At 36.0% G+C, this 144,179-nt stretch overlaps 9 protein-coding genes and 1 long non-coding RNA gene across 10 annotated transcripts; 7 read left to right on the forward strand and 3 right to left on the reverse strand.

Moving 5' to 3' along the window:
- Nucleotides 1–2,476: 2,476 nt before the first annotated feature.
- On the forward strand, nt 2,477–3,552 carry LOC111891761 (immune-associated nucleotide-binding protein 9). The gene is made up of 4 exons (XM_023887826.3): nt 2,477–2,728; nt 2,822–2,960; nt 3,043–3,144; nt 3,232–3,552. Exons 2-4 carry the CDS (start codon nt 2,901–2,903, stop codon nt 3,355–3,357), a joined length of 288 nt encoding a protein of 95 aa, XP_023743594.1. The 5' UTR covers nt 2,477–2,728; nt 2,822–2,900; the 3' UTR covers nt 3,358–3,552.
- A 6,550-nt stretch (nt 3,553–10,102) lies between these two features.
- LOC111891767 (T-complex protein 1 subunit delta) lies at nt 10,103–12,114 on the reverse strand. The gene has a single exon (XM_023887832.3). The coding sequence runs from the start codon at nt 11,932–11,934 to the stop codon at nt 10,333–10,335; it is 1,602 nt and encodes a 533-aa protein (XP_023743600.1). The 5' UTR covers nt 11,935–12,114; the 3' UTR covers nt 10,103–10,332.
- Nucleotides 12,115–41,929: 29,815 nt separating this feature from the next.
- On the forward strand, nt 41,930–43,660 carry LOC111891748 (uncharacterized). Its single transcript, XM_023887815.3, has 3 exons — nt 41,930–42,338; nt 42,961–43,190; nt 43,257–43,660. The coding sequence occupies exons 1-3, from the start codon at nt 41,969–41,971 to the stop codon at nt 43,533–43,535; spliced, it is 879 nt and encodes a 292-aa protein (XP_023743583.1). The 5' UTR covers nt 41,930–41,968; the 3' UTR covers nt 43,536–43,660.
- Nucleotides 43,661–55,847: 12,187 nt separating this feature from the next.
- LOC111891727 (uncharacterized) lies at nt 55,848–56,681 on the forward strand. Its single transcript, XM_023887797.1, has one exon. It carries the CDS (start codon nt 55,848–55,850, stop codon nt 56,679–56,681), a length of 834 nt encoding a protein of 277 aa, XP_023743565.1.
- Nucleotides 56,682–80,873: 24,192 nt separating this feature from the next.
- Nucleotides 80,874–83,423, forward strand: LOC111891758 (uncharacterized). Its single transcript, XM_023887824.3, has 2 exons — nt 80,874–81,341; nt 82,813–83,423. The coding sequence occupies exons 1-2, from the start codon at nt 80,978–80,980 to the stop codon at nt 83,319–83,321; spliced, it is 873 nt and encodes a 290-aa protein (XP_023743592.1). The 5' UTR covers nt 80,874–80,977; the 3' UTR covers nt 83,322–83,423.
- A 3,557-nt stretch (nt 83,424–86,980) lies between these two features.
- LOC111891726 (uncharacterized) lies at nt 86,981–87,526 on the forward strand. Its single transcript, XM_023887796.1, has one exon. The coding sequence runs from the start codon at nt 86,981–86,983 to the stop codon at nt 87,524–87,526; it is 546 nt and encodes a 181-aa protein (XP_023743564.1).
- Nucleotides 87,527–87,542: 16 nt separating this feature from the next.
- On the forward strand, nt 87,543–89,851 carry LOC111891725 (uncharacterized). The gene is made up of 5 exons (XM_023887795.2): nt 87,543–88,173; nt 88,291–88,466; nt 88,544–89,013; nt 89,093–89,529; nt 89,622–89,851. Exons 1-5 carry the CDS (start codon nt 87,543–87,545, stop codon nt 89,849–89,851), a joined length of 1,944 nt encoding a protein of 647 aa, XP_023743563.2.
- A 1,731-nt stretch (nt 89,852–91,582) lies between these two features.
- Nucleotides 91,583–94,558, forward strand: LOC111891707 (uncharacterized). Its single transcript, XM_023887777.3, has 9 exons — nt 91,583–91,893; nt 92,272–92,559; nt 92,656–92,761; nt 92,853–93,032; nt 93,120–93,200; nt 93,291–93,454; nt 93,630–93,766; nt 93,868–93,983; nt 94,102–94,558. The coding sequence occupies exons 2-9, from the start codon at nt 92,321–92,323 to the stop codon at nt 94,348–94,350; spliced, it is 1,272 nt and encodes a 423-aa protein (XP_023743545.1). The 5' UTR covers nt 91,583–91,893; nt 92,272–92,320; the 3' UTR covers nt 94,351–94,558.
- A 2,118-nt stretch (nt 94,559–96,676) lies between these two features.
- On the reverse strand, nt 96,677–98,112 carry LOC122194515 (uncharacterized). The gene is made up of 2 exons (XR_006183393.2): nt 97,254–98,112; nt 96,677–97,169 (listed from the first exon to the last, which is right to left on the reverse strand). It is a non-coding gene; the product is annotated as an uncharacterized LOC122194515 (long non-coding RNA).
- Nucleotides 98,113–133,419: 35,307 nt separating this feature from the next.
- LOC111891710 (cytochrome P450 98A2) lies at nt 133,420–136,446 on the reverse strand. The gene is made up of 3 exons (XM_023887779.3): nt 135,814–136,446; nt 134,686–135,083; nt 133,420–134,131 (listed from the first exon to the last, which is right to left on the reverse strand). The coding sequence occupies exons 1-3, from the start codon at nt 136,310–136,312 to the stop codon at nt 133,487–133,489; spliced, it is 1,542 nt and encodes a 513-aa protein (XP_023743547.1). The 5' UTR covers nt 136,313–136,446; the 3' UTR covers nt 133,420–133,486.
- Between the last annotated feature and the right edge of the window lie 7,733 nt (nt 136,447–144,179).

Genomic DNA, 144,179 nt, shown 5'->3' on the forward strand with positions numbered 1-144,179 from the left:
GGGGGATAAGGAGAGAAAGACTCTTGAATCAAGAGAATGGTGCAAGAAATATGAGAGCCCAAGGCTCTTATTTATACTAATTGAATTTTCAAAAACTACCCTCCATAATTACTTAATGACCTTTTAGTTATATAAACAACTAAACACCCATCTATAATACTATTATAAATGGATTTAATGATATTTGTACTAAGCTAATGTCGAAAGAACTCAACATTAGTCTTATAATGACCGCATCGTCGATACCTTTCTAATGATATATACATATGTATATATATGTGTACGTATACATGATTTATACTTTATTTTAATACGTAAATATGTTATTATAATTTGTAACTCGTTCATACGAACTCCGTTTTTGATGTTCTTTATATCCACGTGTAGGTGAAGACGTACTCTACAACTTTCGTTTAGACTCCGTCGGCTAATTTTGACTTTATTTTTAAAGTTATATTTTTAACAAGCCGGGACAAGATTGGTATGTTTAAAATCTCATAACTTCTTCATACGAAGTCAGATTTGGGTGTTCTTTTTATCGATGTTCTTAGTTTAACATATTCTACGACTTTCGTTTAGATCACTAAGGCTAAATCTCGCTCTATCGTAAATTCACTATTCACGCTTCCCGGTATCGTGTCGGTTCTGTCGTGAAACTTCGACGGGTCATAACTTCTTCGTTATAACTCGGATTTCGGCGTTCCTTATATGCACGGAAACCTTGAGACATATTCTACAACTTTATGTAGAGATATCGGGATTATCTTATACTTTAATTTTGACGCTTATTTTTATTATTTATTAATTATACATTTATAATTAAATTATAAGCACATAAATACACATAATTCACATAATACTCAAATATTTCATTTTTATTACTTCAAAAAAAGAGTTACAAGAGTTGACCTAGACTATTACATTGACAAAAATGCTTAGCCCTGAAACCCGGGCGTTACATAGGATAACCCTGGAAAAGCAAGCACCAAAAGTTTAGTGACTCTAATGGTTTGTACTCAAACCCTAGCAACAAGAACATAAGAGGAGAAAGAGTAGGATCAGATTTTCGGCTATCCGTTTGGTGTAAGGCATGGATGAAAATAGGTCACCCCACAGGTCCTATTTATACCTGATAGGATAACCCTGGAAACCTTAATCATGATTATAATAATACTATTTCAAATCTAGGTGGTTATCCAGTTTCCTTATCTTAGAAGGAATATTTCAAATGCCCTTATGGCATCTCCAAAACCGTCCACCCTAGTGGAAGGTTCTAGATTTCCTTCTTGTTCAACTATTGAAAAATTATAGTCCAGTCCTTGCACATTTAATTAATTCTAATTAACTTATAATCTAATCCAAATTAATGTAGATTAATTCTTAATTAATTATTATTATTTCAAATTAATATATTAATCGTATAATATATTAACAAATTATTTATCACAAGTTATTAATCATATAATAAATCAATAAATCAACATCTCTCTCTAAATGTCATTCTATTCGGTTACTAGTTATGAGGGCAGCCCAAAAAATATTTTGTTTCTAATTACAAGTCATACAAATCTAGTTATGGGCTTAGACGCCTTAATCCAACATCATTGCCTCCCTTCCTTTTTGTCACTAGTACGAAACTAAGAAGTGGTGGTTAAATGATATTTTTTGAAGAAAAAAGTTATAAGATTATTGGTATAATGTTTATTAAAAAGAAATTAAGTGACTAATTCTAAATGTATAGAAAAGAAAGTTGTGTAACTAAGGACATGTTTAGCAAATCTAACTGGTGGTTGGTGGTCGGTGGCTGTTGATTGCTAGCTGGAAGCTGGTAGCTATAACTTTTATTTATTATAGACAAAATTTCATAGAGGGTCCTTAAGATTTTTCGTTTGTCTCTAAAATAGTCTTTATTAAACTTTTTTTTGCATGGTTGGTCCATACGGAGCAAGCATTGCACACAAATGGTCATTACCGTGGATGTTCATTAGCTGAATCTCATTTTTTTTTTCTTTTTTTCTTTTTTTTTTAATTTAAATTCTTTTAAAATTTTTCCTTAGTTTTTTCACAACTTTGTTATTATATATATTTTTTTAAGTTAGGATTTTAGAAATTAGGTTTTTACAACATTGTTTTACATGAAATCTTTTTATGAAATATATTTATTTTTAAATGAAATGTAATATTTATATAAAATTAAAAATTAAAACTTATAAATTTTAATCATCATTCAAATATATTATATTTAATATTTTTTATTGTCTGGATTTTATCTAAAATATTCAAACTACAATACATAATTTTCGTTTCTATTTTTTATTTAAAAAAATTTGAAGTATAAAGCCATTATTTTATTAGTTTTTAAACTTTTATATGATATAAGTTTAAAGATTTATAATATTATTTTTAAGATTTATCTTTATTTATTTTATACAAAATGTGATTGTTATTCAAATTAAAACCCTAGGTAATGTAGTTACTCCTCGTTCCCGGGAAAGGCTAATAAGATCTTTTTCCCGAATTTTTTTTCTTTGATGATCTGGGAACAAAAGAAGAGTCCTTCCGATCGAGAGATTTGGAGTCATCCTATTTTCTTTTTTAAGTTTACATAATTACCTCCTCATATCACTATATAAACGAACGATGAAAACACATCACGTATATAAAGATTCTGCATACCCCTCAAGTTGTTCAACCACGTCTTCAATCTTCAGTCCCTGCATCCTCACAGGTAAATACATGTTTGATGTTTCTGTAGTATTTGCTTCTTCCTCTTATATATTCCTTTATATTTGTGCTTACTTCTATTCCTGTGTGGGGATAGATATGTCCTTTTCGATAACTGGACGAAAGATGAAAAGAAGAAAGCATATCAAGTAGACAAACTTCTCTCTCTAGTCGACATGGTGGTTGCCAACAACAATGGAAAGCCATATACTGATGAAATTTTCAGTGAATTGAAGGTGAAAGTGAAACTCATTATTTTTGAACTATTATGACAAGGTATAGGTCTTGCTTTTGTTTGACTATCTATGTATTTGTTAGAAAGCGACTACGAGGCTTCATGAACAAACAGAAGAAACAGCTGAGCTGACAGAGCAAATGCATAAATCATATGAAGAGCAGCTTAAGCGAATCACTGAAATGGTAAATCTTATATCTATTTTAGTTTTGATATTTAATTGTAGTTAAAATCTGAAATTGCATTCATGATTGTGTGTTATTGGTCTAAAGCTCGAATTGAAGCTCAGTAAAACAACAATTACACTGAAACAACAATTGGAAGAAGAGCGGATTGAAGGTTTGAAGGCTGAATTTTTCCGGTATCTTATGCTGCTAAAATCAAATCAAATCATGTAATCCCTAACCTCAGAGAGAATCTTGAAAAAGCCCTAAAGGAGACAGAGGAGATCTGAAAGAGGGATAAACGTGCTATTTTAAAAATAAAATAAAATAAAATAAAAAAACCGGAGTTTTATTATTTTCTGCAAAACATGTTTTATATTATTATTATTATCATAACTGCTGTATTGCCACATCAGTATTTTGATGGTATTGGAACATTGATAAACACTTTGACAAAAACAACTCCAAACATCGCATTCAAGCCACATAGAAACAAACTTTATTCAACAACAACTTGGTTTAGTATTAGTACATGATGCATCAGTCTAGATGTAAATCGCGATATAACTTGAGAAACGCATTTTCATGTGAAAAACATATATGGTGTTAATAGAAGCGGAGAATATTTATATATGTAACCTAGCTAAGATATACAGTATATTTTTAAGAGGGTAGAGTTATGGAGGAATATACGTATCTTCATTGAGCCTTGAACTTACAAAAAATTAGCTCTACATGTTGTTTACTAAACAAGTAGAATTGTTTTGTAATAATCGTGTCATTTTTCTTAAAAACTAATTTCTTAAATTCTAACTTTTAAAAATATATAATAACATAGTTGTGAAAAAATTAAAGAAAATTTTTAAAAGAAAATTTGAATTAAAAGATAAAAAATAAAAAGAGGGCCGAAAATTTAAAAAGAAAAAAAGTAAGACATTAATATCATAATATTCTACAAATGGTCTTTTTGTAAAATTTCACAAAATATTTAGGGAAATTCACAAAATGGTATAAATGGTCATTATTCAAAATTCTTTCAATAGATATTTACGGTAAAGACCATTTATGTGCAAGGTTTGCTTCATAAGAACCATTCATGCAAAAAAAATGTTTCAAGAAGACTATTTTAGGAACAAACAAAAAACCTTAAGGACCATCTATGAAATTTTGTTTTTTATTATATGAGTGTTTGAAAAAAAAAATTTAAAGCTTTTGAAATATTTAAAATTACATTAAAAAAAATAATTGTTTAAAAAAGATAAATATATAACTATATTTTGTAAGGTCAATTGTAGAAATTGATTAAAAAAATGCAATAGTTTTTTATTAAACGTCACATGAAGGAGTTAATAGATTTAGAGATTTTTGTTTAAATTAAAAGTTAAACGTTTGTACTTTCAAATAAAGTTTTTTGTTTAAATCGAGTTTTTTTTGTTAAAAACTAAAACCTAAAAGCTCTTAAACTCTCGTTATCAAACATGTCAAATGTGTACAAGCCACATCACCCAAACATATGCAAGTTAACAATGGTATTTTTTTAAGAAGTTTGTAAGATTATTGATACAATACTTACAAGACAAGTTAATTGCTAAATATATATAAAGCCAAAGGTTGATTACGTCTCAAGTAATTATCACATAAACAAATACACGAATCTTTTTTAGAACATTAGGAACTAAAAGCTTTTCAAAACTTTTTTTAGCGAAAGGTTTAAAAAAATCTTTTCTCATAATGAAATTGTAAATTTACAAGAATAGGCCAAGAAGAGTTTTTTTTTTTTTGACAAGTTTAGTTTTATGGGTAGGTCCATGGCATGTTGGGTGTGTTGTGGTCAAACGATATTTTGTTGATGATGAGAGTGGAGAGGGAATGCAGTATAACAACGTTTATTTTTTGTTTAATTATTTTTTCAATTTCAAACCATTAAACTAATAAAATTCAAAATTTTCAACCACTTTTTTTTAACCCCAATACATATTTAAACAACCTTTTTTAAATGGCATGTTATTCACGGTGTATGACAAAAATGATATAGAATGAAATGGATGCATGTAAAAAAATATGAGATGATAGGATAAACATGACACCATGGTCTAAAAAAATCACCCTACTTTGACACATTTCCTACTTCTGAAAAAGGCATTCTTGATTTTTCTTTGTTGAGAAAACCATTATTAAAAATCTTTTTGTTCCGATTTTGCCAAAACAGTTGGTTGGAGTAAATTTTAAAATTTTAACCCAAAAACTACACAAACACTAATCAAATAACCTAAATTCTTATAAACAAAATTTTCATCCTAGAAACATTCGATGGGAATGAGATCTAAGGATGTTTGTTGTTAACGAGACTCGCCTTCATCTATCATCATGTCATGAAAACATGTTTAACTATCCTTCAATTCTTTAATGAAAAGCATATGTAATCTTCGATTCAACTACAATGGTTTCAATGCCATTTGCCCTTAGTTTTATTTCTTATTTATTTCAATTCGTTAAGAACTAATATAATTTTTCATAACATATTAAATATAAACTACAAATTTAAAAGTTACAAAACATAAATATTATAATTTATAAATCAATTAAAGTATTAAACTAATAATTGAATTGGATTTTAGTTTTTTTTTTCTTCTATTAATTTATTGAATGAAATCAAATTAGTATGTGTAAAAAGGCAAAAGTTAAAACCCCAATTTATGGTCTCTCAATACAAGATACTCTTGATCATGGGCTCCAACTTCGTATATCCTTCTCAACAAGTCTAGTTACTTATTTTGATGTTGGATGAAGGATTGCCCAATAATCATCGTTCCACATCTGGAACTGTCTTTCTGGACAACAACCATAACTCTTGTTCATCCGTATGTTATCTCTCTCCAGTGCCAAAGTTGAATACCATAATGTGGTAAATACAAACGTCAGTTTTTGCAATCTCCTCTTCTAACACCATTGCCCTAACACCAAGGCCACCATTTTATATTGTGACAACTTCAATTGTGTATACGTGAACTCGATTCTTATGCAACATCATTTACCAATTATCTTTTCTTTTGTTGTGTATTCCCGATTCTTCTCAGCACATGCATATTTCTACCCATCCTTCAGCCAGTATTACTTTAGCTGAAGGTGGATTCTTTTCATCAGGTAACACTAGATGTCATTGACTCACTTTAGTAGCTAAAAGTTCTAATGTTGATAATTCTAATATTTAGGCTATGCATATTTTCTCTTAGCATGATGCGTGAACTCATAAAGAGAAACATGTGTGGCATAAAATGTAAGATAATTAAATATTTTATAAAATCATAACATAAAAAAAATTTATCGTATAAACTCATAAAACAAAATGGTTTTATTATACAAAAGAATAACAAAGTGGTTTTATGCGCACAAGAAGATAATAGGTTGGTTTTTTTAAAAGACATAAATGCTAGGTGACCAGCTTTAAAATGTTTTAAACATAAATGCTAGGTGACCAGCTTTAAAATGTTTACTGGTTAAGAAACATTATTTTAGACATAATGAACAAATAAAATAGTTTTAGACAAAATTACATAAATGGTCCCTCTAGTTAGCTTAAAATTGTCACTTTGATCTAAAAAAGTTTGGACTAGCACTAGAGGTCCATACTTTTCATTTTGTTACGAGTTTGGTCCGATTTACTTTGAAGTTTTTTATAAGGACGATTTTACCCTTACTTTTTTTTTCAGTTTTTTATTTAATTAAATGTTTTTATGATTAAAAGAAAAAAGAAAAAGAAAATATACCATTTCTATTTTATTTTTATAATTATTTTTAAGAGAAATAAAAAAATACCCACCCCACCCCACCCAACCCCCCTCTCTCTCAAACATTCATAAACACTCAAGAACATTTTCACACACATTTAAGAACAAACACTTGTTGACACCATTATCTACCACCACCACCATCGGTCACCTGTATCTACCACCACTACAACCGCCAACCACCACCATCGGACATGGCACCACCATCAGAAAACCTACCACTGACCACTAGTCTCAAGAACACCTCTCGAGCTGTCATCATCGGAGTAACCACAGATGTAGATTTGGAACATCATCGACTTCGTCTTGCTCCTTCTCCGACGATGCCGATGACCCCGTGTTGCTCCTTCTCCGACAACCATTGGAACAATAGAGCAGTCATCGGACCACCATTGGAATGCCACCGGAAACCATCTCAGATCTATAAAGAAGAAGACGAAAAAGTGGTGGTCGTTTGCATATCGTCTCTGGCAGCAACATAGCTTGCCACCCTAGCTTCGACTTTCTCCCTTTTTCAGATCTATGACGCCCCCTTTCTCAGTCTACATCACCAAGGTTTGCAAATTAAGTCGTCGCCACCGTCCATCTTCTCTGGTAGTGTCGTCATCCCCTAGCCTCATCGTCACCTTGAGATAGATCGACAGATCTACAAAGGGTTTCAACATTTGGTATAGTTTTCTGATGGCGGTGATATTCCAGGAAGAGACCGGTGAAAATGGTTTCAATATTTGGGAAGTTTTTGCCGGAGATCCAGACTTTATACGACGATGATGGCGTTCCAGGAAGAGACCGGCAGTGGGCAGTGGTTCAGATATATGTCGTCAGGTATTCTAATCTACGTCGACGGAGGTGACTAAGATAGGAAGACAAGCAGCAATGGTCCAGCAGACGATAGTTTGTCAAGTGGTGGTGGTTCGACGGCGGTTGTCAGCAGGAGGTGCTGGTCCGGCGGTAATGAAGAGAGAGAGAGAGATTATATTAGTGTTTCTAGAGATATGTAGGTAGGGTAGCATGGGATTGGATATTTTTTAGATATAATTTTAAATCACAAATACAATAAAATTATAAAAGAAATAGAAAAAGAAATTAATAAGGGCAAATTTGTCATTTGAAAAAAGTTCAAAGCAAATTGGACCAAACTCGCAACAAAATGAAAAGTTTGGACCTCTGATGCTAGTCAAAACATTTTTGGACCAAAGTGTCAATTTTGAGCCATAGGGACCATTTGTACAGTTTTGTCATAGTTTTATTGTACACAAAAATAACATAATGGTTAGACAAAACTTCAAAAATGGTCCCTATGGTTTTCAAAAATGTCAAGTTTAGTCCCTAAGTTCAAAAAACCTTACAGGTGGTCCCTGTGGTTTCAAAACTTTTAACAAATGGTCTTTTTAGCTAACACCGTTAACATTTGACCGTTAAGTGAAGGGCATTTCAGTCATTTCACAACCACAAGGACCATTTATGAAGTTTGCCATATTTTTTTAAAAAAAAAAAAGAAAAAAAATATAATTATTTAATATTAAAGGGTTCTCTCTCTCTCTCTCTCTCTCTCTCTCTCTCTCTCTCTCTCTCTCTCTCTCTCTCTCTCTCTCCATAAAAAGAAAACCCAATACATATGAGGAAATAGTTATCAAGATCCATGTTCGATTATCCACTTAATCGACGAGCAACAGAACATCGAGCTTCCTTCTGGGGAATTAGAAAAAATTCTGGGGAATTTGATCGGACTTTGGAGCTTCTTTATCTTCTTTGTCTAATTTCTTGATTACTACAATAGTCCTCAAAATACTAATTCTGCCCTTGAACACATTGTTCAATGCACCTCTTCCGAAAACCCTCCCTAACCCAATTCAAATTAGTTCAAATTAGATCCAAATTCAAAGAAATAAGACTCTACGATTAAGCCTAGTGGGTTTTAAATGTGAAATTGTCGGAGTTCGATCAGAACGATGATGGGTGGGATGAGAAGCGTCGATTTCGGTGTTTTCCAAACAACCTTCTAGCTATAAAAGCCCTAGATTGAAAAACCCAATGATTTAGATGCCCATATATAGAGCTGGGGAGACTGCGGATCTTGTAGAATCCACAAAACATCCGCCTTAATCTCCTACTCTTTGATTAAGAAACCACCAGTTGATTGTTGGTGGAAGATGGAGTCATTGTTGAAGATGGGATCTAAGGGGAGAAGATGAAGTTACAGGTGGGTTTTCTTAGTTTATGGTTTTGGTTTTGTGTATGTTTGACCGATAAGGGAGTTTTATGAATTATGTTTTGATTTCTTATGATTTTTCTGTTTTGTTCTTGATTTCTTGGGATATTTGTGGTTGTTTTTTATTTCTTTCTCTTTTACATGTACATGTTCAAGATCTATGTTTTGTTGTAACGTTCCTGGTTGATGACGATGTGAACTAAAACCTTTGGGTTTGATTTAGTGCTCATGATACATTTTAATTTAAGAGAGAGAGAGATTAAGGCGGTCCCTGTGGTGGTGAAATGACTGAAATGTCCTTCATTTTACGGTCAAATGTTAACGGTGTAAGCGAAAAAGACCATTTGTTAAAAGTTGTGAAACCACAAGGACCATCAGTGAGGTTTTTTGAACTTAGGGACTAAACTTGATATTTTCGAAAACCATAGGGACCATTTTTGAGCATTGGAATCGGAAGATAATAGATATGGTTTTTGTATGGTTTTCCCTACATTTTCCCCATTTTATGTTGTGATTTTGCCTAAATTAATGTTTCATGAGCATTTTATGTTATGTTAAAAAAAATTGAGAGCCTCCCCTACAAGGTCATTGTACATTGCTACATTCTAGTTTTAATGAAAGCAAATTGCTATAAAACAACCACAAAGCTTTATTGGACAAAAATATAACAAAATAGTTACTTTGAGGAGATACTAGGTTGGGTTTTTTGGGGTTTTCCATTTCAAATATATTAATATAAAAAATGTAAATGATATAAACTAAAATTGTGGGGTAATAGATAAGCTTGATGAAAAAACTTTGCTGTAGACTGTACTGGAGATGTACTGTATTGAGGTTTTTATCAAATTATCGCCATTGTCTATAACTAATAGTCTAATACTCAAAGAAAAACCTTTTTAGACAAATACAAATCCACATAAATTATAAATATCATCGTTTAATCATTTTAACATATCATCCATCAACAAACCAAATAATATGTGGAATGCAGCAAAACTTTTAATCCAGAAAGTTTCCAACACAGATGATGAGAAATTCTAGATAATCATACCAAGAAACAGTCATATAATGAAAACCAAAAATATCAAGTCAAAACTACAAAAAAGAAGGTTTACATAAACATAAAACATAAATCTCCAAAAAAAAAAAATCAAAAACATACCATGATAAAGATCTCCCAAAAACTTGTGATGAGTTTTTGCATCAAATCTACCTCACTGTAACAATATCATCAATCTTCAAAATCATCCGAACACATTCAGTAGCTAAAGTGATAGCACTTGTGCTCACAAGCAATGGCTGCACCACATTCTCCTCCAAAATATTTGTAATTTGCCCCTTCCTCACGTTGATTCCAGCATTGATTTCACCCTGTGCATGTCTGTTACGAAGCTCTGTAACAATGGTGATTGGATTCAACCCTGCATTTTCAGCCAAAGTGTAGGGAACAACTTCAAGAGCCTCAGCAAAAGATCTCACACAATAACTCTCCATACCCTGCAACACCTTTGACCATGCACCCAACTGCCTAGACAGCTCAATTTCAGGGGCCCCACCACCTGCAATTAGAAACTTTTTGTTCACTAGACACCTCACCACGCATAAAGCATCATGCAAGCTTCTTTCTGCTTCATCAAGAACAAGCTGATTGGATCCACGAACAAGAACAGTTGTTGTTCTACCCATGTCTTTGATTCCAGTAATCTTAACAATCTTTCCATCTCCAAGAGAAGCTTCTTCTACCATATCAGCATACCCAAGTTTTTCAGCACGGAAGTGTTCAATGTTTGCAATTGGTAAGCAGTTTAGTGTCTTGGTGATGAACTCAATATCATCACGTTCAACATCCTTAATCACCAAAATTTTGGCCTTTGCAAGATAATGGAGAGACAAATCTGTAACTGCATCTCTTAAAATGCTTTTCTGGATCAACAACACGTTACAACCAGCGGATTTGATCTTTTTGATCATGCTGAGAATGTAATTCCTCTCTTCCTTCAGGATCCTATCCATTTGGGTGTAATCTGATACTACAATGGATTGTTCAATGTCGGTTTTGGGAGGAGAGATCTGGAACTGAATGACAGCGATTTTGGCATTCTCAACACGAGTAGGACCACCAGCAGCGTGGCTAACCTTCTTGTCGAATACTAGACCCTTGACAAGCTCTGTGTCATCAACAGTACCACCGAGTTTCTTCACGATTTTCACATCCCTAAGATCAACTAAATCGGGTTTTGCAGGATCCACAACAGATAAAACGGAATCTACGGCTAAAGGGGCTAGAAGTGTAGAGTACTGTGAAACTACCTTGCTGTTAAGGGAAGTAGATGCGGATTTAACGAGAGATTCGCGATCGGAGAGCTCAACAGGAACTGCCATGGCGGTAAGAACATCAACCGCTTTCATGGAGGCTTTGTGGAGAGAATCAGATATAACAGTGGGGTGAATACCGGAATGAAGAAGTTGTTGACATTGTTTCAAGAGTGCACCAGCGATGACGACGACGGTGGTGGTTCCATCACCAGCGACAACGTCTTGTGACTTTGATAGTTCGACGAGCATCTTGGCGGCGGGCTGGAGCACTTCCATTTTGTTGAGAATGGTGGCGCCGTCGTTAGTGATGATGACTTCTCCGGAGGCTGTTGAAATCATCTTGTCCATTCCCTTCGGGCCGAGACTGGTACGGACGGCGTCTGCGACGGAGCGTGCCGATTTGATGTTCGCCATACGGATATCGTCCTTCCGTTTGTTGTCGACATAGCTCTCTGTCTTGGATGCGCGTGGTGCTTGAGCTGCCATGGTTGCCATTGCTTTCGTAAGATGAGAATATGTTCAATTTAAGTGTTGAAAGTTTTAAAATTCCAGATCGTAGATTTGAGGCTTTCGTGTGACAGAAACCCTAGTTTGGCTGGAAATGGGGGAAGACTGAAGAGAAACCCTAGCAGTGAGAGGAGCGTAAATTAGCAAACAGAAATGTTCCACCTAAAAGACCGAAATCTAAAAATGATTCATTTTACAATTAAGCAAGTGATTATCATTTTTTTACATTTTGGATTCCAAACTTTTATTGGTAAATTATGTAAAAGTTATTTAGTTTGTTATTTTTTAGTTGAATAAATATTTTTATTTAATTATAAATATACATTATTTAATAAGTAATTTGTTGATGTAACTCCTGAAGTCGAGTATCAATTTAAAAGAGGCAGAAAGTTAACAAATGAATAACTACTTAAATAAACAAATACAAAAACTATTAATGATTCCAATGTCGCCTAATCATCTTATTTTAATGTAGCTAGATTTATACTAATGTAAAAATGATTAATTATGATGTAATACAAGTTTCATGGTTATAATGTATGTTTATATAAGATGAATTTGATGTTGAACATGACAAATTATGTTAGAAAAAACGGGATATAGATAAATTTGGATTAGTGAGAGTTGTGAAACACTTTCAGATTTAAGTAGGGGTGAACGCAGTGTGGTTCGGTACGGTTATTAGCCAAAACCTCACCACTAACCGCAAATGCGGTTAATCCATTTTCAAAACCGCTTGGTGCGGTTATTTTTGCGGTGCGGTTTTGTTGGCAAAGTGTTGCGATTATTAACCACATGCATTTGGTGCGGTTATTTTGTGAGGTTTTTAACTACAGTTTAGAGCTCAAACGGTTTTAAGAGTTCAAACATATTACTTGTAATATAAAAAAAAAACATAAGGTATAACACAGTTAACTTAAATCACAAACAATTAATATCTTAAAAACATCAAATTAATAGTAATTAACAATAAATATTTTAAAATTTTCTAATCTCACTATTTTTCAAAGTTAAACATAACAAAAAACCAACATTTTTGTCTTCTAGTATTTTATCCATCTTTCATCCATAAAACTTGTCTTATTTTTAATATTTACTATATTATTAATTAATAAAAAATGTATATAATATATGCGGTGCGATGCGGTTTTTTTTGTGGTTTTTGAAAACTAATAACTGCACCGCACCACAAATTTGCGGTTTTTAAAAAATAGAAAACCTCACCATCGGTTTTTATTGCGGTTGCGGTTTATCGGTTGCGATTTATGCGGATTTTACGGTTAATTTTAGTTGCGGTGCGGTTTTTGCTCACCCCTAGATTTAAGCATTTCGAATGTACATTCGAAATCTTTAATCGGATGAAACTCACTATTTTTCTAGAAATGAATAATGAATAAGATGTTATGAAATTTGTATCCAAAATGAATCCGAAATTGATCATATAACAAAAACTAGGGGTGAAATTGGTATGATACCGATATTTTTTTCTCCAAACCGTGCACCCTACCAACTATAGTTGGTATAATATTTTAGATATCAGTATCGTACCAAATATGCTTGGTACCAGTTAATTTGACTACCAACAAATTTGGTTGGTATATATTGGTATTTTGATATATACCAAAATTTTTAACTAATATGTACTATACATGAATATAAGTTGAATTTGTGGACATTTAGCCGTTGCTTCACTCGCTTCTGGTAGTTTTTTTTTCGAAACGACTAAAAGGATTAAAAGAGATCCACCCTTAGCAAGCTGCTAGAGGAAACAAATGGTAACAGTACAAGTACAAGGAATGAGAGGTTAGTATTCTTTTTTAAGTTTTAGTGCATGTATCACCGATCTCGTGCACATCAAACAATAAGTATCAAGAAATTTGTCGGACAATGTGTTAGTTTAGTAATTCTAAGACTTGTTAGTTGTTATTCTAATTAAAACATGAAGATATGAGAACTCATATTTCTTTGTATTTATGAATTGATATATATATATATATATATATATATATATATATATATATATATATATATATATATATTGGTAGGTACGGTACAACCGTGATATTCAAAATTTCATATTGTTACCGTACCAAGACTACTTAATTAGCATGGCATTACCAGCCAAACATATTGGCTACCAATTTAATTGGTTCAGTTGGTAACATGTTGGTTGGTTCTCTGTGGTACATATTTGTCAGCCATAACAAAACTAACTTCCTGTCCTAAAACTGTCATATGGTAGTTACAGGAAAACAACTTCCTGTCTAAAAACAGTCATATTACATGTCAAAAAACTAACATAAAATCGGGTCTATAAATCAATCACAAAACTGGGTATTTTTACAAAAAAAAAAAAAAAAATACGGATTTCTGAGACATTTTTTATATAGTAACATAAGTAATATAAAAAATTCTCGCGCTGACCTGGCAGCTTGACCCCAGCCAGGGGCTCTGCCCCTTGGACCCCGCTCCCAGGGGTTCGCCCCTAAATACCAGTATACTTTCAACAATGATAAAAATCAAACAAATATGCACTTCTCACCATACTAATTTATTCGATAATTGTCAAAGTTACATTGATCAACAAATTAACCCGTTACACTTAAATAATATTAGTGATATACAATCACCAACAAATTACAAGGATCAAAGCCCTTACAATGATCCTATCGATCAATGTATAAAGAACAACTTGACGTAAGAGAATATCCTTAAGTTGTAGGTTTATGGAAACATCCTTCTACATAAGATTGTAGAAAGCTTTTGTTAGCTTTTAGTCTTTATCGAATATTCTAGTCCTTCATGTCTTTCTACAAATAAGGTCCTTTGGGGTTTACATAAGGTTAAAGGGCTTGTATAGAAGCTTTTAGTCTTTAATGAATCTTCTAGTCCTTTAGGTATTTTACAAATAAGGTCCTTTAGGTTTTATGTACAACACACAAATCTTCAAGAATTGTATGTAAATGTATCCCTAAAGATCTAAATAATCTAAACATTGAGGGGTTTTATGCACGACACACAAACCTTTGTTCAAAGAAACACATATAATAAAATATTAAAACCCTATATAATTAGAAATAGAGGTCATGTGATTAATGATACCTATCTCAAACTAAATCCTATAAATGAAACAAACTCTTTTGAAACCCAAAAACCTACTGACCACATACCTCTATGTTTCAGTCAACCATTGCATATACTTTAATAGATAATTTTGTGCTATTGTTAGTACATACTACATAATTTTTATCATCAAATATTAATGATTTGTAACAATAATTAAATGTGAACACACGGGGAAAACATACGATTGAAGTAAAAGAATAAGCAAAGTCTAACATGTGTTGAAGAATCAAAAAACATTAATCAATCATCAGTAGACAAAGATCAATGGTGACATGTTTGGATACGAATTGGGGTTTTTGTGGATGATGGGGTTGGTGTTTTATGTTCGGGAAATCAGGGTAGTCAATCATCAACCGAAACAAATTGAATTGGGGAATTGTATGTCGGCGAAATTAGGGTTTTTAGTGTGAATGATGTAGTCGGTATCGTTGTTGGGGAGGAATTCGAATTTGCTTTTAGATAGGAGGGGAGTCGCTAATTCAGTAGGGATGTTTGTGGAGAATGTGAGACGTTACACTTATAGGCAAGGTTCGAAGACGATTGTTGTAGTACGTTATGTTGTTACCAAGGTAGAATACGTGGCGTGAAACGAAACCTATAGATTTGATTTTCAAGGTACGAGAAAAAAAAGGTTATATATATATATATATATATATATATATATATATAGCCATCACCCCTTTAATTGTTTATAATTATATACCCTAAATTATATAATTGCATACGATTTTAGAAATATTGTGTCATTTCTATCTTTAAAATTCACATAACTTGTATTGGACCTTTACATCACTTCCGGTATACATTACAAATAATAGAAATTATGTCGAAATCAATAGTTTAAGGTTTCGCGATTAACTGATTCAGATTCGAAAGATTTTACGAATCTGATTTTGGTCGAGATTAAAATTGATAAAAATGAAATAAAATAATAGACAGTAGTCTAAGTTCAAAAACGCTCTCAAAATTTCCATCAGAGGTGTACAAGTCCCTCAACGGATAGAAACGGTTTTAGCAGTTTTGTAACGCCCGTAGATCCGGGCTAGTCAATTTAGAGATAATAGAGGTCGAAAACGAATTTTCGACAAAAGATTATTTGGAAGAAATAATCTTAACCAAGTTTTATAATATGTCTCAAGGGTTCCGTACATATAAAGAACGCCGAAATCCGAGTTATAACGAAAAAGATATGACCCGTCGAAGTTTTATGGCAAAACCGGCACGGCACCGGGAGACGTAAATAGTGAATTTTTGATAAAGGAATTTTTAGCCTTATCAATACAAATAAAATTTGTATTATATGTTAAACCGATAACATACAAAAAAAAAAGAACGCCCAAATCTGACTTCGTATGAGGAAGTTATGAATTTTCTAAGATTTGACATAGCAGTGCACGACCCGAAACTCGAATTTTAGTTCGAGCGGTTTTTGTCCTACGCGACCTAAATGAGAATTGAGATCTCATTAATAGGAACTCAACTGTAAAAAGACAAACGAAAACAGAGTCCGTATGTAGAAGTTATGAAATTTACGCGGATATTTAACAGTATAATAGCCTCGTACTGTTAAATTTAAGATCGGTCAAGAACTAGCCGACGGTGTCAAAATGAAAGTTGTAGATCTTATTTTTACCTACGCATAAATATAAAGAACGTCAAAAACGGAGGTCGTATGTGAAAGTTACGAATTTTAGAAGTCGGAAGTGTGCTGTGCGAAAATGGGTGATGTGGCACAATCTTGGTCATTGCTTTCTCCCCAAGTCTTGCCACTAGATGGTGACATGTGGCACCAAGTTCAGTCATTTTCACCCTATAAATAAAACTTCTCCCACCCTCATTTTCTTCACACCTTTCTCATTCTTTCTTCTTTGTACTCTCTCTCTAGAACCTCTCTTTAGCCCCGAAATCCCCCGAAAAGGCTAGGGAACCTCCCTAGCACGAGGCGGAAGCCCCGGAGTGCTTGACGGCTCCGAAAAGAAGAGATTTTCGGCTCGGTAACGCTGCTCCAAGCAAAGCCCGGTTTTCTATAAAACCCGTTGTAAATGAGCTACGCCTACGCTATTTTTAATATAGTTTTTATTTAATTATAGTAACGTTATTAGGAACTTATAATAAGTAATTGGGCTATTATTATGGATTATATAAGTATTGTTTAACGCTTATATAATAGTAATAATAGCTAGACTATGAATTAGTCTCGGCGAATAATAGACTAAAGTCTAGTGATAATAATACTAGGTTTCGTCAAAGGAAATTATTTTTTTGAAGAAGCGAAACGCTGTCTGAGTTCGGAATCACCATCTTTTCAAGTGAGTGCATAGTCTCTTTCATGAACATGATTTTAATACAAGTATTAATTAAAGTATTAAATATAATTGGGTTCCACTACATAACCATAAGTACCTACTTTGGATAATTACTACATTACCCCCAAGCTCGGCTTATTTAAGCCCAAGGCCCAAAGTCAACTGGGAATCAACGCCCAACATATGGCCCAATTTTCCAAATTGAGCCTAAGCCTTTAGATGTTCTTGTTCTAAGGCCTAACATCATATAATCATCAATGCCCAAACTATGGCCCGTCTACGGCCCAATTTTCCAAATTGGGCCCACACCCTCATATGGGCCTTACCCTAAGCCCATTAACATATTCTAGACCATATGATTATTCTTGGATGGCCCATTAATAATCCAATTACCAAAGACCAAAGGAAAAGCCCAACACAAAGCCCAAGTGAGATTAGGGTTTCACATAAATGACAATTAGGGTTAAGTGTTTCTCACTTAACCCATTAAGGACTTAATCCATTAAGTCCAATATTGCTTAGATTCATTTTTGTCAATGATTATTATTTAATATCTCAAGTTATTAAATAATTCTCGTGTGTCCCGATTAATTGCCCAAATTAGGGTTTTATTGGCATTAGGGTTTCCCAACCCAAATATTAATCCATTTATCAAGTTGTTGGGCTTTTAGGTCAATTAGAGCTTTAATGGGCCTATTAGGCCCACTTGAAAATTATTAAGCCCGTTAGGGTTTTATTGGGTCAATTAGGGTCCATTAGGGCTTACAAGGCCCATTAGGGTTTCAAACACCCTAAACGAATCGAACTCAATGAGGCAAGCACACTGCCACCCGACACGGCGGCCGTGGTGGTTAGGGTTCCTTTCTTTCATTATTTCACTTTCTGATACATTTTACACGACTTTACTCTCAAAATAAACACATACTAAACAAATAAACACACACATTAATCTAACACACACACACAACCACCTTGACGACAGTCGGCGGTAGAGAGCGGCAGCCACCACCTCATGATGGTGGCAGTGAGGTCTTTCTTCGGATCTCCGACCAAGCAGTGCTCATATAGCCTCAAACCACCACATCATATGAGCACAACACCACCATGCCCACTTCTGGCCGTAAACGAGCCCAACCACTCCCCGTGGTGGCGCAAAACGACGGTGAGGGTGTAAAATGACGGTGGCAGAGGCGACACACGATAGGTCCAGTCGTGAACGGAAATTAAGAAGTGATTCCGGCCGGGAAACGATGGCAATCCGTCACCAAGACATGACCACATCCGCGCCATAACCTCCAGCAACATCAACGATGTTTTCGGCGTCTAACACCGAGAGGAATGACAGGGAAGAGAGAGATATGGTGGTACCCGGTCATGACGATGGTCCTCGATGCTCACGGCTTCATCGGCAATTAGATAGCGGCAGGGTAACGGCGGTGAACATGGGTTGAGGCAGCAACCCAACCGTAAACAGCAGCAGCACCAACAAACGAGTTTTCCGATTTCTTCGTGCCTTCATGTCTTCACCGGCGACGAAATAAGGTGGCTGATCAGTGGTCCTTCAGCGGTGGCGATAAGATGACGGTTGGGAGAGAGAGCAAGAGCAATAGGGTTTGCGGCTGGAGGATGAATGGGGAGTGGGGTGACGGCCGACTTCCTCCTTAGGGTTAGGGTTTGTCAACCTTTAAATACCCGGCTCCATCAAGTTGTTTACCATAATGGCATAAACAATCCCCCTCCATAAAATTCTTTCCAAAACAGCTCTCATATTTACCTATTACACCCTTGATCTCAGAATTCTTTACATAATTAATCCAACTGTTACTAAACAACCCCTTAGTCTCCAAAATCTTTTCAAAATAAATCCAAATATTACTTTTTAAGCCCCGAATAATCCGACTTTCGCAAGGTTCTAGAACCTGAAGATGAACTAATTTCCTGCAACAAGATCACATCTATTCCGTCCGAATTCCACAGGTGAACGAATTCAACAAGACCACATCTACTCCGTCTGAAATTTGTTGTCTTGAGATGGTCTGAATCCATGACAGACTACTCATACTGAATCCTTATCGTTGAATCCAATCCGTTTATCCCTCAACTGGCCGCTCAACTTCTGATAACTCGGGGTCCCCAAAATAAAATAGGCTCACCGACCTAATTATCCCTGCATATCACTTATACTCGGCCAAGGTTTAGATAATCCCGTTGTGAGTGACTTGTCACTTACCAGTCAAGCAGCTATTACGTTCGCATATGAAACCTAAAACACCATTTCTAATACTGCCCAATTGCTGAAACTGCCCGAAAAAAAAAAGCATGCTGCTACATGACTGCTTTCCAAAATCTTCCGAGGCGTGCCTGGTCTCATTTCGTCCGCCAATCATCTGAATTATAGGACTTCGGCCTGGCTGTAGGGCCAAAGGACTCCCCCACTTAGTCGCCTGACACGACTTTTGAACGAAACCCTTCTCAAAAACCAGTTGCCACTAGTTGTCATGTCACTGTGACTCTAACAACTTCATAATCTAACCGATTGGTTACAAGCGTCGAACCCTGGCATCACCAACTTTGATGCTAGAAGTGATTGCTTCCTGACCATTGGTAGCCTTATGTCACGAATGACCTTAAGCAATCCACTGACTCCTTTCTCTCGTAGTCGTATGGCGCTCCTACAGTCTTATCACCGGCTTAACTAGGTCTAATCGGTCTGGGTAATTTCAAAATCCAATCTGTTTTTTCCATAACCTCACGGCTACACCTGAACTGGTGGGTACTATTGTTCCTCCCGCGTCCTAACAACACGCTCTTGCCATCTACTAATCAAGTGAAGACTGTAGCTACATCCACAGACTTACATCATTCAAGTACTATCTGCTAACCCCGTTGATGCTACGGCTACACCTGCAGACTTACAACACTCCCATACTATCTATCCATTAGTGAATGCTACGGATCCTCCGTAGTCTTACAACACTTCCATACCAACTGACCATTAGTGAATGCTACGGCTCCCCCGTAGCCTTACAACACTTCCATACCAACTGACCATTAGTGAATGCTACGGCTCCCCCGTAGTCTTACAACACCCTCAACCTAACACAATCGTAACCCAATACCTTACCCTAGTCTATTGATTCCAAATGCATACAGAGTCAAGCACGCACTCGACCAATCACCCGAACTGAACTCAATTTGTGACTGGAGCCCCAACCCGTCTCCCTAAATTCTGTTATCAAGCCCCCAAGAATATGCGATTCACATGACGGGGAGTCTTACTGGACTCCAAACTCGCACAACCCTCAACCAAATAGCCACTTGGGCTGCCATTTTCCCTCGATAGTGACGAGAAGCCTATCCCGGTCTCATACATGTCTCTGTCCTGAATACCTATGCGGTTCTCCCCCACTTAGATTCGACCGAGTCTTTGCAATATATGAGGTTTGAAGGATTCCCGATCCTTTTTACTCTTTAATAACCAACTCCTGACAACCTGTTTCTCGTCCGTGCGAGTGCTCTATTACGGGCCCGAATCCCCAAGGACCACACACTCCTAAAGATCAGATAAACGCTTCCCGAATCCCAGCGAGACTAATAATCTCAGACGCCTTGAATTGATGCCCCACCTATATCTTGAGGTTCGAATAACTGATGTCTAGGCCATGGCCTCAAGGGTAAACCACTTCCCTAGGTGCTTCTAAAAGCCGACTCAAGCATAATGGTCGAGTCACCAATCCTGTCCGTAGACTTTCCGCATCATGTCCCTAAACCGATCTTGACCCTAGACCCATATAATATTGAGCGCTCCAAACCAGCAAAGAGGGAAACAATTTTTCACTAACCATCCTATAACTCACGGTATGCAAATGACATATGACAAATGTTTGGATGTGTAGACCAAACACAAACGGGGCAACACACCTAGAGGTACACTTAGTAAAACCCTCAAAGCAAAAACTCCCTCGTGCAATTTCCTACAAGTACCGCACTAAACCAGGCCCTACTGGCCTCTCACAACCGACTCGAACCCTTGTGCCCCCTTCCGGGACCCTCCAATGTATGCACCTTATATGATTCCCCTCTTCCCAATGTGCTCCACATCAATCCTTGCTCTCGAGCTCTAGAAATCATATCAATCAGGGTCTCGCACCCTAGCACACTCACCAGCTCAATCGTCAATGGCTGAACTGCAATAGTTGGAGTAACCTCTGCTCTATATCGGGCTACTAACCATCCCTAAGACCTCGTCTCCCAATCCATAAAGTGCAATAGATCGCATAATCAATCATTTCCGCTTGATACAAGAGATCCAAGGCGAACTCAAAATCCTGGTAGTCCTTCCACTATCTAGCTCACTACCAGAGCCGGGACCGAACCCTGGTCTTTCTCCTTGCATGCTTATCCGCATTCCGCATAGCAACCATTCCCATATTCTAATCATAATCAAGGATTCTCCTTCACAGGCTTCCTAGATTCTCCAAGACTCTCACTGATTCGAGTATGGATCCTGCTCGAGCTAGAGAACCAATTCCTAATTTTGAAGAAAGGAAGCATGTCCATCGATGAATACACCAACAACTTCATGGAAAAAATGGAGTTTGCTTTGCACCTTGTCCCAGACGAGCTGACAAAGGTTGAAAAGTATGCAAAGGGACTTCCTTGGGAATATGTGTAACACCCAAAGTTTGGAAAGCCAAGAAAAGAAAGAAAACCCCAATTTTAAGGGGAGACTCGGCGAGTCCAAGGAGGGACTCGGCGAGTCCGAGCGGGATCCGGGTTGAGGTGTAAGCGACCAACTCGGCGAGTCGGCCAAGGTGACTCGGCGAGTCTGGTCTGAGCAAGGAAAACCCTAAATTCGGGACTTGGAGCTTATTTAAACGTCTCATTCTCTCCCCTAGGGTTCCTTTACTGCCTCTCTACCACAGAACACTAAACCCTAGCCGCCATAATCATTTTGGAGCAAGATCTACCCTTAGTGAAGCTTTTGAAGCTTGGAGAAGGAAGGAAGGCCTTGGAGGTGCAAGAAGGGACTGTAGATCCGGGATTGAGCAGACATTTCAGACCAATTGGAGGTAATAAGCTGTTGCTTGGACTCCCTTTGCACCTAGATCTATTCTTATGTGTGAGTTTTGGACATTTTTGGTATGATATGTAACCATTTCGAGTTAGAGGTCCAGATCTGAGGTTGCTACCTCAGATCCATGCTTGTTTTGGTCTAGAATCCCCTAAAGTATCAGCCCTTGGTATGTTGAAGATGTATGTTTGCCATAAACCCTAGTTTAATGTGTTTTGAGCCTAGATCTCTTAATCTACACGTAAAGATTGCCACTTTACGTAAGGGATAAGCCTTAGAGGTGTGGATCTATAAGTTGGAAGCCCTGTTTGGCTCGAAAAGTCACTGCATGGATTAAGGACTGAATAGACTCGGCGAGTCCTTCGAGTGGACTCGGCGAGTAGCTTGAAGATGAGGAGGAACTCAACGAGTGGGATGAACAGCTCGTCGAGTCGGATGAAGTTAGGCATGAACTCGGCGAGTCGGAAGAACAACTCGACGAGTTGGTTGAAGATTGCCTTGGGCTCGGCGAGTCAGGTCGCGAGACCCCAAACCCTTCGAGTTGAAACTCGAATCAGTGAGTCGGGTGGAGACTCAGCGAGTTAGACAGGTCAGGACTCGGGAATAGTTGACTCGGCGAGTCATGGACTGACTCAGCGAGTCGAGTCGCGAATAGAAAGACCCTGAGCATATGAACTCGGCGAGTAGGGTTGACCTGGAAGGTTGACTTTGACCAGGATTTTGACCTTGACCAGAGTTGACCTAGTTGACCTTTGGATGTCAGTTGGACTAAGTGTGATATTGACATTGGTAGCTCGAGGAGCTAGTGGAGCAGCAGTTCGGAGTCAGAGGTCAGGTAGCAGTCAAAAGGATTAGCAGCACCAGTTTAGCAGTCTCAGGTGAGTTTCCTTCCAGTAGGAACGGGTCTAAGGCCACAATGTCGGCCTGTTCAGTTAGCAGTAGTTTCAGGACTTCGGTCTAATACAGTAGTTAGTATGTTTGACGCCTCCGTGGCTCAGACAGGGTTTATGTGTTCATGCTAGTTGATATGTTATGCTATGCTATGTCCAGTCAGTCAGCTTCGGACTTCGGTTCGATGTAGGGGACAAGGTCCCAGTCAGTCAGCTTCGGACTTCGGTTCAATGTAGGGGACAAGGTCCCAGTCAGTTAGCTTCGTACTTCGGTCCGATGTAGGGGACAAGGTCCCAGTCAGTCAGCTTCGGACTTCGGTCCGATGTAGGGAACAAGGTCCAGGTCAGTCAGCTTCGGACTTCGGTCCGATGTTGGGGACAAGGTCCCGGTCAGTCAGCTTCGAACTTCGGTCTGATGTAGAGGACAAGGTCCCAGTCAGTCAGCTTCGGACTTCGGTCTGATGGAGGGGGCAAGGCCCCAGTATGTGCTTTATATGTTATTGCATGGTATGTGGTAGATTGGGGGACCTCACTAAGCTTCGTGCTTACGGTTTTCAGTTTTTGGTTTCAGGTACTCAGTTTCTTTAAAAAGAGGAGCTCGGGAAGATTGCAGTGCACACACCATTTGTTCAGCCTGGGATGTTTATACTCTGATATATTTGACAGTTGTTAAGATATTTTGAGATGAATTCTTTATGACTCTTATATGACGTTTGATGAATATGGTTTTATTACTTATTTTAAAACGAAATTTTTGGGTAGTATTTTTGGGTCGTTACAAGTTGGTATCAGAGCCTTGGTTTGAGGGATTCGGGCGCACTCCCGAGTGTGTCTGAACTCAAACTAAGGAAGTGGTATTGAGTTTTCAAAAGAAAAACCATGATTACAAAAGGATTTTGAGAAAAGAAAACAATTTTAGAAAAAGTATAAAGAAAAGAGTTTTAGAAAAAGCGAAAAGAGTTTTGAAAAGAGAAAAGGGTGTGGTGCATGCAATCAGCCGAGCTCAAGTAAGTACCCTAAAATACCCATACAAGTTTACGTTATGATTATCAGTCGATAGAACAACATGCTAGAATAGGACTAAGGATCTAGGGATGATGCCTTATGTGCCTGTTATTTGTGCTTTTGAGCTGCATAGTAGTGCTGATTAGACAGTAGTAGGATAGCCTGTTTAGGTTATGCCTGAGTTATGAGTTTGTGTTGCATGCTAGTTCAGATTCTTTCTATGTGGATATGATTGCTGGAGTATGTTATGGTTAGATTTTTCCCTTGTTCGAATGCTACTTCCTTTGTGCATTGTGGGATTATGAGTGATGGGAGTTAGCCATTAGGTGGATACGACACGTCCCGTGCGATCAGGGTTGAATAATCTCAGAGTGCTGGATTTGGTTCTATTGCGCAGCTCTTGTTTGAGTCCAACCATTGTAGGGACGAGTCTTTTACTTGAAGGATTATCTGAGCCTCGTCGCATGTGATGGTATCCAGGTGATGGCTAATTGGCATCACGAGGAGACCTTCAGTAGCTGAGGATTGGTTTGAGTTAAGTCAAAGGTTTCCCTAGGGTAAGCCTAGGATAAGATAGTGCTGGGAGCAGTAGTAGTGGTTAAGGGATGTGGTGGAGTCAAAGCAATTCCTGAGGAAAGTACGGATAGATGTGGAAGGTAGTATGGGCCCGTACTACTGAAAGCAGAGGATCCGTACTCGATTCGGGAAGAGCCGAGACAAGATCGGGAACCTGGTAGGGTATGTTTGATCTCGTATCAGTGATGAGTATTCTGATAGTGGTTGTGGAGCTCATGGGCAGTCATCTTGAGGCCTTTAAGGCCGGGTTAGTTGCAGGACAGATTGGGGCTCGTCTAGATTCCGATTCTTATGGAGTTCAGGGATCCATCAAGGAGGGAGATCCCATTTCTAGTTTTTACCATCAGGGGACAGGAGTGCGTGGGGCACCCTGTCTCCAAGAGAGACCTTTGCATGATTGGATAGTTGAGGAGGTTACGCGAGCCATTCGCGAGGATCTGCCCGACATGGTTGTGAGGATCACTGATAGATTGATCGCGAGGCTCCAGGATCAGACAGCTGTTGTTCAGTCGACGGGCGTTGCCGATGGGGTAACGAAGGAGCGAGAGTCGGGCAGGGAGTCGGAAGGGAAGAGGAAAATGGATGAGACTCAGGTAGCCACAGGTTCGGGTAAGAGACTCAAGGGTTCGGATTTGAGGACGAGGAACTATCAGAGCCGCAGTCGATGCGGGAAGTGCGGAAGGACGCACATGGGTGTGTGCAGGCGTAGAAGTGGTGGCGATGCTGGATGTTTCAAGTGCGGCCAGATTGGTCATTTTAGCAGAGACTGTGTTGTTACCATCGCCCAGGGACTTGATCCGTTATGTTTCCATTGCAGTCAGAGGGGCCACAAGAAGGCCCACTGTCCGAGTTTGTATACAGCAGGGCATGTGCCAGCTCCTACCCCTGGGACTTCGAGTGCCGCCAACGGTCGTCGGGGCCGGGCAAGGGCGCCTATGGCTCGGAGCCGAGTTTTCCGGTAGATTTCAGCAGGGATTCGAGCAGCACTGAGTAATGGAGGTATGTAACTTTTGCTTTTTGTCAACTATTATTTGTGATATTATTGTTATGTTGCTGCATTGTTATCAAAAAGCTTAAGTGTTGGGGTATTATACTACCTGCTTGTGACTGAGTTTTATGCCATCTGCATACCTTGGAATTAGAATGGTGAATTGGATGTCGTTCCCTCTAGATCAGGTTACTTCAGATGCGGTGAATGTAGCATGTGTATGTAAGATTCAGTAGTGCCTTACTACCTGCGGAAGGCGTTAGTCGGGTAATGATCAGTTATATTCTCAGTAGTGATAATTCCAGAGTTTTTAGTGGAGTAGATAGCGGTCAATAAGGAAGTGGGTTGGGGATGTGCACCCCAAACGCAGGTTCTCGGGATGTAGTCCCTAAAGCAAATACAGTTAAGGATCGAAGGGTGCTCAGTCAGATAGCAAGAAGGGTGAGGATCTGGTAAGAGTTAGTTGGAGCGCTGGCAAGGGTAAACGTCGGCGGACAGCATATCACCCTTTTAATGGAAGGAAGGTTGGAAATCCTTTCGACCAGTGAGCAGTAAAGAGCTAGCCAAATCCAAGTGGGGGAGAACCCTCCGAGTACACAAGGATAAGAGCCACGTAGACCCAGAATAAGTGCGCGGCCTCTGAGAAGAAATAATGGTAGCACAGTGATTGATGGATTGAGAAGTTCAGAATCGGGAGTTCGAGGACCTTCCCAGCGGTTAGTTCATGAAATCGAGATGGTTGGAAGTTGGCTGGGAATCCAGGATTGGAGGAACACCGTAGGGCTCAAGTGAGTCGGAATGAGGATCCTGAGAACGGTCAGCAAGAGATGCCTTTGTATTAGTAGCCAGTGGCAGAGTTAGCATGCAGGATTGTGTAGATTCAGAAGTTGGGAGTTTGGAAACTTCCCAACAATAGCTTCTTGTATCCGGATTAGTAGACGGTTGGTTTGGGAACCAAGCCGAAGAGCTCCTCGACGAAGCGCTAAGTATATCAAGGATATATGATGTCGAGGATGATGCAGTATTCAAGGGCTGAGGGCTGGTTTTGAGGAATCAGGATGAGGGATCACTAGTGGGACTAGGGATAGTCAGGATGTCCTCGAGATAGTAGTAGAGTGTTGTAAGTCTGCGGGGGTAGCCGTAGCATTCACTAGCAGTCAGATGGTAGTAGAGTGTTGTAAGTCTGCGGGGGTAGCCGTAGCATTCACTAGCAGTCAGATAGTAGTAGAGTGTTGTAAGTCTGCGGGGGTAGCCGTAGCATTCACTAGCAGTTAGATAGTAGTAGAGTGTTGTAAGTCTGCGGGGGTAGCCATAGCATTCACTAGCAGTTAGATAGTAGTAGAGTGTTGTAAGTCTGCGGGGGTAGCCGTAGCATTCACTAGCAGTCAGATAGTAGTAGAGTGTTGTATGTCTGTGGGGGTAGCCGTAGCATTCACTTCAGTCAGATAGTAGTAGAGTGTTGTAAGTCTGCGGGGGTAGCTGTAGCATTCACTAGTAGTTAGATAGTAGTAGAGTGTTGTAAGTATGCGGGGGTAGCCGTAGCATTCACTAGCAGTCAGATAGTAGTAGAGTGTTGTAAGTCTGCGAGGGAAGCCGTAGCATTCACTAACAGTCAGACAGTAGTAGTGGTGTTGTAAGTCTGCGGGGGGTAGCCGTAGCATTCACTAGCAGCCAGATAGTATTAGAGAGTTGTAAGTCCGCGAGCGTAGCCGCAGCCTTTATCAGATTGGTAGGCAGCATGAACGCATTGTTTGACGCGGGAAAGCAGTAGTACCCACCAGTTCGGGTGCAGTAGAGAGGATATGGGAATCCATGGGTTAGATTCTGGATTTCCCAAATGGTTCAGTTATGGTTAAGTCGGCGATTCGTCAGTAGATCGTCACCACAGTTATGAGATCAGAGTAGCAGTGGACCGTTGGGGTTTAGGTATGATAAGGACCACCGTCAGTCTAGGAGCCATCATGTTGTTAGTCGTGGAATTGATGATGTCAGGATGTGACGTATGGGCCCGATCGATTGGATCGGAAGGTTGTTAGAGCATCAGTGACAGGATAACTAGTGGAAACTAGTTCCAGAGAAAGATTTCATTCAGAAGTTGTGGGAGCGACTAAGTAAGGAGTCCTTCAATTCCACAGTTGAGTTGGAACTCAGTGTTTCAGGCAGTTCAGTGTTTCAGGCAGTTCAGTGTTCCAGGCGGTTCAGTGTTTCAGTTAGTTCCAGTATTATAGGCAGTATTAATTTTGCGTCGGACTGCAAGTTCAGCCTTATTAGTTGGACCTGGGTGGTATCAATTCATCCGGAAGCCAGATTTGGAATAGCAGAATTTTCAGTCAATTGTTCGTGGGGTGCTCGACACCAAATGGTAGTAGAAAGAATGCCCAGTGGATACTGGCGACGATGACCTGTACTGGGAGTAGCAGGAGTAATAGATTTGGTGGAGACAAGGTCTTCACGGTGAAGGAAGAGGTAGGTAGTTATGGAGCATCGCCTTGGGAAGACAAGGAAATCGTGCAAGGAAAGAAGGGGTGAACCCTTACGGGGTCAGTGTAGTGTTTGGAGAGTATCAGAAAGATTTTCGGTTGAGTGAGTTGCATTTCCAGAATGTTCAGGGTCAGGATGGACCCGAGATTATTATCTGTAAGGATTGGCATAGTCAGAATGACCAAGCGGTAGGCCAGCGAAGGTAGGCAGCTAGTGTTGGATTAATTGGTGGGATTTTGGAGGCTAATCGCAGTCGGTGGATCGTAGCAAACTTCGAGGACGAAGTTTAGTTTAAGTGGGGGAGAGTTGTAACACCCAAAGTTTGGAAAGCCAAGAAAAGAAAGAAAACCCCAATTTTAAGGGGAGACTCGGCGAGTCCAAGGAGGGACTCGGCGAGTCCGAGCGGGATCCAGGTTGAGGTGTAAGCGACCAACTCGGCGAGTCAGCCAAGGTGACTCGGCGAGTCTGGTCTGAGCAAGGAAAACCCTAAATCCGGGACTTGGAGCTTATTTAACGTCTCATTCTCTCCCCTAGGGTTCCTTTACTGCCTCTCTACCATAGAACACTAAACCCTAGCCGCCATAATCATTTTGGAGCAAGATCTACCCTTAGTGAAGCTTTTGAAGCTTGGAGAAGGAAGGAAGGCCTTGGAGGTGCAAGAAGGGACTGTAGATCCGGGATTGAGCAGACATTTCAGACCAATTGGAGGTAATAAGTTGTTGCTTGGACTCCCTTTGCACCTAGATCTATTCTTATGTGTGTGTTTTGGACATTTTTGGTATGATATGTAACCATTTCGAGTTAGAGGTCCAGATCTGAGGTTGCTACCTCAGATCCATGCTTGTTTTGGTCTAGAATCCCCTAAAGTATCAGCCCTTGGTATGTTGAAGATGTATGTTTGCCATAAACCCTAGTTTAATGTGTTTTGAGCCTAGATCTCTTAATCTACATGTAAAGTTTTCCACTTTACGTAGGGGATAAGCCTTAGAAGTATGGATCTATAAGTTGGAAGCCTTGTTTGGCTCGAAAAGTCACTGCATTGATTAAGGACTGAATAGACTCGGCGAGTCCTTCGAGTGGACTCGGCGAGTAGATTGAAGATGAGGAGGAACTCGATGAGTGGGATGAACAGCTCGTCGAGTCGGATGAAGTTAGGCATGAACTCGGCGAGTCGGAAGAACAACTCGACGAGTTGGTTGAAGATTGCCTTGGACTCGGCGAGTCAGGTCGCGAAACCCCAAACCCGTCGAGTTGAAACTCGAATCAGTGAGTCGGGTGGAGACTCAGCGAGTTAGACAGGTCAGGACTCGGGAATAGTTGACTCGGCGAGTCATGGACTGACTCGGCGAGTCGAGTCGCGAATAGAAAGACCCTGAGCATATGAACTCGGCGAGTTATTAAGTGGACTCGGCGAGTAGGGTTGACCTGGAAGGTTGAATTTGACCAGGATTTTGACCTTGACCAGAGTTGACCTAGTTGACCTTTGGATGTCAGTTGGACTAAGTGTGATATTGACATTGGTAGCTCGAGGAGCTAGTGGAGCAGCAGTTCGGAGTCAGAGGTCAGGTAGCAGTCAAAAGGATTAGCAGCACCAGTTCAGCAGTCTCAAGTGAGTTTCCTTCCAGTAGGAACGGGTCTAAGGTCACAATGTCGGCCCGTTCAGTTAGCAGTAGTTTCAGGACTTCGGTCTAATACAGTAGTTAGTATGTTTGACGCCTCCGTGGCTCAGACAGGGTTTATGTGTTCATGCTAGTTGATATGTTATGCTATGCTATGTCCAGTCAGTCAGCTTCGGACTTCGGTTCGATGTAAGGGACAAGGTCCCAGTCAGTCAGCTTCGGACTTCGGTTCGATGTAGGGGACAAGGTCCCAGTCAGTTAGCTTCGGACTTCGGTCCGATGTAGGGGACAAGGTCCCGGTCAGTCAGCTTCGGACTTTGGTCCGATGTAGGGGACAAGGTCCCAGTCAGTCAGCTTCGGACTTCAGTCCGATGGAGGGGGCAAGGTCCCAGTCAGTCAGCTTCGGACTTCAGTCCGATGGAGGGGGCAAGGCCCCAGTATGTGCTTTATATGTTATTGCATGGTATGTGGTAGATTGGGGGAGCTCACTAAGCTTCGTGCTTACGGTTTTTGGTTTTTGGTTTTAGGTACTCAGTTTTTTTTTAAAAAGAGGAGCTCGGGAAGATTGCAGTGCACACACCATTTGTTCAGCCTGGGATGTTTATACTCTGATATATTTGACAGTTGTTAAGATATTTTGAGATGAATTCTTTATGACTCTTATATGACGTTTGATGAATATGGTTTTATTACTTATTTTAAAACGAAATTTTTGGGTAGTATTTTTGGGTCGTTACAATATGCGGTGCCGGTACGTCAGGCACCTACTCTAGAGGCAGCTATCTGGGCTGCCAAGTCTGTTGAAGATATGATCAAGGGAAGAGCCGCCAGCAAGGTTGAAGTTGGCGATAAGAGAAAGTTTGAAGGATCTACAAGGTCCGACGAGAAGAGAAAATTCTCAAAGTCTGGAGAAGGAGCACAATGGTGTGACAAGTGCAGAAGGAAGCACATTGGGAGACGCTCTAAAGAAATGACATGCTTCAAATAAAGGAAAACTGGTCATTATGCCAGCGAATGCACCACCAAGAGAGAAGTCTGCTTTAAGTGTGGTGAGGAAGGACACTTCAAGCAAGACTGCCCAAGGAAAGAAGAAGCTACAAAGCCAAATGTGCCGCCAAAGCAGAAGGCAAGAGCATTTCATATGATCCTTGACGAAGCAGATGACAATGCAAGGAATCAAGAATGAGAACTTATATCCAAAGATCAAGTTATAAACTAGGCATGCGGTTAGTATCAGGAGGTGTAGCCTATTAGATGCATAGTCTAGGGTGAACTTGAACACCTATGTAATCATTTCAAGAAATAATATAAAGCTTATTTATGTTATCCGTTCTGATAAATGATTATGTGAAATTCGTGCATGGTGACTTGGAAAACTGCGAGACAACACTTGGGACAAGTATGAGTAGGTGTGAATGGTAGTAGAGGCCTATGCTACCGGAAGCACAGGACTCACGCTTGGATCAGGGAAAGTCAAAAGGTTACCAAGAAGCTAGTAATTGATACCATTTTATTCAAATATGTCGTTAATATTGTTTCGGTAATGATTAAGAAGATGATTATCATTTCAACCCTAGTAGTAATATCATATCGAGTCCGACTAAGATGAGTATGTTACATGGTTAAGAGAACCAAGATCGATGTAGCATCCGACTTAAGCCACACGATTGAAGTAAAATCGAAGCAATCATAAGAAGTAGCACGATCATTGTAAGAGCTTGTAGCTGGAAGTGCTACATGTTAGAATGTGATTATATCACATTAGAGCATGAAGGAAGTTGTCTTCAAGTCTAGAATATGATTCTAAACGACCTGAGTCTAAGCGTCGCATCATACGATGAGAGGTCATTAGAACATGACCCATCGGTCTATTATGATAATCAAAGAAAGAAACTTACCTCAATATTTTTAAAGGATTCTCCAACAAAGATCGAGATTGTGACATGAAGATCATGATTGGAAGTCTAACATGAGATAGAGAGCGGATCCAAGATCGGGCACCGCCTGCAGTTAGGAAGTCTTAGAGTTAGATACTCGTTTGAAGAAACATGAAAGTTACTGTTATTACTTAGGATGAATAGATAACATATGGAGTCATCATGTGAGCCCTGTTTCGTTGATGATTCCGAGACATAATCATCCTAAGGGGGAGATAATTGTAACGCCCGTAGATCCAGGCTAGTCAATTTAGAGATAATAGGGGTCGAAAACGACTTTTCGACAAAAGATTATTTGGAATAAATAATCTTAACCAAGTTTTATAATATGTCTCAAGGGTTCCGTACATATAAAGAACGCCGAAATCCGAGTTATAACGCAGAAGTTATGGCCCGTCGAAGTTTTACGGCAAAACCGGCACGGCACCAGGAGACGTAAATAGTGAATTTTTGATAAAGGAATTTTTAGCCTTATCGATCCAAATAAAATTTTTAGTATATTTTAAACCGAGAACATACAAAAAAAGAACGCCCAAATCTGACTTCGTATATGAATTTTCTAAGATTTGGCATAGCAGTGCACGACCCGAAACTCGAATTTTAGTTTGAGCGGTTTTTGGCCTACGCGACCGAAATGAGAATTGAAGATCTCATTAATAGGAACTCAACGATAAAAAGACAGAAGAAAACAGAGTCTGTATGTAGAAGTTATGAATTTTATGCGGATATTTAACAGTATAATCTCCCCGTACTGTTAAATTTAAGATTGGTAGAGAACTAGCCGACAGAGTCAAAATGTAAGTTGCAGATCTTATTTTTACCTACGCGTGGATATAAAGAACGTCAAAAACGGAGGTCGTATGTGAAAGTTACGGATTTTAGAAGTCGGAAGTGTGTTGTGCGAAAATAGGTGATGTGGCACAATCTTGGTCATTGCTTTCTCCCCAAGTCTTGCCACTAGATGATGACATGTGGCACCAAGTTTAGCCATTTTCACCCTATAAATAGAACTTCTTCCACCCTCATTTTCTTCACACTTTTCTCATTCTTTCTTCTTTTTACTCTCTCTCTAGCCCCGAAACCCCCCGAAAAGGCTAGGGAACCTCCCTAGCACGAGGCGGAAGCCCCGGAGTGCTCAACGGCTCCAAGAAGAAGAGATTTTCGGCTCGGGAACGCTGCTCCAAGCAAAGCCCAGTTTTCTATAAAACCCGTTGTAAGTGATCTACGTCTACGCTATTTTTAATATAGTTTTTATTTAATTATAGTAACGTTATTAGAAACTTATAATAAGTAATTGGGCTATTATTATGGATCATATAAGTATTGTTTAACGCTTATATAATAGTAATAATAGCTAGACTATGAATTAGTCTCGGCGAATAATAGACTAAACTCTACTGATAATAATACTAGGTTTCGTCGAAGGAAATTATTTTTTTTAAGAAGTGAAGCGCTGTCTGAGTTCGGAATCACCACCTTTTCAAGTGAGTGCATAGTCTCTTTCATGAACATGATTTCAATACAAGTATTAATTAAAAGTATTAAATATATGTTAAAGAGTTAAATATTTGTTGAAGAGTTTATGTGTGAGTGCATAGTCTCTTTCATGAACATGATTTTAATACAAGTATCGATTGAAGTATTAAATATATGTTTATGTGCGAATTATTTGATGTTGTCTGGGTCTCTGGGATACTTGTTAAAGAACATACCTAATTATATGTGCTGATTTAGGATAAAGAGTAAACCTAAATTAATTATGAGGAATATTGGGTAGTGTTTTCTTACGAGTACGAGTGAATTATACTCAGAGAATAAAACCTTAGTATATGTCATTGATCCGGGAGCATGGATTAGACATAGTTATTGTCCCTAGTCCGAGAGTATGGATTAGGCATAATCATTCATCACTAATCCGATAGTATGGATTAGTCATTCGTCCCTAGTCCGAGAGTATGGATTAGGTAAAGTCGTTCATTTCTGATCCGGGAGTATGGATTAGGTAAAACGGCTAATCTTAGGTCCGAGAGTATGGATAGTCTTATTCTGAGGATCGACTGGGTGGAATAAGAGTTGTTTATATATATGGTGAAATTGTATATTTTGTGAGTTTTAAACTATATATATGGTATATACTCACCAGGTTTCCCAACCTAACCCACTCAATTTATTTATATCACATGTGTTGATATGAAGTCACATTACACTGAGAGATTAAGGAGATATACATCACTAGTGATAATGAATGTAAGTTCTATTTATGCTTATGTTTCTGTATTGACGACGACATCCCAAATGTTTTGAAACGAATAAAAATACTTTTCTTTGAAAGTGCTTTGATAACGTATTTATCATGTTTTACTGGGAACATATTCCGCAACATTTTTATTAAAATAGGCACTCTGATTTTTATAAAGTATAAACAAAATCGGTCTTTTTTGGCCGTGAAAATAGGGATGTCACAAGTTTTAAGAAAATTAGCATTATACTTCTTTGTATTCTTAAAATTCTCGTATCTTTGTTTTGGACTTTATTTATATTTTCAGAATCAGGGAAACGTGTACTACGAGACTAAAATGTTTATTTTGCTTACAACTGTTTAATACGAAATTTTAGTTTTTCAGACGCATTGATTTGGGTTGCAGTTTGAGTTGTTTGATTCGTTTTCCAGTTTATATTATTGGAAGTAAGATATCATCTGGTATGTTATAATAGTTGAAATGAACTCATTTATTTTACATAAGATGCACTAAAACTCAATGAGTCAAATTACAAAGAGATTTACTGTGAATTAACCGTCCACAGTCTTTGACCTAAATTTCGTGATGCCACGCAGTTGTTGACAAAAATTTACCAGTTGTCACATTCTCCTTCCGTTTTAGGAATTTTATCCCGAAATTCAAACCTTAGGGTGTTATTATTAAGGGAGGCTGGTTTTTTTATTTTGTGATCTCTCATTTCTAATCACATTTTCTTGAGTAAATTACATGAATGGTCCCTATGGTTTGCGGTAATTTGCGCGTTTGGTCCCAAACTTATTTTTAACTCGGAAGGTCCTTACTATTTGTTTTTGTAACGTGCTTGGTCCCTACTGTTTGTTTTTTTACGCGCTTGGTCCCTGTCTTACCTAAAAAAACTATTATTTAAATAGGAAAAAATGATGGGTATGTAAGGTAAAAATGAGGGGTTTGTAACGTAAGGTGAGGGGGTGGGGTTGGGGTGTGTTTATTTAAATAAATTAAAATTTCAAAGACAAAATAGTCTTTATAGGTATGACATGGACTAACCGCGTAATAAAAACAAACGGTATGGACCTTCCGGCTTAAAAAAATAAGTTAGGGACCAAACGTGTAAATCACCCTAAACCATAGGGACCATTCGTGTAATTTACTCCATTTTCTTTAGGTGTTTTCTACTTCTAAATCTTTAACTTTGTCATTAGAATCTAACGTTAGTCTTTTGATATTCCATTTGATTGCATTCTTATTTTATACCAATAGGAAACCTAACCTTTTCATATTTGTATGGATTTCTGGAAGGTTTTCTGTGTTTATTGCCTATTCCTACTTGTACTCAAAAGTGTGTGTGTGTATATACACACACACACATATATATATATATATATATATATTTATATATTTATATATATAAATATACATATACATGGGATGTGTCCTAGTTTTCCGCAATTGCTACACTTAAATTCCTCACGGTTGCCTAGATGATGAAGTCCACGAATATTACACAAAGGGAGTCTTCCCAAGTATCCCTTTGGTGGAGTGGGTGTTCTCTATCGAGGCTTCCTTTCCCCTCGTTCCTTCGATAAATGGTTGACTAGATTCACCCTTGATGGTTCATTCCCACTTATTTTTGAGTTCTTTGGACTTCTTACTCCTTTTTGAGTTCCAGATTACTGGTTCCTTGTGGTTGAAGGCTAAATGTATGGCTTCCTATGTTGGGTTGGTATGCATACACCTCTCTCCTAACATGAGGGGCTACCTGGTGAAAATTTAATGGTCAAACTTGGTCAAAGTCAATGCCACATCGTGGCCTTCTATAGCAACGCTGTCGGTCATAAAGTCAAACAATCAACATGCAGGACATTGCCATGCCGTGGCAACGCCATAACAAGACAATCGTGATTTTTTGACTTCGCAGTTGTGGCCACTGGAAAAATGCCATTTCTTTCATTAAGAGCTTAATCCTTTCAGATCTATACTCATACTTCCAGATATACTCTTTCATACTAACTTAATGGATAAAGTTGGAAGCTTTATCCACTTGGACTACATTACAAGGCTAGATCTAACATTTAATGTCTATTAGATATTTAGATCCTTAATGAGGTTGTAACTTGAACATGCGCACAAAACACACCAAACATGGTCCTTTTTCTCAATCAACAGAAGTCCAATGACCTAGGTAGATCACCACATGTCCTGAAATTCTTCAAATTCCAAGAACATATAAGAAAGGGACAAACTCACCAAAATATGTAACGACCCAATTTTTACGACCAAAAATTTTGTTTTAAAAACATTACTTTAGCAAATATTAATAACTAAACACATTGTCTGATCAAACCATATCTAAAGCCAATTCATACATTTAATCAAAATATCAGAGTACAAATCCCAGTGAAGCTCGTAAATGCGGAAACCGGAGTGTGTGTGTGTGTGTGACATGCTGCTACCGCGCCAGCTCCTTTCCCCTAGCTGAGGAGGTACCTGAAACCAAAACTGAAAACTGTAAGCACAAAGCTTAGTGAGTTCCCCCATCGTACCACATACCATACGAACACGTAACATACATACTGCAAGGCTATTCTGGGGTGCCTGACTACCCGGTACGGCCGTTCTGGGGTGCCGTCCTACCCGTGTCAAGCCATTCTGGGGTGCTGACTACCCATGTCAAGCCATTCTGGGGTGCTGACTACCCATGTCAATCCATTCTGGGGTGCTGACTAACCATGTCAAGCCATTCTGGGGTGCTGACTACCCATCGGTCCTAACAACCGACCACAGGGACTGGTCCCCTCGTACTACCTCTATCGCATATAACATAACAAGCCAGCATGCAAACATATCATCATATACTGTCAGACGTATCTGGGGTGTCTGACTACCCTTCGGTCCTAGCAACCGAACTCGACTACTATCACATACAACATATCATGCTAGCATATAACATATCAGGTAGTAGCAAACCTAGATGATATCACAAAGACAATCATCTATCATACGTCTCCTATTGGTGGGTCGGCATTGTGGCCTTAGACCCACCGCTACTGGAAGGTAACTCACCTCGAAGTAGCTGCTGATCTGATCGGGAACTGACTGCCTACTGCTGCTGCTCCGGAAATCCTCCGGCTGCAATTCCCACAATATACCCAATCAAACACTGCTCACTGACCTTTGGGTAAAATGACCATTTTACCCCTGACCATGCCCTAAGTCAAAGTCAGAGTCAACTTTCAGTTGACCTGACTCGCCGAGTTGGCTTTCCAACTCGCCGAGTCCCTATCCAAACGACTGCCCTGAATCCCGATCCTACCCGTCGAGTTAGGCGACGACTTGACGGGTTCACCTTCTTAACCAATATTCAAGCCCTTCATCCTACTCGTCGAGTTGTATGAACAACTCGTCGAGTTCATCTTCATCCGATGAACACTTATGCTAAGACTCGCCGAGTTGTATGAACAACTCGTCGAGTCCATCTTCATCCGAAGAACACTTATGCTGAGACTCGCCGAGTTGTATGAACAACTCGCCGAGTCTGTTCTTGATCTAAGAAGATTGCCTTGAACTCGCCGAGTCAGGGCATTGACTCGCCGAGTACATCCATAGATGAGTTTAGCTTCCGACTCACTGAGTCACACCCCGTGACTCACTGCTCACTCGACACTACGAAAAGGGGACAAACTCGGAGACTCGCGAACAGACTCGCCGAGTCACCTGAACGACTCGCCGAGTCGTTGCCATGCACCCACTCAATACACAGATTTGCTCGATTCCAGTCCATGCCATTCACAGATCTGGACTTCTAGGACACGAATCACACGTAAAGTTTCCAACTTTACGTGTGGATATTCACCAATATGGATTTTAGGGCTCAAAATGCCTCAAAAGGGTAGATATAGGGTGAACAAGCAACATGGGGCCATAAAGCTAACAGATCTGAGCTCCTGGAGCTCAATCTTGCCTAGATCTAAGGGCCAATCAGCCTATTACGAAGTAATTTGCACATACAAACTTGGGGTTTGGCTCAAGAATGACTTACATGAAGTAATAAGCATAGAAACAGGGGAAGAACGGGTTATACCTCAAAGGAACTGCTGAAAGAGTGCAAAGATGCCTGGATTCCTTTCCTTCCTCTTGATCTACTTCCCCTTTTTCCTCAAAACCTTCAAGAACACACACAATAGCCTCAAACTCTCAAGGAACAAGCTTAGAACGTGGGTTGGGAGCTCTGGGGAGAGAATGGGGGCTGGCCTGGGCGGATAAGTCCTTTAAATAGGGTGCAAATCCCTGAAACTTAGGGTTTCATCCAACAGCTGTGACTCGCCGAGTCGCCAACTTAAACGTGTCCCGGGTCCCGCATCCACTCGGCGAGTCGGACCTATAACTCGCCGAGTCCAAGGCTAAAAGAAAGGAAATACTCAAATAACATTTACGTACCAGGAACCGGGTGCTACAAAATATGACCTAGAACTCGAATCTAGAAGGAAATATGTCAATGTATAAACTTTATACCTCCAATAACTTAGAAAACTAAAGAGAATGTTGGATCCAACTTGCTTCTTGTTTTCCTTGCTTCCTTGTGAATTTCCCTCTTCCAAGGCTCTACCAAAAATCCAAAAACAAGGCTCAAATTGATGAAATACACTCTTAAACATGTATGGAGGCTAGGGTTTCGAGATGGGGAGGTAGAGGCTAAAGAGGATGCCCTAAACCCAAGGTTTAGGGGATTAAATATGGCAGAAGCCCTAAAACTTCGTGCGCTTGGGCTGCACTAGCTGCCATGACGTGGCTCTTCATTGCTACGTCGTGACGGTCTTTAAAACACGTGCATGAACTTTTATACCATGTTGTGGCCATACATGCTCCACGTTGTGACACTCATTTTTCCCACCAATCCTCCCATTGATTCTTCTAGGCTCTCTATTGACATGTACAAGAAAACGGGTGTTACACTCCCTGTCATCTACTAATGGTAAAAACTTGTTTAGATTTAGTTTGGTTGTGGTATCACCAACGGATTTTGTGGAACAAAGATAATTATAAGTTTGAAGGTGATTTTGAAGAGGTTATTTTCCAATAATCGACTCCTTCTATTTTGGGGAGGATATTTCCAAGAAGTGATATTCTTAGATGAAGAAACGAATTTGATTTGGTGACTCAATTTATTGAGGTTATGAACCAATCATGACGAACCTAGATTAATTGGATCTGCTCTCATCTTCATGACTAAATCAGGTGATGATTTTGATTTTGATTGGTTCTCATTTGATCTTTTACCTATCTTGATATGTGTAAATACATATAAATATGTGTTTTTATATTATATATGTGTTTTATACGTAATTTATCATATAAATATCTATTTTTACAAATTATTTTTTTTATACTAACTTTAATACATATAATGATATAAATAAATAGACCACGTTGATTAGATATGTCATGTTAGCCCATTTATAAGAAGTCCAAGTCCCCTAAATCGAGTTGTTACATTTTTCTGTTAAATAGAAAACAATGACATGTTACGTAAACAAAAAGTCAAGGCCATTATCACATAAGCAAGCTATATGATTTTTTATATAAAATTTAGGCATTAACGGGGCGTTTATTATTGTTTTTCAAAATAACTTTTTGACGTGTTGGCCTTTTGAAAAGCCAATAATACATCAAAAAAAATTGGTAAACTTAAAAATATTTTTCAGAATAGATTTTCTATTAGACCGTCATGAGTATTAGGTACAGAGTCTCATGGACAGTGGTTGTCCGGGTGACACCCACCATGAAGGTGAACATCACTCTGATATTCTGTGGTGGCTCGTTGATAGAGACCGATTCGAGATGGTCAATCTCTCAAGAATAACAGAAGAAGATAGATGATAGAGCCAATTATGGATGACTAGTCCCCAAGAACAAAATTAGAAATCAGACTAAAAACATAACCTTTTCCATTCCCTTCGTAATGCAAATACATTCATATAAATAACTAAAGAAAGTCCTACTACTAGCTAATAATAAGGAAAACATGCAATCATGGGTGTAATGCAAAAATGAATGTGGTCTACTAACTAAATGGAATATGCATGTAACATTTGGAAGCTTCCATAATTATAGAAGGTGATGTTGGACTCTTTCTAATGCAACGTGTTGGCCATGTGTCAACCAAATAAACAAACCAATTAGGCCATGGAGGTGGCCGGTGATATGGACACAAATACATATCAATTCCTTCCCCTTTAAAGTTGACCTCGTCCTCGAGGCCAGGTAAGTTCGTTTGGAGAGCAACGAGAGAAAAAACTGTTGATTGGACCGTTAAGTGAACATGAGAAGTCGGACTTGCCTGAAGGTTTTTTTATGGCGGCGGTTGTGGTGATAGTGGAAGTGATTTTTGTATTGATGGTGTGAATGCGAAAAGTTTGGTGGCGCCAGTGGTGGTAGCGACGATTGTGGTGCCGACGGTGCTAACGGTGGAAATGGTGGTGTTGTGTGCAGTGTCGGTAGGAGAGTGTTAACGAAATTTGTGGGAATCTGGTTTTTCTTGGCGATGTTGGCAGACATGGTGTCAAGTACGGTTGCAAGATAACAGATGTGTTGATTGTTAGCTCGCGGTGGAGGTGGAGGTGGGATGAGTTTCACCATGGTTTCGGTTTTAATGCCGATGAGGGTGTTGACGGTGACCATTTATGTGATAATTGCATCAAGACGGTGGACATTAGCGGTGGAAATAGCGATGAGTGTGGAGAGTTGCTCGTGGATACTTGGCGGTGTGACATCGGTTGACGGATCTTGACGGGGAGGCATGATGAACTGGAATGAAAGCACAATTTGATAGAGACCGATTCGAGATGGTCAATCTCTCAAGAATAACAGAAGAAGATATATGATAGAGCCAATTATGGATGACTAGTCCCCAAGAACAAGATTAAATCAGACTAAAAACATAACCTTTTCCATTCCCTTCGTAATGCAAATACATTCATATAAATAACTAAAGAAAGTCATACTACTAGCTAATAATAAGGAAAACATGCAATCATTGGTGTAATGCAAAAGTGAATGTCGTCTACTAACTAAATGGAATATGCATGTAACATTTGGAAGCTTCCATAATTATAGGAGGTGATGTTGGACTCTTTCTAATGCAACTTGTTGGCCATGTGTCAACCAAATAAACAAACCAATTAGGCCGTGGAGGTGGCCAGTGATATGGACACAAATACATATCACTCGTGGTTATGATATGATGTGGTGGGGAGGACGAACCACGATGCTCAATGATCTTCTCTCTTAAACTTCTTTTTTTTTCTTTTATATCTTTCTCTTGTCTCTCTTCTTTAAGGTGGATACTACTCTAATAGTTTGTGGTGACGGATTTTGGAAGCTCTTTATGACCTTTGATATGGAGAGTACGTATGAAGACTTTAGCTTCAAAAAAAAGATTTCAATTTTCGGAAAACATGTTAAACTTGTTTTTTGAATTTTTTTTAACTTTTTAGATACGATAGCTTTAAAAAAATATTTTAACTCTAACACTTTTAAACTTATTAATTTATTAGTTTTACCGTCACAAAAGTTAATCCAATATTTTTTTTTTCAAAAAACTCACTTGCCACCCCTATTAATAAACATATTTGCCCAAAAAGAATTTTAAAGTTAAAAAAAAAAAAAAAAACACTCACTAACAAGAAAATACACTTACGATAAATTAGTATAAAAAATTGAACAGTTTAGTAGGAGTTAATTTTCATTTCACTTAATTTCTAAAATTCAGTCGCGATCATCGATGGGGGTTTCTACTCAGCAGGCAGCAAGCTGTGAGCTGGAACCATGGCGAGACCTCAGAGGGACGATCGTCATGGTAACCGGTGCATCCTCCGGCATAGGCTGGGAATTCTGTATCGACTTAGCCAAAGCCGGTTGCAGGATTATTGCTGCCGCCCGCCGAACAGACCGGCTCAAGGCTCTGTGCGATTCAATTAACAATTTGAAAATCGCTGGTACTCATCGGAGTCAAGGCAGGGACAACGACGTCCAAGCGGTGGCGGTGGAGCTCGACGTCAGCGCCGACGGTCCTACCATCAAAGCCTCTGTGCTAAAGGCTTGGGATGCTTTTGGCCGTATCGATGCCCTTATCAATAACGCCGGTATTAGAGGTAACTTCGGATTCTTTTTCATCTTTTCTCTCTGTGTCAGGTTTATTGTTTATGTGAGGCCCTCTGTGGTAGTTGTTTCACGCAGAGTAATTGGCCTAACATCAACTGTATCAAAGCTATGGTTAAGAGATCATTAATAAATTAGGATATGCTTCGGCCTAAAAACTAGTCTTTGTCATGTGTTTTACACTGAAAAATCAAAAATTTGATGTTAAATTGAATGATTTCTTTCAAATTCTTACAATGGATGTGAGATTCATAACCCTATTCGCCTAGGGTTTATTCGACCAAAACCATTTCCCAAACTGTCGAAGCTTTAGCAGCAACCTATTATGTTACCTGGTATGAAGTATAAAATAGGCATCACATTTCTCCATAAAGTTATAGAAATGCATCAATTTTTAGGCTATCCTGTTAGTTGGTATCAAGTAAACATTAGCCATTGCTTTTCTCTATAAGATTTTAGAAATACATCAATCTTGAGGTTAAACTGGGGGACAGTTTGATCTAGTTAGTAAAAACATGTCTTTTTGTTGAAAAAGAGAAAACTGTAACTTCAAGCACAATTTCATATTTATCAAGATTGGTTCTTCTCATTTTATTTATTGTTTTTTCGATTTAGGTCCTGTAAGAAATCCCTTAACCTTGTCAGAAGAAGAGTGGAATACAACTTTTAGAACAAATGTAACAGGATCTTGGTTGGTGTCAAAGTATGTTGGTCTACAAATGGTTGCTAATAATCAAGGAGGATCCATAATCAACATCTCTTCTACTGCTGGTCTTACACGTGGTCATCTACCTGGTGCTCTTGCGTATGCTTCTTCCAAATCTGCCCTTAACACCATGACAAAGGTAACAAAAAAACCAACTCCTATCAAATGTCCCTATTAATAAGTACTTACTTGAATCTTGATACAGGTAATGGCAATGGAATTGGGAAGCCACAAAATAAGGGTAAACTCCATATCTCCAGGGATTTTCAAATCTGAGATTACAGAGCAACTTCTGCAAAAGAAATGGCTGAAAAATGTGGTTGCAAAAACAATACCATTGAGAGAATTGGGTGTTACTGACCCAGGTTTGACTTCCTTGGTCAAGTATTTAATTCATGGTTCCTCAGATTATGTCACAGGTAACGTATTCATTGTTGATTCGGGATATACGTTACCAGGTTTACCTATTTATTCATCACTTTAAACATATTATTTATAAGATATTACTTTTTATAATTTAGTTTACTCTAATCAAAATCTATTTCAAAAGAACATGTAATTATTTTAAATGAACGCATATTTGTTATTGTATCCTACTTTCGTTTTCTATGTTATAGCGTTGCACCTTGAAAATCATTTGTAGTAAAACATGAACATGTTTTAATTTCATTTTTACCCCAAAGTTGATGGGTGGTAGTTATACTTTCGGTCACACCGTTAATTTTTATAAATGCATTTGATGCCAAAGAAATCATAAAATTGGTGGAGAAATAAAAAATAAGATTTTTTTGTGTGACTAGTTTCATACATAACTCACATTAGTTGTGAGAATCATGTATTATGCGGATTTATTTAAAAAAAATCAAATATAAATGTCTAAACGTTTAGAAAGTTTGATTTTATAAGGAAAATAAGAAAAATATTGATTTTTTGAAGTCTGAATTTATAAGGAAAATAAGAAAGATATTGAATTTTAGAAATTGAAAGGTTTTTTTCTCTTTTAAATTTAAATGAATAGTTTAAATAAATAAGCAAATGAAATAATTGGGATTTAGTTTAGAATTTTTAAAATTAGAAGGAAAGTTGCTTTAATGAAATTGGTATCTTTTTATTGTTATATTTATTACAATTATTACATTTAAATAGTATATGAAATTTAATAAAATTGAAAGAAAAAACATAAAATGACATGTGAAAAAAGTTTAGTTTAAAATAGCCTTAAAATTACATGTGATAAAATGAACGAATGTGTAATATATGATAATTGTATTTATTAAAGTAGATATTAGTTGGGGCTTCTAACATTATATTTGACAAAATGAATAAAGGTATGACATGTGATAATTTTTTATTTATTTATTAAGGTAGATATTAGTTGGGGATTATATATAGGGAAAAGGGAATATACATTACAACCTCACTTAAGCTTAGGTACCAAACCTCTTGAAAATACATTGTTTTACTATATAAAGATTACGGTTAATGGATTCACGATTAATACTTCAAGATGTAAATTCAAGATCGACACAATAGGGTTCAGGGTTTAGGTTTATGTTTAGGGTTTAGGGTTTCAAGATCGAAAATAAAATGACATGTGAAAAAAGTTTAGTTTAAAATAGCCTTAAAATTACATGTGATAAAATGAACGAAAGTGTAATATATGATAACTGTATTTATTAAAGTAGATATTAGTTAGGGCTTGTAACATTATATTTGACAAAATGAATAAAGGTATGACATGTGATAATTTTTTATTTATTTATTAAAGTAGATATTAGTTGGGGATTATATATAGGGAAAAGAGAATATACATTACAACCTTACTTAAGCTTAGGTACTAAACCTCTTGAAAATACATTGTTTTACTATATAAAGATTACGGTTAATGGATTCACGATTAATACTTCAAGATGTAAATTCAAGATCAACACAATAGGGTTTAGGGTTTAGGGTTTAGGGTTTCAAGATGTAAATTCAAGATCGACACAATAGGGTTTAGGGTTTAAGGTTAGGGTTTAGGGTTTAGCTTTAGTGTTTAGGGTTTAGGTTTAGGTTTAGGGTTTAGTAATGTTCACTTGGATGAAGTAATAAACGATAATTGAGGAAACAAAACGGAGATGATAAAACGATAATGAAAGAAAGAAATGTTATGGAGAATGATATATTTATCAAGTGAAACCAAACCGGGTATATTTAGCATGTTAAAACGACATATTTTAGAGATTTAGTACCTAAGCTTAGGTAGGGTTGTAATGTATATTCCCTATCCTCGCGTATATCTTTGACATCATTCCTAATTATTTCAAAGTAAATTACATTGTTATTAATGAAAGTAAACCTTAAGTTATTATTTTGGGAACATGAGTAATCTTAACCATCATAAATGATTTTTTTTTCTTCAAGATAACCATTGTTTTTAAGGTTTTGAAAAATATTCATTTTCTCCCTTTCTCCTGAATGCTTAATTACGAACTACTATTCATATTCTAGACTTTTTTTTCCTTCAAAAAATCTCTTTACTTATATCGTGTATATTTCATATCCCTTATGTTTGTTTAATTTTTTTTAGGTTTAAGTAAAAAAATATTTTTTTTTTATCGAAATTTTGGAATTGTTCGTCCGATTTCGGACTTGTTCTTGAAATTTTGAAGGGATTTTTTTTTTTTTTTTTTTTTTTTCCAAAATTCGAAAATTCAGTCTGGAATCCTAAAAGTTGGTCTAATTCTGAAATGTATATATTTTTTTTGTCAGAAAAGTGTTTTTTCTTTATTTTTGTTAAAAACAACTTTTTTGTTATTTTTTTTCAAATGCACATCAAAAAGCTCATTGTATCTTCAACAACAGAAAAACTTTTCAATATGTTTTTTTTTTTGAATATTTATATATGTTGTTTTAATTATAATTGGTAAAAAATAATGGAACTCATGCAATCATTGAAAAAGTTCATGGCTAGATCTTGTTAATTAACAAACTCTTTGAAAAAACTTGAGTTTGAAAAAGTTCATCCAATAACCTTTTCAAATTTCAAGAGTTTTTGGGTTGAAAAAACTTGTAAGAAGCTCATATTGTTGACACTCTAATGTCGACGTAGCAAGTCATTGGAGTTGTATATAACTTATCGGTATTGACAGTATCTATCAAAATTTTGTTGTTTGTTTGAGTCGCGTAAAATTATTCAAAAATGTTGTCGTATGTTTTCTTATGCAACATTCCACAAATGGTGCATTTGGATAAAAATTGGACCGACCGGTACAATCAATATTTCCTCGAGCATCAACATTTTATGATTGTTTAGAATAGGAGAATTGAAGATTGCTTATAATGAAAAAAAAATCCAAAAGAGAAATTGAGAGATTTCAAGAGAGAAAGGATCACCAGCAATAACTTACTCAACGTGTATGACAAGATGTTCCATGAAATCTAAGAATCTAGGATGAAATATTCTCTCAAATTGATAGAAGACTTGAACAATAGTTTGCTTTATGTAACATAAGTCATCCAGATAATGTAATACCCGAAAGAACGTCCATGAATATGTTATTGGTTCATATATATATATATATATATATATATATATATATATATATATATATATATATATATATATATATATATATCTTTTCTGAAACAAACATTCTTATAACAAGTGGAAGTAGTGGTTGCATAAACATGTAACAATCGCGACTTTTAAAATTATTATCGTAGATGTTTACACAATTCCCTATGTTTGATGCATACTCATCTAGAAACTTATGATTTTTTAACCATACACGAACTTTCTTAGGTGCTGTTTGTTTTTTCTGAGGCAAAATGTCTGCAGTCTGCGGACCACGTCTGTAGACCTCTGCAGTAGAACATGTGGACCAAACGTCTGCAGTCTAAAAAAAAAAGACTGTTTGTTTTTTTAACATCTGCGGACTACTAAAATAAACTGAAATCTAAATAAACTGATTTTTTTAAACTTCAAAATGATTTTTTAATATTTTTATGTATTTTTTATAAATAATTAACAAATCTAGATCAATTTTTATGTACTATTATATAAAAAATAAAAATAAAAACGCTATAAATTAACGTATATATTTGATAAAAACCAACAACTTAGATTGTAAAGTTATAACTAAACATTATAATTAGTGATCAAAGAATTTGATATATAAATGGATGGAAATAAACTTCGATTTTTTCAATTAAATCCATTAAAAATGTACCATAAATATTTTTCTTGAAAAATTGACGATACTACTTACAAAATTTGGCAAAAAATATAAGAATATATTATGATTTTTTTTCATATTTATATAAACAATTTCAACGACTATTATTGTAATAAATCTTATTTATAAATTTGTCAAAAATATCATATTTGTATTGTCGATCGTTTTTTTTTTAAGTTTTGTAATTTTTTTTTCAAATTGTGTATCATTAATAAAGTTGGAAAAAAAATATAAATTAAAAAAAACTTGAAAAAAATTAAGATATATATGTTTTTTTAGGCTAGAAGATGTTAGAAGACTATGGTCCACATCTGTGCCAAGAAGATGGCGCGCATACATTTTTAGGTCTACAGTCTTCAAAAAAACATACAGTCTACGAAGACTAATGTCTGCGCGTGGTCTGCGCGGCGCAGACAGAAGAGGCCACGCAGATCTACAGATAAAAAACAAACACTACCTTAATGTCATCCCTTTCAAAGTGCAATTTTCATTTTGTTTGGACATATTCATATTGTTTCCACATTAGGGTCTAAAAAGGCCAGATAAAATAAACTCAATGGCTTTCCTTGCGTTCATATTATTTTTCGTAATGCAATTTGTAATCATTTGTCTCTTATGATTGGCCGATAACCCATAACCATATTTTTTTTTCATAGTGTAATTCGTCAGTAACTTTTCGCTTATGATCGGTCAAAGACACATAAACAAATACCATCTTTCAATTTTTAAGGTTTAAATGTCATTTTTTCACTCAATATTTTGTGCAACATAATTATACATGGAATATCTTTATTTCATCAACTTATATGGTTATACACATGTGTATGAGTGTGCACGCCATCGTAACTCTACAATTTGAGACATGATTATATCATTGTATGTGTATATATGTATGTGTTTGTACATATAGCCATAAGCATAGAATACACACACACACACACACATATATATATATATATATATACATATATATATATATATATATATATATATATATATATATATATATATATATATATATATTCCATCTCGTGGTCCTGATTTGTGCATTATGACAGACAATAGTTAGTAAAAACAAAATAAACTAACCATATATATATATATATATATATATATATATATATATATATATATATATATATATATGCTTAGTTTATTTTGTTTTTACTAACTATTGTGTGCCATAATGCACAAATCAGGACCATGAGATGGAATAGAATGAAAGGTCTTGATCTGAAAGTCTATGATATTACAATAGAGTAACATGTACCATATAATCACACAAATTTCAGCACAAGGGCATTTTAGTCAATTAACATATATTAAAAAAAGGAAATTTTCGGATTTTTAGATAATTGATTTCTTTATTTTTAAAAATCTGAATATTTTAAATTAATTCAAATTTAAAAATCCGATTTTATTCTGTCAGAATGACAGAATGCCAACCATAAACTAGTAAATATATTTTCGATTTTATTCTTGCATCCAATGCAGATATTTTTGATAATTAACCTAATTTAAGAATTCTAAATATTATTCATATACATCCAAGTTTGGTCTATGATTTTATTCTTAATACACATCCGAAATAAAATACATATTCATACAAACTAATATCCTTATACATTTTAATATAGTTATACATATTCTAACAGAATATCATCAAAAATGAATAATATTCTTAAAAAATAGCATTCTTGAATATATAATTATTGAACAAATACACTTGATCTTCTTCAGTGGTTTATATAATCCACTTGATCTTCGCATATATACTTGTTGTTGAACTCGATTTCAAATATTTCTCTTGTATGATCAATATTGAATTCCTTCTCCATGCAATTCTGAAAGAATAAGATACATTAGTATTATCCGTTAAATAAATATACTTGTTGTTAACAAACATTCTCAAAGACATTCTAACAGAATGCATTTAAATAAATAAATTATGACAGAATACATTACAAAATGCACTTAAATACACTCTCGGTATGCATCTTTTCTTTCTGTTCCACATTAATGGCAACCTATTTAAAAACTACATAGAAAAAAAACATCAAAATCTAACAAAAACAATAATCAATTCTGAAAAAATATTATTCAAATTTCCAAGTCTTTCTCTTGTACGATCAATATTTGATTCCTTCTTGCATTCTGAAAGAATAACATGCATTACTAGTTATTATTACCAGATAAGGAAATATACTTGTTGTTAACAAACATTCTCAAAAACATTCTGACAGAATGGGATTATATAAATAAATTCTGACAAACTACGCACAAATCTATTCACACGTCATACTCAACTTCACATCATAATACAATAATTTCTTCTAAACAAAAAACACCAGTTGGGTTATTTTATACATTGACAGGGTGGAAAAGTAAAAATCAAACACCAATGGTATCATACTGGGAATTACGAGTTTAATAAAGCATAGATTCTTTAAAATCTTGATTTTTCAGACGATTTTAAAGTTTCTATATTGATTTCAAAAAATCAATTATGTGAAAATCAATTTCAACTCAAAAACCATAAAATGCATTCCACAATTATGCTAAACTATATTAAATGTTGTTTATGTTTTATCCATTGACAAACAAAGCTCCTGAATTGCTAAACTAGAAATAAGAGGCAGGAAATAAAACCTTAGATTGAACATTATAACCTCCTAAATGACTAAAAATAAGAATTCAGATTAAACCGTATACCTAAAAAAAATACATAGTTTGAAAGTAAGAACTCCAAATTTTCACCAATTCGGACTATAGAAAATACCTCCTGGAGCAAACTTCGAACTCAAAGAATTAGAGAAATCAGACCACTGATTCGGTATCCAGAAATCGGGAATAACAGAGATTAGGTAAGGGAGAAGTTAGAAATACATTTTTTTGTCTTCTTGATTCAAAAAGTGCATGGACCGATAAGTGAGGCTGTGAAATTTTTGAAATCGGATTAAAGAACTTTATCTGCTTATCTAGGGGTAATCGTTTCTTTACTCCTTGATTTCTCCAATCCGTGAAAAGTTATCTAGATGAAGAAGACGACCAGCGAGACAACAAAGATGTGGAGGAAGAAAATTGAAGAGGGCAATTGTAGGGTTTTTCTACAGATTTTGACTTTGACATCCCATATTTAAAGGGATAATAGACATACTAATTATCAACCATAATTAAATATGCAAAGATTACTATAATACCCTTAAATGATTTATTATTTCCTTAATTCTCATTGGTGCATACATGCATAAAATAGTTGCTAGAAACATTTGAACCTAGCTCTCTCTTTCCCTCTCTCTTTCTCTCTCTCTCTCTCTCTTTCTCTCTCTCTCTCTCTATATATATATATATATATATATATATATATATATATATATATATATATATATATATATATATATATATATATAGGACCATAAGGTTACCAAAGCTGCATATAACTTTTACAAATTCTGGTGGGATAAAACATAGAGTTTTGTTTGATGAATTGGGTAGGTTTTCTAAGGAATATAGATCAGACTTAAGTTTTTCTGGGAGACCCGCTGAGGGAACATGTGGGATTTAGTTTTCTATCATGGAACCATGTGCCAACTGAACTAAGGGATAAACTATGGTCGTAAATAATGGTAAGCATTTACTTTTTTTTGTAGTTGCATTTGTAATTTTATCGTTATTATACGTACTGTAAGAACCGAGATTTTTTGGTTAATTATGTTGTAGAATCTTTGTTAGGTGTGTCAAACCCAACAAATAAAGGGATACAACTGACTCCAAATACACTGCTTTAATGCACTAAAAAGTAGTACAAGGCAAGCAGGGTCGAACCACAGAGACACAGGACAAAAGTCTATACCTCTTTACGCAAGGTACTTTGGTCACAAAGGGGGATTTGTTTGCAAAAGTAAATAACTAAATAACAATCTACTTTAAAAGCATGCACAAAATGAAATAGATTTGTAAACAAATTGATTGAATGGTTCTAGTTGTAGTTCTCAATGTTGTTGTTCAACTTGATTATGATTTGATGTAATTCAAGATTGCTATTCTATGTTGGTACTGAAAGATATTAACACGCTCTAATAACTCTCGCTTGCCAAATTATCTAACCAAAACACGCTCTTTGATTAGACCTAGCTTTACTAATTCAACCTAAACACGCTCTTAGATTGTATTGAAAAACTGCATTAAGTTTTGTACAAGCTTCCCAACAATGTTCATTTCTTCTCATACGCTCGGAAGTGTGAAAACATGTGATATATGTTTTACAATAAGAAAACTTATTGCTTGTTACCAATTATTAACTCAATAGAACGATTAGGTGCCCTAAAAGTTAATTAACTGCACAAAAATTCAATTCATGAAAGTGGCCAATCAAACACAAATCAAATTCAAGGATTCTAGTTTAAACAAAAACATAATCACTAGAAAAGAATCACAAATCAAACATACAATCATATGCTTCAAGTCAAGCAATCAACATTTTTTTGAACAAGAACTAGAAATTAGGGTTTCTTAGCCACACATGGCTAAGAACAAATCAAACAAGAAAAATGATGGAATTGAAATGTTTAATGCTTACAAAAATGAAATCAAAGTGTTTGCAATGTTAGGTCTTCTCAAAAGCTCCAAGAATTCTCCCAAAATTGCCCTGGATCGCCAGAAACTGCTCCCAAAACCGTTCTGTCCTTCAAAATGACGTCTCCTCCTCTTTTATTAAAGTTCACGTGACTTGCCATAAGGCCATGCGTTTTTAGCATGGCCATGCCTTTTGCCCATGTGTTTTTGGCATGGCCATTTGTCTTGACCATGTGTTTTTGGCATGGCCCATGCTTTTTGCTAAAATTCCAAAAAGTCTTCACTGTTGGCTCCATCTTTAGTCCAGCTTCACCACGCGTCATGTTGCTCAAATATGAGATGATAAAGGACAAACACGACCCGTGTCAAAGTGACAAGAACCGCGTTTCAACCGTAATCCTTTGCTATGAAGATAATGCAACAACGACTCGGGTTATGTCTTCATGCTTTCCTCTATGGAATGACCGGTTCATCTTCTCTGCATGCTCCAAAGTTCCAAGAATCCAAGCTCCATGCATCCATGCATCCAAGCTCCACGTTCCATGCTCCATAATGCCTGCAAAATAAATCAAAAATAATGAAGTACCAGACATTTTTAATGAAATATGCAACTACCCTAATAATCAACTAAATGCAAGAATTATGAAGTAGAATGCTATAAAAAGACGGAAATAAACATGCAAAATAGGTGCATAAAATGCACCTATTAATCTTATTTTGATGCTAAGAGCACTTTGGTCATTTTTATGATATTAAGACTTATGAAATGCTTTTGGTTATGTTATATGCATTTATCAAGTGTTATGAAGCTATTAGAGTATGATGTTGTGTTTTAGAACAGAATGGAATTGGTAAATGCAAATATGGAATGGACAGGCATTGACAAAGAAATGGAATGGTTCATCCTCCGCTGTAAGTCATAGGCAATGTACTTTGATTCCGAAACACAACGTATGGGTGCCACGACACGGTGGGAAAGTATGTTGCTATGAAGATTGGTTGCCACGACCTGGAAAAGGGGAAACAATATGTTCATTTAACCTACCGCGACACTATGAGGTCTTTTCCGCGGTGCGGTTTCAAACATGATTAAATCCAAAGTAGAGCTTATTTGTTCACAAATGCACACCAAAACCCTACACACACACACACACACACACAGAGAGAAAGAGAAAGAGAGAAAAGAGGAGGAGGAGGAGGTCCGACGATATTGAGTTCTAGAAGGCATCAAGGGACAATTTTTCTTGCTTTAGACAAGGTGAGTTCCTCTCAAGCTCTTGTAGTATCATGCATTCATTTTGTAGTTTTAGTTCATAAAAGTGCTTTGCATTTAGGTTTAAACTCATGCATTTTGCATATTTTTCGGGATTTTTCATGATGCAATTCCATTCACACACTTTTATGATATTTCAGGGACTTTTTGAAGGTTGGAAATCGTTGGAGGAAGTTTAAAAGAACTGGAGACAGAGTTATAGAAGTTTTGGAGCTCAGAAGAAGGATAATGTAAGATTTGGCTTCTTAGAAGTTTACACGGCCGTGTAAATGCTCCCCTTTAATTTACACGGGACGTGTAAACGTACATGCAAGGGCAGTCTACTTCGAAGACCTTGAAAGATTAAGCATTCTACTTCTATTGTTTACACGGCCGTGTAAATGGCACCCTTTAATTTACACGGGCCGTGTAAACGTCTCGACAGTTTTAAAGTGGTTTTGTCTTCTTATAATGGGGACAATCGGTTTTGTGAGAGAGAGGTCGGATTTTTGGGAGAAAAGAAGGCGATTTTCAGAACTTTTGCAAGTAGATTAACACTTGGAAACACTTTAATTTCCTTTTTGTAAGTCAATTTGAAGTTTAAACTTGTTTGATTTGTAGTTCAACCTAGACATGTGTGGTTGATTTCATTATCATTTCCGAATCTGAATTCTTAAGTATGTGTTGTTAGGTTGTAACTTGAATTTGACTTGTGTTTAACATCTAGTAATCTTTGATTTGATCTTAATCATATGTTTGGTTGGTTCTCTTTTTCACTTGATCAATGAATTAGGGTTCTAGTCAATCTAGTTAATCAAATTATGAAATTCGTATATGTTTTATGATTTGATGTTAGTAACACACACTTACTTGGTTGTAATTAGATCAAAATTAGTGTAATCAAAGATTAAATGTCTATATTCCCAAGCTTAAGAGGAATGTTAAACATTGTTGGTAATTAGTGCAAGAACTTAATGTCATTTAATGATTTGATGCAAGAGCTTATTTGAATTGAATCAATTAAATGAATTTTTATTTGAAGAGCTTGTTTTGAATAAAATACTTTTGCCAATTTTAGAGTTTATTAATATCCAACTTACCAACCTAGATTGAACATGAGTTATAATCATATACATCTTTCAACATAATACATGTATAAGAGTCAGAATCAGAAATGTACTTCTTTTATTGCGTTTGTTATCAATCTTTCTTATTTATGAAGTTTAATTCAAGCTTAAACACAATCCCCCATTTTAATACTATTTGTATTATGTGTGAAAATATGGCAAGATAAGAAGTCCTGTATTCCTGTGGACCGACCATGCTTACTCTATACTATTTTTAGTATTAGAAATAGCAGTGATTTGAGTTTTATTAATATTATTTTATCCCATCATTTGTTGGTTTGACCACCAAACAAATTGGCGCCGTTGCCGGGGATACGGTAGTACTAATTGTTTATGCCAAGATCTTTTCGCACAGGTACACCTTTACCAGTTGATTTGGAGATAGAAAAATCTGCTAAACAGAGAAGGAAGCAAGCCAGACTTTTAAAGAAACAACAACAATCCGGAGCTTCTTCATCAAATCCATCAACTACATCCTCTCCAACATCCAAAAGTATCACCCCACCATCTTCACCTACTCCTACCATGGCAGACAACCATGGAGGAAATCAAAATCCTCCACATCCACCACCTGAACAAACCTTTAGATAATGGGCCACTCAAGATGTCACCCAACAACCTTTGTGCATAAATTACCCTGCACCAATCAACTTTGAACTCACGTCTGGACTCATCCATTTGTTACCCTCATTCTGTGGTCTTGAGAATGAAGACCCACATAAATTCCTTAAGGAATTTCATGTTGTTTGTGTGGGTATGAAGTCACAGAAGATTAAATCAAGTTAAGGGCATTCCCCTTTGCTTTACAAGATTCAGCCAAGGAGTGGTTGTATGACTTACCACCGGGGTCAGTCACAACATGGAATGAACTTGCAAGGATGTTTCTGGATAAATATTTTCCCGAAATGAGAGCTTCAGCTTTACGTAGAGAGATAATTGGCATCAAGCAACAAAAGAGAGAAACCTTGCATACTTATTGGGAACGGTTCAAGAAATTGTGCTCAAGATGTCCACAACATGGGATTACAGAATATCAGTTGCTGCAGTATTTTTGTGAAGGAATGTCATCTTGGGATAGGAGATTACTCAATGCATCAAGTGGTGGATCTATAGCTGATAAGACTCCAACAGAAATCAGAGTTCTTATAAAAAACATGGCAGAAGAGTCCAAGCATACAGTCCAAGAAGAAGAGTGGTACAGTGATGCACCAAGGGGGGTGAAAGAAATTTCTACTCCAAAAATTGAAAGTCAACTTTCTGAGTTGACTAAGGTAGTAATGATGCTTGCAAAAGACAAGGGCGTGCAACCACCAACAGTTAGACCTTGTGGCATTTGTACACAAGTTGGACATCCCACTGACATGTGCCCCATGTTACAAGAAGATGTAGAGCCAGTTCAAGCTATGGGATTTTCAAGTCAACAACAAGGAAACTTCCAGCCAAGAAGCAATCCAAATTGGCATCAACCTAATACCAATTTTCAGCCTAGACCACCACCTTATCAACCAAGACCCCCATTTCAAAATCAAATGCATCACCAACAAAATTATCAACCACATTTCTAGCCAACTCAACCTCCTCATCAATCTCAACAACAACCTCCTCAACAAGCGGGTTCATCAAGTATGCCTTTAGAGGACATAGTGAAAAGTTTGGCAACTAGTACACAAGTTTTCCAACAAGAGACAAAAGCAAGCATAAAGAACTTAGAGAAACAAGTTTCACAGCTTGCTATTTCCATAAGCAAACTAGAATCTCAAGGAATGTTGCCTGCCCAAACTGAAGCAAACCCAAGGCACAATGTATGTGCCATCACATTGAGAAGCGGGAAGAGTTATGATGGTCCAAAATTGTCGGTTGATCAAAAGGAAGAAGAAATAGTAGTTGAAGAGACGACCAAAGAAGAGAAGGAGGAAGAGAAAACAATTGAAAAGAGGCCCTTCATCAGTGAGTCTAAAGCCACACCTGCTTCATTTCCCGAAAGATTAAAGAGCACGAAGAAAGAAAGGGAGGAGAATGAGATCATGCAAATGTTCAAGAGAGTTCAAATCAATGTTCCACTCCTCGAGGTCATCAAGCAGGCACCTAGATACGCAAGGTTCCTTAAGGATCTTTGTGTATCTAAAAAGAAATTAAAAGTAAATCAAGTCGTAACGGTTGGGGAGCATGTATCTGCGGTTTTGCAAAAGAGGATGCCCCCGAAGTGCAAGGATCCCGGTGTCTTTACCGTGCCTTGCAAGTTGGGAAATATTTATATACCCCGAGCTATGCTTGATCTAGGTGCATCCGTAAATGTCCTACCATATTCTCTTTTCAAATCAATTGGTGTAGGAACATTGAGCAAAACCGGTGTGATCATCCAACTTGCTGACCGGTCTTTGGTACACCCAAAGGGAGTATTAGAGAACGTGTTAGTGCAAGTCGATGAATTGTCTTCCCGGCTGATTTTTATGTCTTAGATATGGGAGATGATGACTCTCCAAGTTCAAGTTCCATACTTTTGGATAGACCTTTTCTTAAAACTTCTAAAACAAAAATCGATGTCTACAATGGAACTTTGAGTATGGAATTTGATGGTGAAGTTATCAACTTCAATGTGCATGAAGCAAAAAACACTCCTTTTGATGTTCAATCTGTTAATTTTGTTAATTTGAACAATCCCTCAACAAAAAACGGTTTGTACTTGTCTAACAATGAATTTCTAGAATTAGTTTTGTCACGGAAACTAGACAGGGACAAAGCCAAAGAGCTTGCAAAGAAGTTTGATATGGATAATGAAGTGTTGGAGATTTTAGAGTTTATTGATGACAAGAAGCATGTGAGGAGTGATGATATGTTATAGAGGCCCACGTATCCAGACTGAAGCACAAATAGTTGGGGTCCAAGTCGAGCCAACGACATTAAAAAGGGGCGGCTAACCGGGAGGCAACCCGGGGATATTTTTGTCATTTTGTATATTTTCATTGTATTTTCTTTGTTTTCAAACTTCCAAGTTGTTTTTCATACTAAAAGAGGGTTAAAAATCATTTTTCGGGCAGTAGAGGTTTAGCGGGTTACAATTTCAAAAAGTGAAAAAAATCAAATTTTTTGGCCTTCACAGAAGTTTACACGGCCGTGTAAAACTATGCCTTTCATTTACACAGGACGTGTAAACGATTAAACACGGTATATATGATTCAGGGATTTACACGGCCGTGTAAATCCTCCCCTTTGATTTACACGGGCTGTGTAAACGCAAAAACAGGGCTGAACGATTTTAAGGTCAAATCTCGATTTTTCTAACTCATTCTTCACTCAATACCTGCGATTGCCTCTCTCCCTACTGCCCCCTTCGAAAAAACCCTTCCAAATACTCAATCTTCCTCAATTTTGCATCAAAAATCAAACTCCAAGGTATGAAATTCTTCTCTTTTCTTCATCTTCTTTATCTTTCACATCTATTTCAACCTCTCATGGCCGATTTTGGGGTTTTTGAGCAAAACCCTAGAATTTTTGAACTTCAAAATTTCGACCTAATGATTGAAATTTCTTGTAGGATAAGCTTGGGGATAGCTTGGGGAAGCATTGGATATCATCTTACCACCATTATCAAGCACAAATTGGTATAATTGTTCCAAACTCTTACTTTGTGCATTTAGATAGAACCTCATTTCTTTTTTGGGTGATTTTTTGGTGAGACTTGCTAGTTCTTGTGCTTCAATTATCTTAATTGTGTGCAACTCTTTGTTGATTCATTTGGGTAATGGCTTCCCGGGGTAAAAGACCTAGAATTGGAACTTCACAGGATGAACAAGACCCACACCCCATGGACAACCCTTATGAATTTGGTCTAATTTTTTAGACCAATAGACAGGAGATATTGTATGCAAATCTTGTTACAAGAACAATGGGTGCTCAAAAATTTGTGGACATCCAAGCCCTCAAAGATTTACATATCTATAAGGGTGTCCACAAGCTCTTTAAAAACATAGGATGGGGGGGGGGGTCTTTTGAATCTTCATGCAGTTAGTTACCAAACACCGATGTTGGAACTTTTGTCTTCCATTACCTTTGACTATCAAACTCATCTCCTGACTTTCCGTTTGCTTAATCAAACCCATCAGTTTCATGCTGACATTCTCTGTGATATGATTGGTGCTCCCAAAGCAAAAAGGGATGTATACACAGCAAATGGAAGAAAAAATATCATTTTTGAGCAAAACTGTACAAATTTTTGGAGAAACATTTCTTGTGAGTATGATTATCAGTCAGGCACAGCCAAAGCTTCTAGCATTATCCATCTGGTCTTGAAAGTCACCCACCGGATCATTGCTTCTCTCTTATTCCCTCAAGAAGAGATTAGCAAGGCTAATAAGAAAGAGCTAGAAGTCTTGTGGTGTATGATTCATAAGCCTACTGAAGTCCCTCATTTTGGGTGTTGGGTTATTCAAAAAATGCTCAGAAGTGCTACGAGCCATGGTGGGCAGCTACATTGTGGAGGCATGGTTTCTGTTATTGCTGAGCATCTTGGCCTCCATTTACCCAACAACCCAACAAACATAGTCATGGGCCGTATTCGTCTATCCATTGATGTTTTGGAAACAATGCATCTCTTCCACCGCCTTCTCACTAGGGATGTTCATTGGACAGTAGATGAGAAAGAGTATCTACGCATAGACTGCAGAAACAAGAAGATACTCAATTTAGCCAATGACATTCCATCAACCACTTGGAAGCTCATATCCAATTTAGGTGTTACAGTAGATCATAGTCCTCCACCCTCTCCTCCTCCTGCTCCTACTGCTGGTGCCTCTAGTTCATCTCGCCCCACTTCTTCTTCTGAACACAATCTTTATATGGGTGAGTTTGCACGTTTGAACCACCGTTACACCAGTATACAGTAGGAAGTCGGAGAAATTTATACGGGTGTCGCTGAAATCACTTCTGATTTTCAAGACTACCGTAACTTGCAAGAAGAGCATTGGGCCCAACAAGAGTTGCGGTGGGCTGAACAGGATCAAAGATGGGCCGCTCAAGAGCAGCACAACCGCAACATTCATCACCTGCTGAGCGATATTCATAGAGTTCTTGTCCTCCCTACATAGCCACAGCCACCATCAACATCTCAACCCCAATGGCCGCCCTACTATCCTGCAGATTATCCTTCACAGTTCCCTCCATATCAACCGCCCGGTCCTCAATAGGACAGCTATGCCTCTCTCCAAGCATCAAGGACGATGCTTATTTTAAGCTTGGGGAGGGGCATCCATCCATGCATTATCCCGTTGCATGTAGGTTGCATGTAAATTTTGTACATATTGCATTGCATTGCATTATTTTTCTTTGTCATTTAAAAAAAAAAAAGTAAAAGTAAATTTTTTTTGATCCAATTCCAAGCAGCCAAATCTTCTCAAAACAATTGAGATGGTAAGTGAGTTGTGTGCCTTGAGATTTTACTTGCTCTTTTTATTGAAAAATCTAAAAGCAAGTTAATCACACACGAGCACATCTCCCGAAGCTACTTGTGCAAAACAGAAAGTGAGAAGATTGTCAACACTGGAGCATAACAGCAGGTATGAGTCGATTCTTTGGGACATATGACCGATCTTATGAGTAGTAATTCTCAATTGAACTTAAAATGCCAAATTCAAAAGTTCATAAAAAGAATGCAAAATCTCAATGTCCCGCCTTCCAACGCTCTTAAAAGTCCTTTCTACTTATTCCCTTTTATATACCCTGCTTGAGGACATAGCTTTCAACTATACTTATGGGTTTTTGCATGTTAACATTTAGTCCCCCGAAAAATGTCTAGAAGTCACTCACGGTAATAGACCGTGAGATGTCCCATAACAGAAAAGTCAAGGACGAAAATATAAAGAAATCGGCCAAATAAATAAATAAATTAAGTGTTATGTGTTAACTTAGTTATTTGTATTTAAATAATAATAGAAATAGATCTTATAAAAAAAATATTATTAAGTTAATCTGTGACCTTTGAGATTCGAACAAGTAAACTCTGAGGGGTGTTTTACACATAATCGCCTAAAGCTAAATTGTTTGGGACTGATTGAGTTGAAAATTCGTTACACAGGTTCCATAGAAAGTCATGAACTTAATAATAGCAAATAAAGCTAATTTGTGGCCTTTGAGGTTCGGGCAAGTAAACCCGAGGGATCTCTTTAAATCTAGCACACTAAGGTCATTTGATTTGGATGTGTTGGTTGAAAGCCTGTTACACGGATTTCAAAGAAAGCCATGAGCTTTATTTGTAAAAAAATGTAATTAGAAAGTTTGTACATAGTTGTGTTTATAGTTTAATTAGATGTTGTGTTTAGGAAAAATACTTGGCTGTCAAAAGATTCCCTTGGACTTGGATTTGAATTTATGACATTGGACTGAATGTTAATTACTTCGACTGGTGTAAGTGGTTTGAAGTTTGTAACCAATCTGGATAAATATTAGGGAATTTTTAGAAAATATTTTTCAGAAAAAGATTGTTGTTAACCAACAAATAGCTGGAATCGGACATTGCTATATTTTTATGAAACAAAGATGGTTGAGCATGTTTTGTCACATATAATTTCACGAGAGTAAGACCATAATTTGTTCCAAGAATTGACTTGATGATATCGAAAAGGAATAAGTGTTGCTATCTTTGATTCTGTTGAGTTGTACTAGGGAGTGGCTAAAGTCTTGTCTCTATTATCATATAATATATTGAGATTAAAGCCAAGTTAACTTAAGGCATGGCAAATACATTCTCAATTATGGTATAAAACAGGGTAATTGGGTTGGATCTTTTCATGTTTGTTTTAATTTCATGCATTAAGTTTCAAATAGTTTTAACTTTAATTTCTTTTCTTCTATTTTATTTTATTTTCTCCGGTTTAAATTCCTTGTTCTTTCTTGAGGACAAGAAAGGTTCAAGCTTGGGGAGATTTGTTAGGTGCATTTCATGCATTCATTTTGTAGTTTTAGTTCATAAAAGTGCATTGCATTTAGGTTTAAACTCATGCATTTTGCATATTTTTCGGGATTTTTCATGATGCAATTCCATTCACACACTTTTATGATATTTCAGCTTTTTGAAGGTTGGAAATCGTTGGAGGAAGTTTAAAAGAACTGGAGACAGAGTTACAGAAGTTTTGGAGCTCAGAAGAAGGAGAATGTAAGATTTGGCTTCTCAGAAGTTTACACGACCGTGTAAATGCTCCCCTTTAATTGACACGGGCCGTGTAAACGTACATGCAAGGGCAGTCTACTTCGAAGACCTTGAAAGATTAAGCATTCTACTTCTATTGTTTACACGGCCGTGTAAATGGCACCCTTTAATTTACACGGGCCGTGTAAACGTCTCGACAATTTTAAAGTGGTTTTGTCTTCTTATAATGGGGACAATCAGTTTTGTGAGAGAGAGGTCGGATTGTTGGGAGAAAAGAAGGCGATTTTCAGAACTTTTGCAAGTAGATTAACACTTGGAAACACTTTAATTTCCTTTTTGTAAGTCAATTTGAAGTTTAAACTTGTTTGATTTGTAGTTCAACCTAGACATGTGTGGTTGATTTCATTATCATTTCCGAATCTGAATTCTTAAGTATGTGTTGTTAGGTTGTAACTTGAATTTGACTTGTGTTTAACATCTAGTAATCTTTGATTTGATCTTAATTATATGTTTGGTTGGTTCTCTTTTTCACTTGATTAATGAATTAGGGTTCTAGTCAATCTAGTTAATCAAATTATGAAATTCGTATATGTTTTATGATTTGATGTTAGTAACACACACTTACTTGGTTGTAATTAGATCAAAATTAGTGTAATCAAAGATTAAATGTCTATATTCCCAAGTTTAAGAGGAATGTTAAACATTGTTGGTAATTAGTGCAAGAACTTAATGTCATTTAATGATTTGATGCAAGAGCTTATTTGAATTGAATCAATTAAATGAAGTTTTATTTGAAGAGCTTGTTTTGAATAAAATATTTTTGCCAATTTGGATATTAGAGTTTATTAATATCCAACTTACCAACCTAGATTGAACATGAGTTATAATCATATTACATCTTTCAACATAATACATGTATAAGAGTCAGAATCGGAAATGTACTTCTTTTATTGCGTTTGTTATCAATCTTTCTTATTTATGAAGTTTAATTCAAGCTCAAACACAATCCCCCATTTTAATACTATTTGTATTATGTGTGAAAATATGGCAAGATAAAAAGTCCTGTATTCCTGTGGACCGACCCTGCTTACTCTATACTATTTTTAGTATTAGAAATACCAGTGATTTGAGTTTTATTAATATTATTTTATCCCATCATTTGTTGGTTTGACCACCAAACATTTTCTCCATTTTTCAAGATTTCGTAAGCTTTAATGGTGATTTTTGGGTTTGAGTTTGTTGTGTTTGATTTGTCTTGATTAGCTTGATGATAATAATGCTTGATTAAGTGTTTAGAAACTTAATCCATGAGTTGTATGAAGTTAAATCGTTGAAAATCATGATTTGGTTACTAGGGTTTGAAACCCTATAAATGGAAACGAAGAAGATGATGATTGTATGGTGTAATATAGCTAAGCTAAGTGTTTATTAGCTTGTTTGATGTAGTCTGACTAGTATTTTAGCAAATGATGATCAAGTTAGGGTTTTGTCCAAAATAAGAGTTGTTGGATAAAATCACAAGTGATGTCTTAATGAATTAAGACATGTATGAGGGGATTAATTTATGTAAATGTTCTAGGTGGTAGCAAGGAAGGATTTGGAGCCTCTCAAGAGAAGCTTTATAAGAATTGGTAGTAGATTGCTATTCTTCAACATAAGGTGAGTTATACTTTTTCTTTAGAGTAAGATTGTATGTTGTAAAGCATATGCAAGCATGTGAATGTATGGATGTAATTGTTAATTATGTCATTGTTATATTTTTGTATGATACATAACTTGTGTTGTGTTTTATGATGTGTATGTTATGCATGCAATGAGTTAGATTAAGGGATACCTAGGAAGAGTATCTTAGAGTATGCATGGAAACAGAGATGTTGATGACCAGTGGTTCACCACTCAGTATATGTGTATGTTTTGCATACAAATAGTTAGATTAAGGGATCCTTAGGAAGAGTATATTAGAATACGCATGGAAACAGAGATGATGACGATTGATGTTTCACCACTCGATATATGTGTAGATGCTTGGTCACTTATGTGACAAGCCAGATATGTTATGTATGATTGTGTTGATTTATGATTATATTATAACTCACCAGACGATATGTCTAAGATATAGTGTTTCCATGTGTTTAACAGGTTTTGGTAGCAAGCATTAGAGAGAGAGGACTTAGAAGCATCAAGCACCACGTACTAGACTTTTGTTTATGCATTTATCCTTGTTTTCTTAGTTATGGTTGTGATATGAATTTGGTTACAACAGTGATGTTTTGGTTGGGAATACTTTTAAAAGTTTTTTGAAACACTGGTTTTTAGTATCCTTTATGTAAAATTTGATATTATTCCCAATATTTTAAATATTAAATGTTTATCAAAAGTACAGGTTGTTACATTTGGTATTAAAGCTGCAGTTTGAGTGAGTTAGGTTGGATTGTCCCTACCTAGGCTTAAACCATGTGAGAAAAAAGAAAGAACCAACATGTTTTAGGGTCTTTTCCTTAAATACTTATGTGAATTTTAATTGCTAGATTACATGGCTTAGTTTATTCATGTTAAGTAAGTAGTTTATGGTTACAAAAATGGTTCCTATTAGAAGCAGAGTAGATCCGCAAGAGTGAAAGACCTTGTATGCCCAAGAGTCATTATAGAATGATATTGCTAATAACATATGATCCTATAGGGTCACACATTATAGCAAGTTACCATCAATTGATTATTTATTAGTATAATGTAACACCTGGTTCCTGGTACGTATTTTTAATTTAAGCATCTTGGAATTTTGATCTAAGACTCGGTGAGTTGGTGGCCCAACTCGTCGAGTAGAAGTTATTTTGACCGGGGAGTTAAGTGACTGACTCAGCGAGTCAGTGACCGGACTCGACGAGTCCGTGCTGTCTGGACAAAAACCCTAAAATGAGGGTTTGCACCCTATATAAGCACCTTAACTTGGCCTCCCTCGTCCCTAAACACTCTCCTAGAGCTGCATATCGAAACCCTAGCCGTTTTTGTGTGTGTGTTAAGGTCATTTTGGTATTTTGTGGACTTGTGAAGCTTGGAAGGAAGAAGAAGAGCTTGAGTATTCGACTTGGGGCTTGTAGATCCAGAAATCTCATTCCATCTTCAGCTTAATCAAGGTAAAATGCCCCTGCTTTGGTTTTTCTTTTGGTGGTTCATCTTTAGATTGTAGATCTTGGGTGCATTTAGGGCTTTTCAAGCCATTTTCGGATTTAAGGAGTGTTATATGGACTCTAGCTTCAGATCTGGGCCTTAAGAGGGGTCTCATGGCCTAAAGGTGCCAACTTTAGGGCCATGAGAGCCCCATGCACATTGTAGGACCATTTATATGGGTTTTTGAGCTAAAAACCCCATGCATGCGCATCAAGTTTGGAACTTTACGTATAAAATGGACATTAGGAGGCCATATCTATGGTTTTGGTGTGTTGGACCTCATTTAAATCGACTGTATGGAATTGGTCAAGGGTGGACTCGACGAGTTGTTCTTGGCACTCGACGAGTCGGTGACCATTGCGCACCAAACCCTTCCTGTGAATGGGTAAATGTTAGGAGGGAAGTCCCTTTTGGGTTTAGACGTGAAAAGGGACCTGGAAGTCATGGGACTCGGCGAGTGGTATGATCAACTCGGCGAGTCCATAGCAATCTCCTAATCTTTGAATATGAACTCGATGAGTTGTTCATACAACTTGGCGAGTCATAGACTTGACAAGTTTTTAAGTTGGAGATGAAATCGACGAGTTCAAGGGGGAACTCGACGAGTCGGATGAGGATGGTCCCGTTGTTATGATTGAAGGAGAACCCGTCGAGTTTTGCTAGACTTGACGAATGGAGACAGGGTTTGTGTGGGATTAGAGGAGCATGGACTCGATGAGTTGGTAGACCAACTCGGCGAGTCAGGTCAACTGAATGTTGACTTTGGCCAATGTTGACTTTGACTGAATTTGGACTGACCCTGTTTAGGGTTGTATGTGATATGTGTTGACTTGAAGGTTGTCGTGTAGGGATCAAGGAGTCGTAGGGAGTCGACTTATGCGCCGGGGATAGTTCAGACATTGCATGACATTGAGGTGAGTTACCATCCAGTAGGGGTGGGTCTAAGGCCACAATGCCGGCCCACCAAAAAGGGGTATTCAGAAGATAATGGTCTTTGTGATAATTATCTTGGTTTGGTTATGTGTTGGTAGTATGCTATGTGTATGGTAGGGATTAGTTTCCCTGACAGTGGTCCTTAGGACCCAAGGGTAGGTCAGTACCCGGATATGCCTGACTGTATGCTTATTTCTGTTGATTGTATGTTAGTAGCAGGGGGTGAAATAGTCCCCAATTACCGGTTGAAAGATACCGATGATGGTTACCGGTTGAAAGATATCGATGAAGGTTACCGGTTGAAAGATACCGACGATATTGTGTGGTATGTGGTATGATGGGGGAACTCACTAAGCTTTGTGCTTACAGTTTTGGTTTTGGTTTCAGGTACCTCTTCGTCCAAAGGGAAAGAGCCGGCGGCGTAGCAGCGCATCACACACACACATGTTTCCGCAAGAAGTTTTTGGGACTGTACTATGATTTTCTATACTTTTGATGTTACAGTTTGAAATACAACATTATGATTTTGTAATGAATGTTTATTGACAATGTTTTGGTAAAACGTTTGCTAAACGCGTTAATTCAAAAACGATATTTTTAGCCTTGAAAATAGGGTCGTTACATATAATTTGATTATTATTAAATATATCAACACTTGTATTTAATTGGAAAATTATTATTTCATGGAAATAATATTTTACTAATTGAGAATTTATTATTTATGAAAATAATATTTAATGGAGAAATAACAGCTTATGAAACATATCATAAAGTGTGATTATTTATAAATTATATTTCATTAAACTAGTTAGAGTTTATTTATAAAAAAATGTGATTTATAAAATATATATATATATATATATATATATATATATTAGAAATCAATTATGTATAAATGATAGCCTTTTATATATATTAGATTTATATATATATATATATATATATATATATATATATATATATATATATAAATCTAAATAGTTAAATAAAATAAATTGACACTTAAAAGTTATCTCTATGACATGTAATAACCATGGGTTTCTTCATGACGAAGGAGACAAGCTTTTCATTTGTTTATTCTACAAACGATGCTTGTAAGTAAGCCTTACCTTTTACTTTATTGTCTTGTTTTTTGCATATAAAAGAAAGGCATTAGACAAGAGTTTTGGCTAATTTTTACTCACCTATTTCTCCATAAAATGACAACCAAATTTCGACTTTTGCATGCCCTCTCTCTCTTCTTCTTTCTTCCATTTGGTGCTAGAAATGAATATCTTAATGTTGCCTCTCTTTAAGGATTTATTTGGTAGAAATCTTAAAGCTTAAGAACAACACTTTTCAAGTATTTACTAGCATATTTTGGTGGTGCAAAGCTTGCTTGGTGGATACATTATAGAGAGCTTAATTTAGAGCTTAATGTCACACGTCATCAACTTCCAACCTCCCATGAGGATCAAAGTCATCAAAGGTTTTTAACACTTTCTTTCTATGGTTGTTTTATAATCTTTCTAAGTCTTGCAAAATGATTCCTTGGTGGGAATAAATTAAACTAGTTTTATTTTTGTTCAAATCTTAAGTCTTCCGTTGCATTGTTTATGTTTTTGAAACAATTTTTGAATAAAAACCCAACAATTGGTATCGGAGCCATTTTTGCAAGACTAGTTAGATTTTTTTTAAGTTGATGAAGTCTTTGTTTTTGGAAGACATGGATGGTTTTCTCTTTGCAAGAAAAATCCATACATATTTTCTATCACAACTTTAAAATGTTTTTAATTGTTATTTTTTGACTAAAAGTTTACATGCATCTTTTTAGTCTTAAAAGTTGTCTTAGAGAAACAAAGAGTTGTTTTATATAATTTTGAGTATATAAATGTGTATGATATGCATATACTAGCCAAAGACCTTTGTGTTGTTGAATGTGTTGATTTATTTAAAATGATTGTAATTATTTATTTATTCATATGGTACGTAATAATTAAATAGATAGTTTTCGTTTGTTAATTTTTGTAAGTAATAGATTAGTTTTAGAAATATTTTATTTTTATAAAAATGTATCAAGAATGAAGATGGTGGCCATTTTGAAGAACGAAATTTTATAAACTTGATTTTATTGAAGTTTCTCAAACTTTATAAAATTATTTTTATAAACTTGCTACAAAGTGTTGAAGCAAGTGGGAGCACATGGAGATTATACAAGATGAAGGTCCCTTATAGGAATGGACTTAATAATTTTGTGATGGCTCACAAAAATTTCAGTAGTTTATGGCTTGGTTTATACACATATGTTATAATTGTTATGCATGCTTGTGTTGTTTTATGTTTATGTTATCATTATTATGTTATGGTTGATAAACTAGTTTTTCAAATGCAAAATAATATTTGAACATAAATAACATCACAAATGAGTTTGGTTTTAATGAAATTTACCTTTTAACATAAGATGATAAAAATAATTTTAAAAATAAAACAAGCATTATCGTTAAAACTTGTAACCAGTAAAATTTCGGAACTAAAATTGTATAAGTTTAAAATAGAGATTTGTAAACTTATCAAACTCCAAACCTTAATTTATAAAAGGAAGTTGTTTTAAAAGATTTACAAATGTTCTAAAGCGCTCAAACATCGACTTAATACTAGCTACTAAACTTTATCGAGGTACTTGTAGGCATCTTCATAATCTTTCCCATAGAATGGGATGTATTTCAACAAAGCAAGTATGTGCCCCTTTAGCTCGAAGTTTGTGGTGTTCGGAATTTCAGGTTGCACAAGACTCGACCCGATATCTCGCATCCTTTTCTTGTATTCCTCCATGGTCATTTCCGCAATGTCATCCATCTCGTCTTCTGGTTCGATGTCTTTTTCGGATTCTGAATCGGTCACATACCTGCTTTATACTTTGTTTGGTTTTTCTTTGGTGCGTCTTTTTCTTTTCACGTTTCATTGTTGCTTTTGCGAAAAATGGGATCAGGATCTTTCAAGCCTGGTATTGTAGTATATGAATATGCTTGGGCCATAAACTAATTGCAACAAAATAGAAAACAAACGCATAAAAGACAAAAAACAGTAAAAAAACTAAACTATCTGAACGATGGCCACGACGTAGACAATGCTTGTCACGGCGTGTTCATTGTAGGGGCAGAAAGTTCTAAACAGAGAATATCTAGAAAAAGCAAATGTAACTTTAGGTGAAATAAATTCCACAAATAGGCTCTACAGCATGGCCCTTGCTTAAAATGTGTAATCACTAAGGCATCTTCAGATTGCGAAAAACCAACACGCCACTGTCTGGCTAGGGATCCCCATGTCGTGGTCTTCAAATTTCTTGATATCTTTTGACTCCGATTGACTTGGTCCAAAATTCCAGCTTCCAGCTCCGCAATTGCTTCCTTTTCATCCCAAACATGTCTTCGCTACTACAAAACAAAATTTAAACAAATTGAGTACCTTTGGTCTTATAGTAAGCATAATTATAGCTAATTGTATTAAAAAAATGCAAAAATATATGATTAAATTTGCACATATCAATGCGGAAGAAAATATGTTTTGGGATGAGTTTGTTTAGCGGATAAAGGAAAAGTATTGTGCTCCTTGTATGCAAAAGAATTCTCGGATAGAATGTTGTTTATTATTGATGTTCTTATAACTGAGAGGGGTCATATTAGTCGCTTTGTGAAAGGGTTGCCTTCTAGGTATGAGGTTATGTGTAGAAAGATGACACTCTAGATGATGCTACTGTGGCTACTCAAAATATCAAATATATGATTGTGAGGAAAGTAAGAAAGAAGCAAAGGGTTGGAGAAAATAGGTCTCAAGCTGATCCGGGCGGTTCCAAGAAGAAGATCCAAATGTCTAGTAGGAATTCAAGCAAAAGGGAGACTCCTACTTGTAACAAATGTGGGAAGTTTCATTGGTGAGAATGCAATTTGGGTAATAGGGAGTGCTACAAGTTTGGTGATCCTAAACACAAGTCCTTCGAATATAAGACGGAAGTTTGTGATGTGGAGTGTTATTCATGTCATGAAAAGGCCAAATCAATACAACTTCTCCAAAATGAAGAGTGAAGTGGTAGTCCAGAACGTGGTGAAGAAAATGGTGCCAACGAAGGTCAAATCTTATGTTTTTCAGTTGACTGCTGATGAAGCAAAGGAGACTCTGGGAGTGGTGTCAAGTACAATACTTGTAAACTCCTTGTCTGCAAGTGTTTTATTTGATTCAGGTGTAGATTATTTATTCGTGTCTCATGAGTTTAGAAATAAATTAAGTAATCCTTTGCTGCCATTAGAAGAAACCAATGTGATAGAGGTAGCATCTGGAGAGCAAGTTAGTATAGGTCACAGTTATCATGATTGTTGCATAGAGAGAGATGGGGGGAAGTTTGATGTTCTGTTGTTTTCGATTAGTGTTAGAGGATTTGATATGATTATTGGAATGGATTGGCTTGAGAAGAATCATGCCAAGATTGCTTGTGATAGTAAGTTGGTATCAGTAGAAGCGCCAAGCGAAAGGAAGATAATTATATATTTGAAGAGGAACCAGTGCATGAAAAGTGTGATCACGACAGTTAAAGCTTAGAAGTTTGTAAGAAAAGGTTATGAGTCGTTTTTGGTGTTTGTGGTAGATTCAAGAAAAGAAAAGAAGAAGTTAGAGGATCTGAAAGTGGTTAGAGATTTTATGGATGTTTTTCCCGATGAACTGTTTGGTTTGCTCCCAATAAGACAAGTGGAGTTTAGCACTGATTTAATTTCTTGTGCTAGCCCGATTTTCAAATCTTCTTATTTCCTAGCTCCTTCAGAAATGCAAGAGTTAATGTCCCAGCTTCAAGAGTTATTATACAAAGGTTTTATTCGGTCGGGTTCTTCACCGTGGGGTGCCCTGGTGTTATTTGTAAAAATGAATTATAGTTCTATGTGGATGTGTATAGATTACTAGGAGCTTAACAAGTTTACCATCAAGAATAAGTACTCATTGGCAAGGATAGATGATCTTTCTGACCAGTTGCAAGGAGCGAATTATTTTCAAAGATCGATCTCTGATTAAGGTATCATTAAGTGTGGGTGAAGAGAAGTGATTTCGAGAAGACAACGTTTAGAACCCATTATGGTAATTATGAATTTCTTGTGATGTTGTTTAGTCTTACAAATTCTCCCGCTATATTTATCGATCTCATGAATCGAGTTTGTAGACCTTTCCTTAATAAGTCGGTTATCATTTTCACAGATGACCTTTTTATATATTCGATGACCGAACAAGAGCGTGAGAAGCATCACCGTGAAGTGTTGCAAGTATTTAATTTTCTTAGATGACCTATGTGCTTATCATATGTGTTCCTAATAATTGTGTTAAATGAGATCATGATTTTTACTCGCTATAAATTATCTATGTATTTTTACTATACTTATATTGTATCAGGTAAAAAGGATAGAGAGAAAAAAGATAATATAATGGTAAAAGACCATGTCAGATATAAAATAATGGTGAGAGACCATACCAAAGAAAATATAATGGTGAAAGACCATGCCAGAGATAGAATAATGGTGATAGACCATACCAGATATAATATAATGGTGAAAGACCATGCCTAACTTAGAGCAATCATCTAGTAGAGTATTGATGACAACCACATACTCTTCTAGACAGTCCAGTGGAACACTAACAGACTCGCAATTTATAAGTGTTAATGAATCATACTATCTGGGAGTATAGATTGTGTGTTCATTCGAGTACTTTATACCCGTCGTGGTTTCCTTACAATAAGCATTGCTAAGGAATCTCCAAAGCAATGTCGTCTACTTGTTTTTACAGAGATCCTTTAAGATAAGACCCTTGAGATTGTCATTTTAGGATCAAAGAGTGAGACTAACGGGAATGAGTAATTGAGATTAAATTTTTTTGGCGTGTTAAAATATACAAAACAATATAATAAAAATATTGTGGTTTGAAAACCTTATGTGCTCACCAGGCTCCCAAGTCTGACCCACTCAGTTTCTTTGTATCACACTAGACAAATGGCCGCACGTTCCGCATAAACACATATATAGTTGAAATCTTTTACAAATATATGTTTTTTTTTAAATATAACAATAAAGTTGTTGTTAAATTTGATATAATAATTCGTATACTAAATTGATATAATATATTGATTATTTTGAATTATATGATAATATATACATCTATTATAACTGCATAATCTCAAACGTTTGAATGACTTCTACCCGCGAGTTGCTCATTAATAAAATTAAATATAATATATAGTTTAATGTTATTTATAGTTGTTGTTATGGTTAATTAATTTCTTAAAATTTATTTGCTTAACGTTTTAATTTCTATCATTATAGTTATTTAAAACATCAAACATTGTTTTTTGATTTTTAAGGGAAAAATATAATCATTTATATAGAGTTATTTTTAACTATTGTTATTGTAAGTTATTTTAAACTACTTATTTGAAAACTTTTAATGATTATAAAAATATCCTTAGGAAATATTTTAGTTAAATTAAGATTATAATTTAGTTTTTGCATTAAGCACTATAATTTATAACTTTTAACTATTTACAAAATATTCATTGGGTTTTTTAAGTGGAACTAAAATTTATATTTAAGTTGAAACTGTAATGTTATATTTAAATTAACAATTTAAGTATTTTGTTAAAACTGTTCAAAAGTCGTAGCTTTAAACTGATAATGGTTTACATACAACATATTAAATCTAATAAATTAAGTATAATATGTTAAAAGTTAAAGATATAACTTTATAAGTAGAAGTAAAGATATCATTTTAATATTGAAATTTAGTTTATTTATGATTATACTTTAGGTTTGATATTTATTTAACCTTATTAACCAACTTATAATAATTATTAGAAAGACACTATAATTTATCACTTTTAACTATTTACAAAGTATTCTTTGGTTTTTTAAGTGTAACTGAAATTTATATTTAAGTTAATACTGTAATGATATATTTAAATTAACAATTTAAGTATTTTTTTCCAAACTGTTCAGAAGTTGTAGCTTTAAACTAATAATTGTTAACAACAACAACATTTTAAATTTAATAAATTAAGTATCATATGTTAAAAGTTACAGACATAACTTTCTAAGTAGAAGTAAATATATTATTTTAAAATTGAAATTTAGTTTACTTATGATTAAACTTTAGGTTTGATATTTATTTACCCTTATTAACCAACTTATAATCATTATTAGAAAGAAGCTACAATCTATCACTTTTAACTATTTACAAAATATTTTTTGTGTTGTTTAAGTTAAACTAAAACTTATATTTAAGTTGACCCAATAATGTTATATTTAAATTAATAATTTAAGTATTTTATATAAGTTGTTCCATAATTGTATTTTTATAACGATAATGGTTTACATCCAACAATATATTACAACCAACAAATTAAGTATAATATGTTAAAAGTTAAAAAACATAACTTTATAAGTAAAAATAAATATATTATTTTAATATGTAAATTTAGTTTATATATGACTATACTTTAAGTTTGATATTTCTTTAACATTATTAATAAATTTATAATTATTATTAGAAAGAAATTGAAAAGTCATGGAAGTTTCAAATGAATGTGGTGAAAGAAAAATGATGGGAGTTTCAAATGAATGTGGTGAAAGAAAAAATGCATCCTTTATAAGTATATAAAGATATAGTTATAGCGGTACGAAGGTACACTCCACCGAGAGATTCAAGGAGTTTAGGCCATTAGTACAATAAGTTAATGTAAGGCTTGTAATGATTACATTTATTCTTATGTTTTGTATAAGTTATGACATCTCAAGTTTTAATAATCAACGAAAAATATTTTCTTCGAAAATACTTTTACGGGACCAAATTCTGCAATTATAAATATACTTTGTTTAAAATAAGCATAAATAAAAAGATATTTTTTACCGTGAAATAGGGAATGTCACACTGTCACTCCTCAACCCTCTTTACCATTCAACGACTGCTATTCCGACCAACAACTTTTGTGACCAATGCTTCCTCTCCAACGAAATTGTGTTGAGCTTTGTACTCTCTGGATCTCCACTAAGATGACTCTTACTCTCATTTCCGGACTTGTAAGTCTCTATCTTACTCTCTAAGCTCGCGTCCTTTCTCATGGGTGTCTTGTTGATTTTGAGGCCCTATGAAAATGTTACAATTTGGCCCCTAAACATATTTTGTTATGTATAAGAAAAATTCATTAATACTACGATAAGTTGATAACTATTACAAAAACAATAAAAAAAGAATGATGATATAAAATATAATCTTACATTTTTACATGTATCACGATGCTCTCATAGCATTCTTAGAAGCATAGTTGTTCACCAACTCTTCATAATCATTACTATCCAATATATTGTTCAAAATAACAATCATTTCCAAGCCATTAAGTCTTTTTGTGACATTGTGGATCATAAGTAGGACTTTAACAATTTTAATTTTTAGAAAGTTGTTACTAAAGATGTAACAATTACTAGAATAGTCAGCAAGACTCTATATATATTAATTGATTTAGGAAAACAACTAACTGTTTTCATATATTTTAAAACATATGTAGGGTTATTACTTTCAATCGGTAAGAACTAACCAACCATTTTTAATTCTGAATAAAGTTCGTACTAAAGTGCAACTTCAAGACAACTACAACACAACTTATGATATTTGTCATCAAAAATTTTCAACTTTTAAGTAAGCAAAAAGCCAAAATTCTTTTCATACTTATCGTGTTGTGCAAAGCTTGTTTTAAGAGAAGACATCCCTTGAAATTGAAACAATAAAACACAAAAGCTACAACACAAGTTGATTGATTTTGAAATCGAAAAACAGTAGGTCAGCATCAGATTTCTTAGAAAATTGATTCTGATTGATGAAATTAAATCATTCAATTAATGAATAATATGAAATTAGAGGACAAAAGTCATTCTCAATTTGAGTGATTTTATTGGATTTTGAAACTTACAATTTTGATTTATGAATCAAATGATGCATTGATTTTGAAACAATTGATTAATCTATAATCAAACACCCCCCCCCCCCCCCATGACTTAATGATTTCAAGAGAATGAGTGGCATCGTAACGACTTCCAACTTGGATTGGCAAGAATCAGAGGGTGTACTGACTTTGGCTTGGTAACTATACCTTTGAATCAATTTTTTTTGGGTCTCGATTACTAGTCTACTACAATGAATCGTATGTAAGAATTTCTCCCCCTCCACGACATGGGCCCTATGGTCGCCCACCTCGCAAACCCTCAAAGATGCCCATGTCCTTTCTTTTCTTGTCTCTCACTAGAATGTGAAATGATGAACTTTGAAAGAAAATATAAGTAATGCAATAGTAAAACTGTAAAAGTACTAAATGTTGCAATAAAGTTTTTTTTTTTATTAATTATTTAGTGTATACAGTCACAAAAATTAGCTTATTATTATTTAGAGTTTTTAATTGGGATAATGACTTAAAATGGTAATATACTTTTTGATTTGTACACATTTGACCAATGAGTTTTTCTTTGTCCACATTTGACCATTTAACTTGTATTTTTTATCCACAGTCAGTCCTTATAACCGGCTACTCCAGGTTAAGCCAAAAAATTGACATAATAGGTTAATATATTTTTTAGTTTGTACACATTTAGTCCTTAATGTTTTTGTACACATTTAGTCCTTACAACCAGTGTTCTCATATATGACTCGTCTTTCACTTATATCAGTAACCTAATTCATAAATCGGTCAAATAATTTTAGTGTTATACTTTTCTCCAAATAGAATATATCTTTGTCTCCGGTTTCATTTATCTGCATAGCAGACAACGAGTATGTAAAGTATTGATATATATATATATATATATATATATATATATATATATATATATATATATACACATATATATACTTATTGATGTACACATACACATTGTAACACCCGATTTCCAGATCGGACCGATTTAGGGTTTTGTAACACCCCGAAACCTAGGTATAATATTTTTATGAGTTGATTGAGAAACTTGTCGAGTTGGATGCCCCAACTCTTCGAGTAGAGACGGATTTGGCCACGTGGGTTTTGCGACCAACTCGGCGAGTCGGAGGGACCAACTCGACGAGTTGGCGCTGTGAGAGGAAAACCTAAATCTTTGGGGTTGGGTCCTATTTAAAGGACCTTAAGCCCCCATTTCCGCCTCTCCATCCACCTCACTCCCCTGTGTGAAACCCTAATCGTCTATATTGGTCTAAGAGAGAAATAGAGCTAATCTTTGGGCATTTTAGTGCAATTTTGGAAGAGCAGAGAAGAGTATCAAAGCAAGGAACAAGAAGGGACTGTTGGATCCAGTGTTCATCCACTCTTTAGCTTCTGTTGGAAGGTAAAAGTCACCACCTTGCTCATCATTTTGATCAGATCTCTTTTCTAGGGAGTTTTTAGGGCTTTTTCCATCTTCCCTTGAGACTTTGAGCATTTTGAGTTTCCAAGAGATTAAGACTTCAGATCTGGACATTGTGAGGTCCCTTAAGCCCAAAGGTCCAAGCTTTATCAAGCTAGAGGAGAGGTTTATTGCTTAGAACCCTAAATGGAAGTTGTTTTGGCATTTCAAGCTCGAAGTGCCATGCATGGACGTAAAGCTTGTAGCTTTACGTGGTATCTCAGCCTTGGGAGGCTAGATATAGAGTTTGGTGTTGTAACTATGCCTTAAAATGTCTGAATGAGAGAAGGGTCTGAAGGGACTCGATGAGTCAATGAGCTGACTCGATGAGTCGGCTAGGGTTTTCCCCAACGAGTCTGGACATGAGTAACTCGGCGAGTTGATGAGACAATTTGACGAGTTAAGTTGGGTTTTTGCAACATGTCTAAAGGAACGAGGGGACTCGACGAGTCACGTAGATGCACTCGACGATTCGGGTCAACATGGACTGTTGACTCGAGTGTTGACTTCTGTTGACTTTAGGGTTTCGTCAAGATAGGAACTATGGAGACCATGGAGGGGTAGAATAGTCTTTTACCCATTCCAAGAGATTAGAGAGAGAAAATAACTTGGTTTATTTGTTGTTGTGATTTAAGTGTTAATTAGATATAATTATCGTATGTGTTAGGCGGAGGCTAGATTGGTGATTTGTGTGCGCAGTCTATTTTCTTACTTACTAAGTGAGTCTTCTCACTATACTTACCTTGAGTGGTAATTTTGTGTGACCGGAGGGTATTGTATGCTTATATTGAGTATTGTTGTACCCTGCATTATGTCTTTGTGATTTATGTTGTGTATTATGTTGAGCTTTACTGAGTTCGGACCACAGGGTCCACCCGAGTTGTGGGACCGGAGGTTCCACTAAAACACATCGACCAGAGAGTCTTATTTGAGATATACCCACGAGAGGCTAATGAGTTATGTGTGGTATTTTGTGGAACTCACTAAGCTTCATGCTTACCGTGTTATGTGTTATGTCTTTCAGGTACTTCTCAGGATCACGGGAAGGCGCCGATTTGATTGTACGCATGAGATGGAATTTATGTTTTTGAGGATCCTGGATTTTATCAAACAATTTATGAATTTGTGTTTTTGACAATTTGACAATTGTGGTTTTTGGAATGTGATATTGACAATTATATGGTTTGAAAATGAAAATTTTGTTTTGAAAATTTTTTGTTGTGAAAATGGGACGTTACATGCATACACGCATTGACACACACACACACATACACATTGAGATACATATGCAAATCATATAAATATATTGAAATGCATATACATATACCTACGCATACTTATTAATTGATGTAGGGGTGGTAAATCGGGTCATCGTGTCGTGTTTTTGTTTTACACGACACGAGAAGGTTTTATGTAACACGAATACGACACGACACGATCTCGGTTCTTTTTAACTAACACGAAAACAAACCGATTAAAAAACGATAAACACGACACGACACGACAAAGATAACATGAAATAACAATTAATGTATTTAATTAATATTTATTCATACATAACACGACATACACGACAAAAAATGTTAGATTGTGTCAATTTCGTGTCAAATTTTAAACATGAACACGACATGACACGACGTCGTGTTTTTTGCACTTGACACGAACACGAATTTGAATGTCAATTTTGTCTCAATTTCGTTTCGTATCGTGTATTTTTGTCGTGTGGTGTCATCAATTGCCACCCGTAAATTGATGTATATGTACACACACATACACCTGCACACACAAACATATTGACAAACATATACACATATATACATATTTACATAAATATACTGATACACATACACATACACACATACGCTTATACATGCATATGAATACATATAAATAAACATATATACATATACACACACACATATTGACATACACATACATACAAATACATATACATCGTATAATTGTAAGATCCTACGATCCTACCTATGATAACCTTGTTGGATCGCAATGGAATTGCTTTATATGTAAGATCGTAGGACCAGGATCAGGATCGTTAGATCGGGATCCGATCCGATCACTAGTACAGAAGATGTTTAATAAAGCAGTTTATTTTATTTATTGATGCGGTTATTCAACCGCTTCAAATAATATAGCATTATAAAATAGTGTTGTTTTTTGAGGCGGTTCTTTAACCGCCTTAGAAAATGTCCAAAACCGCCTCATAAAAATAGCTTCATAAATTATACTTATTTTTTGATGCTGTCCAGAACCGTCTTATAAAGTATACTTATTTTTTGATGCTGTCCAAAACCGCCTTATAAAATATAGCTTCATAAAATAGAGTTATTTTTTGATGATATTATTGAACAAGCTTAGAAAATAAATGGCCTTTTAAAATACAATACGAATGACAACATAAAATATCATAAATCATTTGTTGATGCTTATAGTCAACATCATTAGAAAATGGAACCCCTTACGCCAAAAAAAAAAACGCTCTATTAAATAGCACAATTTGGTTGCCATCAATGGCAGCAAAAAAAAAATAATACCAATAAGCAAAAAGGTATTACAAAATACTACACCATTACACAAAAAACAATTAATTTATAGTTTAAATTTTAGTTATAATAAAACACAAAACATCCTAATGAAGGTAACTACATACGCATATTCAAGTTTTTTTTGATATAGACGTGTTCAGTTTCGTTATCACCATCTTCATATAGCCCCTCTTCGGTATCTTGCAGACTTTTAAAGATGATGCCCACCTTGGACTCTGTTACCTCGCTTCAGTAGGATTTCAGAAGCTAAATTACAAAGTAATTTTATCAAAAGGAATACAATCCTTTTAATCAAAAGGTAAATTACACAGGTTAGAAATATTATCAATACAAAGGAAAAAACTTGCCTTAATTCAATTTTTGTAGATAAAAGACATGAGATTGTTTCTTTTTTTAGGTTTTTTCTACCTTTATATCTTCCCCTGCATAGATATGTGCTCTCCTTTGAACGTCACAAGCTTCTTTGCCCAACCCCTTCTTACTTCCACAACCTAACTTAAGAAATCAGAGTATCGGATATATAGATTAAGTAATTTTATGAATCAAAATTATAAATCAAAATATCATAAACATATCTGACAGTCTTGACGATGGATTGATCGCGATGAACAAAGATGATTATAGTAGAGGTCGACTCCTCAAAGATTATTCAGATTCATCACGTTGCTGACCTGAAGTCGTGAATCAGCAACGATAGGAGTGAGGTCGACCGAAATCAGAGATGATGAGGGCCGTGGCAGCCCGAATCGACAATGATGCAGACACGGGTGAGAGGACTCAAGGATGTTGGTGAGGGTGGCAGTAGTCGATGATATTAGGGTTTGTGTGGCCAAATGAAATTAGATTAAGGAAATATAAAGGGGAAAAGAAAGGCATCGAGCGGGGAATGAAATTTTGGAAGGAGCTTCAGCCCGGGAACAAAAATGAGGAGGGAACTCAATCCAAAACCGCATCAAAAAATACATTTGCTATTACCGTAGTTTTGGAAAATGACATCAAAAAATACATTTATTAGTGCGATTTTTAAAAGTAGCATCAAAAAAATGCATTTATTAGTGCTTTTTAAGAACACAGCATCAAAAAATACATTTATTATTAGTACAGTTTTAGAAAACTGCATCAAAAAATACATTTATTAGTACGATTTTGAAAAACAACATCAAAAAATACATTTATTAGTGCGTTTAAATGAAATAGCATCAAAACTACATTTGTTAGTGCGGTTCCTTAATTTATTAATGCGAAAATGTTTTAATGGTGCGGTTTTAGGCTACAACCGCACCAAAAAAAAAAAAAACTCATTGCACTAAAAAATACGTTTTGTACTAGTGATCGAACCTACCATTCCATGAAAATTACCATATTATGATTCAGTTTTTATTATCTTTACTCATTTATTTGTTGACTTTGTCTCCTTACCCAATGCTTAATCGAGAATAGCCACATTCTTGTACTGCTTTTTGAACCGTAAATGACATACAACCATAATTTTTTTTCCTTTTACATTTTACCCTTATCAATGGTAGAATTTAAGATTTAGCTTTGACTTGTTATTATTTTCTTTCTTTAATAGTTCAAGCTCAACAATAAAAGTGAACATATTTTCAGGTGTTTTTTTTTTTTTTTTTTTTTTTTTTTTTTTTTTTTTTTTAATTTCAAGTATTTTTCCTTGAGAGCTTGAGAAATTACAGTTTTTATTTAAGTTTCAAAAGTTGAAATTGTTATCAATTTCCTTTTTTATAGTTAAAGCAAAGCAAATAACATAAAGGTTGTGAGTAGTTATTTTCGTATGATATAAATTAATATTAATAATCTTTTTAGCTATTTAACTATGTCATTAATCACTATATGACAAGTTACTTTTCTTTTTTGAGTTACTTAATCATGATATACGAAAACAATTTTTATATATGATCATTTATCTTTGGGTTTTATAGAAAAATCTCATTATTTTTGGAATTTTTTGATAAAGTCATCACTTCTGTTTTTTGAACAAAAAAGTTCCTAGTATCTAACATTTTGCTTAAATTAATGAAAAAAGAAAATTAGTTTTTACATTTTAACAGGAAATGACAAATTATATGATTTCTCAAAAACAATAGAATTTTTCTATTAAAAAAAATTTAAGACTATCAAAATAATTTCCAAAAGAATAAGACTTCTATGCATAAAACCTTTTATCTTTTTATGTAATGTTTTGTGGGATTTTAGGATCCGATTCCGATCTTATGATCTCGATCTTGCAAACCTAAAACAATCCCATTGAAATCCTGATGCAACAACCTTAATTAATAAAACGATATATAGGACTTAAATAAAATAAATTTTAAGGATGTTAAAATATATATGGGCATAAAATAAAATTTTGGAATACAATACAACAAATAAAACCCTTGGACTAGAGTTGCACATGCATGGAGCTAGCAATATCTCACACGAGGGAATTTCGTAATTTGCTCTTTATATTAAATTAGATTCAGTTGTCATTCAAAAACTGGTTATCAATTCAAGATTGAAAGTCAATGGCATCAACTTGTGATCAGTTTGAACCATGGAGAGACCTGAGAGGCAAAATCGTGATGATTACCGGTGCATCCTCCGGTCTTGGTCGGGATTTTTCAATTGATTTAGCAAAAGCCGGTTGCAGGATCATTGCAGCTGCACGTCGAACAGATCTCCTCCAATCTCTATGCGATGAAATTAACAATATGGAATCATCAATCTCTGATCATATTGATGTTCATGCTCATGCAAACCAACGTCAAATTGCAGTGGCTGTTGAGCTTGATATCTGTGCTGATGGATCTACCATTGAAGCTTCTGTGCAAAAGGCTTGGGAGGCTTTTGGCCGGATCGATGTTCTGATCAACAACGCCGGTATTCGAGGTATATATATCTTGGAATAATATATTTTTCATCTCTCCTTGAGTCAGTTTTTTTCTTTAATTATTTATTTTATTTAAGTGATACTTTTTGATATCTTTCGTGTAACTGAGAGTAAGATGAATTTTACAAAGTTGTTTCCGCCCAGATGTAATTGTTGTCTTTCTACTTTCCGGCTAGTTCTCTATAAAAGTTTTGCTGTTAAAAAAAAAAAAAAACAAAGTTGTGAATTAGTATGTTTGTTTTATATATTATTTTACAAAGTTCGACTTAATTTGACATAATACCGACGAATAAGGCTTGAGCTTTGCACAAGTCATTTATTACAACTGATTCAGATCTACACAACGCGGAAAAATGTGCAGTTTCATCGGTAATTATGATAATAAAATTAGGAATAGACATGTGTTTATATAGTTGTAATTAAGAGTTATTCCATCATATATAATTAATACCTATCCATACATGCTAAGGTATATTTCTTAATTGTTAATATAAATGTTAATTATTTAAATACAAAAATAAAAATAAAAATAAAGTTAAAGCCATGGAATTTAACTTCGAGCCTATGCAAATTGCAATATAATGCAAACCATGCATGTGGGCGGGGGCAACCATCTTCAAAGTAGGGTCATTAAGAGTTGAATTTTATGAGAATAAAACCTCACCAACTCATTTTTAATGCATGTTTTTCTCCAAGTCATTGTACTTAACGTACCAAGTCACCAAATTGATGGTTGAATTTATTAAAGCATGCCATTAAATGAAAATATAACAATTTAAATGTTTATAGCTCCACCAAACTACTTATTTACTTGTAAATTATAAGGAAAATATGTCTATCAAGAAGACATGTCAATCAATAAAGACATTCTATAACAATTTATAAGTAGCACTCATTAATTTTACTTTTAAATCTACATTTTTTGTCCACTATCTTCGACAGGAGGGACACATTTTCAATATACCTTGTACCAGTGTGATACAAACTTTAATAAAAATAAGATATATATCTGAATAGACAACAAAAACAAATGGTTATAAAAGTCAAACTAATTAATTAAACTGTATATAAATTATAGTTAAAAGTTTCAACGATAGTATTACAAATAAATTACACTGAGATCTCTAATTTTGTCAACCAGTTTGAACTCCTCCACGTCATGCTCATCACTCACATCCATTTACAGTTAACGATGTTGAGATCTCTGATATTGAATGAACATAATTATATGATCGAGACCTCATTTATCTTATTTAATTTTTCTTGAATAACAGCTAATTTGGCATTGATCAATTTCCGGGTTCAAGTTCTCATCTGTTTGACTGTTTCAAATTCATATTTTCTAGGCTTATCAAAAGATCCCCTCCTTCTTTGTTTACTTTTAGATTTTTCCCTAATGTTTTCCAATAAAAAAAGGTTGAGTTACAATAACATATATTCTTTAATGTTGCAACATGCATGCATTTATAGGTCCTGTACGAGGTGCATTGGATTTGTCAGAAGAAGATTGGGAAAAAGCCTTTAAAACAAATGTAACAGGATCATGGTTGGTATCTAAGTATGTTTGTCGTCATATGGTTGCTCTTAATCAAGGAGGATCCATAATCAATATGTCTTCTTGTGCTGGTCTTAATCGTACTCATGAAAAGGGAGCAGTTGCATATATTTCTTCAAAAGCAGCGTTTAATACCATGACAAAAGTGATGGCAATGGAACTTGGAAAACACAAAATAAGGGTAAACTCAATATGTCCCGGGATTTTTAAATCTGAGATTACGGAGGAACTCTTGCAAAAGAAATGGCTCAAGAATGTGACTTCAAAAATTGTGCCATTGGGAGATTTTGGCACTACGGACCCAGCCTTGACATCCATGGTTAGGTACCTAGTTCATGGCTCGCCAGACTATGTGACTGGTAACATTTTCATCATTGAAGCTGGATACACCTTATCAACTGTACCACTTTATTCATCTCTTTGAACTTACTCTTGTTGTAAGAACTATATGCTATGTTTGCAATCAGAATAAAGATGACACGTGTGCTAATTGATATACAAAATCTTGTTAGCTTAATTGCTAGTACTTTTGAAAGTATGTATGTATTAAAGGCTTAAAGAAAAAAAGGATTTTAAATCTCAGATATATTTTTTTTACCATAATTCATCATTCTTTTGCAAGTTTTGGATCTAAACATATTCAAGATGTTTGTCTTCTTAATTTTATAATATGGTTGTTTTTATTTCTTGATGTAATAAAGTTAGATATGCATGGTTTATATTATTTATATATTATTATTTTATTTATGCAAATGTCAATGTAGCCCATAGAAGTGTTGGTTTTGGTTTTAAATTGTCCCTAAACTTTTTTTTAGCTTTCTAAGGGAATCAAGTCCTTTTACCTGTATTTTTAGTTCGCTCACCTATTGTTGGAAGTAACATGGATTCTATCCATGCCCTTATATGTAGAAATCCCATAACATGCTTACCATAAATTGACAAAAACTTGCTTGCCATAAGTCCATACAATCTGACAAGGCCTTCCCATCATAATTGGTCTTTCAATGGTAACACCTCTAATTGTCATGATCACCAAAACCTTGATATTACTTGTTTCCAAACCCAACTTCAGTTGTCGCTTTTGAAAGACGAGATCAATGCACAACTGACACATATGAAAGAATAATATAAGGGGGAGTTGGGCTCCTTGAACATGGACCTGGACGATTTGAGGGATGCTCGTATGGAAATTACATCATAGCTCAACACCATGATGAATAAGGTGCTTATTGTGTGCATATTTGTTGTTTGTGTCTCGCTTGTAGGAGTTGCTTTTGGCAGATACCTGCTCTTCTAGTGATGAGGTTGAGTATGTATATATTAGCAATGTATATGTGCTTATTGTGCTTGCAATGTTCTATGTTCAAGCCATTTTAATGTAATGTATTTGTATATGGGGTTAGGAAGTCACTGAAGAAACCCATATCTTTTGTAAAAGCCCATCTTTTGTAACTACCACCCAATCATATAAATGGTAAATTAGTATTTGTCTTAGATATTGTATTTTGTATTTTATGTAATGCTTTTAAATTCTATATCATGTATGAGTTTTGGTCTTGAACAAGAAGGGTCCACCTGATGCAACCATATGTGTGGGGTTTTTTCTATCTTATAAGGCTACTGGGAGTGGAGCGCAAAGGCTCCTCGCTATGAGCTCGCTAGGAAAAGGAACACTGCCCTGCTAGGAAAAAGAACACCACCCCTAACTCTCGCTAGGGGGCTTGCCAAATTTCGTTTGATATGTCCTTAATGAGAGAGAGAGAGAGAGAGAGAGAGAGAGAGAGAGAAAGAAAAGAGCAATGGTTGGTTGTGATTGGTTGTGGCTATTTGTTTTTTTTCAAAACAAAACCTATGTTGCAATGTGCTAAGAGTGTTACCGATTGTTTCTAACCTAATATATAAATAAGACAAGGGACTGGATCCTTCCAAAGGAAGAAGATAATGCCATTTTTAATAAAGAGAGAGAAACTATTGCAAATCTTTGTTTTAGACAATGGGGGCTTAGAAAAAAGAATGTACCTGATTTGTTGGAGCTACATCTTAGGCCATCCATAATGGGAGTTATATGAAGGTTTAGTAGAATAAATGTGAATATAGTATAGATAACAGAGAGTGTGGGGTTGAATGACCATGCAACGGTTCAATAGAATTGTAAAGAAATTTTATGATTTTGTTAAGAATTAAAGTGAATGTATATATTTTCTTTCCTATTTGGCATTTCATACAACTCTCCGTGGGTTTAATCGATTGGAGATGACCTTACGAGGACACAAGAGGTTAAGAGAAACCAAATTTCTTGGTTGTATATTGCTTGTGGATATAGTCCTTGTGTTTTATTCAAAATTACATAATATGTCCAAATTTTGAGACCCTTTAAACATGATAGTGAATGTCTCCGCAACAAAGTGCAAAACCTAAGGAGAACGATCTAAATTTTTTTACTGAACTTATAATTTTAGGTAAAACATATGGACCAAATTTGTAACTTACTTTAGTTTTTATTATATAAACAGGTTATTTGCAAAATATACAAAAAAAAATGTTTATTAAAAAGGAAATGATCATAATAGTTAATCACAAAAAAATATTTTTTCAAAAAATAGTCAAAATTCAAAAAATACCATAATTCGTCCTAAAATCCAGCTGGCCGATAATTTCTTTTTGAAATTTTTTCTTTTTAAATTTTCATAGTTCATTGCTTTGTAAAAATCTTGGTGGTATTGTGATTTTCTTTTTAGATTCTTACAGTCACCTTTGTAATCCAAACCCACATGATAATTGTTATGAAATTCATATGTGAAAGTTATAATTTTTTTTTAATTAGTTTAATAACTTTTACTGAATAACCTATTTTTTAAGTTAAAAATATATGATTTACCGACATTCAAATTAAGAGTTTAATATGTTCATGAATCATGATAATCATTGTTACAAAGAACACAACAAAAAATATATTCAATTCAAACAAGGTTTGCCTGCAGAAGTTATGAACGATTAAAATTTGTTTTTTTATATATTTTTCACCACAAAGTCTATTTTGAAGCTAAAACATATTCTTACCGACATCCGAATTTGGATCATAATATGTCAATGAAAACCCCTCTTTTCAAATACCACAATGAAAAAACTCAAACTCAAAAAAGTATGAAAAAAATCATGAATGTTCAAACTTGACCAAAAAATACGATTTTTGTCGGTCAGCATCTACCAAAATCAAGATAATTTTTGGTATTTTTGAAATTTTTAAACATATTTATAAAAATAAATAAATAAATAAGCAATTGGTTGTTATTGTCTTTTTCTCTTTATTTAAATGAGTAAATTTGACCACATGTCACATTCTCATTTATTTTGTCACATGTAATTTTATAGTTATGTAATTTTATGGTTATTTTAAATTAATTTTTATTCCACGTGTCATTTTATGGTTTTTCTATTTTATTAAATTTCACATAGTATTTAAATATAATAATAAATGCATATCAATTTCATTAATTAACTTTCCTTTTAATTTCCAAATTATAGTAAATTAAAGCTTCATTAGTTTCATTTTTTTATTTATCTAAATTATTTGTTTAAATTTAAAAAAAATAAAAAAAACACAGTTTAACTTTTATAATTCAATATTTTCCTATTTTTATTAAAAATTCAAATTGCTCAAATATTTAGAATTTTATATTAACATTTTTCTTTTAAATAAACTCACATAAAGCATTAATAATTATATTAACTTTTACAATTTTACAATAGGGAAAATGACGTATATGCCCTATAATGTTTCTAGGGTTGACCCATTTAGCCAGTTAACTTATTTTGTGGCTTAATAAGGGAACGAATTAGTCTTTGTCGGGTCGATTAAGTCCTTATTTCAATTTTGAAGGGGTTAGTCGGTCATTTTAAGTCCACCTCCTTCTACTAACACCACATCGGATGCTGACTGTGACTTTCGTCTAATGCCATGTCATTAATTAGTCGCCTACTTCGTAATGTCGGTATATGCTTTATAAAAGAGCCCTTTTACATCCACTGTTCAACACTTCATCGGTAAACCCTTTTTTGTGAGCTGCTTCTGAATCCTCAAGCATGAAACCCGTATTCTTACAAGTAGATGTCCACTTCCAAGGAATGTTCGCCAGAAACCCCATACGCTACACCGGTGGAATTACTCAGAGGTTTTCGGACATCGATTTCGCAGGAATGGACAAGGATGGGTGTGTTGCGTTCATTGAAAGGTTCACTGGGGAAAAGTGTGAGAAGCTCTATTACTGCCAACCTGATATTGATTTTCCAAAAGGTTTGACTCTAATTTGCAATGACCCCGATTATTACGACTTCATTGAAATTGCATATGAATATGGTGTTATACTCCCTATGTATGTAGAACATTTTAGGGATAGTAACATACAGGAATGGTTGGATGAACACAAAGACGAGTTTGTTGGTAACGTTGAGGAAGAAGTACTTGATGGTGCAGGACTGGTTAAGGAAGTTGCACCAGGGTATCAGGATGTGGGTGACAGTGACACGAACGATGAGGTAGAGAATGACGATGATGATGACGACGAGGATGAGGATGTCGATGGCGATGAAGATGACCATCAGAAGCCTCATTTTTTTTATAAAGGCTAATGAGATTCAGGTAGAGATGAGTGAGAAAGCAGGTGCAGGTGAGTTTTTCGAAGAAGACACGGGTGACAATGAAGATGTTTATCCCGAATTGCCAAACATTTTCAATGATAAGCTCAATTGGAAGGAGCAGGAACCTGTTTTAGGTATGAGGTTTGAGAGTCCTAAGCAATTGAAACACATGCTTTGTAACTATGTTGCCGCGAATGGTTATCAATTATGTTTTGTTAAGAATGATACTAGACGATTACTTGTCAAATGTTGTGATGGCAAATGTACTTTTAGGCTTTGGGGTTCTTGGATGAGTGAAGATAAGTCTTTCCAGATAAAATCTCTTATCAGTGAGCATAATTGTGCAAAGAATTTCAAATTCGGATCAATTGTGACTTACAAATGGATAGGGACCCACTTTAAGCACCAATTTTATAACAATCAAAAGATGAGCGTCCAAATGCTTAGAGAGGAGGTAAAAACAAATTTTGGGATTAACGTGAGTATGAGTCGGTGTAGGAGAGCCAAGAAGTATGCATTGAGTCTAGTTGAAGGGACAATAGCTGAGAATTATGCAAGATTATGGTCATATGGTGAGGAGATTAGAAGATCAAATCCTGGATCCACAGTTAAAATTTGTGTTGATTCAATGCCTGATGGTAAGAATTATTTCAGCAAAATATACATATGTTTTGCTTCAGTAAAAGAGGGATGAAAGGGAGGATGTAGGAGGATCATTAACCTGGATGGTTGGTTTCTGAAAACTTTTTGCCAAGGGGAGTTGCTTTGTGTTGTGGGTAGAGATGCTAACAATGGAATATTCCCAATTGCTTGGGCAGTTGTTTCTGTGGAAAACAAAGAGAATTGGAAATGGCTCTTAAAAAGTCTTTCAGAAGATCTGCAATGTTGGAATGATGGTAACGGTTTGGTTCTAATTTCGGATCAACACAAGGTATGGTTCAAAACTATTGCATGTTTTAAATTTAGTTATTGCTATTCGAATTTCAAACATTAATGTGACTTATGTAGGGTTTGATTGAGGCAGTAAAGGAAGTATTTCCAGCAGCTGAAAATAGGCAGTGTGCTAGACATATCTATGCGAATTTTAGAAAGACATTTAGTGGATCCAAGTTTGAAAATCTGTTTTGGAAAGCGAGCAAGGCAACAACTGAAGCACAATTTAATGTAGTTATGAAAGAGATTGGAAAATTAAATCCGGAAACAGTTGTGCATCTTATGGCTAGAGATCCAAAGACTTGGTCTTTGGTTTTTTTCAGAGTTCATAATTCTTTTGAGTCAGTAGAGAATGGTTTTTCAGAGAGTTTTAATAGTGTGATTTTGGATGCCCGGAAGAAACCAATAATAAGCATGTTAGAGGACATTCGTATATATGTGATGCAAAGGATGGTGACTATGAAACTAACTGGACAAGGATGGAATGCTTATTCTGTTTGTCCAAATATCAGAATACGGTTGAATATGCTCCAAACTGAGCAAAGGTTTGTACATTTATCCAATTACATTAGTACTTTACTCTTCACATCTCATGATATTTGCGGTTTTCATCTATATATGTAGGCATTGGCATGTCATTTCTTGTGGGGGGATGAAGTTTGAGGCAAGGAAGATGGACGAGGCGTTTACTGTGGATGTTGAAAAAAAGGAATGCAGCTGCAGGCTATGGCAACTTAATGGATATGGCTGCGTACACTCAGTTACCACCTTAGCCTACTTAAATTTGACACCTGACGGTCCATATGTAGATCCAATGTACTTGGCTGCATTATACCATAATACTTACAAACAACCAATCCATGGGATGAATGGACAAAATATGTGGCCTTCTACTGACTTGATACCCCCTTTGCCTCCATTGAAAAGACGTATGCCAGGAAGGCCAACCATAAAGAGAAGAAGAGATGCTTCTGAACGGATGGGAAAACATACCGTCTGCAAGGCAGGGAAGAAAGTTTCTTGCAGCATATGCAAGGAGAAAGGACACAACAAGGCTACTTGTAGTAAAGGTGTAGGAACATCCAAAAAAATGGAACAAAGAAACAAAAAATGATACCTACGCAGGAGTCTGTAAACGTTGCCACATGAGTAGGGGATGATGAGGTAATCGTAGATGCTATTGATGCTTTGGATAGGCCTAGAGATGAAGAGAAAATGGTGGGAGTCAATGGACGGGATGAAGGGGTGAATGTCAATGCTCGAGTTAAGCATGTTAAACCACCTAAAATGCAAAAGAAATCAGAACGAATCATTAAACTGAAGCTTGCAAAAAATGTGGGAGGTGAAGGTAGCAGTGTTGCAACGACCATGGACTTGGATTAAGTAGTTGTTTGTTATTTGTAGTGAATGTGTGTTGCAGTAAACAAATGATCTTTGTATGTTCTTTTATGGTGTACTACGAATATTTAGGGGTATTATGGGCATTTTAGCCAAAACAAAGTAAACTGACCATTTATGATGTGGGGGTATTTGAGTTATTACTATTTAAATTGACCATTTTGGTTATGGGGGCATTTTAGTCATTAGAAATTAAATTTAACATTTTGGATGTGAGGGCATTTTAGTCATTAGAAATTAAAACCATTTTTTGATGTGGGGGTAATTAAGTCATTACAAAGTAAATTGGCCATTTTGGATGCAGGGGTAATTAAGTCATTACAAAGTAAATTGACCATTTTTCATGCAGGGGTAATTAAGTCATTGTAAAAAACAGGGGACTTGTGACTTAATCCATTCAATATGAAAAGGCTATCTTTAGAAAACTTTATTCCCTTTTTTTCCAAAAAAGGTTTGCAGACAAGCATATATGGTTCAATCGTGTGCAAAGGTATTTTTGTCCCTTTTCCCAAACTGCACCATTTGTGGTCCCTGTCTATGCGCATAAAAAAGGTAAATTCATTTTGCTTTGTCTTGTGGTGCCGTCCTAGTCGATGAAACATATATAATACCCAAATGTTTCTTTCTTTCATGCACACATATTGATACAGGTGAAAGACAAGTTTTTTTTAATAATAACATATTAAAACACAATTCACCCATGGGTTTGTTTACGTCGCTTTCTGCTATTCAATAACCTATTACAGGGATCATCGACAAAAAACTTCATCAAAAAACGATGACAATCAGCAGCCCAGCAACACCACCACCAAATCTACAGACCAACATCACAAACTAATACCAGCAACCCACACAGAATCTACTACTAATATTAACACTAAACAACATAGGCAACACACCAAAACACAAACCCAGGAGTGAAATGCTTCAACTGACACAACATTTTTGTACTTAAACACCAAATACGTCACCACAGACGCACAAACAACACCAAAAATCCCAACACAAGACATCAGCTTCTTACGTTTGTTGTCCTTGAAGACCATCTTCACATATGCTCCTTGCAGAGAAACGAAATGATTTTTAAGATCAACAACCATATGTGAGATATCCATCTGACCAGCGCGACCGTCATCCACCTCAAGGTTCATGGCATCTAAGTGTCGATTAACTGTCTGACGGAGCTCACGCAACTGGTCTTGGAAGTCCTCCCGTATAAGAGACAATTCCATCTGGGTTTGCAGTAGACTGATGGCCATGTATTCGTTGGTTACACCATTCGAATGATTCTCATCCATGTGACGGCCGTAATTTGGAGACCAGCTGTGTTCTGCACGTCCGCTCGAAGCCATTTTGGTGTAAACTTAGAGACGAGATTGGGGTAATGAAGTTTGCAGATGTGCCCTTTTAGGTCAAGGAAGTCTTCATTTTATATGGAGGCGCTAGAACTGTCGATCCTTGCTCCTTACGATTCGCCTTCAATACGACGTCGTTGCGGTTGTTGGACGCTTTAATTTCTTGCCATGTCATCGCTTACGTGTTAGGCTAGGTTTATGTGGCAACATTAACCGGCTACAATAGGTAGAAGAGACTATATTGTTAGATAACAAATAATTCGATCATTTATTAAGCCACAAAATAAATTAAGTGGCTATCACCCAAAGAAACCCAAAGAAACATTATAGCCTATACGTCATTTTCCTTTCCCTTTACAATATAAAGCAATGATTAACAGGTGTAAGAGCCAATGATGTGAAGTGTTAAACCTGCTACAATGCCATCTATCAGAAACCCTAAATTTCATCTAATTTATTGTATGAAGTCAAGATAAAGATGATGACAATCGTCAACTGTTTTCATTCTTATCCTGGGCGGAATATCTGACAAGAATGAGTATATATCGTTGAAGACATGTTAATTACTGCTTTGGTATGCTAGACAGAGCATGGTCTCTCCATTCCCCCGCCTGATCATGAGTATTTTCCGATTGAGGGTTTAGTCTGCCATAAATTAAAGCTTTAACCGAGGTAATCATCCAAACAAACTTTGTAATCTCTCTTATGGGTTTTATCGATGAATATTGTATATGTATTTTGGTAAAAATTATTATAATTTTAGATGATAATAGGACGCCAATTCTGTTGTGAAAGCTGGACTTCGATGAAAGAAGATGTGGTAGCCTCTAGGTCATGACTATTTGAGTTTCTGAGCTCGATACCCTCCGATTTTGTTCTAATTTGGTGTTTAGTATCCATGGGTCGTTTGAAATCGATTAATTGAAACCTAAATCCATAATATGTTGTTGAAATACACTTCTTGTGATCAGAAATAATGCAATCAGATTATCAACTTCTGCTTTCCTACATGATTAATCAATAACGCTTTCTTTTCCTTTGGGGATCTAGGTCAAATCGAAGATAGGTCCTTGTCTTTTCTACTCATCTTATTGATTCAATGCTATCATCTAAGTTCCTTGCTGGTGTTACAAGGAGGAAATCTTTCAATTGCCACAAATATAGTCCTACCTTTTTAAGCACTTTGATGCTAATAGCTTCTGAAAAGCATATGAGCATGAGCACTGGTGTGGATGCTTTTGAAACCAATCACCCTGTAACATCTAAAAGCCAAGTATACGACATTGCAGCTGGAAAATACAGGAAATTAGTGGAATTTGGCTCATCCAAAAGTCAAACGTAAGTAATTTATTATTCTTGATCACATCTAATCATCAATGAATACTTTTAATTTCCATTAAAAAGACTAACAAAGATGTCTTTACAACATTATAGACATCAACCCCCTGTTGTTCGTACTCTAAATCCACATATATGCATGTCAAGTTGTCATTACAGCACCCAATACACAGATAGTATCGCAACAAATTCACAACATAAGGTACACAATCAAATCATAATGCTAATATTGTCTTATAACCTAAGGGTTGTCCATATGTTATTTACTTGTTTACATGTAATAAATACTACAGTTATTAGGAAATATCCCAAAATATGTAAAGATAGTGGAAGTTGGTCCAAGAGATGGATTGCAAAATGAGAAAGATATCGTTCCTACTGCTGTGAAAGTTGAATTGATCAAAATGTTGGTTAATTCAGGATTACAAGTTGTTGAAGCTACTAGTTTTGTCTCACCAAAATGGGTCCCACAGGTAACAATAAAAGAAGCTTTTATTCATAATATAATCAAAATGTCCATCTTTTGTTCCTTTAATGGATGTCAAAACTCAAAACTGCAGTTGGCAGATGCAAAAGATGTAATTAAAGGAATTAAAGGAATTAGCAATGCTAGATTCCCAGTTCTAACACCAAATCTTAAGGTAAGTTGTAATCTTATACAAATCTTTAATATAATGGCACAAGTTTTGTAAAAAAAAAAAAAGTTCTTAATTTATTTCACAATCTATTAGGGATTAGAGGCTGCTCTTGCAGCTGGAGTAAAGGAAGTTGCTGTGTTTGCTGCAGCTTCTGAGTCGTTTTCAAGGTCAAACATCAACTGTAGCATTGATGAAAGTCTTGCACGTTATCGCGATGTTGCTTCTGCTGCAAGAAAACTCTTCATCCCTGTACGCGGGTATTTAACTTTTGTATTTCAACTCATCATAGTGCATGTATTCTCCTTACGTATATGTCTGATACATAAATGAAGATGTGTCAGGCACATTACATACATATATATGATGTATCATGCATATTGTGCCAAGATTCTTGAAAAAGAATTCAAAATATGTTTTCTTGTATTGTATTAGATATATATCATGTGTTGTTGGATGTCCAATGGAAGGAGAAGTGCATCCATCAAAAGTGGCATATGTTGCTGAAGAGCTTGTAAAAATGGGGTGTGATGAAATTTCCCTTGGTGATACCATAGGTGTCGGGACTCCTGGTATATATATTTATTATCATTTCGTTATAAGTGAATCTTTTTTTCTATTTATTAATTAAAATTAATGTGTATACTTTTTTTTTTTTTCTGTGTATTGTCAGGTAGTGTTATTCCTATGATCGAGGCTGTTAAAAAAGTTGTGCCTATAGAGAAGCTTGCTGTGCATTTTCATGATACATACGGGCAAGCTCTTTCTAATATTCTTGTATCACTCCAAGTAAAGATTATTTCATCTCTCACTGAAACCCTAAAATTTTACATTTTAAATAGATGTTTTTAATTATCATTATGGAGAAACACAAGTCTAAGGCTATTTTTTTTTGTTTAAAAAATAGATGGGGATTAGTGTGGTGGATTCATCTGTATCGGGTCTTGGTGGTTGTCCATATGCAAAAGGTGCCACGGGTAATGTGGCAACTGAGGATGTTGTATATATGCTTAATGGGCTTGGTGTGAAGACAAATGTGGACCTTAGAAAGCTTATTTTGGCGGGAGATTTTATTAGGAAACATTTGGGGAGACCCTCTGAGTCTAAAGCTGCAACTGCCTTGAAAAAAACTGTGTTTTGTGCATCTAAATTATAAGATACCCCCCTAATAACAATATCGAATTCAAATTACAAGTGTGACATGATGAAGTATAATGGAATGAGAAATTGAACTATACTTGTAATAATAGTTATATTGTAGAATTTGGAAGTGTGGGGAATTTGTTGGAACTTCTCGTGTAGTAAAAATGTTGAAACTTCAAAGCAAAAAAGATATGAAATGATATTGGCATAAGTTTTAGATTTTTGTTTGAGCATAATGTCATGGAAATAAATGATTGTGGGAGTAGTCATATCCCATGAAAGGAGTAAAACTATGGGTTAACGGCATGTGAGTTTATTATGCATATATTTATATTTATATTTATATGTTTATGTGTATGTATATATGTGTTATGTGTGTTTGTGCTTGCTTATGTAAGGGCACGATGTGTCTACATGTGTATGTGTATGTTGTATTCAGACACCTATTCCAGAGGGTAACGATAGGGATGATTGTCCATAGGGTAACGATAGGATAGGGTAACGATAGGGGTGATTGTCCATGACCTAATTTTTAAAGGAGCTTATATGTATAAAACATATTTAATGATTTTGTATCTTAAAAATATATTAGAAGTATTTTTTTTTTAAATATGTGGATTTTTGTTATCGACAATGTTATTTTTAGAGTATAGTACAAGTATTTTCTTTCAATTATTTAGTTATTATAAAAAACTTTATGAAATTTATGTATTTTTAAGGTTATTTTTTTCCCTCTTATCCCAAGTTTAAAATATATTTAGAAAGTATTTATATATAATAATATAATTAATCAAGTGTTTGTATAAATCGGTGGAGTTGTGACGGTGTACATGCAAAATGCATATAAGTTGGTGAAACAAATGAAGACATTTTTACAAATGTGGAGTGAAAGAGAAAACATTAGCGTTGTTTGTTTTTTGGAAAAAAACCTCTTCAAACTCTTTATTGCTGCGCGGCGCAGCATGTGCGCAGTACTTTTCATCTCGCAGCTGTTTGTTTTTAGAAGTCCTCTGAGTCAAAAACCTCTGCACGTACTTTGTTTGGCGCAACACTTGTACTGCCTCTTCCAACCTCTTTTTTTATTGCTGAACTTTTGATTATATGTTGTTAAATTTTTATTTCACAATTTTTTTTTCGTTTATTGTTGTTGAATTTATTTTTCGTTTTTTTATATTCAATAATGATAATTTCTTGATGAAATATCATTATTTTTTACTAAAATATCTTTATTTTTTGTTAAAATATCATTATTTTCATTGAAATATCATTAATTTTTACCGAAATGTTATATATTATTAAATTTTACGTATTAAAAAGTTATTTTCGGTTTTTAAAATTAGTTTATTTTAATTTTTTAATATCTGTAGCAGTATGCAAATGTTAAAAAAACATACACGCTTCTTATTAACATTTGCAGAGGATTGCAAAGGTGGTCCACAGACTTCATGAATTTTTTCTTCAGAAAATCAAACAGCATCTAAAACGCGCATTTGGTCTTTTTGTCCTCTCTATTTGGTTTTCCATTTTCTTTTTATTAATTTTGTATTTTTCTAATTAATAATTAACAAAAAAGAAAACAAATAAAACCCAACCCCACCCATTCATCCTTTCTCTCTGTACCATTGTTGGAAAAATTGGAATACCACCAAAGCTGTCACTACCATTGTTCGGTCACCATCACCTCTAGTATTTTAGAACGCAAGAACACAAATGCAATTTTGCAAATCAAACAGTGTTTGGGATTATATTTGGGATGACTTTTTGCTTTTAACTTTTCTAAAAAGCCAAAAAGATGTTTGGAAGATATAAAAGTTTTTTTCAAAATAACTATTATAAAGAAGAAAAATATGAGTTTTTAAAAGTTAGGAAAATATGATATTTTATGACTTTTAGCTTTTTAAAACTAAATTATGTTCAAAAGTTAAAAAAAATACAACCTAAATGTTTTTTAAAATTGCAACCTAAACATTTTTTAAAAATAACTTTTGATTTTTGCTTCTTGAACAACTCAAAAAGAACTTTTATAAAAAAAAAAAAAAAAAAACTTTTAGACTCAAAAGTAATCCTAAACGCCCCTTTAATTAAACATTCATATTAAATAAACACAAAAACAAATCAAATATCACTTTAATTAACATTAACCACCAAAAACTATTAGGGGTGTTTGGATTAGCTTATTAGTTTATTGGTTATTAGCTTATTTTTTTGTGAGAATAAATAATAAACAAGGAGAAAGAAGATGCTTATTAAAATTAGCTCATTTAACTTATTTCTAACGAAATAAACTGATTTTTAAGGATTTTATCCAAACACTTAAATTTAGGTAATAAGCAATAATCTTCCTCTTTAACAACTCATAAGATTAAAATCAAATTAATCAAAACCAATTTTCAAGAACAATAGAATGAAACTACTACAGTAGCTTCATAAGACTAGAAAGAGTGGGAGGGAAGCTTCCCTCACTTTTGGTGGGCCATACCCCTTTTTTCCTCATTCTCTTTTCCCTCACCTAAAAGCCAAGGAATAGGTGGGAAGCCGTTCCCTCACTTTTTTTTTAATATTTTTTTTATGATTTATAATTTTTAAATTAATAATAAACATAAAATTTAATTAAAAATAAACAGCATTTAATTAATTAAAATAAAAATTACAATTAACCTAATATTTAAATTAGTTGAAAATTAAAAGTGTAGGATCTATTTTGTAATTTTTGAAAATTATTTTTGTGAAAAGATTTTAAAGTTAAGTATATTCTGCCATAAACGAAAACATAGAGGCTACATATGTCATTTTCAGAAGCTTCATCTTCTTCCTCTATCTCTCGCTTACAACCTGCAACTCAAAAAAATAAATAAATAAATAAATAAAATCAGCCACTCATAAGAAGAGAGAGAATGCGGGACTCCCTTCCCTCACCTTCTTCCCGCCTTTCCTTTCCCGCACCCCCCGGTGTGGTGTTTCTTGGTGCGGGATCGTTTCCTGCGCCTTCCCCGCTCACCACTCCGTCCGGCCTAAGAGGAGTACCATTGAAATAAAGGAGAGGATGAGTGCCAAGATCAAAAGAATTGGATATGGAAGTGGGTTTTACGAGAAAGCTTAGAAAATGGAAGAAATTGTGGTTCGATTTTCCAGATATGAAAACTTCAGCTCTACCCGGTGGCGGCGATGCTAGGGTTTATTATAAGCAACTGATCCAACAAAGGGTTTTCTATCAGATAGTGGGTGCTACGATTTCATTGTCCTTACCCTACCAAAAACCATCGCCCAAACCTCCATTCTTTCTCCAACCAAGCCATCTGTTCTTCGTAGATCTAAAGCACCACCGCCTACCTTCTCCTTTTTTGTTTACCAGAAACCACCACGTACCTGGAACCACAAGTCCCGCCAGACCTAGAGTTTTTAGAGCCTAAACCATTGTCACTCACCATAGCTCGCCACCACCAAATGAAGTTAGGGTTTTTTAAAACCTAAGCCACCAATGATCTAGAAAGCTGAAGACGAAAAAATGTAGGTCGTTTAGGAGGGAGGACGTTCGATCCATAGAAACCCTAACACTGTGACAATGTCGCTGCTTGCCATGTTCGTCAGATTACCATCTTCATCGAGTTACATCGCCGCTGAGAGAGATAAAGAGATGGGGATGTGGTGTTGCTCCGGCTAACAATAAATAATGGTCACCATCTCCCTCAGAACCCCCAGTCGGTGATGGTGGTGACGGTAGTTTTTTTTGTGAAAAGTGAGAGAGATGGGACAGGGGAAGTGCGCTGAATTTTTTTTGCTTTTGTTTTTTTTATTTATTGTAAAATATAAATATAAATAAATAAAAAAGGAAAATACAAAGGACAAACTTATAATTTAGAAAAAAGTAAATAACAAAAAGAAATTTTTTGACATCTGCTATTAATCTAAACCTTTTTTTAACTAAACTTATAAATTGTAACATCACACAATGACAATTCTTATAATTTTGTCAATTATATGCAATAAATTTTAAGCGGTGAAGCAAAATGATATTTACGCCTCGTTTCCGAGTTTAACAAAAGAAAAGAAGAGAAAATAAAAGAAAGTCATGAGAGAAAAGAAGAGAAAGGAAAGGAAAACAAAATTTTCTTTCGTGTTCCCGAGTTGGAGAGAAGTGGAAGGAAAATGAATTATTTTGTTCTTTCTTTCCAAATCCTCCCAAATCGGAAGGAAAGTTAGGAGGGAAAGTGATTCTCTCATTTCCCTCCACTTCCTTCCACTTCCCTCCTTTAATGAAACTCGGGAACACCATTCTCTTTTATTTTCTTCTCATTTCCAGTCATTTCCTTTCCTTTCTCTCGTTAAGTTGAACTCGAAAACGGGGTGTTAAGAACATTTTCACTTATTAGTGGATCAAATATAGGAACTAGGGGTGAGCTTTTGGTTCGGAACCGGAACCTGTTTTTCTATATTATAAGAACTGGAAATCGGACCGCCGTTTTAGCGCCGGTTCCGGTTCGGTCCCGACGGTTAAAATATTATAGATGATATGTTATCTTCCGGAGCTTGTAAATGATTCAATATTTAACCAAATTATGACTTTTTATATTCTAAATTGAAGTACAAACACTAAATTACATGATGAAAAAAGAATCAAGTAATTCCGATTTTATATGAGTGCATTATGTGCATTTTAAAAGTGGGATATATTCCAAAAAAATTGTTAAACAAAAAATACGCAGTATTGATATGCTGTCTTCTAAGGTCTATAACAGATTTAATATCTAACCAAAATATGTGTTTTTATAGTCTAAAATGAAGTACAAATACCAAATTACATGCTGGAAAAAAAATTAAGTAATTCTGACGTCATATGAATAAGTTATGCACGTTTAAAAAATGGACAAATTAAAAAAAAAACAAAAAAAATTCTGAAATAGAAAAAACGCAACATCGATATTGTTTCTTTCGGGGCATATATCTAATTCAATATCTAACCAAAACATATGTTTGTACAGTAAAAAATGAATTACAAACTCCAAATTACATGTTGGAAAAAAAATCAAATAATTCCAACTTTATATAAGTGAGTTATACACATTTTAAAAAACATATAATATTGTCAAACCGGTTCCGGTTTTTAGAACCGGGATCAGTTTTCATAAAAATAAAGAATCGATAACCGGACCTTGTTATCAATTCCAGTTCCGATCCAGTTTCGATTCCAACGGTCCTAACGTTCATCCCTAATAGGGACTATGTACGGAGCTACCCTACAACAAATTCTAAAATAATTAGAAAAAAATAAATTATTAGTTTTATTGTTTTGAAATTGAATTAGATAGTTTGCCCTACATAAGATATTTGGAAAGAATAGCAAAGATAAAGATAAAAAGAGATTTTAAAAATAAATGTAACAATATAATCTTAAAGATAAGAAAGTCTTTCGTACATTAATAAACTATATAGCGGTAAAAGAAAAGAATTGTAGAAAAACCAAAAACTATTGAGCGTCAAGTAGAATTACAATAATAACCAGGAAGATATATTGTTATTGAAATCTATTCTTTTTGTTTTGTTTTTTCGAAGCGAAAATATCTGAAGTCTGCGAACCAACTCTGTAACTCTCTGTAACAAAAGAGGTGGACCAAACGGCTGCAATATTTAATAAAAAACATATTTGTTTTTTAACGTCTGTAGACTGCTGCAGTAAGTTAAAGAATGGTGTGAAGATGTTTGAAGCAGTCGGTCTACTGCTACGCCACGCAACACACGCACAACAGTTTTTAAGTCGGAAGTCTTTTGAAAAACAAAGAGCTGCGAAGAGCCACGTATTGCATGTGTGCTGCACGGCGCCGCCATATGTGGCATAAAATAGTTTTTTTAGAAAAAACAAAAAGAACCTTAGGTGTTGTTTGTTTTTTGGAAAAAACTTCTTCAAACCTCTTATTGTTGCGCGGCGCAGCACACGCGCAACACTTTTCATCTCGCAGTTGTTTGTTTTTTAGAAGTCTTCTGAGTCAAAAACCTCTGCGCGTGCTCTGTTTGGCGCAGCACTTGTACTGCCTCTTCTAACCTCTTCCAACCTCTTCTTCTTTTTTTATTGCTGAAATTTTGATTATATGTTGTTAAACTTTTATTTCACATTTTTTTTTGTTTGTTTTTTTCGTTTATTCTTGTTGAATTTATTTTTCGTTTTTTTATATTCAATAATGATAATTTCTTGATGAAATATCATTATTTTTTACTAAAATATCTTTATTTTTTGTTGAAATATCATTATTTTTTACTGAAGTATCATTAACTTTTACCGAAATGTTATACATTATTAAATTTTACGTATTAAAAAGATATTTTCGGTTTATAAAATTAGTTTATTTTAATTTTTTAATATTTGCAGCAATATGCAGATGTTAAAAAAAACAAACACGCTTCTTATTACAGTCTGCAGCCGTTTGGTCCACCTCTTCTACTACAAATGGTTGCAGAGGTGGTCCGCAAACTTCATGAATTTTTGCTTCAGAAAATCAAACAGCACCTTAGTCTCTCTAAAAATAAAGTGTTTAACTAAAAGGGGGCTCATATGAGTAAAAAGGTAAAAATTGAAAAGATTTTACTTATTTTTAGTTTTTTACTTATATTCTTATTAGAAATATTAACTTTACGATTTTAGTTTTATTTATGTAGTTTTAACAAGAAAATAAATTATTTATATTAATTTATTTGCTAAGAAAGTAAATGCTTCATCTATTGATATTCATCTATTGATGTTAACTTACTTATATTAATATATTTTTTTGGAACCGGCAAATAGATATATAAAAGGCAAAGGTAGTGGACTGTATGATATCAGCACATTTGGTGGGGGGCAGCCACTGCTTTTTAAAAACTTTGTTGTTTCGTGCTATCCAAATATCCCGAGTAGCAGTTTCCTCCTTATTGGGCAGTCAAACCATTTGATTGCTAAGTCTAGCACATCACTCACCGATAAGAGAATGGAGGGTGAAATCCCGCACCATTTGAATGTCCAGTCCCGCACAGTTATGGCGTATTGGCAGCTAACCAGAACATGGTCCACGCACTCCTATACGTCTTCACAAAGGCTGCAGATAATGTTTTCCAGATTTACCCCTCTCTTGGATAGTGCCAAAGCTGTAGGGATCTTACCCATACGTGCTTTCCATACAAAACACACTACCTTAATGGGGATATCAGTAGTCCATTCAAAGTACCCGATAGAGATAATAGAGCTAGATTCCCAAATTTTTCGAAGAGCTTTGACCACGAAATTCCCATCAGATGTGATACTGCAGGTCCACTCGTTTCCAGATCCCTCTGGTTTTTTCTTCAATATCTGGTCAATTACAATTTCTTTCTTCAACAATTCTTTGCTTACACCTGCTATGTTTTTTCAGACTCCAAGTAATTTACTATTGGCGTAGTAATCATCCGGTTTCGAATTAAGGTCATGAAGACCTGTGATTGCAGCTGCCCAAGTTGTTGGAGAACCAGCTCTTAGCCTCCACCACCACTTCACTATAAGAGACACGTTTAAGGATTTGATTGTACCTATTCCAAGCCTGCCAGCTTCTTTGGATGCAGTGACCATATCCCAAGAGGCCCGGTGGATCTTTTTATCACCCTCCGAACTCCCCCATAAGAACTTCCTCCTGATACTTTCTAGTTTATCAAACACCCCTTGAGGTGCCACAAATAGTGACAGAAAGTAAGTTGGCAGGTTCCCAAGAACCGATTGCACCAGGGTTAAACGCCCTCCAAATGAGAGTGTTTTAGACTTCCAGTTTGAGAGCTTATGTTGGAATCTTTCAATTACTGGTTTCCAGTTTTTAATGCGCTTCATGTTCGCCCCAACCGGGACCCCCAGATAATTGAATGGTAGTTTGGCTGGTTCGCATCCTAAGGGTCTGGCTTGTCTTGTGACTTCGTGCGAGCTTACCCCCACCCTAAATACCCTAGACTTGTTGAAATTGACCCTGAGGCCTGATGAGACGTGAAAGCAGTGAATAATCCTAGCTAGATTTTTGATATTATATTCGGACCACTCACCAAGGAATAATACATCATCAGCATATAGTAGGTGCGAGATAACCGGGCCCCCATTAGGTATTTTCAGTCCCTGGAATACCCCTCTTTCGCAGGCCGCTCTCATCGCCACACTTAACCCCTCCATGGCTATTATAAAAAGGAATGGCGATAATGGATCGCCTTGTCTTACTCCTTTAGATATGCCAAATTCTTTAGTTGGACGTCCATTGATGAGGACCGAATATTTGGCAGATTTCAAAAAGCCATTGATCCACTTCCGCCACTTGACTCCAAACCCCATTGATTGCATGTTTGAGTCTAAAAATTCCCAGTTTATAGAGTCGAATGCTTTGTTGAAGTCGACTTTGAATAGTAAAACCTTTTTTTTTATAGTTTTTGCCCACGAACAAATCTCGTTAACTACTAAAGGACCGTCTAGTATATTCCTTCCCTCCATATAGGCAGATTGTACCTCGTCTATGCAAGACCCTAATACCCTCTTGATTCGAAGTGAAAGTATTTTCGCAATGATCTTGTATATAGAGCCGATGACACTGATTGGACGAAAGTCGCTTAGCACAATGGGGTCTTTAACTTTAAGAATTAAGGAGATAAATGACGAGTTACAGGCAGTATCAATTATCCCGTATTTCTCAAAATGTTTCACCATAGCAGCAATGTCCCCGAGAAGCACGTCCCAGTATTTTTTAAAGAATTTAAATGAGAACCCATCTGGCCCTGGGGCTTTCTCGCTACCGCACGCCCATACAGCTTCTTTGATTTCCTTCAGTGTAAATGGGGCATCGAGCATTGTGTTATCTGTCGGCAGAATGCGTTTAAAGTGGCTGCTCACCAGCTTGGGTCTAGAAGGCCATTTCTCCTCAAATTTATCAGCAAAAAATCTGAAAGATTCTGCTTTAATCTCCTCCGGATCTGTGCACCAATTACCATTGATCATTAGTCCCTCGATCCAGTTTTTTCGATTATTATTATTAACATAGGCATGGAAAAGCCTCGTGTTTTCATCATCATCCACCGCCCACTTGATCCTGGATTTCTGTTTAATATCCAGTGTCTTGTATTTCTCCAACTCAGATCCCATCTTTAAACTATCTCGCCTTTTTTCTTGTTCCGCTGTAGTTAATGTGCGTGTCTCGGCCACAAGTCTAATTTTTCCATTACCTCCTCGTGTTTACGTAATTCCAGTTCCTCTTTAGGATGGTCACCACCTCTCCATCTCTTTATTCCTTGCTTAACAAATTTCAATTTAGCTAAGAGGTATTGATCGGGTGTTCCGTACCCTCTGAATTTATTCCAACAGGTGATAAAAGCCTTCTCAAATCCATCTCTTAACAACCATGAGTTGAAGAGTCGGAATGGCGGTGGACCAAAGTCGGGTATGGAACTAGATAATAGGATCGGACAATGATCTGATAATTCCCGGGGGAGGGCAATGACAGTGGCTGTGGGGGAGATGTCAAGGAAGTCAGGACAATAAAGAAATCTATCCAGCTTACTAAGCTTCAAGTCCTCTTCTCTGTAGCACGTGAACTGGAATCCTCCCATTTTAGGGTCGATTAGCCCAACTTCCCTAATAAATTCATTAAAATCTCGTGATGTACGTCGACAAAAACTGGAATTGAATCGTTCTTCAGGTCTTCGGACGACGTTGAAATCACCCATTATCACCCAGATTCCTTCGTTGTCTTCTATGATTTCTTTTAATTCTTTCCAGATTCTGGCCTTTTCCTTTACCGCTTGTGGACCATATATGTTAGCGAAGATTACAGGTTGATGAATACCCACCCAATTGCCAATGTTTATGAGGTAATTTCGTGAGGAGATTGTCTTCGTCGAAGTAGAAGTTCCTATCCCATAAGTTCAATAGACCGCCAGATATGCCAGCCGAGTTTACACGACTTACACTGAACTCATTTGAGCCCCAACAAGCAGCAACATCAATATGCTCAGCATCTGAGATAAATAAAAGATAATTTGTGTTTCTTCCTCAACCTTTGAACCCATAAGACCTTGCAGTCTTCTCCCACTCCTCTAATATTCAAAGATAAGAAATTCATTGAGGACCGTTGTTCTCGCCAATTCCACCCATGACTTCCAATAACACAGGGTTATTCGGTTGAATATCAAACCCGACCATGGCTCCCACAACTGCAGTAGCTTCAATTTCGGAAATTGGTACCCGTTGGTCTGGAAATCGATGCATCTCAGATGGGTTACAACCTGGGACCTGCAAGAAAGGGGTTACAAGAGTGGGGGGTATGGGCATGTTGGGTATCGAAGAGGTTAATGTTATGTTGGACACCGTAGTCATTTGCGAGGTATCGTGATCTGGGAATAGGTTCACAGGGATTATTATTTGTTTGCCGGAGGGGGATCGTTGACACCGTTTACGTTTTAATGAAGAGCGACAGCCAGCTAAAGTAGCATGTGATGTTGAAGTGGGGTTAAGTTGTGTAGGAGTTAAGATGGTTGACGGGAATGGTCCGAAACATCCATAATGGGCTAAGTTAACTGGGAATGTATTGGGCTCTATGACATCATTAACAGTGGGCTCATCACATACCTTACTATTGGGGAAAACCGGCCCAATACAATTTTCAGATGATTGGGGGTGTCCGTTACCAAATGACGTGTCCCTTTTTCCCATAGCATTAACGTCTAGCGGTTCCTCCAACATTTTAAAAGTCGGCTCCACTTCCCCATGATTGAAGCATGTGCGAAACTGTTCGGAGACCATTGTTCCCAGCGACGATTTGTTTCCCTCCACGCGAATCGGAGATTCAGCGACAATAGAACCCTCGGCGTCGATCGGAACATCGTCCCACTGGGGGGGGGGGGGGGGCGGTGGCGGGGTGGGTGGCGCATCGAACTCTTCCGCCATAATCTCTCCTTCTTCAATTTCGATTCCATTCATTTCTTCATCGGATTGTGACTCTTCAAAGTGATATTTTTTGTCTTCGTCTTCATACTTCTCATCAGAGGAAGAATTAACTTCCGATGGTGATTCGTATGGTTCCCCTTCGACATCGAACTTAAATGGGAACCATGGATTATCTTCATACTCCACCACTCCCACTGTGAATGCTTTACCATCCACCTCTACGTTAACAATCTTGTTGAGTTTTGTTTTTTCACCAGTGAGAATGCCAATTTTAACAACCGATAAATCCATCCTGTCTTGAATTTTATCGAATGGCACCGCTATCTTCCCGAACTTCGCTAGTATTACCTTGAAATTGGATTCATTACACAGCTTGAGTGGAAGCCCCACAATCCTTACGCTGGCGACACGTTCAAATTTTGTGACTTCTGTATCCCCCCACTTCAGCCATTTAAAAATATGCTTCCAATTATTTTCTTGATCAAGGAAGTTCCCGACACTAACCGTGGAGTCAAAGCTGGTTAGTGCAATCATCCCTCCCGCGTATTTTACTTTCGGACTATGCTCACTGTGTATTGAAATGAGTGTCGGCATGTGCCCCAAATGGTTCATCGATATTGCTTCACCGATTAGCGTGGATTTAGATGTCCACCTTGCCATTTCACTATCACAGTACAACTTGAGTGGTTTGTTTGCTTCCTTCAAATTTTATATCACTCTGATTGCAGTGTTTGATCCGGTGACCTGAGCATATGAGCAGTTATCCACAAATCCGTTGCCGGCAACCCAGTTGTTACTCCCCATGGGCTTCGTATGCTGACGTAAGTTGTTGGGGAGTTTCTTCTCGTGCTTGGCAACATTAATGTCCAACATATTCATCCTGCACTTCGTCCCATTTAATTTTGATTCCAACGCTTTAACATCTTTGACTCCCATGAATCTGATGAATCCAAATTTTTTTCCTGCCTTCGATTTATTGCCCCCAGAGTATATATCCGACAATCTACCAAACGGCATGAAGATTCTCCTGAACTCCGACTTGCTTGGTCTATCCGGAATGTTTGAGACAAAAAAGCTCGTTTCCTGTTCTCCTCTCTTCTCCGATGGTTTGTGTCGGCGCACCTCCGTCCATTGGTCTTCCTTTGCACCCCGTTCCCGAGTTCAACTTAAGGAGAGAAAGGAAAGGAAATGGGTGGAAATGAGAAGAAAATAAAAGAAATTGGTGTTCCCGAGTTTCATTAAAGGAGGGAATTGGAAGGAAGTGGAGGGAAATGGGAGGATCACTTTCCCTCCTAACTTTCCTTCCGATTTGAGAGGATTTGGAAAGAAAGAACAAAATGATTCATTTTCCTTCCACTTCTCTTCAACTCAGGAACACAAAAGAAAATTTTGTTTTCCTTTCCTTTCTCTTCTTTTCTCTTGTGACTTTCTTTTTTTTTCTCTTCTTTTCTTTTATTAAACTCGGGAACGAGGCGTTGGGAGCATCTTACCACCTCTGTTACAGTAATTACTTATATTAATTATAGTTATGTTAGATTGTCGATTTATTTATATTAATAGATTGTCGATTTATTTATATTATAGTTATATTAATTATAGTTATGTTAGATTGTCGATTTATTTTTTTTTATAGTTATAATTATAGTTATGTTAGTAATATGTAAAACCTAATAACTAAAAATAATATCATTTTTTTAATTCGGTAAAAAAAGATCGGTTCAAATCTACACTAAAATGAGAATCTTGGTCCACAATTAGCCTAATAGAACATCTAAATGACCATCACCGATAATTTTTTTGCCTCCATACAAATAAATTTATGGGTCATTCTTTGTTTACAATAACAAAAATATGTTATTTTATTACAATCTAAACTACCAAAGCTTACAACAACAATGACCCATCCCTTGATATGAATGTCCTCGACACCATCCTCCACGGAATCCTCTAGCCCTGCAGTAGAGCATGCATTTTAAATACTCCAAACCTCCATCATCATTACAAGCAATGGGTGGACAGAAGATTGCAGCCTTTCTTGATGAGGACGCTGTAAAATTACAATGAAAAAACATATAAAATAACAATTAATGGATGTTATGTTTAAAGATTACACATGTTATTTTGTGATTTGAGCAGATGCATGTATTATTTACATTTATTTATAAATTTATGACTACTAAGAATTCAATAGAAGAAGAAAAAGATATAACAACAACCATTAATGAAATATTGCAAGTAAATATTTCAACATATATGTATAATCTTAAACACCATTTTAATTAGCAAACAAGTTTTTGCAAGAAAAATATGAAAAATATGTTTTACCATAACATTTGGTATGCAGAATGTTTGATGCAATGAGGAGACCAAAAACTAACATAAATTTGGTACTACTATCCATGTCTTTGTATACTAAATCTTTTGTTGGAGTTGTGTTTGACTTGCCTAGAGCTGGATATCCTTTATATCCAAATGAACATTTATTTATTTCTTTAAATGATCATTTTCAATGCCATTTATTATAAAAATCAAATTATAGATATGATTTTTCTGTTTAGCTCCAAATTTGTAATGTGAATGCATTACCTTCGTATATTAGATTTAAACATGCCAAATATTTAAACATAAATTTATTACCATCATATTATATTACATATGATTTTATTGTATCATGTTAATTTGGGTCAAAAATATTTCAAAGTCAAAGAAACCTAAGAACCTATTAACCAAACCGCTCGAGAGCCTATTAAATGTTTTGTGGTCTATTCGTCATTGGTACAGATTAATAACCGACCAAAGTACTTTTTTTTTTGGAAAAGGCAAATTTATAAAAAACGAAGCTAACAAAACAAACAAAGCCCAACCTAAGAGAAAAAGACACGGGAAGAAACAAACAAGCAAAAGAAATTACAGGTTTTCGAACGGACAGCAAAACCAATCGGCCCAGTTACAAGTACCAAAACTACCCATACAATTCTCCCAATTAAACACCATGCTTATAATGCAATCCGTCGTATTGGTAGGGGAGCTGTACCACTTGTTGAAGAACTTGTCATTTCTTGCCTTCCAAACACACCAAAGGTACCATAGATGATTGCAACTAAACGTTTTCTTTTTTTTTGGGCAGCGCACCCAGGAAGCAGCAAAGTTGATGATATCAGGCACCGAATTGAAAAGTTGATATGGAATGTCACACCATTTAAAAATCCAGGTGAGGGTCTCTTGGAAGTAAGGCCATGAAGCAAGGAGATGGTTACAAGAGTCGACCCCATTAGGACAAAGAACACATGAACTCCAAGTCACGTTTAAACCTCGCCGGATAAGAGCCATAGCGGAAGGGATACACGCTCTCCAGATAAAACATGTGGCCTTCAAAGGAATCGACTTAAGCCAAATGGTTGAGTTGGTAACAGTGATTGTGAGCTTGGAATCGATTAGGTTCCTTGGATTACAAACATAAATGTGACATTCAGAGCTGATACTAGACCTTCAGGAGTCGTCAATGTTAGACAACTGAAAGTTAGAAAGAAGGTTTTGTAATTGGTATTGCTCACGTAACTCAAAAGTTGCCTTGGTCTCCGCTTCCAACTCCATGTAAAATTGCCTTGACAAATTCTCTTCGCCACCGTGCAGGACTTTATGGAGTCTAAATCTGCCGGAAGAGGGAAACGATTGGCCAAAGATCCCCCTTCAAACCAGTCATCGAGCCAAAATAAAGTCTTGTGGCCAGACCCAACAACTGGAGTGATAAATTGATTCAAACTAACATCGACATCCTCAAGATCAGAAATGGTTTTGACAATATTGCCTTAGACTCTCCGGATGGATTTTAACACGAGCGTGGACACCGACTTTCTGCCCAGGTTATGGATTCGAAATCACTTGTTGCCATAAGGTGGAGCAGTCATTTTTCATCCTCCATATCCATTTAAAGAGAAGCGACATGTTGATACTTCTAAGCGACCCGATACCAAGACCCCCATTTTCTTTATTAGCAAGGGTCAAATTCCAATCTTGCTTCTTTCGTCATTGCCACCCCATAAAAACCGTTTCCGAATTTTTTCGATCTCATTAATGATAGAAACGGGGACTCTAAAGAGAGAGAAGTAGTGGAGAGACATACTACCTAAGACAGATTTCACCAACATAAGACGACCTCCAAATGAAAGGGATTTAGCTTTCCAAGACGAAAGAGGGGATCTCCCTGACGGACCCCTTTAGTGATCTTGAACTCCTTTGTCGGGCAACCATTAATAAGAATAGAGGCTCTGGAGGATGCGAGACAACCTTTAACTCAATATCACCAGCGATGCCCAAAGCTCATTTGAGAAAGCACGGAATCTAAGTAACTCCAGTTGACAGAATTAAACACCTTATCAAAGTCAACCTTAAAAAGAAAATCCTTTTTCCTATCTTTTTTCACCCAGGCCAAAATCTCATTGACGATGAAGGGACCATCCAAAATGTTCCGATTTTCGATGAACCCAGTTTGAATATCATTCACCACAGATCCAATAACCCTTTTGACTCTGTTTGCCAAGGCCTTGGTGATAATCTTGTAAAGACAATCGATTAGACTAATCGGTCTATAATCATTAAGAGTAAGGGGATCATTTACTTTGGGAATCAAAGTAATGAAAGAGGAGCTACATCCTCTATCAATCTACCCACTGGCTCCAAAATATTTAACAAACCTCATCACATCGTCTTGAAATAGCATCCAATACCACTTCATGAATTTGAAGGGAAAGCCGTCAGGACCGGGGGCCTTCTCGCTACCACAATTCCAAACTGGCTCTTTTATTTCATCAAGATCAAAATCACGGTCAATATTGGTTCTGTTATCCCGGGAAAGACGCTTGAAGTTCGGATTGACAAAAGGGGGTCTGACAGTTTGATTTTCTTTGAATTTATTACTAAAGAAATGAAGAGCTTCCGCCTTCATCGTGTCGATATCAGAGACCCAGCTTCCATTAATCATGAGGTCGTGGATAGTGTCTTTCCGATTTTATTTTAAGAAAATTATGGTAAAAGCTCGTATTTTCATCATCCTCAGTCAACCATTTCACTTTTGATTTCTGTTGTAGATCAAATCTCACCAAATTTTCTAACTCGACAATTTTCTTCTTCCCATCTCTCGACTCGGATCTTTCAACATTTGAGAGAGCTCTGTTTTCGACCTCTCCAACGAGCCAAATCATTTTAGCTTTGATGTCGATAAGAGACTTATGTTCTCTTTCGAATTCAGCACGCCTCCAATTAATTAAGGCAAGTTTAACCACCTTTAACTTGTTGTAGATGAGTTTATTTGCAGTTTCGTGTCCGTTATAATTCACCCACGTAAAGAACACGATTTGATCAATGTTGTCCCTGCAGTAACCCTGAGTTGTAGAATTGGAATGGGGTAGGGACAAAATATTTAAAAGTGGACCGAAGAATAATCGGAGAGTGATCGGAATACTCTTGTGGGAGAGTTGTGACAGAGAGCGAGGGGAAGCTAGACAAGAAATTGGGGCAAACCAAGAATCTGTCAAGTTGCTAAGCTTAAAGCTATCGTCACAAAAGTAAGTAAAACGACGAACACCCATCCTTAAATCAATAAGACCCGCCTCATGAATTGATAACGGTCCTCCTACTTAGTCAAGAACACATGCACAATTGACCTAGTATTCAGGAAACAATTGTGTAAATATCTGTATAAATAAGTCTTTGTATCCATTATGTATATACAGGAATTCAATACACAAAAAGCAATTCTTTGTGATTACATGGTATCAGAGCTTACTTTTTTTTTCTTCTTTAACCCTCAATGGCGACTAATCCTCTTTTACTTGGCCTTGCTGCAAATTCCTCTTCAATCAATTTCCAAATACCCTCACTTAGCGTTAAGCTAGGTCGGGATAACTACCCATTGTGGCGTACCACCATTATTTCCGCTTTGGAGACCTTTGATCTTGAAAACTTCGTCCTTGCCCCCAATCCGCCATCGGAAACTATTTCTGTCCCTTCAGAAGCTGAAGACGTGCCGCCATCCACTGCTCCAAACCCTGAATTCCAAACATGGAAGAGGAAAGATCGATTTGTTCTTTTGTGGATTAAATCCACACTTAACGAATGCACCATGGCTATTGATGCTCGGGCCTCCTCTTCTCAACAGGCTTGGATTACACTTGAGAAAACGTATCAGGCCCAAACTACGGCTTGCCGTATGCAGATGAAGCTTGACCTAAAAACTGTCAAAAGGTTTTTTTATCTATGATGGAATACATTGACAAGAAACGCTCTATTGCCGACTCTCTCGCAACAAGCCTTTATCTAATCTCCTCTGAAGACCTTATTGGCCATATTCTGAGTGGCCTCGACTCCTCCTACAGGCCATTTATCACAACCTATATGATTAAAGGTGACACAACCGGTATCGACGATCTCGTTGGTTTTCTATTGCAAGAAGAAACCCGTTTTGAGACTGAACTTCTACGTCAGTCTGTTGTTCACCCACCATCGTCGTCTCCTAATTCTTCTACTCCATTGGCGTTAAATGTGCATCGTCCTTTCTCACGTTCTTTTTCTTCTCCCTCCAGTCAAACCACCACTCCCGGTCCACGTCCCAGAGACAATCGGTGCCGCCGCGTCCAGTGCCAACTATGCTCTAAGCCTGGACATGAAGCGATTGATTGCTAGGAAAGAAACAATCAACATGACTATCCTTCATGCCGACCTCGTGATCCGACTAGAGCTGCTTCAAGACAGGCGAACTTGACTCATAATCACAATCCCTCCACAGTCGTTGACCCATCCTGGTATTTTGATACCGGCGCCACCGACCACGTTACACCTGACATTCAGAATCTTCACATAGCAGACAACTACAAAGGTTCTGAAAAACTTCAAGTTGGAGATGGTACAAAACTCTCTATTTCTCATATTGCTTCATCCACTCCGCATCATCTTAAATTACCTAGTGTTCTTGTGGTACCTCGAATCACAAAACGCCTTCTTAGTGTCTTAAAACTAACTAATGATAATGATGTTTATCTTGAGTTTTGGCCTACGCATTGTATTGTTAAGTCTTTTCAGGGCAAACCAATTCTTCACGGGGACGTTAAGCATGGTATGTATCGCCTCCCACTCACCAACAATAATACAACCACCACCATGGCTCTCTCAAGTGTTCGCACATCTCTACATGGTTGGCATAAGCGACTGGCACATCCACATGCTCCTCTTCTTAGGCATTTACTGTCTTCATTTAATTTACCTACTTCATCAAATAATTTTCCAAACATTTGTGAATCATGTCAATTGGCTAAAAGCCATTGTTTACCACTTACTCATGTTCATCATACTTCCGCTTTACCTTTTGATTTGATATACTCGGATGTTTGGGGCCCTTCTCCCCTATTTTCTATAAATGGAAATCGTTATTTTTTACTTGTAGACGATTGCACTAAATATGTCTAGATTTACTTCTTGTCTCATAAATCACAAGTTTTTTCCACTTTCCTGCAATATCACAAAATGGTTTAAACTCAGTTTAATGCTACTATTAAAAATCTCCAGTGATTGGTTTGGTGAGTACATGAATGTTTCTCGCTTTATTCACTCACATGGCATCAATCACCACCTCTCATGTCCTCACACTCATGAGCAAAACGGTGCGGTTGAGCATCGTAACCGTATCATTGTTGAAAAGGGATTAACTCTCTTAGCTCATTCTGCTGTACCACATACCTTTTGGGATCATGCCTTTAAGACCGCCACATATTTACATAATCGTACAATTACACCGGTCCTTGATTTTCTGTCCCCATATCAGAAACTATACAATAAAATACCAGACTATGGTTTTCTTAAAACGTTTGACTGCCTCTGTTATCCTTTCCTACGTCCATACAATCACCACAAAATCGACTTCTGCTCATTACCTTGTATTTTTATTGGATATAGCACAACTCACAAGGGATACCTGTGCTATCACACACCCTCCTCTTGCATTTATATTGTCCGACATGTTCTATTTAATGAGGATATTTTCCCCTATCACGATCTTGCGCTGCCTACTCCTGGTACTCCTGTCTCACCTCCATCCACAGTCTCTTCCTCTTTACTCGATTAGGCAGCTACATTACCCACTTACACACCTCCACCCCCAGCATCCCCTCTCAGTACCATCCCCACCACACCTCCATCCCCACTTGTCACTCCTGTTTCTTCTCCCAGTCATCATTTTCAAACCTCCACTATTAGCTCACGCGCCAAACAAACCATACCAACCACCTCTTACTACCGTCCTGCTGATCACACCACCCATTCCATGGTGACTAGAGCTCGTACAAATTCGTTAAAACCAAAAGCCTTCTCAACTTCCATCATTCCTTCCTCTCCCACAGAACCACGCACCTACAAACAATCCAAATCCCATAAATGTTGGCAAGATGCAATGCAAAGTGAATATGCTGCACTAATGAAAAATAATACTTGGTTTCTTGTTTTGGGTCCTCCAACTATCAATCTTGTAGGTTGCAAGTGGATATACAGGATCAAACGCAAATCTGATGGGTCGATTGAACGCTACAAGGCACGGTTAGTTGCTCAAGGCTACACTCAAGAAGAAGGGGTAGATTATTTTGAGACTTTCAGTCCGATTATAAAACCGACTACTATTCACTTGGTACTATCGATAGCTATCTCAAATAAATGGTGTATTCACCAACTGGACATCCATAATGCATTTCTAAACGGAGAGTTGTAGGAAACAGTTTACATGAGACAACCTTAGGGGTTTGAAGATATCCATAAACCAAATCACGTATGTTGCCTCAACAAGTGTATCTACGGTTTGAAACAGGCTCCAAGAGCCTGGTTTACTAAACTCAAAACATATTTGGTCCAAAATGGGTTCCATGCCTGTCAATCAGATACTTCTCTATTTATACACCACTCTTCATCCATTGTCATCTGCATACTAGTGTATGTTGATGATTTAATCATCACCGACACCAACCCCACTCTTATTCAGAAATTCATCACACAACTTAATTATGTTTTTGCTGTCAGAGATCTGGGCGACTTGCACTATTGCCTTGGCATACAAATAACTCGATCTACCAACTCTCTCACCTTACATCAACAAGGTTACATCAGGGACATTCTCGAACGCATAAAAATGACTGAGGCCACTCCTCTTTCCACCCCTGCAGATGCTCACTCCAAGCTACAGATGGTTGGTGACCCATTTTCTGACCCAAAATTGTATCGTTAAATAGTGGGTGCACTTCAATATACCACAATCACCAAACTTGATATAGCATTTGTGGTCAATCGCGTTTGTCAGTACATGTAGTGGTGTTGATTATGATGGCATGTGCGGAATAAGAAAAGATCTAGTGAATCATCATGTAAAATCAAGAACACAAGGAGTAAATAAATCTATGTAAGCTCATATTAGATCTAGAAAGAATATACAAATGGGTTTGTACAAAGTTTCTCTCTCTAGTTTAACACTCCAAATGGATTCACTTTCATAATGGGAGTCACTCACGTCCTATTTATAGGAAAGACTCAACCCATTTACACATACAAAGAGGAAAGCCTAAACACTACATCCAAGCATGACTTTGCACCCTAACATTTCCAATTTATGAAAAATTTTGACTTTTTGGGTCAAAGTTGCAAGATTTTTCAAAAACCGGGTAGAAATTGTCACTTTTCGAAACTTGTAGGGACCCGTTGCGCCAAAAACAGTCAAATATGCGAAACTCTAGCCTATTTTCAAAACCGGGCATAAAGCGTAAATTCGCACAAACTGCAAGGACCAAAACTGAAAATTCTGCAATTTCTCAGCTTTTATTACCCATATGCGAAGTTGGGTATTTGTTGCCAAAAATGCGAAACTGCAGGGACTCTTTTCAAAACTTCTGTTTTCTTCCCCAATTCATGAATGTTTCATAGTAACACGCTACATCACACGTCACTGATGCGAACGAACAAATTCTTCGCATCTTTCATCCAATATAACAAAATATGCGAAATTGATTGAGACCCAAATGCGAAACCGATTTTTATACACTCAAATACGAAGTGAACAAACATGGCAGATGTGATTAAGATGCGAACCTATATGCGAACTCAATGTTGATTCACCCATATGCGAATTCATTTGAGATCATTAACCCAATCGACCAATTTACAATGCGAAGACCCAAATTACGATTGTTCTTCAGCTATATACATCTTCCCAAACTCAAGCAATCAATTGTTTGTTCTCCTGTAACATCTTCCCAGTTCGTTCTTCAGCTTTATACATCATAAATCAACAATCGAACTTGCAAACTCCCACAACCAACCAAATCATCAACAGTTAACAACATTATCCAACATCGATTCACAAATCTTTAAAGAAATCGACCCATCTAATCTTCTAAATCCAAACCCAGGGATCCTTCGATTCCAAATCTGAGTTCTGTTCATCCCCAACTCTCAATCAAACACCATCTAATTCATCGACAACAACAGTTCAACCAAACGGGAATTCAATTTCACGAACTTCGCTTCCCAGAAACAATCAACCAAATCAAAATCCACATCAACCACTCCAAAACTGAATCAATCCATTCACGCTTCGTTTTTCAGCCAAATACACCAAATTCGAAATCAACTGTTAATCAGCTATTGATTATAAACTCCAGTTTTCGCTTTTCAAAACCATCGACCTCAATAATCAAGCTTTCCTATATGCGAAAATCAATTTTCCCAATCGATATTCAAAACAAAACTCATCTTCAATAACAAATCGAATCAAATCAAACTCCAAAATCAAAACAATTTCGACATCCATAGCCCATGTTCAACTTGTATCAAACAATTTCAGCCTTCAATTCAGCGATTCATCAATTGAAGATCAAGTTTGACTTTTCTTAGGTTTGACTTTTCATAATCAAAGATCAAAAAACACGAAATTGGAGATTCTAACACCAAATTTCAGATCAAAAAGTGTTCAAAGACCTGATCTAAACGTGTTCTTGACAAGAATTTGAGATTTCTTGATCAATTTCATCAAAATCAAAACATTGATCGACAATCACTTGTTCATCATCGGCTTGTTAATAGAAGAAATCATACACAATCAATTCATAAGTCGAGATTCAAGAACAAACTCCAATCGAATAACATGATCGTTGAATCAAAAACGAAACTCAAGAATAACACGTTTAAGAACTGAGATATATAGAATCGATGGTACAACTGGTTATGCGTGAATACTTGTCTAACCAAGAACAACGATTTTTAGAATAAAATCACTTTTGATGACTTTTGGTTTGGGCTCCATCAAAGATATCGGATTAAAGACAAATCAATGAAATGGGCTTCAAATTTGGATTGATAAACAGTAGAAGTTCGAGACTTTGTTTGGGATAAAACATAGATGAACAGTAACACATTTTCATTTTGAGTCATTTTGATGAACAATGATGCTTCGAAATTTAATAAAAAAAATGAGAATATGATTTTGATTTTGAGTTGATCTAAACAAAAAATAATTGGATCAATCAACGGGGTTGAAACGGATTTGATCCAATGAGACAAATCGATCAAAAATGAAAAACGTAAAGTACGAATCGAAATCATGGACGTTTTGGAATCCATTTGAGAATTTGAGATACCTTTTTGACGAATCGAGATCCACTTTCAACGAACGAATCAAATTTGGAAGATCTTGGTTCTTTTTCTCGGAATGAGAAAATCTCCAAATCGAACATTGTACCACCCACCATGCGAGATGTACAACTCGTTCTTCGTGTTCTTCATCAAACCAAGAACATCTTCAAAAGAACCACCAACACATTTGGGTTTTGACTTCAAATTCAATGCAACCTTTGGAGATTGTTGCTTTGGAACCCAAATTTGCTTCACGGATTTTGGCTTCACAACATATGACGATTTTTTTGAGTAAACCCGCTTGTTCTTCCGATTAATCTTCTTCCTCTTTTTCTTTCTCATCTTTTTGCATCTTGAAGACTTGACTTCATGAACAAACCCACTTTCAACAACATGAACATTTTGAGTTTGAATCAAATCTTTTGGAGTTTGATATTTGCAAATTTCTTGAACCACCGGCTTCCGATAAGGAATCATTCCTTCAAACGAATCACAAGAACACAATATATCATCGGTTTGAACTCCAATTGAGCAAAAAACTTTTTCATCATGAACATCAACTTGAACTCCTTTTTCTTGAACATCAAGAACATCACATTGAACTCCATTGTTAAGAACTTCAACAACCTTAAGAACACGAAGATCATTTGGGTTTTCAACAAGAGAAACATATTTCTTATCAAACAAATATTTTTCTTCTCCAATCTTATCACTACTACGTGATATTATGGAACATGTAATATCAGCCAACCATTTGATCTCACAAAGTGGTTGAAATATCAAGCTTCCATGATCATCCTTCAATCCTCCATAAGAAACCATAGTTCCCCAATATATCTTCTTGTTTAACACAAACTCATAATATTGATCTTTATTGACTTTGTATTTGATACCTTCAACGATCAAAATCCAAGAATTATAAGGCAAATTCACCATGATCATAAAAACTTGAAGAATTCTAGAGAGAGAAAGTGATTTTGAATGGGTTTTCTAGAGAGAGAAAGTAAAAATCACTTGAATTCTAGTGAAGAAAATCGAATTATGAATAGAATCAAAGATGAATTCGATTTCTAGAATCCAAAAACTCTCTAAAACACAAAGATCCAAGATCATAAAATGAATCACTAAATCAAAATCGCCATCAAGGATCAATTCTTGATGAAATCAAGAACACCCGCTCTGATACCAATTGTAGTGGTGTTGATTATGATGGCATGTGCGGAATAAGAAAAGATCTAGTGAATCATCATGTAAAATCAAGAACACAAGGAGTAAATAAATTTGTGTAAGCTCATATTAGATCTAGAAAGAATATACAAATGGGTTTGTACAAAGTTTTCTCTCTCTAGTCTAACACTCTAAATGGATTCACTTTCATAATGGGAGTCACTCACGTCCTATTTATAGGAAAGACTCAACCCATTTACACATACAAAGAGGAAAGCCTAACCACTACATCCAAGCATGACTTTGCACCCTAACAGTACATGCATTCACCAACAATTCAACATTGGCAAGCCGTCAAGAGAATTTTTACGGTATCTAAATGGAACCACAGATCATCAATTACACTTTTCTCCCACTACAAAGACATCCTTACTAGCCTATTCAGATGCGGGGTGGGTTTCCGATAAAGACAATAGTAGATCCCAATATGGGTTTGCTATCTACCATGGTTCCAACCTTATTAGCTGGACTTCTCGCAAGCAATGTGTCATAACTCGCTCCAGCACCAGAGGAAGAGTATCTCTCCTTAGCCTATACATTAAAAGAATTGATTTGGATCAAACAGTTGCTTCAAGAATTACACGCTCTAATCAAAGGTTGTCCGGTCATTCTGTGTGACAATGTGAGGGCTATCTTCATGACCAAGAATCTTGTTATTAGTACTCGTTCTAAGCACATTGCACTCGATTTTCACTTCATACGTGAACAGGTAGACTCAAGAAAATTACTAGTTTCTCATGTCTCATCAGTTGATCAAGTAGACGATGTCTTTACCAAGCCTCTTCACAAAGAACGATTTGATTACATTAGACACAAGCTTCAAGTTCGATCAGCCCATGAGCCTGCAGGGGGTGATAACGGTCCTCCTACTTAGTCAAGAACACGTGCACAATTGACCTAGTATTCAGGAAACAGTTGTGTAAATATATGTATAAATAAGTCTTTGTATCCATTATGTATATACAAGAATTCAATACACAAAAAGCAATTCTCTGTGTTTACATGAATGAAGTTGTTAAACAGAAAACGGAATTGAGTCTTTCATCATGGCTCATAAGAACATTGAAATACACCATAAGCACCCAATTGCCCTGTCTCGAAGCGATTAAGTTTTTAAGATTCTCCCAAAGCAGTCTTTTATCAGTCGGGGACCGGGGGGCATAAACATTAACGAAAATGCTTTCACCAGTTATACCTTGCAAAAGACCAACCTCTTCCAGGAAGTATCTATTCTTGATACACACCAATTTCTAGAATATAAGCTTATCCCATATGCTAATGAAACCACTTGACCTTCCAGCAGCTTCGACATAATCATAATCGAAATTGGAATTTCCCCAAGCAGAGCGAAAGCCTGCCAAATTAAAATCAGAAATTTAGGACTCATGTATCCCGCAGAAGGAGAGACTATAGTCCTTTCACAATCTTTTAATCTAATCAAACTTATGGACCTCCGTTGGCCCCATATCCGTTATGTTGAGAGAGAGGATATTCATTGACAACCGGTTTGAACTTCATCACCAAATAAAGTCTTCTCAAATACCTTGTTACCCTTCTCTAATTGGAAGCCTACCCTAGCACAGACTTCGATGGTGTGGTTTAGTTCTGAGGTGGCAGAGGAGTGATGTAACAGCCCAAAAAAATCAGGGGTAAAAATTTCATTTTTAATATAACTAAAACATTGATACCTTTTAATTCTAACAATCAAATCATAGTCAATCAAATCGTTTATCAGAGTTTAACTCAAAATCATTCATTGCGGAAATCATAGGTGTGTGCACTGCGATCAACCCGAGCTCTTCCTTTCCAAAACGATAATACCTGAAACCATAAAGAAAACCTGTAAGCACGAAGCTTAGTGAGTTTCCCAGTGCATACCATTCACACAACCCACATATCACATATCCTGTTAGCTATAAAAGCTACACACATATCATATATATTGTTAGCTATAAAAGCTACCGTATATCACATAATCCCAGCATACATAAACTTGTAACAGTGCCATGGGCTACCCCGCATGGTCTTTACCTAGGACTGTCATGGGCTCCCTCACATGGTCTTACATCCAATGCCATGGGCTACCCCACATGGTCTTTACCTAGGACTGCCATGGGCTACCCCACATGGTCTTACATCCAATGCCACGGGCTTCCCCCGGGGTCTTCCCTGCAAATACCATATATAACCAAATAGCATATCATGCATCACATAAATATCTACACATAACACGTACATAAACCTGTAAGGATGTCGGGGCTACCCCCAGGATCTTATACCATTGTGCCATGGGCTACCCCACATGGTCTTTACCTAGGACTGCCATGGTCTACCCTACATGGTCTTACATCCAATGCCATGGGCTACCCCACATGGTCTTCCATGCAAGTATCACAAAGACAACTAGCATATCACATAATTACCAACATACCACCTAGCATAAAGCTAACTATCATATCACACAACATAAGATGGGTCGGCCTTGGTGCCTTAGACCCATTGGTATGGTGAGAAGACTCACCTGCAACTGTCGGTTGAAGAAACAAGATCACGCTGCTCCAACCACCGACACGAACTCCTCCATTGGTCATCACCAAATAACTGAACTCAAATAAATACCACTAATTAACAAAATACCCCTAGAAGTCAACTGGTCAACTATTGGTCAAAGTCAAAGTCCTTAGTCAAAGTCAAACTTCCTGACTGACTCTACTCGCCAAGTCAACCCACTGACTCGTCGAGTCCAAGAATCTTTGAGTTCCATCCTGCTCAACTCACCGAGTCGTCCATCGACTCACCGATTCTCGACTTAACCAGAAAAGGTTAGGGTTCCATGACCAGACTCGCCGAGTCCAAGAACAAAATGACCGAGTCCAAGGCAAGCTTCAACAAACTCGCCGAGTTGTTCTTCCAACTCACCGAGTTCATGAACATATTCATACAACTCGCCGAGTACACTCATGTGAATCGCCGAGTATCTCCAGTTCTCAATCCATTCAGAGGCTTTTCAAGCCATGCAGGGGATCCAATCCATAGATCTTCCCTTCTACAAGCTATCCCTCACGTAAAGTTGCAAACTTTACGTGATACCAAGGAGATATAAGCCCAAAACACCCTAGGGCTTGGGTTTTAGACAAAAGGGGCTTCACCAACAACTTATTGGCATAAAGTTTGTGGCTTTCTGGATCCTTAGTAGGCTAGATCTGAGGTAGCAACCTTAGATCTACTCCAAACTCGAAATAAACCTCCTCCATAACCAAAAATGCCCAAATCTCAACCATAATATAGATCTAAATGTAATAAGGTCAGCTTATTACCTCAAGGGATCTGAAAAGTCACACCAACTCAGGATTTAAAGCCAATCCTTGACTCACCAAAGGTCCCCTTCCTCCTTCTTCCTTCAAATCACCCAAAAAGGCAAGAAATCTTGAATGTGCTAAAATGGAGGCTTAGGGTTTCGTATTCTGGATAAGAGATGCTATAAGGAACCCTAATGGAGAGAATGAGATGCTTAAATAGTGCACAAAGCCCCGAATTTAGGGTTTCCCTCTTCAGACCATACTCGTCGAGTCCTCTTTGCCGACTCGCCGAGTCAGTTACTTAATCGATCCCCCGGATCCCGCTCCGACTCGTCGAGTTCCTCCCTGGACTCGATGAAGTGACCCTTTGACTTAGGGTTTTCTTTCCTTTCTTGGCCTATCTGATTTCAGGTGTTACAAGTGAGATGCAACGATATCCCTGTTAAGATCAATCGAGGAAGAAGCTCGAGGACTGCTTTGAAAATGATGAGCCTGATTGAAGGGAGGAATTGGATTTGGGGTTTTTTCCTTTTTGATTTTAGTACGCCTTCTTTTGAGTGCAAAATCTCCTTGCTCGAAATCAGGGCTGTTGGAACTATTCACCGAATTTGGGCTATTAACGGGCCCAATATAGTTAGGCTCTATGTACTGCGCTGAATGAGAGGAATTTGGTACCTGACTTGAGGCCCCATGAAGATTTGGATCACCATCGGGAATGATCACGTTGGGAAAAGTGGGAATATGAACAACCACATTCCTATGCATCTCTTCATCTTCTTCCGTGTTCCCATGTGATGAATTAGAAACCATCGTGACCGACGGAGATGCCAGAGCCGGCGAACTCGGGTTTAAAGAAAGAGCATCGTTGCCCCCGTCGCCACCCACCCCGGCGGGAGGGATCTCACCGTCTTCAAGTCCCGCATCATTGATTTCCTAAGTATCAGAGATCTCTTCATCATCTTCTTCCTCGCCCTCATCAGAGCGAGAGTAATCAGAGTAATCTGGAGGGGAGAAAGATTTGAATGGGAACCAATTATCATCAAATTCAAAGATCCCAATTCTGACTAGTGAGCTTCCCACTCCCGCAATGATCTCATCATCAATTCTTTTCCGAGAGGTTGTGAGGATACTTAATTCGTTCTCGTAAATATATATCATTTGTAACAAACCAGAGATTGCACACCTGCTCATTGCAACATAAATCTTGGAAATGATCATAAGGATGTAATTATTTTCTTGATCAAATGACATTTGGGTTACCAGTTTAATGGAAAATAACATACATCTTGTTAAATTTACGTAGATTGGAGTGTGTATAGAAATTATATTTCAATAGTATGATACACAAAAAAAAATCATAACAATATACAATAACATACCTTATAATGATATGGATAAAAAAATCAAAAAAAAAAAATAATAATAAACAAGCATGCATAAATATTTAAAATAAGTTGTAAAAATTTATTTAAAAAAAAGCTCTAAAAAACCAATTCGTAAAAGTCTATATTTTAAAATTAGCCATAAATGTATTTATAGAAAAAGTCGTAAATAAAAAACTAAGTTTAAAAGAAAAAAAAAAAAGATGTAAAATGAGGTTAAGGAAAATTTGTAAAAAAAAAAAAAAAAAAAAGTTCGACCAAAATTGGTAATAAAAATTAAACCTTTGTTAAAACTATAAAAGGAAAAGGTTGAACTACTACACTTAAGGTTAGGAACTTGGGCTGGTGGGGTTTGGTGTTTGGTGGACGGATTTGGAACGGGTCTCTAGCGGATCGGACTATAAGATCCACGCGCAAAACAAAGACAACTGATTCAAACAGCCAACCTTATTGTTGGTATAAACTATAATGTTAAAGCAAACCTTGAATTATTTTTGGGTTTCGAACCTCCAGCTTATTTGAACAACCTCCCTTATCGTTGTATAAAATATGTCAAAACAACTAACTTTTATGGCAATCTTGAGTTATTGTTAAGTTTTAGGCAAATAATAACTTTAAAATGTATATTTTATTTACTCTTTATTGATATTTTTCTAATTATAAAAACTATATGACAGATAATAAATAATATGATGTTTTTTTAGTTTTATTATATAGCAAAAATAAAAAGTTTTATATGAAAGTTGTAAATAAAATTTATCTAATTTAATTGGTTAGATCGAAAATGGATCAAGCTCAATCGAATAAACTGATCAATGTATTTAGCTTCTGTCTTAAAACATTCTTATTTGAAATTCCAGTTTTTGTCGATGGTTTTTTACTAACAAAAAGGATGTTTGAAACTCATAGAGTTCAAAACAGAAACAATTTCGATGACATTCATTTTTGTGTTTTACTAAAATGATGATCAAATAATTAAAAAGAGTTAAAAACTAATGAAATGTCTTTTTAGTAAACTAACAAACCCCCAATTACCACACGGTTTTTAGGTTTTAGCACAACGATATCAGGTGGTGTAATTTTATTTGAAGTCTATGATTCAATTCTCGTCTACATAGATGAAATTAGACTTTAGTTTAAGTGTAGATTAGATTTGTCGGTTAAAAATAAATAAATAAATAAAATTGATTTCGTAATTTAATAAAAAAAAATAATTTTGGACAAAATGTTATAGAAAAAGGGAGCAATGTATTTTTAAATAATAAAAATAATAAAAGTGTTATATTTTTCAAAATGTATATTTCTCTGTTAATAATCATTATTCAATTAGTCCTATTGATTTGATTTAATACTCAGGTAAAAAGCGTTTTAAATATGCATATATTAACAACTAAGTGTAAAACACATCTATTATATAAGTTTAATTAAAAAGAAAATTTAAATATAAAATTCTAAACATTTAAAAGTTTGAATTTATAAGAAAATTAAAAAAATATACTGAATTATTAAAATTAATATTTTTTTTTTTCTTTTTAAAATTTAAACAAATAATTTAGATAAATAAACAAAGGAAATTAATGAGGTTTTAATTTACAGATTTTGAAATAAAAAAAGAAAGTCAATTGATGAAATTGATATGCGTTTACTAGTTAGTTAAAGATAACTAGAACTCCTAAGAGAACAAAGCAAGCAGCATTCGAGCACTGAGTAACCAAAACCAAGCATATCCTAATCAGGCCATCATATCATTGACTAATCAGTACTAGCATGTCGTTCAATAAGCACATACAGCAATCATATAAGGCATTTTCCTAGATCCTTAGTCTTAATCTAGCATGCAATTCTCATACACATACAAATGGCATATAAGTCATCATTCCTAGATCCTTAGCCCAATTCTAGCATGCAATTCACATAATCATATCATATATCGTAGCAGACATGCATGGTATCTTGGAGAAACTTACTTGAGCTCGACCGATTGCACGCATCACACTCCCTTGTTCTTTCTCAAAACCCCTTAATTTTAAATTTTAGAAAATTTATTTTTCTTGTAAAAACCTTTCAAGCCCTCGATTTGAGTTCAGACACACCCGTGAGTGTGCCCGAATCCCACAAACCAAGGGTCTGATACCAACTTGTAACATCCCAAAATTCATGACCAAAAATTTCATTTTTAATTACATAATTATAAAAGCCAGTAGTCTAAAAACATCAATAGTGTCATCGCATCTCATAATCAAAATCAATATTCAAACCATGTCATAAGAAAACAACATCATAGTACAACTCCCAAAGATCTCATGTGTGGAAAATCATAGTGTGATGCGCTGCGATCATGCCGACTCCTTTCCTTTCGAAGAAGAGGTACTTGAAACCAAAACTAAAAACCGTAAGCACGAAGCTTAGTGAGTTCCCCCATCATACTACATACCATACAACAAATACATTGCCAAACATATATGGGTGCCGGCCTCCCCTTCGATCTATTTCATTCGGATACTACCGAGCATATCTGGGTGCTGGCCTCCCGTTCGGTCTATTTCAACCGGATACTGTGACAACCCGAACATTTTTCAGTCAACGATAGTCAAATCCCGTTGAATAAAAAATTCGAATTTTATTTATTTTCTCAAGCTTGTAAGGGTTGAAAACAACTTATTATATAAATTAAATTTATATAAGTGTCGGGACTAAAATCGTGCGAAAAATCAAGCTTTTCATCGAAAATCAGCCAAGTCTCGTGCATTTCGGTGTTTACGCCCATAAACCGTTCACGGCTGGGTGGACCCCACCACCAACCGTGAACCCAAGCTATATATATGTGTTTTGACCCTCATTTTTACTTTTCTGGCCGAAAACACTACTTTCTCTCTCTAAAATCACCAACCGAAAACTCAAGAATTCTTTCATCTATCCTCCGAAAATCATCCAATCCACCCTAGAACTTGTTTTGGAGCATCAAATATTCACCATTTCATTAAATCAAGGATTCTTTGTTCTTGGGTTCACGGCCGTAAACCTTCAAATCTTCAAAGGTCGAAATCAATTCATGGCTGTAAACCATTCAAGGGTCGTAAACCCTTCAAGGGCAAAGAACCGTTCACGACCGAGAACAGTTCACCGCCGAAAACCCTTCAAGACCGCAATCTATCCTTAACCACAAGCCTCGGTAACATTCCTTAACAACAAGCAAGTGTTTTCTAACACTTTAATTAATGGGTTCTCTAATTTAAATACAATTATGTGTTTAATTATTATTAGGATTCCATTAATTCCGCATACGACAACTCGATGGTCCTCATTTCCAGTCTCGTTGTCCGACACATACACGCAACCATCTATGAGTCCATACCCCTACCTTTTACTACTTTTAATGTTTTCAGGGGGAGAATACAAAGTAAAACACTAGGATTATGTGTTTTTATACAAATGATTTCAAATAGATTTTTAACACCTTTGCAATTGATACAAACCGAGAAATCACTACATTTTATAAAGATATTTAGATATTCCTATCCCTTATGTACCATGCTGAGCATGAGGGTAGTTTTTCATTATACAATGATAATTGCAAGGTTTTCAGTACCATACATGTTATACATTCAAATTAAGTTGATATACATAGGAAGCATCATCGAACTTTTACAAAATTCAATACATACAAGTAACATATATGCAAAACTATAATAGATATAGTTTGAGATTTCAATACACAGTTTTACCATCTCAGGATTTTACGTTAACAATAATATAAACTATGACATATATAGTTTATGGTATACATTTCTACTTTCTGAATACAAGAGTACCATACTAAATAATTATTTAAGTATAATTATTGTTACACTGTACAGTATACATACGATTTCAAGTACAAGAGAACAATACAAAACTGCACGTAAACTAGTTAATACAAGGTTGTGAGACATCACTTTAATTGTACACTTCGGGGTGCAGGTTAAATCCTATCACAGTATAACCAGAGTCTCCTGGAAGGAGAGTGTGAGATTTGTGAATAAATCTATTCGGGATTGACTATCCCCACCTGAATTGCTAGCTTTAGTTAGGCAGACATGCCTGGGATGACAAATATCATAACGTACAACGCCTGAAGATCATATCAAGCATGGTTATAAGAACTCACAACAGTATAAACTAACCTTTTGTTTACGGGATTTCATTCTTCATTAGTTTTATTTTCATTAATAGAACTACTACATACTACAACTGGAGTATTCCAGGGATTTCAACTTATGGTTTTATTTTAAGTAATAAAACTACTATACATACTGGTGGTAACCAGGGTTTTCAAATAGAACATTCTATACATACTGGTGATAGCCAGGGTTTTCACACAAAGAGTTTTTCATACAATGCATTACTTACTTTAGTGATGGTAACCAGGGATTACATACAAGTACTTTCATATACAAAAAGAAACAAAATTCAATAACGAACTTACAATTGATCTTAGGGTTTAAGAATAACTTTTTACTAAAGAAAATTTTGGATTCTATTGGAAACATACAAACATTTTCACAGATTTATCAATAGGTTTTCAATTCAAAAACATGTTTATGAACTCACCAGCTTTTATGCTGATACTCTTTTCAAAACCGCTTGTATTCTCAGGAAATCAGTAGTCAGATACTTCAATAGGCTTTTGAGAAGACGAAGCATATATATTCATGTATTTTATATTTTTCTATACTTTTGATGTATACAAATTATGTATCAGTCAGATGTAAATATTTTACTTATTCAATGTAATGGTTGTGTTTACTTTGATTACTATGATGCAATTGTTGTGATATTATACATGACATCCTCCACCCCTGAACGTTTCCACCGTTCGGTTTGGGGGTGTGATAGATACTACCGATCATATCTGGGTGCTGGCCTCCCCTTCGGTCTATTTCAATCGGATACTATCGAGCATATCTCGGTGCTGGCCTCCCCTTCGGTCTATTTCAACCGGATAATGGGTCTATTTCACCCCTACCATTACCACATAATATCGTAGCAAACAAGCACATAAAACATAACTGATAGTGACATACCAGACGATTATCACAAAGACAATCATCTCTACTACAAACGACTACTAGTTGGCCGACATTGGTGCCTGCGACCCACTCCTACCGGGAAGGTAACCCACCTCACACTGCTGAAGTCCACTGCAAGAAATCCTTTGCTGCTATCCTGACAACTCCTCGAGCTATCAATACCAAAATATCACCCAATTAACAATTGGATCCCAAACCATGATCCATAATTTATACTTGGGGTAAAATGACCATTTTACCCCTAGTCCAACAAGATACATAACTAAGGCCCAAGCCCAAAACTCCAAAATCCATAAAAACCCATTAATGGCCTAATTTTCCAAATTAGATACAAACCCATATGGGCCTTACCCTAAAGCCCAAAAATTCTTGGTTTAATGATTTTCCGATGGCCCAAAGGTCTAGGCCCATTGGGCCCACTCAAGGCCTAACTATATTAGGCCCACTAAGGCCTAATTCACCATCCAAGGCCCATTAGGGCAAGCCGAGCAAGGCGAGCCTAACCAGAAGTCCATTACTCTAGAATCCTTAGTCCATTATGAGCCCAAACCAAAGGATAACTCGAAGACCAAGCTAGTCAACCATCAAAGAGTCCGAAACTTACACAGGAGATGCTCACGTCGCGAGGTCGATGCTTTTGTCCAGAAACACCCTCGAACACGATCTCACATCGTGAGGTCTTATTCCTCACGTCGTGAGGTATTATTCCTCACGTCGTGAGTCCAGTTCTGACAAAAAAATGAGCATTAATCTCCTAATCCATTAAGCCTTAACATAGGACAGTCTAGAGGGTCTTCCTTGACCCCAAGGGCCATAAAAATCGAAGATTTTTAGTAATGTATGTCCAATACAAGACTCAAACACCAACTTAGGTCAAAATGAAGGAAAAAGGTCCAAGACTCAAACTTGGAGTCCAAAACCATGACCAAAATCTATATCTGAGACTTAGAAGACTTAAGATACCACCATGATCCATAAAGTTGCCAACTTTATTGATCCCATGCATGCTAGCCAACAATACAAGCCATAAATTGCATGGAAACTAAGATCTAGTAAGCAAGGAAAGGAAAGGGATGAGCTTGAGGACTTGCAAAGGTCTAAATGCTCCACAACTAGCTGATGATGAAGCCAAGATGCCAAAAAATGCACCACAATGATCTTCTTCTTCCTTAATGAGTTTCAAAGACCCCAACAACTCATGAATAACACCAAGAATGATCAAGGACTTCAAGGGGGCTTAGATTAGGGTTTCCAGAGGTCTTGGGAATGAAAGAGGCTGAGGAGAAGCAACCCTAATCATCTTATACCTTTAAATACCCAAAAATAATGGTTTTGGTGCATCAGGTGCATCTCACGTTGTGACCACTTCATGCTCACGTATTGAGCCTTAAATGAGCTTGGTCAACAAGTCAACGATCTCTCACCCGAACCACTCCAACTTCAAACGACCATAAGTTCTTCGTTTCAACTCAGTTTTTGACGAACTTTATATCCATGGAAACGTGATGAGAAGCCCTACGTTTCTAGCCACTCATCCTTACCTAAAAAATTTCCGAGCAAGAACCCAAAATCCCTAAAAGACCGAGATGTCAAATTGCGATTATACCCTTGGCCTCCGAAGACATAATCGAACACTTGGATCAATTAAACCATGGAAACTACATCCGAAATGGGCTAAATCCTTCCTTTCCCGAAGCTTTGAACCCCATGACCACTGTTGATTGGGTCGCAGCCCCAAGAAACAGAGCAAATCTGAAACCGAGTGTTACACCAGACCAGTCCCCACGGTGTGGCTCAGGTTGCCACGACGTGGCGTCTGGGTCAAGACCCATTTGTTTTGTCGTTTAATAACCACGACATGGCCAAGAAGGGCCACGACATGACGCCCTGCTGTAGTTGGCTTTTACTTTGACTTTTGACTGTTGACTTTAAACAAGTTTGACCTATAGGCATTTTGGATATTTTGAGTAGTAGTATGAGACTGGGTCGTTGTATGTGTATAGGTGACTTCTAGAGTCAACAATTGGAGTTATGGTCTGTTCAACTATATTTCCAGACTGTGAGGTGAGTTCACCTCACTATACTTGTGGGTCGAAGACACTAATGCCGACCTAGTAGATTGTGTATTCTGGTTTGGAATGTTTTTATACTATAGTGAACTGTTAAGATCTACATGTTTATCTGGTTACTGTTATATGTTTTATATTTCAAAATGATGGAGTTCGGTTGAGACTGTATTGCTTTGTGCTGCAAGTCAACAAACTCGAGTAATCCAACTGAAAGTTTGTGGGTCGGTGACAATCCAATCGTAAGGTTGTGAGCCAGAAGGGGGCAATCCAACCGTGAGATTGTGGGACGGGGCAATCTAACCGAAAGGTTGTGGGCTGGGGGTAATCCAACCGTGAGGTTGTGGACACCGTATGTATTAGTTGTATATGTTTTGTTGTGTGGTACTTTTGGGGGAACTCACTAAGCTTTGACTTACGATTTAAGTTTATTCTTTCAGGTATTTCAGATGATCACGAAAAAACAAAGGCGTGATCGTACACATCATTCGGTGTTATGTTTTTGAGATTCGATTACACTATGATGTTGGGATATTTGTATTTGATACTTTATTTTGACTTGGATGTTGTTTGAAAACAATGATTTTCCTTAATTCAAAATAAACAATTGTTATCGTGATTTTTGGGATGTTACAATTAAAGGTTGTTGTTTGTGTTTGAAGTTTTTTTTCTTTCTATTTTATTATAAGTTGTCGGTTTTTTTAAATAAATGTAATATGTTTTTTAATTTAATGAAAACCTAGTTTCAAAAAAATATGTGTTTATTGTATTTTTATTGTATATTTGAATTAATTTTAATTAAAAAAATGATATAAATGGTGTGTTAATGGTATGTATCCCGTGATTTTAGTGGTAAGATGTGGTGATAATTTGACATTTATCACTATAATGGTTAATGATGAGTATTGTGAATGACTTTGTAAACAATGTTTTAAAAAGCGGACTTTTAGTCAAACGACTTAATGATCAGTTTTTATTTCAACTAGTTCAACTGTTGGGTCAACCTAATTTTAAAAATTTACATAATTTCAGTACCAAAAAGCTTATAAATTTTGCCAAAAAGTATCAAAAAGTTTGATAACATTTACCAAACAAAATAAAAAAGCTTCATGATAATTACTATTTTTTAGTAATAAAACCAGACCACTTAAACAATACTGAAAAACGGATCAAAGATCCGATACAAATTAGTTATTTGTCATTTTGAAGGTGTACATAATTGATCAATATGAGCATTAGAAATCAATTGAAATATTTTCTTGATTATCTCATATTTAAAGGCGTCTTATATTAATTTATGGAATTACAAAACTAGTTATAAAAAAAAGATATATACACAATAATAAAATAAGTCTAAATAGATATCGAAAGTACCACCAATCTACTTAAATTAGTTTTAAAATAGGGTTTTAATAGTTCAATATAACCTATTCAATCGGGGTTTTTTATAAACATAAAACTGATCATAATTAAAGAGATTGATTCCTAAATTCGCCTTCGGATTCCAAATAATTTTTAAAACATTAGTTTTAATATACATTTATGAAAAAATATGATGATATAATGATATTTGAATTGTAGTCTTAATCAGTTAATCTGGAGTGCACCTCACATCACATCAGCACATGTGCTTTGAAACTTTGGGGCTGTGTAGTAGGTAGGTTAGGTGGATTCAATTTGAAGTCATTCTTCTTTGTACTCAGCTCAAATCACGTGCTTTATTTAATGTCTCTCCTTGATATATTTCAACATTTATAGATCTCAATACGACCCACATGAAGGTTTATTAATTGATATATTATTAAAAAAAATACTAGTATTTGATCGCGGATTTTATTATTTACAATCAAGATTTTTACTTCACAATTCAATGTATTTAATTGTTAAAAAAAGTTTAATTCTATCAATAGAATATTTCATATTTCATATATAAAAGTTAGGAAACTTCGATCATGTTGCTTCTACATAAAATTCTAAATATAATCTCTTTGGTTGTTAAAAATATATGATTTTGATAAAAAAAAGTTTGATGATATATCGGTGATCCAATTTTGGATACATTGTACGATTTTGTCCCAATCTCATTAATCTTAACAACTTGGTTGTTAATTATTTTTTAAAATGATAATTTTACCTTATATGACCATTGTATCTAATGACTAAACTACAAAGGCTATTTCTATATCTTTTCATTTTAATTTTATTGAACTATTATAAATTAATTCTTTTAGTTATTCTTTTTAATTTTTTTGTTTGATTAATTCATTTTGTTCAATTATTATATATTATTAAATATTATTTTTAATATATAATCACTATATCTTAATAAATATTACTTTCTTGGATTATTAGTTTCTTTAGTTAATACTTTTTTTTTAATTTCAATTTTATTAGATTAATTATTTTAGTTAAATCTCAAGTACCAATCTCTCCTAATTTATTTTAAATATTTAGAAGATAATATATTTTGGACAACATTTGCATTATCATTCGATCCAATAGTGGTGGTGAGAGTGAGATTTTTTAAAATAGATTAGGATGATGATTGTGTTATACAAAATATGTTATCTTTCAAATACTTAAAATAAATTAGAAGAGGTGGGACGAATGATATTTCTTTTTGGATTTTTTATTTAAAATAATAAAGAAAACAATTAAAATAATTAAAAACAATTAAAAGTTTTAAAAAGCACTAGTAATCCAATAAAATAATATATATATATATATATATATATATATATATATATATATATTATTTAAAATAATAATTATTAACATATATAATAATCCAATAAAAATAGTTAATCCAACAAATATAAAATAAAAAAAATAACTAAAAAAGACTAATAGTTCAATAAAATAATATTTATTACTATATAAATATTATATATTAAAACAATATTTATTAATATATAATATTCTAATAAAAAATTAATCCAAAAAAAAAAAATTAATGTATAACAATTTAATAAAATTAAAAAGAAAGAGATATAGAAATAGTTTTATAGTTTGGTAAAAAAACATAATTACATAAATAGTCCATAATGATACAATTATTATTTTTGAAAAAGCTAAGAACAAACTCTTTTAAGTTAATGAGATAGAGACTAAAACAACAAAAAATATTAAAAATTGACCACTGTTATCACCAAATATTTTTGGACCAAAATTATTTAACAACCAAAATGACCATTTTTGCAATCGATTATTTATCAAAGACCAAAATACATATAATATAGATATATTAGATAATAAAACATAAATAGTTATTTATTATAAAAACTAACCAAATAAATAAAAATTTAAATTTTATTCCACCTTTTTGTCACCAAAAAAGTTACAAAAGATTATTATAACTTCATCTCTTTAGAAATAATTTGGCAAAATATCCCCTATAAATCTAAAGCTTTAACCTCCACAATCCATATAACAAAATCTTTAAAGTTGACCAAAAAAAAGAAGCTCAATAAAATAAAATAAAATAAACCCATTCCATAAAACAAAGTTACAAACAGTTCACATTACAAAACCCTAGAAAATCACACGCTGACAGGCACCCGCTTGTACAGATTATTCGGCAACCGTGGTGTCGCCACCGCCTCAATCGGGTGTTTCATGTAAGTAACCATCCCCGGATTCTCCGTCAAGTCCACCTCCTCTGGCTTCATTCCTGCAGGTGGGGTCCACTCAAAATGATGCAGAAGATGCCCCAACATAGACGTCACCAAATTAATCGCCAGCTGTGCACCCGGGCACACCCTCCTACCGGCGCCAAAAGGCAGTAGCCGGTAATCATGACCCTTTACATCCACATCCTCCTCAAAGAACCTCTCTGGCCGAAACTCCTCCGGGTCCTTCCAGATGGCCGGGTCACGTGCTATGGCCCACACATTAACATGGACGATTGCACCTTTTGGAACATCATATCCACCAAGCTTTACGTTTGCATTGGCTTTGTGTGGGAGCATTAATGGGGTAGGTGGGTGTAATCTTAGGGCTTCTTTGGCTATTGATTGGAGGTATGGAAGCTTTGAGAAGTCGGTTTCTGACATGATTCGATCGGTTCCGATTACACGGTCGAGCTCTTCTTGAGCCTTTTGTTGGACCCGTGGGTTCTTTACTAACTCCGCCATTGCCCATTCCACCGAGATCGATGTCGTGTCCATTCCTGCTGTAATCATGTCCTGCTCAAAAGATTTGAAAAATTAGTCGAAAGATTCGATAAAGATTATGGAAACTTACGTTTTGTTTGTTTCTTACATTTGATAAGACATAACATGTTGTACTGCGTTTGGCGTACATTAAACTTGAACCGAATAACGTCAATAAGACAATTTTTTTTTTGTCACACCTAAAAAGATAGAATAAGGTTGGACAAAGACTCGTTTTCGTTCTTTTGTCGATACAAAAGACAAAAATACCCTTTTTAATCCTTATCATCCAAAAGTCTTAGAAAACATGTCCATACCCGGGCTAGGCCCGGGTTGGACACACTTTTTATGAAAGTTTTAATGATAAGAAAGACATGGACATTCTTGTCTTTTGCGTAGACAACAAAACGAAAGTTGTTGTCCCACCTTGTTCCATTTTTTCAGATGTAACAAAAATACAACTTTCGTCTTATTGACATTAGTCGCAGTCAAAGTCTAATGTTTGACTAATGTACGCCAATCGCAATACAATTTGTCTTGTCATGTGTAACAAACATAGCTTATCACATTAGATGGTAATTACATACCCAAAGAAGTCCAATGATTGTGTCGTCGCTAAGGTCGTACTTTTGTTGAAGTGTATGCAAAGCATCGATGAAATGCTCTTGGGTCCCACCGGTTTTCTTGCGTGCAATATCGTGTTCAGCCATGATGGCTTTTGTAAGTCGGTCTCTGCGTTGTTCATGTTTAGCAAGAATCTCGTTTTCACCTGCAAAGAACCAACGTAACCATGGAATATTCTCGGCCATGAAAACCTTGCCACCGATCTTGATCCCATTAGACACAATTCCTTTGAATTCTTGCCCTTGATCATCCATTCCACCTTCGGGAGTCACGAATCGCTTCCCAAATGTCAATCTTGTAATATTGTTGAATGCAACTGTTCCTAAATAACCCCTCAACGGTAAGGCTTTTCCACGCTTATCTGCACACAAATTATTTTAATCATAAGCTAGGGTATTTACGTCTTTTGCATAATCGAGTTGTATATCATCTTTATGAAATCAAGTCTTATTCCTGTTTCGTTTCGATTTTTGTTACGTTAACATTTCATTCCAAATTGCACAATAAGAACATTGTCTACGATCTTTAAAAATATGGAATTAGTTTTTAATATAAAAATAATAATGTGGAGCAAAATCTTCTACCTAACTCCACTATAACAGGTTTGGGGCCGGCTGGCAGGATTATGTCACATCTGAAGTCAGTTTTAGGTTTTCCAACATTAAATTACAATATTATTATCATAAATTCAACATTAACTAATAAAGATATCCAAAAGTGAAATCTGTATAGTTGCAATAAAAAGTTCCCAAAAAAGTATATGTTCTTTCTGGAAAAGAAATGATAGAAAATAGACTTTTAAATAAAACAAAAAACAATATTAAGGAATAAATAGTCAAAGATCAAAGATGGATTAAGCCATCACCACCGATTGATACTTGTTCAACTTGAACTCTTGTTCTTCAATGTAAGGTTTAAGTTCAATTAATATCGACCAAAAGCGATGCAATTAATATGATTAATGATATGATAGAGTTATAGACTATAGCGAATTTAACACAAAAAACATAGATCTAGATATCCATAAAGCAAACATGAACAATTGAAGAGAAACGAAACCAAATTGAACTGAATCAAGAAGAAAATCATACCAAGATCAGTAGAGTGTCTGAAAATGGATTCAACCATGGCAGTGACTTCATCTTCTCTGATAGGTCTCAGAGCTTCAAGTCTCTTAGGCGAAAACAGCTCCAAATTACACACTTTCCTGACCTTCACATAGTGAGGTCCGTAATCAGCCCAGATCAAATCCTTTCCACCTCTACTAAACGACATCGTCGCCCGATTCCTATGCCTATCAGCCAACTGCTGATCATTCTCCTTCAGCACCTCCTTAGCCAACTCCGAGCTGTTAACAATCACGTTTAGCTTCGAATCTAAGTAGACAGAGAAGATCGGGCCATAAGTTCTCGCCCATTCGGCATAACACCTGAATTTAACAGGTTTGACGTCGTAGAGGTTTCCGACGATGGGAAGTGGGCGTGGGCCGGGAGGAAGGTTGAACCTGAGGCGTTGGTAGATGGATGGTAGAAGGTAGAAGACGGTGGAGACGAAGAGGATGGCGGCGGCTAGCAGAAGCAGCACAGCCATGGTTGATGGTGGGTGGTGGAGATTCAGTGGGATTGTGGGAGAAGGGGGTTTGGTTAGGTGGTGTATTTGTAATGAGGCTTTGGTTGACCGCTTGGTGGCGCTCTGGTCCACGTGAATGGTCAGAAATGTTGTAAACAAGGGGTGGGAAGTGGGAACTGGGTAGGTGGGGATTATGAATTTCTTCTGCAACCTACTACATACAAAAAGCAAAACGTTATTTGTTTATTTGTTTTCTCAAATTGAAGGCTATTTTTTTTTTTTTTTTTTTTTTTAAATATTTATTGTCTTGGAGAAGTACATTTGTTATGTTTTTTCTTTCACTAAGCAATTTAACCTGAGGGTAATTGTTAGGAGATATAGCTTCATCACATATGCCGAATATGCCCCCACCTTGCTTATCTTTAATGTATCACCATCGTAAAAATATCGAATTTGTTCTTTGAGAAAACCTTTTCTGTTTGTTTATAAGGCTTTTTTCAACCTCCTTCGACTTCTGTTCTATGACAATAGGTTTATTTGAAGATGAAACCTGTAAAATTTGAATATGTTTCGATTTGTCGATGCAGCTTTTTAGGTAAATCACATTATACGATCCTCATATATAAACTGGGATATAAACTCAACCCATTGGATTTTTAGTTATTTAATCCCGACCGTTGATGCTTTATGTGATGTATGCATTTGATTTTACACATCATCCAAATTTATGGGGGACATCCGATCATGAAGTAATGACTTGTAAATTCTATTCTCTATTTTACGTTTAAAGCTAACCAACATTAGTTTTTCTCGTCTAACTTTTGGTGATTATTGCGTTTGGAAGCTTAATGCTTTTGACGAAAATATTCACACTTACATTTGTATCTTAATTCCTAACACTTGATTACTTCAAATCTATACTTGGAATCTTGGATATTGTACCATTTATATAACTTAATTTAGAAAGTTTTCTGCCAGCTAATTATCTACATGTAAGTGTTTAAAACTCAGTGTCACCTGATCCATATTTGGGACAACCCAAAGTTTATTCCGTTACATTACCCCGTTACCGTTAACGAAATATTCCACTGTATAAAAGTTCCGTTAATTTGAGGTCGTAAAATAAATAAATGTTTTATTTATTTATATTTTATGTCGTTAACGTCGTGATAAGATAAATAAAGACACTTACTTTACATTTCCATATTAATTTGGAAAAAATTAAAATTTATTATGACCACTAAATCGGGTGCGACCAAAAGCCCCCGTTTCCACTGAGCTTCAACTCCAACCCCTATATAAGGGAGAGTAAACTCCATTTCCACCTTTTTACTCTCTCTCTCTCTCTAAACTCTCTCTCTCTCTACAACTTTTTCCCGAGCCAAAAATCGTCCGTTTCGAGCCCCAAACGAGTAGGTAAACTATCCTAACTTGTTATATAGCTTATCTAGCATACAAATTCGAGTTTAAAACATAAAATATGGACAAAATGGTGTGTTTACGGCCTAAGAACACTCTTGGACAGTAAACACCATTTAATGGGGTTTTTAAGCCTCAAAACCCCTCCAAATTGCCTCTAAGGCTTAGATATGACTTTTAGGCTTACATATTCAGACTTAGAACACCTTGAAACGAGTTTTTGAAGAGTAAACATGAGTTTACTGCCCAAGAACATGCTTGGGCCGTAAACTCCTCTTCATGGGGAGTAAACTCATATTTGTGTGTTAAAAATGCCCTTAAACACACCAATGGCCTTGGATTAAATTCTAGAATCAACCACCAACAAGCTAGGGACCTTAAACTCAATTAAAACAACTCCATAAGGAGTTCACGGCCGTAAACCCCTAATGAAAGGGTACCTGGGCCGTAAACTCCTATAAAGGGGTTAAATGGTGCCCTAAACTCCCCATTTGACTTGGAAAAATGCTTAGGATTTTATCCTCTACCATTTAAGACTTCAAAACATCAAAAGAATGAGTGTATAGGAGCTTACGGCCGTAAGCTCCCTTGCTTAGGGCCGTAAACTCCTCAAATGGTCCATATGATGCCTTAAATCCATTCATACCTTTTAGATTTGGACCTAGGAAAATTCCACAATTGATATGAGACCTTTAAGCATACTAGAACCCCCTCACCATGAGTTTACGGCCGTAAAATCATGGGGAGTTGTCCCAGGGCCGTAAACACTACATATAGAGTTTACTTTTGGAGGGTAAACTCCATTCCTAAGTCATTCAAGCCCTTAAATGTTACCCGGGACACCCTTAACCCTTAACCAAAGTGTTTTCTGCTCTTTAGGGTGCGTATACTTGTTTAATTAGTATTAAATGTACTAATTGTATGTGAACATATGTTATCATATGTTAAATAGGTCACTAAGTGTTTCCAAGTCTTTACTTGACACCGAGCACCGAACCGGCACCTTCGTCGGATCCACTTACACCAGGTGAGTTTATACCCCTGAATGAACCTTTTATATGTTTTTACATGTTTTATAGGGGGAATACAAGTTAAACATGCCAGTTATCATATCTATCACATGTGATTGATAACCCGCATGCACAAGGATTTACCACACTGTAAACTGTTTTGCTGAGTAGGATACTATAAATGGTTTTCCAAAAGGTTTTCACTTGTTCAAAACTCTTACTTAAAACTGTTTTATCAAAGTTCATTTTAAACTGGTTTATGAAAAGTCTCCAAAGAATTTCTAAAGGTTTTCAAACTTATTTTATCAAAGAACACTAAGTTGTGATTTTCTCAAGTATAAAGGTTTTCTTCCATGTTTTGATACTCCCTCTTAGTTTAAACTCCTACTTGATAACGGTTTCACTTCGTGATGCGTTTATACTTGTTATTGCCTCTATTTCGCTTATACTTGTAGTCGCTTATGCCTATTAGACGCTCTTACTTCACTTGTTGTCGCTTCTACTTCATGACACACTTGTATTTGGTACACTTATACTTCACGATTCAGTTATTCCACACTGTACATTTATACATCACGATTCGGTTATTCCACACTGTACGTTTATACATCACGATTCGGTTATTCCACACTGTACGTTTATACATCACGATTCGGTTATTCCACACTGTACGCTTATACTTCACGATTCGATTATTCCACACGATTCGGTTATACATCACAATTTGATTATACTTCACGATATGTTTTCCACTTGTTAAACACTCAAACGTAGTTGGATGTATGCCTATGCTTGTATAGATGCATAGAAATAATGGTTGAAGGACTTAGGAAGGCTTGTTCGCCCTATTTCCTTTTCTTCGTTGAGATGTGGTCTGGTGGGATCGGATGTCCGTCCGAAGGTCGTTTGATTCATTAGTTATATATTATGTATACGAGCATAGACATATAGGTTTACTCTAGTCAGTTCGGTTATGAGTCTCTACCTCTAGTTCAGCACTTATATTGGAAACCCACTACCCACTATTTGGGATGCATCTTCGGGACACGGCCTTCTCCTTCGTCTAGTTGGTAACCAGAGTCTCCTGTAGGGAGAGCGGACATTATGTGTATAGATCTATACGGGATTGACACCCCCGCACCCTGAATACTAGCTACAGTCCACGGCCTACCAAGCCAAGGGGTGACAAATGTCACATTTTATAGACGCTTGCAGGGCGTCAGGTACTCTAGTGTCGGTTAGTATGGTTACGAGTATCCCAGGTTACCTTATAATTCATGGCCTTAAGGTAATGGTATTTCACACTGTATTTTACACTGTACTTTACACTGTATGCTGAAAACCCACTCTCAGAGTCACACTGTTTTTAGACCTTGCTAGCTGTATCTTTCATTTGATACTGTCTGGGGTCTATAATCCTTGTTTTAGACCTTACTAGCTGTGTCTTTCATTTGATATTGTCTGGGGTCTGTAGTCTCTATTTTTAGACCTTTCTAGCCGTACCTATCATTTGTACCGTCTGGGGTCTGTGTCTCCCTTTGTTAGACTGAGCCAGGCGTGTCGTTTGTTCGATACTCTCCTGGAGTCTATGAGTCCTTTTGCCTTAGTCAGCAGTCTTCACTGCTGAGGCATATGTTATTTTCCCTGATTTCTCTTGCTTTCTTTAATAATCAAATTTTGTATTTTGATAATGATAGCGATTAAGGGAAAACTAATTTTTACCACATAACTCCGTCCAGTCTTGGTAGAAGACTGCATTTATTAAAGAAAATATAGGATTTTCTGGAAAAGACTCTAAGTTATTGGATACTCTAAAACTACCACTTTTATTAAAGTTATTTGAATAAAATGACACTAAATACTTATGAACTCACCAGAATTTGTAAAAATGCTGATACTCGCTTTTCAAATAACTTGTATTCTCAGGTCAGCATTAGACAGGTACATCCCCGGAGCTTCTGACGAAGACAGTTTAGTACCAAGCTGCACCTATATTATTTACTTGTATTACTTTGATATATTGTAATGTAAACCATGTAAACCTATTACTATTAATGCAATGTTTTGTTGTACTTTGATTACTATAATGCATGTGTTGTGATACTTGACATGACATCATCCACCCCAGAACGTTTCCGTCGTTCCGGTTTTGGGGTGTGACAATATTTGTAACAGGAAAGCAACCTGTATATATGGTTTTAGCTCTACCTTTAAAGATTGTAACTTTTATAGTAGATAATTAGTATTTTACCACCCCGATTGAGACCCCTTACTCGGCCAGGCCGAATTACACCTTACATCACTTGATGCTAATTTCAATATGATCAAAACATAATCAATAAGCACAAAAGCATCATAATTGAACCATGGATCCTTGTTCAACAATTAATAGCAATTAACTTAACTACAAGGGGAATTAAGAGAAAGCTTTTTCTCTATGTCAAGAAGAATCCTAAAGACCCAAAATAGAGTCTCTGTATCAGTGTCGCACCCTTTAGCAACAATAAAGGAAGGCGGCCATTCCTTGGCCACCAAGTTGGAATCACAAAACCCTTGTGTTTTGTGTTGTCAAAAGGATGGATGAGGGGAGAAGTGAGGGGTGAACGAATTTTGGCATGTTTTAGGGTTTCCTTAGTGCCATCCTATAGTCTTCTGTGCCTTATATAAGGCAAAAATACTAGGATCCTTTCATAGCCTCCAAGTTTGATCAAATTATGTAACATTGCCATAATAAAAACTTATGACTATTATTGCATAAATAGTCATTATGATTACTTTCTATTGATTTCATTGATAAATCAGTAAATAACAAATTAATCCATCTTACTGATTAACTATTCTTGCTTTTTTGTTAAGCCAAGTGTGTAATCCAAATAGACTCATGTAACTAGTATTGTGTTACTAACATGTTGTATTGGTGGACATATCTCCAATAGACTCCCACTTAAGTATTGAGATCTTGAAGCCTAATGTTTGATCCATTTGAATGTAAGTGATCAAATATCCTTTTGTCTAGATATCTGATGAACGTGTGAAACGAAAATCTTGTCAAACTCAGATGTTCAAGATTCTAGTTCTCAATAGAGATATGCGTTTACCTAAATGATAGACTGCTACCAAAGGTTGGAAGGAATAAATCAACTTTGACTACATAGACTGGTACAATCTATTACTTGGAACTCTTCCAAGTTATCACTCTCACGTTCAATAAGAACATGAATCCTAACTACAAACATGAATCGTCTTTATTAGTTTGGAAGTCTACATCATGTAACTCGTTACACTGATTTCTTCCTTACTAGCCATGGATCAAGGATGTATTCAAACACTTAAGATTTCCTTTGACTACTATCCTTTAGGCTTTGCTAGTATTTCTATGATATCGATTTGTCATGCCAAAACCATACGATATACTAGGGCTCATATATAATGCATATGATTAATCTTATTGTTGAAGCATAAAGGACTCCATTCATCTAATTTTATCAATGGAACTAAGACGCCAAGCTGAACTCAGTCTGTAACATCCGAATTCCCAGGTATATTAATTTACTTATTTATTTTTGGAGTTTTCCGAGTAACTCGACGAGTTGGTGCCTCGACTCGTCGAGTAGAGTCGCGACTGGTGACGTGGATTAATGAGCTGACTCGACGAGTTTGAGAGCCGAATCGTCGAGTCAGTGCTGCTGAAGGAAACCCTAAATTCTCAGGCCTGCGGCCTATTTAAGGGCACTTATAGCCTCCATTTCGTCTCACCAGAACCCTTACACCCTTGAGAGAAACCCTAACGTCCATAGTGAGCTAGAGTGGTGAGGATAGCTAATCTTGTGTTCTTTTTGGCTCATTTCCTTGAAGAGGAAGGAAGGTTCATCAAAGATCAAGAAGGGAGGGCGAGTAGATCTGTTTCTTCTTCATCTCAAGCTTCAAATCAACTTAAAAATCTTTTACCTTTCTTGTAGGATGATTAGATCTCATGTTCTTGAGATTTAGGGCTTGTAACACCTTCTTGATGGGGCTATGGATGCATTAAGCCCCTTTTTGAGTCTAGAGTTCAGATCTGGACCTTGTGAGGTCTAGAGAGTCCAAAAGTTTAGAGACTTAGGGGCTGTTTGATAATGAGTTGACTGGGTCTGGTCAGCAAGTTTCGGCTGACTCGGTCAGGTCAGGCTGTTTGGTAGAGCCCCAAATTGGCTTAACTCGGTCGGCAATAGCTAACCAATCTACTGATTCGATCCAATTGAAAATTGTTGCTGACCCAAAAAGAAAAGCCATCGTTCCCTTTGTGCCCTTGCTTCCTAAAAGAAAACACTCAAAAACGCACTCCTCTACTCAACAGTTGGCATCGTTTCTTCCTTTCCACAACTCCTCGTCCACACAACCTGAAATCAGCAGCTTCCTCAGGCGACTTTGACACCTTCTCAGCCTCTGGCAGTGTCGACCTCCACAACAACAGGTACGTATTTGGTTTTTTTTTTCTGAAGTCAGTTGATGATATGATTTGTATCTATATGAAATCAAACCATGCGTTTATATCAGATTGTTTGTATGAAATAAAGAATCGAGTTGAGATGAGATTTGATTATGATGTATTTACATAGTATGTATAGTATGCAAGGCCAGGCAGCTATGCAAGAGGATTTCAACAAAATTTCTCATCTGGTTATTCTTTTGCTTTAGATATTTCCTTCCAGACGTATTTATATGTTTTGAGGGTTTCATTTATGTAATTTTGTTGTATGGATAGCATGGATATCAAATTACTTGATTGTTAGATATCTTCTAAACCTTTGCCATATGATATTTAAGCATGTTTCAAAATGGTTGTTGTTGATTATGTTTCCGATTTCTTAAGGCTAGCCAGCAAGATGGATTATAGATTATTAAAACTATTAGTATGTTCTTTTAATTGAATTGCATTAAAAGGCCATTTGTTTGTTGTTTTAATTGAATTGCATTAAAAAACCATTATGAAGTATATGGAAGAAGTCAAACAAATAGCGAACAAGCTAAATAATGGTTTATGGAGTTTTCTTTCTTTTAAAGGTCTTGATCTATGAATTAAGTTACAGCCATGAGCCCATGAGGTGCATGTTGAAATCATTTTTGGGTTGCTCAGTGTCTCTTCTTAGGTGTGTTTTTGTCATCTCAGTTGGAGTTCTAAAATGCCCCCTAATATTAGACATTTGTTAGTATTTGTGTGTTTTTGGTTCTTTTGTCATACCACGAAAAAATAGAACATAAGGGTAAAATTGTCATTTTCAACAGTCAACACAACCAGTCAGGCCATAATCAAACAACATGGTTTCAATAAGATATAGATTCAGTCAGACTTCAGACCCAGTCAGACTCTGACTCAGTCAGATCTTACTCAGTTAGCAACTATCAAACGACCCCTTAGTGAATCAACCAAGGAGTTTTGTGTTTTGGAAGCATTAATGGAGTAGTGATGGCATATAGAG

The sequence above is a fragment of the Lactuca sativa genome, chromosome 5, assembly GCF_002870075.4.
Source record: "Lactuca sativa cultivar Salinas chromosome 5, Lsat_Salinas_v11, whole genome shotgun sequence".
Taxonomy (NCBI): domain Eukaryota; kingdom Viridiplantae; phylum Streptophyta; class Magnoliopsida; order Asterales; family Asteraceae; genus Lactuca; species Lactuca sativa.

What these genes read in the sequence shown, in the direction of transcription:
- LOC111891761 (XM_023887826.3), top strand. Translation starts at nt 2,901, where the DNA reads ATGGTGGTTGCCAACAACAATGGAAAGCCATATACTGATGAAATTTTC. An exon ending in AAATTTTCAGTGAATTGAAG is followed by an intron (nt 2,961 to 3,042) that starts GTGAAAGTGAAA and finishes TGTATTTGTTAG; the next exon opens with AAAGCGACTACGAGGCTTCA. An exon ending in TTAAGCGAATCACTGAAATG is followed by an intron (nt 3,145 to 3,231) that starts GTAAATCTTATA and finishes ATTGGTCTAAAG; the next exon opens with CTCGAATTGAAGCTCAGTAA.
- LOC111891767 (XM_023887832.3), bottom strand. Translation starts at nt 11,934, where the DNA reads ATGGCAACCATGGCAGCTCAAGCACCACGCGCATCCAAGACAGAGAGC.
- LOC111891748 (XM_023887815.3), top strand. Translation starts at nt 41,969, where the DNA reads ATGGGGGTTTCTACTCAGCAGGCAGCAAGCTGTGAGCTGGAACCATGG. An exon ending in CAATAACGCCGGTATTAGAG is followed by an intron (nt 42,339 to 42,960) that starts GTAACTTCGGAT and finishes TTTTCGATTTAG; the next exon opens with GTCCTGTAAGAAATCCCTTA. An exon ending in CCCTTAACACCATGACAAAG is followed by an intron (nt 43,191 to 43,256) that starts GTAACAAAAAAA and finishes ATCTTGATACAG; the next exon opens with GTAATGGCAATGGAATTGGG.
- LOC111891727 (XM_023887797.1), top strand. Translation starts at nt 55,848, where the DNA reads ATGCCTTTAGAGGACATAGTGAAAAGTTTGGCAACTAGTACACAAGTT.
- LOC111891758 (XM_023887824.3), top strand. Translation starts at nt 80,978, where the DNA reads ATGGCATCAACTTGTGATCAGTTTGAACCATGGAGAGACCTGAGAGGC. An exon ending in CAACAACGCCGGTATTCGAG is followed by an intron (nt 81,342 to 82,812) that starts GTATATATATCT and finishes ATGCATTTATAG; the next exon opens with GTCCTGTACGAGGTGCATTG.
- LOC111891726 (XM_023887796.1), top strand. Translation starts at nt 86,981, where the DNA reads ATGAAACCCGTATTCTTACAAGTAGATGTCCACTTCCAAGGAATGTTC.
- LOC111891725 (XM_023887795.2), top strand. Translation starts at nt 87,543, where the DNA reads ATGAGTGAGAAAGCAGGTGCAGGTGAGTTTTTCGAAGAAGACACGGGT. An exon ending in TGTTGATTCAATGCCTGATG is followed by an intron (nt 88,174 to 88,290) that starts GTAAGAATTATT and finishes CTTTTTGCCAAG; the next exon opens with GGGAGTTGCTTTGTGTTGTG. An exon ending in TAATTTCGGATCAACACAAG is followed by an intron (nt 88,467 to 88,543) that starts GTATGGTTCAAA and finishes TGACTTATGTAG; the next exon opens with GGTTTGATTGAGGCAGTAAA.
- LOC111891707 (XM_023887777.3), top strand. Translation starts at nt 92,321, where the DNA reads ATGCTATCATCTAAGTTCCTTGCTGGTGTTACAAGGAGGAAATCTTTC. An exon ending in GGCTCATCCAAAAGTCAAAC is followed by an intron (nt 92,560 to 92,655) that starts GTAAGTAATTTA and finishes ACAACATTATAG; the next exon opens with ACATCAACCCCCTGTTGTTC. An exon ending in CATAGGTGTCGGGACTCCTG is followed by an intron (nt 93,767 to 93,867) that starts GTATATATATTT and finishes GTGTATTGTCAG; the next exon opens with GTAGTGTTATTCCTATGATC.
- LOC111891710 (XM_023887779.3), bottom strand. Translation starts at nt 136,312, where the DNA reads ATGGCTGTGCTGCTTCTGCTAGCCGCCGCCATCCTCTTCGTCTCCACC. An exon ending in CAGACACTCTACTGATCTTG is followed by an intron (nt 135,084 to 135,813) that starts GTATGATTTTCT and finishes ATTTGTGTGCAG; the next exon opens with ATAAGCGTGGAAAAGCCTTA. An exon ending in CAATCATTGGACTTCTTTGG is followed by an intron (nt 134,132 to 134,685) that starts GTATGTAATTAC and finishes TCTTTTGAGCAG; the next exon opens with GACATGATTACAGCAGGAAT.